Here is a 135230-nt window from a genome sequence, read left to right on the forward strand (position 1 = left end):
TGATCGCCCCTAACTGGCCCCATTGCCAGCCTGATTACCCCTATCTGCTCTGCCTGCCAATATGATGGCCCTTAACTGCGCCCCCCCCCCCCCGGCAGCCTGGTCATTCCTCACTGGCCCCCTGCCAGCCTAGTCACCCCCAACTGCCCCCGTTCTGGCCTGGGCTCTCCAACTGCCTCCCCCCACTGGCATGGTCACCCCCAATTCCCCCCTTGTCAGCCTGGTCTGCCACTCAATGCCCCCACTGCCAGCCTGATCACCCCCCAACTGCTCCCCCTCTGCCAGCCTGCTTGCCCCTCACTGGCCCCTTGTGGCCTAGTCGCCCCCAACTGCCCCCCCCCCCACCGACCTGGTCACCCCTCACTGCCCCCCTTGCTGGCCTGATCGCCCCACACAGTCTGCTGTTCGGTCATTTGGTCACCCACCCCTAACTGCCCACCCTGCCGGCATGGTCACCTCACGCAGCCTGCTGTTCAGCCATTTGGTCATCTCTCACTAACCCCCCTGCCGACCTGATCGCCCCAGGCAGCCTGTTCAGTCATCTGTTCAGTTGTTTCGGATCTGACGGCCCCTGGCTCGTTAGATATATAGATATTTTCTGTAACTTACACTTACTTTCTGTAACTTACACATAGCCTTTCATTTTATCTACTTCACATTCTTTTTCCTTTATCTTTATGCCTTTTATTACACAAAAATTATAAATTCCTTCTAATTAGTTATGATTAAAGGTTAGTTCTACACAGGTTCCTCTATTACTAGCTTCAGAGCAGTTGGAGTGGTGAGAAGTATGTCTCAGAGTCTATCTCTTCTCTAATTAGCCTATCATCCTTGCTCCGGTCATGTCTATCTAACTGCCTGCTATATCCCCAAGGATCTTGGCTCTGAATTCTTTTAGGGAAAGGGGAAGCCGGATTTCTTCTGTAATTACTTCCTTCTGAGGCGGGTTGAAGGTCTTTCTCAGAGCCAAGAGATCCTTGCTCTCTGTCAGAGGGATGATGAGGCCTGAATACAGAAGGAGGTGGCAATGGTGCCTAGAGGTGGTATTCCTTAGGTCAGTGGTCAGCAAACTCATTAGTCAACAGAGCGGCAAACCGTGGCTCGTGAGCCACAGTTTGCTGACCACTGCCCTAGGTGTAAGTAGGGCTTGTAATCTGGTAAAGACACACTGTGTTATAAAATTTAGGATTATTGGGGAAAAATTAGAACAGTTTCTAATAATTTCCTGTTGAAATAATTTTTCTCCCTAAAGTTACTCTCATTTTTATTAAAGACTCATTTCTTTACTGTATTAAGTCTCATTATAATTTGGCCTGATTGTTTGCTTGAACACAATTAACAGTTGATTACATGGACCATTAAAAAATACCTTTTGCTGAAATTTCATGAGAAAGTTTACTCCTAGGGCCAAGAAGCCAAGCTACACAGTTGCCATCAGGCTTCGCCAGCAATACCTACAGAATTGGGGTGCATTCCTCAAGTTGAGGTCCCTACAGGTGTTTTGAGGTTTCTTTCATGACATCTCTCAGGAAAGCAACCTTCGTTCCTTACCTGGAAAGACTGCCATGAATTATGTGACCAAGCAAGGTACCAGAATACTTATCCAAGGGGCTTATTGGCTTCCAAGGCACTTTTCATTCCATAGAGCTTTCTGGTGACATCCAGAGTCCTGGCATGTCTCTCTTTCAGACATGATATTTCCGTAAAGTTTTGGCTAATGAAACTTCAATTGGAAACTGACCTATGTCCTGTTATTAAGAAATTCAATTCTTATGGAATCATGCAAACAAACACATTGCTAGGAGAACAATACTTATTAAAACTATAATTATTTTTAATTCATTTAGTCCTTTAATTCAATTATTTTTTTCCTGATTTTTCTTGCCAGCATTTCTATAAATCTAGATATTTTATAGAGTAATATAAATGATATGGAATCCTGTCGTGTTTGTAAAACACAATATTCCACAATATTATAACTTATAACAATTAGTTATAAATGAAAGTATATTAGAATCTTAATATGCATATATAAATAGAATATAATTATTATTTCCTTATTTGACATAACTTCCCATATACCCTAAATACAAAAGTTTCCTTTATAGAGAGAAAGCAATTCTTAAAATTCAAACCCTGGGAAGGTAGTCAAATACATTATACACTCTGTGGCCAGATTATTATGACCACCTGACGTTTGTAGGCAAATTAGCCGTACACTGCATCGTATGGGATATGGAAGCCGAAGGCCTGTTCGAACACCTTTGCTGTCTGCAGTTAGCAAGATAAAATGTCTCCAATTCGCACAGTAACACAAGGATTGGACAGTCGAGCATTGGAAAACAGTCATGTGGTCCGATGTGGGCTGTCTGGGCATTGATTTGGCTGCTGACTGCCGTCCATGTGCAGTGACACTGTGTGTTTACATTTGTAGGGAAGCAGGGCAGCCCATTCCTGCCACCAGCCACACCTTCTAGGCTAAGAAAGGCCCATTGATTTCCGTGTTTCTCCTCCCCTCCGGAATAAAAACCTCTTGGGGATGAATGATATCAGGGATGACCCCAACACAGGCTCGGTGTCACTGTCACAGACATTCCCAGTCATTACAGGCCCTTCCTCAGCCACAGTGCCCTGTTCCACCCACTGCCACTCCTCACCTGTCACCCCCTGAGGACCAGCTTATGTTATCCTATCTAAAATGTGAGCAGATCTCAAATGTCCCCCTGTCAATAGCTCCCTTGCCCTACCTTTCTTCCTCTAAAAACATTACATTTGAAAAATATATATTTGATTGATTTCAGAGAGGGAAATAGAGATAGAAGCATCAATGATGATAGAGAATCATTGATTGGCTGCCTTCTGCATGTTCCAAACGGTGGATTGAAACCTCCCCCAGCCCTTTCCCCTGTCCCTCCCCCGGCCAGCGGCTCTGAGGGAAGGAGGAGGGGAGGGAATGGGGAACTGCAGTGTGGCAGGGCACCCGGGGCAGTGTCAGTGTCTGCCTTATGTTCCTTCCCTGCCCGGCCCAGCGACAGTCACCTTCTCTCCTCACCCCACCAGGGCCTTTGGGCCCCGACTGGTCTGGCCGTGATCAGCTCTGATCACCCATTAGACCTAGGGACCCCACGTGTGCATGTATTTTCATGCACCAGGCCTCTAGTTTAGACAATAAAGGAAATAAAATTTATCCAGATTGAATAGAAAGTAGTAAAACTACCTTCACTTGCTATCACTTATCTTGTATACAGAAAACTCTAAGGAGCCCACTGAAAATAGCTATTAGAACTGATGATTTAGTACAGCAAATTGGTATGATACAAGATCAGTATATAAAAATAAACTGTGTTTCTATACACTGCAATGAACAATCTGATAACAAAATTAATAAAAGAAATCTATTTGTAACTGAATCAAATGGAACAAATGGGAATAAATTTAATAAAAGTAGAAAATAATTACTTTGGAAAGTGCCAAACATTATTAAAACTTTAATAAAGATCCACAATTATGAAATAACAAATGTGGATGAGAATGTAGAGATAACAGAATCCTAGTGCACTGTTGGTGGGAATGTAAATTGGTGAAGCCACTATGAAAAAAACTGTGGATGTTATCGCTAAAAATAAAAAAATGGAGATACCATATGATTCAACAATTCCACTTCTGTGTATTTATTTGACAAAAAAAAAAAAAATAAGAAAACCGTATCTTGAAAATAAATATGCACCCCTGTGGGAAACCGTGAGAGGCAATCAGGTAAACAATCCAGTAACCTTGTTTTCCCCGCTTTGCTGGGGCCTTTGCTTCACATATTTAGGTTTGATACTAAGCAGGCTTGAAGAGGAAGTAGCACTGTGGTAGGGTCAAGAGTGCAATAGGTTCTCAATAACAGGAACAAGGATAGGGAAATTGGCGGAGTGAGAAGTTTAAAGTGTACTTGGGATTCTGCTAAGGCGGAAAAAACATGCTGCCCGGGCAATGACCTTTATGCTTGCACAAGCTGTTTCTGCTTATAAAAAGGGCTGAGAAAATAAACTCGGGGCTGCAGTCTTGAACTGTCGGTCCTCCCGGTAACTACTGTGTCTGTGTTCTTTAATCCTCACCCCCCTTTTCAGGTACCATTCAACTGCAGTGCCGGCAGGCTCCGGCACACCCCCATTTTCACTGCAGGATTATTTACAATCACTAAGATATGGAAACAACCTACAGTGCACAGAGGGATGAGTAAATAAAGATGTGGCAGCACCCTCCCCGTTCTGGGTACATGTCTCTGCCTTTCACTCCCTCCTGTTCTTCCCCCACACGCAAGCATCTCCTAAATTCTAAGGTTCCCATGAGACTTGCAACCAGGGAGCCATGGGCAGCGGCTGGTCATCCAAGGCTAACCCCCTGATCCTGTGCCAAGGGCCCCTTTCCTCTGGCTTTCCAGTGAGCCAATGCAGCCCTGCCCAGGCTCTCTCCTGCTGCTTCTTCTACCCTACTCCCTTCCTTGTTTCACTGTCCTCAGCTTTAATTAATTTGCTCTCAAAATCATCTAGACCCTGCTGCATACATTGCTTTGACCATTTTTGTTATGCCGGTCATGGGAGGCCCCCTTAATGTAGAAGTGACCCGACTGGCTTGTAGCATGGTAAAGCCCTGAATGCCACCTCCAGGGCTATACCTGGGATAAATCCAGAGCTGAGCCAGGTCAGGGAGGCAGTTCTAGAAAATTGGGCAGCAATAGATTATTTGCCATTGCAGCATAACCATGGTTATGAGGGCTTTAAAGGAATGTTTCTGACAATTCTCAGTTGATAGAAAACACATCCAAAATCCTGAATTTGGTGCATTCCATCCCTTGTAACTGCTTTCCAGCAGAAGCAGATGTAGTCCAGCAGGAGAGACTTTTCTTCTAAAAGTAACCTCATAGATATGCAATGATAGAAATAGCAGTGGGGAAATGTTACGGGCAAGAATAGAATATAGGGGACTAGAGGCCCGGTGCACAAAATTTGTGCAGGGGTAGTGTGTCGCTCAGCCCAGCCTGCACCCTCTCCAATCTGGGACATCCCTCTCACAATCCAGGACTGCTAGCTCCCAACTGCTGGCCTGCCTGCCTGCCTGATTGCTCCTAACCACTCTGCCTGCCAGCCTGATCACCCCCTAACCACACTCCCCTGACAGCCTGATTGATGCCTAACTGCTCCCCTGCCAGCCCGATTGCCCCTAACTGCCCTCCTCTGCAGGCCTGGTTGCCCCGAACTGCCTTCCCATGCTGGCCCAGTGACTCCTAACTGCTCTGCCTGCCGACCTGGTCGACCCTAACTGCCCTCTCCTACTGGCCCGGTCTCCCCTAACTGCCCTCCCCTGCATGCCTTATCACCCCCAACTGCCCTCCCCTGCATGCCTGGTCTTCCCCAACTGCCCTCCCCTGCAGGGCTGGTCACCCCTTGTGGGAGACCGTGAGAGGCAATCAGGTAAACAATCCAGTAACCTTGTTTTCCCCGCTTTGCTGGGGCCCTTTGCTTCACATATTTAGGTTTGATACTAAGTAGGCTTGAAGAGGAAGTAGCACTGTGGTAGGGACAAGAGTTGCAATATGTTTCCAATAACAGGAACAAGAGTTGCAATATGTTCTCAATAACAGGAACAAGGATAGGGAGATTGGCGGGGAGAGAAGTTTAAAGTGTACTTAGGATCCTGTTGAGGCGGAAAAAACATCCTGCCCGGGCAATGACCTTTATGCTTGCACAAGCTGTTTTTGCCTATAAAAAGGGCTGAGAAAATAAACTCGGGGCTGCAGTCTTGAACTGTCTGCCCTCCCGGTAACTACTGTGTCTGTGTTCTTTAATCCTCACCCCCCTCTTCAGGTACCGTTCAACTGCAGTGCCTGCAGGCTCCGGCAACCCCTAACTGTCCTGCCCTGCTAGCCTGGTCGCCCCTAACTTCCCTCCCCTGCTGGCCTGATTGCCCACAACTGCCCTCCCCTGCTGGGCCTCTTGTGGTGGCCATCTTGTGTCCACATGGTGGCGGCCATCTTTGACTATATGGTGGCAGCCATATTACCTCTTTATTATATAGGATATTCATACAAGAAATGGAATATTGTCTATACTGTCAATCAATCATTCATATTAATTGTAGAACTGCTACTGTCCCCAATTTACAACAGCAACTTAACAAACTAACTTGCATGACTTTCAATTAAGGCTAATTTGCAAGACCCCCCCTGCACTTGCCAGCTGTAAGCCCAGCTTCTGGTTGAGAAGCCCTCCCCCTATGTAAGCACACTGACCACCAGGGAGCAGCTCCTGCATTGAGCGTCTGCCCCCTGGTGGTCAGTGCGCATCATAGCGACCAGTCATTCTGGTCATTCTGCCTTCACAGTTGTTTAGCCTTTTATTATATAGATATATGTAATATATACAACTTAACTGAGGTACTTTTTGGAAACGTGTCCAGTACAGCATAGTAAATATTTCGGTACTTAGATAACAACTGGTTGTTGGAAAGAAATACATCTAATTGAAAAGAAAATGCCACACATCCATCATTACACAGAACTATGCCATGACCACAATGAATCAACACAAAAGCAAAGGCATTCATGTCTGCACATGTGATCAAGGAGTATAGGTTTAAAAGGAATAAAAATAAAGAATTTTCCTTTTCGCACTATTATTCATGCTTCGTACAATTTTGGTTTATCATTTTTTCTGCCTTCTAAAGAAAAATGATTTTCATTATGCAAGATAGAATTAAGTTCATTTCCTCCCAGAATTCAATGCAGAAAATGTATTGCTTCTTTTTTTTTTAATATATTTTTATTGATTTTTTATAGAGAGGAAGTGAGAGGGATAGAGAGTTAGAAACATTGATCAGCTGCCTCCTGCACACCCCCTACTGGGAATATGCCCGCAACCAAGGTACATGCCCTTGACCGGAATCGAACCTGGGACCTTTCAGTCCATAGGCCAACACTCTATCCACTGAGCCAAACCGGTTTTGGCATGTATTGCTTCTTCAAATAGAAATCAAAAAGTGTTTAACAAGGCAAAATATAACAAGAAATCCTTTTAAGACTGCTCGTAACTGTTACATCCTCAGGAAGTTAACAAAACACCATAACATGTCTTAGCATAGGAGTGGTTGGGAAACAGTCAATATTTCATTAGAAATTACAGAAGCACTGCCCTAGATGGTTTGTCTCAGTGGACAGAGCTTAAGCCTGCGAACTGAAGGATCCAAAGTTGATTCCGGTCAAGGGCACATGCCTGGGTTCCAGGCTTAATCCCCAGCATGGGGCTTTCAGGAGACAACTCATGAATGATTCTCATCATTGATATTTCTCTCTCTCTCTCTCCCCCCCTCTCCCTTGCTCTCTGAAATCAATAAACATTTCTAAAATTAGAAGCCTTTATTAGAAAAAGTACACATAATTTTAATCACATACAAGCAAAGATACATGAAAACATTGAGAGATTAGGCTGAGCTCTGAGTGACAGCATACATCCAGAGTCTGCCTGAAATGAGGAAAGTGCCGATTCTCACATGGAAGGCCTGGCTCAGAGCTCTCACTGCAGTGAGTAGTAGAAGAGCAAACTGTCACGTGGCTCCTTGGCACTGCACCATTGTAGCTGTCACAGTGGGATCTGAATCACAGTCAGTAGTAGAACCAACAAGACAAGATGATTACTAGCCAAATTGGAACTCATGCAAATGCAATCTAGAGACAGTGTGTACCTTTCAGAAAACAGCCCCAACCATGACAGTATGTTTGTTGCCTGGTGGACACCTTTGGGCTTGCAGGAAAAGCCAACCTATGCTAGGTCATTACTGTTGAATTTTGAACATCTGTAAAGGTTACACCTGACATCAAGGGAAGTGAAGCAGTCACTGGCGGTATTGAAGATATTCTTGGCTGGCAGGGCAAAGATTGAGAAAACAAACTCAAAGCCAATGTACACAAAAGCTCTATGCTTCTGGCCATATCCTTTATACAAGTGGATTCAAAACCAATCTAATCCTATTTCACGTCTACATTCAAGTTTCATGGAAGTGAGGCCTTGGTGATTTCTAACACGGAATCATAAAGGCACCAGATTGCGCAAAATGTAGTTCACAATATTCCTCATGTTGGTGTAACAAAGTCAGGCAGGGCCATCTCTGACTCTAGATCTTATTGTCCAATCACAAGTATTCTCCTCTTAATGCAAACTTCATAGTCCAAACCCAGCCAAAAGCAATGACAACAAGCAAAGGATGTAGATGAAAATAACTCACATTGGACTCTACAGTGCACTTTTTGTACTTACAAATAGAGGGCAAGTATTTATTGACTAAAATAATACTGAACGTCACCTGCAATTGAAATACTACAAAAACATTTATTGACAAGAAAAATGGAGTAAACCTCTTCTGGTCAATGAAAAGGTACTTTTCTGTTAAGGTAGAATCTATATAATAAAAGCCTAAGCGACCCTTACGGCAGAATGACTGGTCACTATGATGCACACTGACCACCAGGGGGCAGATGCTCAATGCAGGAACTGCCCCCTGGTGGTCACTGCACTCCCACAGGGGGAGCGCTGCTCAGCCAGAAGCTGGGCTCATGGCTGGTGAGTGCAGCAGCAGTGGCGGGAGCCTCTCCTGCCTCCACAGCAGCACTGAGGAGCAGTGAGCAGGCAGGCAGTAAGGAGCGAGGGGTCCCAGACTGCGAGAGGGCACAGGCCAGGTTGAGGGACCCCCCTCCAGTGCACGAATTTCGTGCACCTGGCCTCTAGAATGTAATATTCATTCAATGTTTGCCATGGGAGGCCCATAGGACAAAATGAACAAATACCAAAGTAACATTTTTCTTTTCTTATTTTTTTATTGATGTTTTAGAGAATGGAAGAGAAAAGGAAAGACAGAGAGAAACATTGATTTAAAAGAAACACAGATTGGTTACCTCCTGCATGAGCCCAAACCTTGGCCTGGATGGGAAGAGCCTGCAACCATGGTACATGCCCTTGACTAGAATAAAATCCAGAACCCTTTGGGTCTGCAGGCCAATGCTCTAATCATTGAGCAAAACTGGCTAGGGCTGTCTTATATCTTTTTAAAATATATATATATATATTATTTATTATATATATATATTATTGATTTTTTTACAGAGAGAATGGGAGAGGGATAGAGAGTTAGAAACATCGATGAGAGAGAAACATCAATCAGCTGCCTCCTGCACCCCCTCTCTTGGATTGGATGTGTTGGCAACCAAGGTACATGCCCTTGACTGGAATTGAACCTGGGACCCTTCAGTCAGCAAGCTGACACTCTATCCACTGAGCCAAACAGGTTAGGGTTGTTTTATATCTTCTAAATATATTTTTGTAGATTTCAAATAGGTAGGGAGAGGGAGAGAGGCATAGAAACATCAATGATAAAAGAGAATCATTGATCAGCTGCCTCCTGGGAATCCACCCCCAAACAGGACATATGCCCTCAAGAGAAATAGAACTGTGGCCTCCTGGTATGTAGGTTTGAAGAGTTGTAAAATCATAAAAGCCAGCATTTCAGTAAGGGCCTGAGGTCAGTTGAAGACAAGGTCAGTTGAAGACAATTAGAACAAGTCAGCCAAGAATGTTGAAATAGAAACCAGATAGCCATCTGTGACGGGCGGGGGGGGGGGGGGGGGGGGGGGGGGGGGGAGGACCGATACCAAGAGCTTGTGCATAGCTAAAGAAAAATGTTTGTATGTCAACAGACTTAATTGTCTTAACTGTTCCAGGAAGCAGAAAACCGCTGTGGAAAGTTACCGGGTTGTAAAATGGAAAGACCCTGCCCCCTAAAGTGTATTTAACCTGTGCTCAAACCCTGCTTCGGGGCCCACAACCTCTGCTCTGTGTTCAAAGTATGTTGTGGGACCGGGCATGCCTGTACCAATAAACCCTTTGCTTTTTGCATGAGAACGTCTCTTGATGCTTTGTGAGTGCGGCCAGCGTTCCGGGCGTTACAGGTTGACACTCAACCACAAAGCCACACCGACTGAGCTATACATGCCAACTGTTTAAAAGCAGTGCCTGGAACTTGGAAAGAACAAATTACATGATAGCTATTACTACCTCAAGTGAGGATCATTTCCTTCATCTATAATATGGTAGAGAAACTAGATACAATCCTATATAATGAAAGCCTAATATGCTAACTGTCCCACCGTTCATTTGACCAGTTGCTATGATGTGAACTGATCACCAAGGGGCAAACTCTCCAACCGGTATTTTAGCTTGCTGCTGGGGTCCAGGTGACTGGGACTGGACAAGAGGGGCTGGACACACCCTGGAGCCCTCCTGGCATCACTTCCAGGCCCAAATTGTGCACTGGTGGGGTCCCTCAGCCTGGCCTGTGCCCTCTCCCAATCTAGGACCCTTCAGGTATGTCAGAGCCAGTTTTGCCCAATTCCCACAGGACAGGCCAAGGGACCCCACCAGTGCACGAAGCCATGCACGGGTTTCTAGTGGCTCTATAATAAAACACAGAAACCTGATTATTTTACCTGTGACATCATTTTCCAAAAAATAATTATTACCACATTGAAAAAATTTTCTGGACCAAGAGAGGTAAAGATTCTATTTCTTTGTCTCCTCCCCTGCCAGGAAGAAGCCATTTGTCTTTTACCTCTCTACCAATGCTCGCAAATTTTTCAAATGGTATCCAAGATTTTGGTTTCTAACACTAGAATAGTTTTTTATTTACATATTTTTATTGATTTCGGAGAGCAAGGGAGAGATAGAAACATCAATGATTAGAGAATCATTGATGGGCTGCATCCTGCAATGCCCACTAATGAGGATTATGCCTGCAACCCAGGCATGTGCCCTTGTCTAGAATGAACTTGGGACACTTCATTCCCCAAGCAGATGCTCTATCCACCTCGCCAAATCAGCTAGGGCTTAGTATGTCTTTTTATTACAGGAATTTCTCAGCTCAGAACCTAGGAGGGTAGAGGGACAATTGTATTTCTTTATATAATATACTGTAGAGGAGTAAGGTTGAAAAAGCAAACTAGCCCTGACCGGTTTGCCTCAGTGGATAGAGTGTCAGTCTGCGGACTGAGGGGTCCCAGGTTCGATTCTGGTCAAGGGCATGTACCTTGGTTTCGGGCACATCCCCAATAGGGGGTGTGCAGGAGGCAGCTGATCGATGCTTCTCTCTCATTGATGTTTCTAACTCTCTATCACACTCCCTTCCTCTCTGTAAAAAAAAAAAAAATAAAAAAAATCAATAAAAAATAAATAAATAAAATATGTATTTTTTAAAAAGTATTTAAAGAAAAAGCAAACTAAATTTGGTAAATGTGAATTTGGAGCCATTATAAATACTGTCTCATGACCAGGGCTTTCTTAAACTTGTATAGCCTCATAAAACAAAAAATTATAGCATTATTATTATTATTATTATTATTATTATTATATACCTGACTCTAAGAGTTTGGGATTGTATGGGAGGAACAAATTTCCCATATGCCATTCTAAGCTGGTCTAAGAATTAAATTGACATTAAACATATATGTTGCAGGCAATGGGAATAGCAACAGATGTCTGACCAGTAGGGTCAGACCAAACCTGGGTTCAGCAACCTCAGTACTTGAGTTCTGGCTAGGAAAGAATTAGGGGCCAAGACCCCAAACTGTAAGAGAACATTTATTTGGTAAGTTACAGAAATAGAAGTAATTCCTAGAACAGATGGGCTGAGGAAACTAATTATAGAGGTAAAGGAAGGTCCCTTGGAGCTGGGGAGTGAGGAAGCTAATGATAACATGCCTGTGGGGGCGAGGGAGGGTGAAGGAAAAGGGATGAGGGTGCTCTCAGGCTTTCTCAGACCTAAGGGTTTTATGGCAGATATTTTAGGGGAGGTCCCAGGGGAAGAGCTCAATAGAATACTCTGCAGTTTCCCAGGTGTGTCCTTTCAGGGTTGAGGTCGCCACTGATTGATTGGCAGGCACCAGGGCAAGGGCTCATTATTCAATGCAGCTGGTCCTGAGGCTGATTTTATTGCTTACCTGGGCCTGGAGCTGAAATAATACTGAGGAATAGAGGTTGTCTACAGGGAGGAAAGGTCAGGGGGCCTTCTCTGTGGATATGCCAGGTGAGGAAGTCACCCTGGGGGAAGGGTCCCACCCCACAACTGATTGTTCCTTGCTAGGCACCTGGGGCTTTTCCACCCTGGTGACCTTCTGTACCGCCCTTCATCCTTGGTCCGCTTATGGCTGTCTAACTGCCTAACATGGGTTATCAAGAAACAAAAACTTTTTAATTAGCATTTTTTATATGCAGGAATTTTAGAAAGATTTGAAACTCAACTGGTGGTCAGAAAAGTGAGACTTCTATGCCATCTGGAGGTGAGGAAAGGCTAGGGGTTTGGATCTTCTGGTGTTGTGGGAGACAATTCACTGGAAGGTGAGAGGAAGAAATGTTTGGTAAGCAAAGGTGGTCCACTTAATAGGTAAGTCTCTTAGGTGTAAAGGGTATCTCTGATAATAGTTCTCTTCCAGGTACAAAGGTCCCTTTTCTAATGTACATTTCCTTTATAATTGCTGATTATCTCACAAATGGGGAATGTTATATTTCTTGGGGGTGGGGAGGACAATGAGGAAAGAGCTAAGGGCTTTTCATGAGTCTATTGGGTTTTGATTGCTCTCAACTCAAAATAAGCCACATCCAAAATGGTGAAAGGAGGTTTTAGGGGTAAAGTAGGTAGATTTAGGAAATTTTAAAAAATGAAGGGGTCCATGGGAAAGCACAGGGCTGCAAAGAGTATACAGTCACCGAATAAGGGAGCTGCCAGAAGGTACACATTCCATAGAATAAGGGAGCCCAGAGCTGCAGAAGGTCTACATTTATAAAATAAAGGGAAGGGAGCCCCTCCTTCAGAGAGGGAAGAGGAAAGCCCAAAGGGAATAGGAAGACAATAAGGGAGAAGAGGAGGAGAACCTCAGGTACCTCAACTGTGGTTCGAGCTCTGGAGTTGCTATAGTGACAACTCAGAGAGGATAGTGACCACAAGGAACAAAAAACTACAGCCTTTATAAACCATAGAAAAAAGGGACATAGTGGGATTCTCGCCCCCTCCCCACATAGGAGTCTGTGCTTGTTTCTCAATAAATTTCCATCCTTTACTATACCACCTTTTGTCCATGGTTTCCTTCTTCAACTCCACCTGGACAAGGACCCGGGAATCATCTTGCCCAGAAGACGACCAAGCTTTCCAGTCCAATTTTCACGTTTCAATGGCATATTTTGAGGTGGCATGTTCTCAACCCTTCAGGATGTAAAATAAATTCTCCCAGGTTACATGGAGAGGTGACCAAGGCTGCATTGTAATTTGGGTGTGGTCCATCCCTCTGTCCCAAGCCTGTGCCCTTTCCATAGCTGTACGAGGGTGAATGGAAAGTCAGTGGGATTCATGTATGGTGGTGCCCAGTGGGTGGAAGTAGATGGGCTTGATGATAAAAGCATGAGAATGAGCCCTAACTGGTTTTGCTCAGTGGATAGAGTGTCAGCCTGCAGATTGAAAGGTCCCAGTTTTGATTCCAGTCAAGGGCATGTACCTTGGTTGCGGACACATCCCCAGTAGGAAGTGTGCAAGAGGCAGCTGATCAATGATTCTCTCTCACTGATGTTTCTAACTCTTTATCCCTCTCCCTTCCTCTCTGTAAAAAAATCAATTATATACATATATATATATATATATATATATATATATATATATATATATATATATACATATATATATATATATATATATATAAATTTTTTTTTAAAGCATGAGAATGAAAGATTGGGGTTGGGAGAGAGAAATCTGCGTTTGACTGGAACCACTTAAAATAAACTCAGGGATTGAAGGAAGGAATATTTTCTCACACATAGAAACTAATGATTTCAGGTAATGACTGTTCTGACCAAGAAAGCTGCTTAGATGGCATCGTTTTCTTTGAGCTTCCAAATCTGGAGGAGCAGTTGTCCAACTGAGCTGTGACTGGCTGCAAGTTGGGGGAAGGGCTTCTCTTGCACCTGGAATTAAAAGGTCAGGAGACTTGCAGGACTCATAGGCCACCATCTAAGTGAGGACTGAGATTTCCGGGGCATCCACTTCTCACTGCAGAGCCCAGCATCCTGAAGAAACCCACCTCATTCAGTCCTTCATTCAGGGCCCACTGGCAGTTGAAGCAGCTCTGGCAGGACTCCCAGCAGAAATCAACTATCCCATCTGTCTGGATGACCTGAGAGAGCCTGTCACCATTGTAAGTGGACACATCTGTCACTCCTGCATCCAGCAGTCCTAGGTTGGTCTGCAGGACAGGTTCCCTTGCCCTGTGTGCCGTCATCCATGCGAAGAGATGCATGTGAGGAGCAACACCCAGCAGGAAGGACGGTTGATATCACCAAGCTCCTCCAGATCCCCAGGGGCAAGAAGAGCCAGGAAGAGAGGTGCTTGTGGGACAAGCACAGGTACTGAACTTCTTCTGTGAGGAGGACATACAGCTGTAGTGTCCACTCTGCACTCAGCCCCCTGACCATCAGGTGAGGCCCATGCAGGAAGCTGCCTCTCATCATAGGCAAAGGCTCAGCAGTTACATTGAGCCCCAAAAGAAGCAGGTGGCAGATGTTCAGAAATTAATAAGTATTCAAAGCAAAAAAACTCTTAGAACTGAGAGAGAAGGTGGAAAACCTAAGGCTGGAGTTACTCTCTGAATTTGAGCACCTGAGGCAGTTTTTAGAACATGATCAAGAAGCAGATCTTTCAAGATTAGCTGAAGATAAGGCTATTGAAAAGAAACTCAGCAATAATATAACTGCATTTTCAAAGTACAATTCCACATCCAAAGACCTACTAAGTAAGATAGTAGAGTGCACTCCGCTGACGGAAGTGGAAAGGAGGTTTATTTATCTTCCACAACTTCCATTTCATGCTCCTTCTCCTCTATCCTGAATGAGCTTTCTGGAATGCCCCACAAATACACTCTTATTTCCTTTTAGAATCCAACTCATCTTTCAAGATCCCAGCCAAACAAAACTTGTTCTCTGTAAAAGTTGTCCAGACAAGTCTTCTCCTTCTACTTGAAAACTCCTATGAAACATACTACCCTTAGTATTTAGTTGCAATATTTCCTATGCTGCCTTGTCTTATTTTGCATGACTACATTGAAGGGGTTGGGCCTACAATACAGTGTCTTCTGTCTCCCATCTGATGTTCAATAAATACATGTCTACATTAAATACACTTTCCAATGGATCTGACAGGAAATATAATAAATCCATACAAGTATCACCCCATCATTTTCTAATTCACATCTGCAAGTGAAAGGGGAAGGGAAGATGCCTCCCGAAGACAAATCATTTCATTTCCTACCTGTAGAACATATCTCTTGTTTTTGCCCACACCATATCTTTTCTCTCTTCTTTTGTGATAATGACTCTATTTTCGTTGGGGACCCACCATCTACCTCTGCATTAAGTCTCAATGGGAACATCTTTCAATACTCTTCCCCCTCCTCTGGCCTAGGGGTGGTCATGGGACTAAAGAGATCTGGGCAATTCAACTCTGTGGGCAGTAGAGCCAAGGGAGACCCTGGTTAACATGGATCCATTCCAGGGCAGACCCTGACAGGACTTGAGCTGCCCTTGTGGGTCCTTTCAGAGGCCTGTGTTCATCTGCCCCATTTCAGAGAAATGCCTGCCTTCCTTAAGTTAGACAGAGTTGGTTTCACTGCTTGCAAACAATAAACCTTAACTAAAAATCCTTCACCTTTTTGAAGTCATTGACGTGTCTGAGCCTATGGCATGGCAAATCATTTTTAGCTTTTTACTGAATGGTAGAATTCATATCCATAAGATACCAAAGCAGGCAATTTGCTCAGATTGAGAGTGATTTAGCTGTGTAATTGTTGCTACAGATCCTAGAACTTTGTGGTAGCTTAGCATCAACCAAGGTTTTAAGAAAAAATAATAATAAAAAAGAACTTACTACATGCATTTTTGTATGTCTCAATTTACTTATTCATTTTATTTCCATACATTGTCAGTTCATGAATCTCACCCTTAAAAATTTAGAAACATTCAAATTGTCTTTAAAGTTTATTTCATTCTCTCAGAGACATTTTCTATTTATCTTCCATGACTAAAAATCTATTTTTATTGATTTCAGAGATGAAGTGAGATGGAGAGATAGAAACATCAATGATGAGAATTATTGATCTGCTGCCTCCTGCACACCCCCAACCCAGGCATGTGCTCTAGACCAGAATTAAACCTAGTACCCTTCTGTCCCCAGGCCAATGCTCTCTCTATCCACTGAGCCAAACCAGCCAGGGCCACATTATCTTTCAATATGAGTCTCAAATCTACTTCCAAGTAAAAATGGAGGAATTTTTAGTCTTATTAGGAATTGTTTGGTCATTATTTACTCAAGATTAATTTAACAATGGTAAATTTTTAAAAAAATATTTTTTATTGACTTCAAAGAGGGAGAGAGAAACATCAGTGATGAGGGAGAATCATTAATTGGCTGCCTTCTGCACATCCACTACTGGGAGGTGGGGGTGGGGAGAATCGAGCCTGCAACCCAGGCATGTGCCCTTGGCTGGAATCGAACCTGGGATGCTTTCGTCCGCAGGCCAACGCTCTATGCACTGAGCAAAAATGGCTAGGGATCCATGATAACTATTTACTATCTAAGCTCTTGTAGGGCTGGAACTGTGTTTCATGTCCTGCCTGATGGACCTCATTCAGTGATAAGATCACAGTAATATTTCTATTAATTTATTAATCCAAATTAGTGCTTTAATGTCTCTCAACTTTGCATTTTTCATGGTCACTCATTTTATTTTGTGCCAGCAGGGTAACTCAGTTAAATCTAGGCACAAATATGTTTCCCCTAAAATGTTGTAATATACTTAGGAAAAGATTTTTTGCAATTATGCTACCACTCTGTACACTGTAAAATAGGGCACTGTACTCAAGTAATCTGCTTTGGACCCATCTAAGAAAGGAGACTCAAAAATCCTTTCATTCCTACCAGGCACGCCTAAATTCAAAACATCCCATTGTTTTTCTCCAAAGCTGGTTTCCTGGTGATGATAGCCACAGGTCTGCCCGTGGGACATTGGTGGCTGGCCTGCCTATTGTAGCCGCTCCGGTCTCACAGCCCTTCAGAGCCAAGGCAGGAGACCCGAAAGAAGGGGAGATTCACCCCATGTGCCCAGGCAGGATAGAGAGGAACCCTGCAGCCAGGACGGAGCCAGGACTGAGAGGCCAGGAGCATGTCAGGTGAAACGCTCAGTTCCTGGAGCAGATGTGCACTGCACATGGGTTGGGTACCTCCCTGGGCCCGGGAATCCCAGCAGCCACCACCCAGCAGCCCACCCCACTGACACCTGGGAAAATAAGGCAGAAGCTGGCTGGATGGGGACCCCACCCCACCCTGGTGCCTCCTCCTACAACCCCAGGCCCCAGGCCGGCTCCTCTCATGAAGATTATTTCTATCATGTCTTCTTTTATGTCTTCCAAGATGTGTGATACAAACTGAAGGTTTCCCACATTGCTTACATCATAAGGTTTTTCCCCAGTATGCGTTCTTCCATGCTTTCTAAGAGACTTGGGAAAACTGAAAGCTTTACCACAATCCTTACATTCATAGAGTTTTTCCCCACTGTGTGTACTTAAATGTCTGGGTGTGTGCAGGAGGCGAACAATTGATGTGTTTCTGTTCACATCAACATTGCTCTTTGTCTAATTTCCACTCTCTCAAACAAAAAAATATCCTCAGGTGAGGATAAAAAGAGACAAAGAATTAAGATTCTTTTTCTACAATCTTTATATGATAGGGCTTATTTTCAGTGTGAGTTCTTTCATTCATTATGATTTCTCTGCACTAAGAGTATTTTTGTGAAATTGAAGGGAACTGGAATGAATAAAGTTTTCTCCACATGGCTTACATTCATAGGGTTTTTCCTTATTATGAGTTCTTTCATGACATCGGAGGGAAGTTGAATAAGAGAAAGCTTTACCACAATGGTTACATTCATAGGGTTTTTCCCCAGTATGCATTCTTTCATGATTTCTAAGGAAAGAGGGATAAAGGAATGTTTTACCACATTCATTGCATTCATGAGGCTTCTTTCCATAATGAGTTTTTTCATGTTCTCTAAGACATTTGGTAGAAAAGAAAGCTTTCTCACATTCCTTACATTCATAGATTTTCTCCCCAGTGTGCATTCTTTCATGATTTCGAAGAGAAGCAGAATACCTGAAAGTTTTCCTACATTGCTTACATTCATAGGGTTTCTCCCCAGTATGCATTTTTTCATGATTTCTAAGAGATGTGGAAAAACTAAAATGCTTACCACATTGCTGACATACATAGGGCTTTTTCCCAGTGTGTATTCTTTCATGACTTCGACAGGACTTTGGATACCTGAAGGCTTTTCCACATTGCTTACATTGATACGGTTTTTCCCCAGTATGAGTTCTTTCATGATCTCGGAGGGAATCTGGATAAGAGAAACCTTTAGCACAATGCTCACATTCATAGGGTTTTACCCCAGTATGAATTCTTGCATGACGTTGGAGGTCACCTAGATCAAAGAAAGTTTTGCCACAATGCTCACATTTATAGGGTTTTCCCCCAGTATGAATTCTTTCATGACGTCGGAGGGAAGATCGAATATTGAAATCTTTACCACATTGATTACATTTATAGGGTTTTGTCCCAATATGGGCTCTTCCATGTTTTCTCAGGGCATAGTGATGATGGAATGTTTTACCACATTCCTTACATTCATGAATCTTCTTTCCATCATGTCTTCTTTTATGTCTAGCAAGAGAGCTGGGAGAACTGAAGGCTTTCCCACATTGATTACATTCATAGGGTTTTTCCCCAGTATGAGTTCTTTTATGATATTGGAGGGAAGTTGAATAAGAAAAAACTTTACCACAAAGCTTACATTCAAAGGGCTTTTCCCCAGTATGAGTTCTTTCATGAATTCTAAGGAAAGAGGGATAAGAAAATGTTTTACCACATTCCTTACATTCATGAGGCTTCTTTCTGTCATGACTTCTTTTATGTGTTTCAAGAGAGCTGAGCCAACTGAAAACTTTCCCACATTCCTTATATTCATAAGGTTTCTCACCAGGATGTGTTCTTTCATGATTTCTTAGACAAGTGGAACTGAAAGCTTTACCAGATTTCTTACATTGATAGGGCTTTTCTCCATTGTATGTTCTTTCATTTTCTTGAGAGTACTTGGGAGAATGGAAAGCTTTGCCACATTGTTTACTTTGATATGGATTCTCTCCACTATGAGTGTTTTTATGAAGTTTAAAGTAAATGAGACGACTAAAGGCTTTCCCACATTGCTTAGACTCAGATGGTTTCCCAACAATATGCATCCTTTCATGATTTCTAAGGGAAGCTGAATAGTGGAAAGCTTTCCCACTGGGGCTGCCTGCATGTCTTTGAATATGTTGGTGATGCTTGAAAGCTTTCTCAGGTTCCTTACATTTATAAGGGTTTTCTTCATATTCCTGACACAGGTATAGGTTGGGTCCAATGTGAGAGCTCAGGTGGTTATTCAAGGATAAATAACCCATGAAGATTTGCCTACACAACCTAGATTTATGTTGTTTTATTTCAGTAGGAGTTTCCTTCTTTTCATTATAATTTGGAATCTGGCTGAAGTTTTCTCTGCATTGACTACCATCCTTCCTTGTATAGAGTCTCTCTACCATATGACTGCTGTAAAAATAAGAAGCATATTATTAATACTGTTAATGATTTAATATTTATTAATAGCATGATAATGACATTTTTAGTTTTCAAAGAAAGTCCCAGGTTTCTGTACATTTTGATTTTTGAAAGTGGATTTCCTAAAATTTCTGAAAAAGGCTGAATCACAGATATTATGAAAACACTTATATTCATTAATGGTACTTCTGTATATTGTTTCCAAGTGTCCTTATTTTTTGTACACTAAATATTAGGTCATAGTTCAGAAGAAAACATTTTGATGAGATTATTCTAAGAGTCCATAAATTTAAAACTAGGCTGATACAATTGTATTACCTGTTTTTAAGAATGTTTTGTGGCTCAGTGGTTCAGCATGGACCCACCCTTCAGGGAGTTGCCAGTTCAATGCCCCAAAAGAAACCATGGCCAGACTGCAGACTTTTTAATCCCAGTACAGGGCATGCAGGAGGTAGCCAATTGATGTTTATATTTCTCCCTCTCACCTCCATATATGAAAATCAATAAAACATATTTTCACACCATCGGCATGGCTCAGTGGTTGAGTGCTGACCTCTGAACCAGGAGGTCACAGTTTGATTCTCAGGGAACATGCCCAAGTTCTGGGCTTGATTCTGAGTGTGGGACATGTAGGAGGCAGCTGTCAATAATCCCCTCTCATCATTGATGTTCGTCTCTCTTTCTCCTTCTCCCTACCTCTCTGAAATAAATTTTCAAAATTAAATATATAAATAAATAAAAGAAATATATAAAAACATATTCAAAAAAACACAAAGGTGCTCTTAATGCTTTCTCATGTCAATGCGACTTACCTAAGACTCATCCCATGATTTTCATACTGATCTTCACTGTCATGGCCTTCACATTTTTCTTCTAAAATACATGCTAGAAAAATAATTATAAATTATTAAATAATATTAAAAATGGTTAGGTTTTAGGTACACAATGATCTGTGATCATTCCTAATTTAATTTCCAATGTATACCCTTTCTATATTTCAGTTCTTGAAACAGCAAGAACTAGTTTTCTATTTGACTAAGTAACAAGTTGTTGCAGGCCACAGTTACTATGTGGTGGACCATCAATCTATGGACTTGGAGGTCACAGGTCAATTCCCAGTAGGCCTGGTTTGTAGGCTAGATCCCCGGTGTGAGGTGCACAGGAGGTAGCCAATCATGAGTCTCTCTCATCATTGATTTTTTCTCTTGTTCTCTCCCTCTCCTTCCTCTCTAAAATCAATAAAAATATATTAACAAAGATAATTTGATATAACTACCTACTGATGCCAGGTTCCAGAAGGTTTCCAGCATCACATCTGCATAGAGTTTCTTCTGGGTGGGATCCAGGAAAGCCCACTCCTCCATGGTGAACTCCACATTAACATCCTCAAAGGCCACTGAGTCCTAAAACATCCCACATATGCATATAGGAGAATGGGTGAGACAGACAGCACTGGAGATCTATACATAACTCATAAGAAGTTCACATTGGCCCTAAAGTGTTTCGCTCAATAGATAGAGTGTCGGCCTGCAGAGTGAAGGGTCCCAGGTTTGATTCCCGTCAAGGGCATGTACCTTGGTTGTGGACACATCCCCAGTAGGGAGTGTGCAGGAGGCAGGTGATTGATGTTTCTCTCTCATCAGTGTTTCCCTCTCTCCCTCCCTTCCTCTCTGTAAAAAATCAATAAAATATATTTTTTTAAAAAGATGTTCACATAGGACATGTGGTCCCCAATATTCACTCTATGACTTGATTGTAAGACTATGTGTTCCTCATGAACACATGGAATTTATTGATACGATTATATTGTAATCACTTCAAGTCTTCATTGCTTTCTAATGTCAGGGTAAAGAGCACCTTGAATAACTTCTACATTAATAAATTAAAATACTTCTATTTTAAGTCCATCAATTCCTTGTGAGAAGACTCATCTCCATTATAACCACCATTTGATGCAGCAGTCCATGAAGCATACTGTCATGTCTGCATAAAGTTTTAATGACTATTGTAGGGAACACCTGAGCCAAGGGTCGTCAGCTGAGTCAGCAAAGCCATATCCTGTAGACATACCTTGCCAAAGGCAGGGATGTCCTCAGTCCTGACCTTTAGCTCAGGCGCCAGGGGGTGGGTGTAATTATCTAAGTTCAGCCAGGTGCCAGGTGGGGATGCAATTATCAGGGTCCAGTCAGGCCTGATGATTACGGGAAGCCACAAGAATGAAGAATTGCCCCTTGATCTTTTACAATGACTCCACATAATTTCCTTTGTCTTAAATTGTAGTAAAACATTCTGGTATCCTGCTGTGTATAATAAACGCACTGCACTAGCTCTGGGTCACTGTCTCTCCATCCAAGAACAGTGTCCCACCTGTCCCAGTTCTCCCTACTGTCTCTGTGTGTGTCTCTTTCTTTTTCACAACAACCAGTAGCCCCTACTCAGGACTCATCCACTCTCTAGCTGTGCTGGTTGTGGCCAAGAGAGAACACTCATAATTATAAAGACAATAAGGGCCTGGTAGCTTTCTCTTCTATTCTCATCACCAAACAGGAGAGGCCAGGCAGTGTGTGGAAATTCAACTTTGAAAAGAATGTACTTGGCCATATTGTCAGATTATTGAATGTACTTGGCCAGATTCTTAGAAGTAGTCATATACACCTGAATGAATGAAAATATTCTTGTGGAGGAGTATGAATGATCATTTGTTTTTATAATATTTGTTAGTAACTCAGTTTGACCTTCTTTTGCCTCTCTCATTTCATAGAGATAGGACATCGGAGTTAGATCTCAGGCATGAGCCAGACAGGACAACTTAGCTCTCTATAAAAGTCCTCTACTCATGAGCCTGAGGGTTATTTCATACTGATTTTTAGGACACATAGACAAGTATATTGAAATCGTAAGATCACATTCAAAAGAAGTCTTTCCGGTGGAATTGTAACACTGTAACTGGGGCGTGAACCTTTAGGAACAATTTAAGACTTGGCATGTACAAGGGCCTGTATTGAAATCTGCAATATTTTCATGTTGAAGTGGCACATGATTCCAATATACATAAGGGGTGTTAGGGGTACTGAAAATATCAGGCAGAAAACTGTAAAATGTGTCTAAACACTATGTTCTACACCTGAAACTAATACAAAATAAAATTAAAAGAAAACTGTAATTGTAATGTAAACTATGAACAGCAGCATATACGGTGTTTATGAAGAGGAAAAATTGAAATCATTAAAATCTCCATACTACGCAAAGCAATCTATAGATTCAATGCAATTCCTATCAAGATACCAATGGTGTATTTCACATAACTAGAACAAATATTCAATAATTTTATATGGAACCACAAAACACCCTGAATAGCAACAGCAATCTTAAGGAAGAACAAATGTGAATGAATCAGACTACCTAATATCTAACTGTACTACAGGCCATAGTAATCAAAACAGCATGGTCCAGGCATAAAAACAGCATAGAAATCACTGGAACGAAACAGAGAGCCCAGAAATAAACCCTGCCTTTATGGTTACGGAATACTTGACAAAGGAGGCAAAAATACATAATAAAGTAAAGATGAGAAGGCTAAAAGTCTAATTCCAATGTAACCATGATATTTGGGGTCGGGGGGAAGGGGCGCTAGCAATCTGAATCCATGCCAGCCAGCCCAGTGTACATTCTTGATAACCTATAATTAAGTCACTATCTCTTTCCCAGAAACTTATCTTGCAGAACCTGTTACAGAGGCCATAAAACTGTGAACAGTGCACTGCCCCAGAGGGAGGGTTATTAACACTGGCACCAGGCCAGACAATAAGATATGGCTTGGAGACCAGCCTGCGAAAAGGACCGGAAGCATAATCCATACATGTGGGACAAAGACCCCAGGAAGATATAAAAGAGAAGCCCCCTGCATGTTACTTTATTCAGATTTGGAAAGTTATTCCCTAAGTCCGCTGGTGTAAATACACAGTATCACTTCTTTTCTCTAAGGTGACTCTGGTTTTTCTCTGGTCTTCTGAAACAATGATAGTATATTCAATAAATGACCCTGGGAAAATACAAAAAAAGAAGAAGAAACTAAAACAGCATCTTACACCATACACAAGAAAAAAAGACTTAAAGGTTAAATTCAAAACAATAAAAAGCCTAGTTGAAAAAACTGGCAATAAAATTGTGCACATTTCACCTGGCAATACTTCTACTGATATGTCTCCCTCAGAAAGAGAAAAAAAAAAGAAAAAAGAAACAAATGGTACTGCATCAAACTAAAAGGAAACCATCAACAAAATAAAAAGGCAAACAACCAAATGGGAGAACATATTCACCAATGAAACCTCTGGTAAGGGGTTATTACCCAAAATTTAAAAAGAATTTACACGAGGAGAAAACAAGATGGCGGCATAGCTAAACACCTGAACTTGCTGCCTCGCACAACCACTTCAAAACTACAACTAAAAACCAAAACAGCCGAAACCGGTTTGGCTCAGTGGATAGAGCGTCAGCCTGGGGACTGAAAGGTCCCAGGTTTGATTCCGGACAAGGGCATGTACCTTGGTTGCGGGCACATCCTCAGTAGAAGGTGTGCAGGAGGCAGCTGATCGATGTTTCTCTCTCATCGTTTTTTCTATCTCTCTATCTCTCTCCCTTCCTCTCTGTAAAAAATCAATAAAATGTAAGAAAACAAAAAACAAAGACAAAACGGACATCATCCAGAACCACAGGAAGGCTGGCTGAGTGGAAATTCTACAACTAGAAGGAAAGAGAAAAGCACACTGAGACTCAGAAGACGTGCGGAAGTAAAGTGCAGAGGTACCGAGGCATGCATGGGGGGAAAGGGCTGGCAACTGAGTATGCGATTGTCTTTTTCAATCGGGAGGGAGACAAAAGCTCCCAACTGCTCTGAACTCCACTTCCAGGTGAGACTCTGGAGACCCAGACTCATGCGGGGAGAAAGTGGACTCTCTGGCATAGAGCGGGACTTGAGGGTGGCTTTCTTTCAGAGGTGCTTGCAGCAGTTAAAGCAGGACACTGAGACCCGGGCCTCTTAGGGCAGGGCTGAGGATCAGCCATAGCTGTTTGCTCCGCCCTGAGTCTCCGCCCCATCCAAGCTGAGCGCAGAGGCCTTTGCATATGAATGGCCTGGCCCTTTGCATTCTAAAATTACCTAACAAACTGCAACTGAGTCAGAGAGACCCAGAACATCCAAAGGAAGGCCCAAGGCCCCACAGCAGCTTGCATTGCTTCACAGCTGGGCCTCATGTGGGCACCTCCAAACCCCAAACAAAGAAGAGGAATCTGCAGATCTCTCCGTAGCTCCTGCTGGGTGGCCTCAGGCAGAGGCTAAATTAGCACCTCCTTGGAGATCCAACAGCCAGTGTACCCAGGGGTCAGAGTGGGACCATCAAGATTACAACTCCTCATATCCATAAGGGACACACTCAGGGGGCAGACTCAGTGAGCACCAAAGCCGCACTGAACCAAGTTTTACCCTATAGGGTGTCTCAAACACAGAAGTGCTCCCATCATAGACACAGCTGATACTCACAGCCAATTGGCCTGGAGGTCAATTCCTCCCAATGATACCAACAACAATCAAGGCTTAACTATAACAAGACTGTGCACACAGCCCACAAAAGTGGGTGCACCAAGAGTGTTCACCTCAGGTAACTGGGGAGGCTGAGCCACTGGGCCCTATAGGACACATAGCACACAAAGCCACTCTATGAATACAGGGAAGCAGCCAAAATGTGAAGACAAAGAAACAGGTCACAAATGATAGAAATGGAGGAAAGCAAGGACTGGATATAGAGTTCAAAACCACAGTTATAAGGTTTTTCCAGAATTTTCTAGAAAAGGCCAAAAAAGTTAGTGAGACCCTCAAGGATATGAAAAAGGACCAACTAAAATTAAGCATATACTGACTGAAATAAATAATAATATACAGAGATCCAACAGCAGTCTAGAGCAGTGATGGGCAACCTTTTGAGCTTGGTGTGTCAAACTTCGCCAAAAAACTGAGCATAACTCGGGTAGTGTGTCACTTTGAGAAAAAAAACTAACTCCAAGACTCAAGTTGCAAATGTTTCATCCTCAGGAGGAACAAATGTTTCATCCTCGGCATGCGGCCGCCTCAGTGGCCGCGTGTCATCAGAAATGGCTACGCGTGTCAGTAGGTTCGCCATCATTGGTCAAGAGGATCACAAGAATCAACTCAAAGATTTGAAATACGAAGAAGCAAAAAAACAGCCAACCGGAAAAGAAAAAAGAATCCAAAAATAGAAGCCTACCAATATCCGAATTATGGGGGTGCCAGAAGAAGAGAGAGGGCAAGATATTGAAAACCTATTTGAAGAAATAATGACTGAAAACTTCCCCTACCTGGTGAAAGAAATAGACTTACAAGTCCAGGAAGCACAGAGACCCCCAAACAAAAGGAATCCAAAGAGGACCACACCAAGACACATTATAATAAAATGCCAAGAGCAAAAGACAGAGAGAATATTAAAAGCAGCAACAGAAAAACAGTTAGTTACCTACAAGGGAGCACCCATATGACTGTCAGCTGATTTCTCAACAGAAACTATGCAGGCCAGAAGGGAGTGGCAAGAAATATTCAAAGTGATGAATAGCAAGAGCCTACAACCAAGATGACTCTACCCAGCAAAGCTATCATTGAAGCACCTGGGCCAGGGAGGAGCCCACAGCTGAGGTATGTGCTGCTGACCGGAATCAGTCCACAAGCCAATGCTCCATCCATTAAGCCAAACTGGCTAAAGGCTACATAATGTTATAATAGTTGTCACAACAATTATAATAAAAATTCAATCATGTTACCATTTTTAATGTCCATGTTCTCTAAAGACATGCCACCCCAAAAAATGATCTAAAAATAAAAAAATGTGACTGGTAGGTGTGGCTCAGTGGTTGAGTGTTGACCCATGAACCAGGTCCTGGTTACCAAGAGATCATGGTTAGATTCCCAGTCAGGACACAACTGAGTTTTGGGTTTGATTCCCAGTAAGAGACATGCAGGAGGAAGCCAATCAATGATTCTTTCTCATCATTGATGTCTCTATCTCTCTCTCCCTCTCCCTTCCTCTCTGAAATCAATAAAAATATATTTAAAAGAATAAAAATGTGCCTGACCCAGTGGGTTTGGATCAGTGGATAGAGCTTCTGCCTGGGAAACAAAGGGTTCTGGGATGGATTCAGTCAAGGGCATGTACCTTGGTTGAAGGATCCTCACCGGCCGGGGACTTGGTCAGCGGTCCTGAAGGAGGCAACCAATTGAAGTGTTTTTCTCTGTCTTCCCCTCTATCTCCCACTCTCTCTAAAAATCAATGGAAAAATAACCTTGGATGAAGATTTTTTTTAAAAAGTGCCTGAAGTCCTAAGTATATTCATTTTACATCTAGAGGTTTTCTTGCCAAAAAGGATAAAAAAAACATACAAACTATTTGCTTTCACAAATTTCCTTGCTTTTTTCATCTTGTATCTTTATCTCTTGTTGTTTTCCTACCTTGTATTTTCAAACAACTGACATTTTCATTCTCAAGGAAACTAGAATGAAAGGGTTTCCCTAATCAGTGGATAAAGGGTCTGAAGGAAAGAAACACATACATTGGATTCAGCTCAGATGAGCAGCCAGCTTCCCACAGGACAGAACGAAAGCCACGTTCAGAAGGTTCCACATCCTAGACTCTCCTGGCTGAGACAGAACCCCTGGAGTGTCACAGTCCCTAAGGGAGCAGAGGAGGGACACCTGAGCAGCCACCCCAGGAATGAAATCTGGGACCTCCCATACTCTCCCCTCCCTGGGGAATAATGGAAATGTGCTGGGCAGTTAGACAGACATGAGCAGAGCAAGGAGAATGGGCCAGGGGCAGAAGGTCATGCCTAGCAGCAGACAACTGTAGGCTGGGACCTCATCCCCAGGGTGACCTTTCATCCCGTAGCATATTGCTGGCCATGCAGTTTAGACCCCAGACCTTTCCCCCTAGAAATAACCTCTAGGCCACACTTCTATTTTAGCTGCAGGCCCAGAAAAGCAGCAAAACCAGAAAAGCAATGCCAGGGCTGACCTCAGGACCAGCTGCATTGAATGATGACCTGGGCCCTGGCCTCAACCAATCAATCGGTGCAGACCCAGACTTGAAGGGGCACATCTGGAAAGCTGCTGAATATTCTGAGATTTCCCCCGGGACCTCCCTTAAAATCTCCACCCTTAAAACCTTTAGGACAGAGAACCCATCTTGCTCTCCTTCCTGGGAGCATGTCCCAACCTCTCTTCACTCACCCATCCCCAGGCCTGTAACAGCTACCTTTCTCACATCTAAGAGCCAGGGGCCCTTCCATTACCTCTATAACTTGTTTCCTAAGCCCATGCCTTCTAAGAATTTCTTCTTCTACCTCTGTGATTTCCCAAATAAATGTTCTCTTATAGTTTGAGTCTTGGCTCTGAATTCATTCCCAGCCAGAATTCAAGCCCCTCTGCTGCTGAACCCAGATCCGGTCCAACCTCTTGGGTCTAACACGAGGTGCTGCTCCCACCATGCCACCGCCAACAGACGTGCTTCCTCTCAGGCTTCAGCTCACAACGAGGGGGGTGCTCAGCTGGATTCAGTGTAAGGTTCTGACCCAAATGAACTCCCAATATCACCATCCCTAACCCAGGTCACACCCTCCTGACTTTCCCAGATTTTCTCAATGTGCACCCACACCCTGGATGTAAAACTTCAACCGATGCCTAGGAACAGGCCCAGGGAGACCTCAACTAAAACCTCAGAAGGGGCATCACCCCCTCCCGCAGGTGCACTAGTTCCCCAGCTCTCCAGGGCTGTAGCCTCTCTCACTGTAAAGGCTACAGCCCTACCTGCTCACAACCACCTTCCATGGTGGTTGTGAGCAGGTAGGACACCTGCAGGGGGAGGCTCCCCAGGAAGGTCAGTGGGCCTTCAGGTACTTCCCTTGGCAGGTTCAAGGGCGTGGGGGGCTTCCTTAGCTTAAAGCACCTGGCCTCAGGCCTATGCTCCCCCCTGACATGGCTCTGGGCCACCACTGATGTTTCAAGCGACACAAAGCCAGTGTTGGAACAATCAGCAAACTGGCTTAAACCCAGTGTTCATGTGTAAAGAAGGTATTAAAATGGTAAGGCACTTTGCTAGCTCAACAAGAAAATCCACAAGTATCAATTATTGCATTTCAAAATAAAGATGCTAATTTATTATTGTTCCCATGGCAAGAATTTCTTTTAAAAACTATTAATTATACTTCAACACCTCCAGTCTAAGCTCTAAAAATCCATTTGACTCAGTCAAAATAATGGAACTTGTAATATTCCTACCCACTGGGAAGAAACCAGCCAAACAATAATTTAATACATGCAATGTAACAATAAAATATGTTATTTCTCTGAGAGGCACTTGTGTTGAGAATACTTGAAAATATTTTATACTTTGTTTTAAGTTGCAAAGATTGCATACATTTTTATTAATTGAAAACCTGAGACTAAAATAAAGTGAATAAATATTTAAAGATAACAAAACTTGGGGAAAAGCAGGGCTGATGTACAACATCCAGAAAGATACCCAAGAGCAACCACCCAAAGGACTTCTCATAGGATTTCTGTTTCTCTCTCTCTCTCTCTCTCTCTCTCTCTCTCTCTCTCTCTCTCTCACACACACACACACACACACACACACACACACACACAAAACACTTTTTAAAAACAGCCATTCATTGACTCAGGGAAAATAATAATTAAAATTTTGCATCTGTTCTATTGAAAAAGGGGACAACAGGCGTACAATGAATCATCGAAAGCAAAATTAATGTAGTCATGAGCCACATAATAACATATGGTCAACAACAGACCCCATTTAGGATAGTAGACCCATAAGATTAAAATGGATTTGCAATAACAAATAAAATCCTCAGGAATAAATTTAACCAAGGAGGTAAAAGACCTGTACTGAGAAAATTATAATACACTGAAGAAACATACTGGAGAAGATACAAATAAATGGAAGGAAATATTATACTCATGGATAAGAAGAATTAACATCATTAAAATGTCCATACTACCCAAGGGGATCTATAGATTCAGTGCAATTCCTATCAAAACACCAATGACGTTTTTCACAGGACTAGAACAAATAATTCAAAATGTTGCCCTAGCTGGTTTGGCTCAGTGGATAGAGGGTCAGCCTATGGACTGAAGGGTCCTGAGTTGGATTCCGGTTAGGGGGCACATGCCTGGGTTGCAGGCTTGATCCCCAGTGCGTGGCATGCAGGAGGCAGCCGATTGATGATTATCTCTTATCATTGATCTTTCTGTCTCTCTCTCCTTCTCCCTTCCTGAGAGCAATAAAAATATATTTTTAAAATTAGTATTAATTCAAAATTTTATATGAAACCACAAAAGACCCCAAATAGCTATAGCTATATGACGAAGAAGAACAAAGTCAGAGATAACTGGTATCAAACTGTACTACAAAGCTATCATAATCAAACCAGCATGGTATCAGCATAAAAACAGACATATGGACCAATGAGAGAGAACAGAAAGCCCACAAATAAATCCACACTTATACGGTAAATTAATATATGACAAAGAAGACAAGTACACACAATGGAGTAAAGACAGCCTATTCAATAAATGCTGTTGAGAAAATTGGAAAATACATGCAAAAAAAAAAATGAATCCTAGACGAGGTTCTTACACCACATACACAAGAATGACCTCAAATGGATTAATGACCTAAATGTAAAACTTCTACAGTAAAATCTCTTAATATTTCTCTTAACAATAGTTTTCTGACATGTCTCTTTGAGAAAGGCAAATAAACAAATAAGACCATCTCAAACTAAAAAGATGTTGCAGGGCAAAGGAAACCATCAACAGAATGAAAAGACATCTGACAGAATGGGAAAACATATTCGGCAATGACCTATCTATAATAATAAAAGCCTAAGCAACCATCGCAACTGAACGGATGACCAAGCAGGCTGTGTGGGGCGAATAGGACGGCAGGGGGGTTAGTGAGGGGTGACCAAACGACTGAACAAGCAGGCTGCATGGGACAACCAGGCCAGCAAGGGCATTAGTGAGGAGCGACCAAATGACTGAGAAGCAGGCTGTGTGGGGCAACCAGGCCCGCAGGAGGGGCAGTTGGGGGCACCCAGTGGCAGGGGCGGGGCAGTGAGGGGTGAGCAGGCCAGCAGAGGGGGGCAGTGAGGGGTGACCAGGTTGGCGGGGGGTGGGGGCAGTTGGAGGTAAACAGGCTGACAGAGGGGACAGTAAGGGGCAACCAGGCTGGCGGGGGGCAGTTAGAGGATACCAGGTCGGCAGGGGGAGGGTAGTTGTGGGTGACCAGATCGGCAGGGGGGCGGTTGGGGGTGACCAGGCCAGCAGGGGGGGGGGCAGTTAGAGGCGATGAGACAGGCTGGCAGGTGAGCAGTTAGGAACCAGTGGTCCCAGATTGTGAGAGGGATGTCCGACTGCCGGTTTAGGCCTGATGCCCAGGATCTGGCCTAAACCAGCAGTCAGACATCACCCAAGGGGTCCTGGATTGGAGAGGGTGAAGGCTGGGCTGAGGGACACCTCCCCTCCAGTGCACAAATTTCGTGCACTGGGCCTCTAGTATACTAATCAAAGAGGAATATGTAAATTGTCTAGGACGCCGTCACAGTAACAACCAAAGAGCAGGCTGTGTGGGGCAAACAGGCCCGCAGGGGGGCAGTTGGGGGAAACCAGGCTGACGAAGGTGGGGCAGTTGGGGGCGACCAGGTCTGCTCAGGGGGCAGCTGGGGGTGACTTGGCCCGTGGATGGGGTTAGTTGGGGGCAACCAGGCCGACCGGGGGGGGGGGGGAGTGAGGGGGCGATGAAGCCAGCAAGGGGGGGGGCAGTTGTGGGTGATCAAGCTGGCAGGGGGGGAGCAGTTAGGGGCAAACAGGCCAGCAGAAGGGGACAGTTAGGGGCAACATGGCTAGCAGGAGGGTGCAATAAGGAGCGACCAGGTCAGTAGGGGCATGGGGGGACAGTTGGGAGAAACCAGGCCGGCAGATGGGGGCAGTTGGGGGCAACCAGGCTGACAGTGGGCCAGTTGGGGGTGACTAGGTTGGCACGGGGGGCAGTTAGGGACAACCAGGCTTGCAGGCAGAGGCAGTTAGGGGTGATGGGGCTGGCAAGGGGGCAGTTAGGGGTGATCAGGAAGGCAGGCAGGTGAGCAGTTAGGAGCCAGCAGTCCCAGATTGTGAGAGGGTGCCAGCAGTCTGACATCCCCCAAGGGGTCCCAGATTGGAGAGGGTGCGGGTGGGGCTGAGGGGACCCAGCCCTGCCGTGCAAGAATTTCATGCACTGGGCCTGTAGTACATCTGATAAGGGGTTAATATCCAAAAGTTATAAAGAATTCATATAAGTCAACACCAACAACACAAACAATCCAATTAAAAACATGGACAGAGGACCTGAATCTCCAAAGAGGACGTACATTACAGATGGCCAACAGACATATGAAAAGATGTTCGGTATCACTGTTCATCAGAAAAATACAAATTAAAACTACAACTGTTTCCATTGGTTGGAGCATCATTCCTAAAAGGGTGCAGGTTCAATTATAGTCAGGGCACATACCCTGGTTGTGGGTTGGATTCCCAGTTGATGGTACAGGAAGCAATTGATTTCTTTCTTTCTCTCTTTTTCTCTCTCTCTCATCAATAAACAAATTCTCAGTTGAGGATTACAAGGAAAAAAACACAATGAGCCATCAACTCACAACTGCCAGAATGGCTATCATCATAAATCAACAAACAACAAGTGCTGGTGAGGATGTGGAGAAAAGGGAATCTTTATGCTGGTGAGAATGAAGATTGCTGTAACTATAAAACCGGCACTCAAACATCCCCCAAGGGGGTCCATGATTAGAAAGGGTTCAGGCCAGGCTGAAGACCACCCCCACCCCATGCACAAATTTCACGCACCAGGCCTCTGGTGTATATATATATATATATATATATATATATATATATATATATATATATATATGAAATCATTATGAGGTACACCTTAAATTAAAATAATGTTGTATATCAATTGTATCTTAATGAAAAATGAAATGCCTGCCCTAGATGGTTTGGCACAAGGGATATAGCATCAGCGTGTGGAATGATGGGTCCCACCTTCAATTCTGGCCAAGAGCACATCCCTGGGTGGTGGACTCGATCCCCAGTAGGGGGCATGCAGAAGGCAGCCAATCAATGATTCTCTCTCATCATTGATCTTTCTATCGCTCTCTCCCTCTCCCTTCCTTTCTAAAATCAATAAACTATATTTTTAAAAAACAAATAAATAAAAAATAAAATCCCTTCTATAAAAATAGATTACAGTGAATTTGAAAAACTGCAATCACCTAGTGACGTCATACCCATCACAATGTCATCGGGAAATGCATTGCTCAGATGCTTATGATGATGCTGGTGTAAACAAGCTTCCTGTGCGGCCAGTCCTGTGAAAGTCCAGCACATACAGTTACGGTCACTACATAGAAACCTGATGATGAGAAACTGGTTCCTGTATTTGCTATACTATCCTCTTTATCTTTGTGAGCTTTCTACTTAGTGACAGAAAACTTTGCTGTGAAGCAGTATGCTGTTTGATGCGGGCAGCAGCCTCAGAGGTCTTGTGCTGACTGTGCCTTTTGATTGCATCACTGCCTCCTGGGCTTGATTGAATCTGTGTTTTGTACATTTCCTGGCCTAAGTGTACAGTGTGATAAAGTCTACAGTCGTGCACAGTAACGTCCTAGGCCTTCATATTCACTCACCAATCACTGACTCCTGCAGAGCAGCCTCCAGTCCTGTAGCCCATTCAGGGTCAGTGCCCACACGGATGTACCATTTTCTACCTTGCACACCGCATTTTTACTGCACCTTTTCATAAATGCTTACTACCACTGCATTACAACTGCCTACAGTATTCAGTACAGCAGCATGTTGTACAGGTTTGCTGCCTAGGACCCACAGGCTACACCATATGGCCTAGGTGTGTAGTAGGAAACACCATGCAGGTGTGTGTAAGAGAACTGAAAACAACAAAACTGCCTCAAGATGGACTCCCCAGGTTCAGGGGTGCATGACTGTATGTAACTGCAGTTTCACCTCTCCCAGGAGTAAAATTTTAACCCAGTCACTCTGCAACTTGCTGTTCAACACTAATCTGTCTAAAAGCCTCCTGCTGTTCCTTCCCCTAAGGAAGGTGACCCTGTCTGAAGCAATCCCCTCTTTTCTTTTACTAATAAACTGTCAAAGCCACTTCTTTCTGCCTATTGTAAACGCCTTCCATTTTGAACAGCTCCTCTGCGATTCTCTTTACTAGATGGGATGCGGCCTGATTCGTGAATGCGGAATTAAGCCACTTAAATCTTCTAACTTACTCAGCTGAATTTTGTTTTTAACCGTTTGAAAAGCACCACAAAACAAACAGCTGATAAAGATGCTGTGACTCAGAGAAGGAAAGTTGGGGTTTAGTGTTGGGGGGGGAGAGACTGGAAATGCAGAGCTAGGCCTGGGGGACAGAGGGTGGACTTGAGAGCCTGCTCCACAAACATCAAAACTCAGGAGAAAACGGGATCCTTCTGGGGAGAAAGGAGGGACAGGGACCCACAGACCACAGCTCCTCCCAGGCACGAACCGCGGAGACCGAGTCCCCACTGACCCTCCCCGTGGTCACCGCACCAACTGCGGAGCCGCGGGATGTGGGTGCAGAGCTGCCCAGACTCGCTCCGCAGCCGAAGGCCCTGCCGCGGGGACAAACCGGACCCCGGGTCCCGGCTGGGCCCACACTGCGAGCCCGAGGGGCCTGCGGTTTCAGCGGAGCCCCCGGGCGCCTGGGGTCCGCAGGCCCCGGACCTGACCGAGGAGAGACGGTCCCGCCCCGGCGGCTCCACCCGCCCCTCCTCCCCGTCTCCGCGCCCGGCCGCACACTCACCATTTCCGGTTTCCTGGGCCCCCTGAGTCCCGCCTGCGGCTCCCACCACCTCACAGACCGCAGCTCCACAGATGAGGACAGAACAAGGGAGATGTGATCCCAGTGCAGCTGAAGCAAAGGGAACAGCTGGGTTGTGGCAGAGCTTAGCCCTAAGCGCCCGCCTCCACCGCTACTAAGAGAACGCACACTTCGCAGACATCGCCCTCTGGCGACTGAGGTGCGCAGGCCTGAGCCCAAAGCAGTCACAACTCCTGTCCAGGGACGTTTGCACTGAGAGGCATCGCTGAGAGTCCCCCAGGAAACAGTGTTCCTTCCTTGCAAACACACACACTGAAAAGGCACCTAATGAATCTGGCTCCATTTCGATCTTTCTTGACAACTGGAGTCTGCCGTGTGCATTTGCCAAAAAGGTGCACAGGCTCAGGGACCAGGGATGCCTTAGGGTGGTGTCCTTCCAGAACTATAGCCAGATTCCCAGAAAGAACATTGAGACCAGAAACAAGCCATCGTGTCCAGCGCTAAAAGTGACTTCTGTGTATTTAGAATGGTTACCTTCAGAAAATGTTTTTCACATGAAAAAATGTGTTCCCGCTGGTGATTCAGTCACGGTCCTCTGAGGTCATGAGCCACCCCTTACTTGTGGTTATCTTGTGGGCAGTTCCACAGACCCACGCAGAGCAAGGAGATGGGCCAGGCACAGAGGTCACCAGGGTGGAGAGCCCAGGTGTCCAGCAATGGGCAGTCAATTGTAAGGTGGGACCTTGTCCCCAGGGTGACTTTTCCTCCTCTAGCTCCAGGCCCAGATAAGCAACAAAATGCCAGAGCTGACATCAGGACCAGCTGCATTGAATAACGACCCCTGCCCTGGTGCCAGCCAATCCATCAGTGGAGGCCACATCCCTGAATGGACACACCTGGAAAGCTACAGAATATTCCATTCAGCTCTTCCCCTGGGACCTCCCCTGAAATCTCCACCCTAAAACCTTTAGGAAGAGGACCCAGTGCTCTCTCCCTCCCTGGAGCACACTGTACCTTTCCCTTCCCTTCCATCTCCTCCTCCCCCAGGCAGGTTACCATTAGTGATACCGAATTTTTGGACTGGAACTGGATTCTTTGTCCGCCAGAATCGAAGAATGAATCCACGGACAGAAAGGGGTATAGTAAAAGTGGAGATTTATTGAAAAAACTAGAGGCCCAGTGCACGAAATTTGTGCACGGAGGGGGGTTGTCCCTCAGCCCAGCCTGTACCCTCTCCAATATGGGACCCCTCAAGGGATGTCGGACATCCCTCTCACAATCCAGGACTGCTGGCTCCCAACTGCTTGCCTGCCTGCCTTCCTGATTGCCCCTAACCGCTTCTGTCTGCCAGCCTGATCACCCCCTAACCACTCTGCTGCCAGCCTGTTTGCCCCCAACTTCCCTCCTCTGCCAGCCTGGTCACCCCTAACTGCCCTCTCCTGCAGGGTTGATCACCTCCAACTGCCCTCCCTTGCAGGCCTGGTCCTTCTCAACTGCCCTCCCTTGCAGGCCAGGTGCCTCCCAACTGCCCTCTCCTGCTGGCCATCTTGTGTCCACATGGGGGCAGGATCTTTGACCACATGGGGGCAGCTATATTGTGTGTTGCAGTGATGATCAATCTGCATAGTACTCTTTTATTAGATAGGATAGAGGCCTGGTACAGGGGTGGGGGCCAGCTGGTTTGCCCTGAAGGGTGTCCCAGATCAGGTGGGGGTTCCCTTGGGGCATGGGGCGGCCTGGGCGAGGGGCCTGTGGTGGTTTGCAGGCCGGCCACGCCCCCTGGCAACCCAAGCGGAGGCCCTGGTATCTGGAATTTATTTTCCTTCTACAATTGAAACTTTGTAGCCTGGAGCAGAGCCAAGCCTGGGGCTCCCTCCGAGGCAGGCAGCCATTTGTGTTGGGGTTATAATTGAAACTTTGTTGCCTTAAGGGGGTGGGCCTGGCCAGGGTGTGCGGAAAGCTTTGCTTCCCCTGTTGCCGCCGGCCACCCTGGCCTGCTCTCTCAAGCTCCATTCTGCCGCCATTTGTTTGAATTTGTTTACCTTCTATAATTGAAACTTTGTAGTTTGAGTGGAGGCTTAGGCCTGGCAAGGGCAGGCAGAAAGCTTGGCTTCCTCTGTTACCTAGGAAACCTTGCTCTCTGTGGCTTTAGCCATCTTGGTTTGGGTTAATTTGCATGCTCACTCTGATTGGATGGTGGGTGTGGCTTGTGGGCGTGGTTTGTGGGTATGTCGGAGGTATGGTCAATTTGCATATTTGACTATTATTAGGTAGGATAAGTACAGACTCCCACGTGGGGAAAGGGAAAGAGTCCCACAGAATCGACTCCCAAGTAGGGAGGTGGAAAGGGTCCCACTTTGTTCCTTTCCCTATGGCTTATAAAGGCTGCAGATCCTGGTGTCTTGATATTACAATCAAAAGAGAAGATGCAAGTGGGTTACATGAAATCCACTGGTGATAGATTAGGGAGCTGGGAGAAAGCAAAGCAGGGAAACCCCTGAGATAGGATGAAAAGCAAAAATATATATATATATTACATAGCTGGGTACAGGGTAGTTAATAGTTAATGGTTAACGTGATAACAATAACAATGAGAGGAGTTATGGTCTCAGTCCTGCTGCATTGGTTGTGCACTGAGGGGTCTGAAATGGGGGAGTTACCCCGACATTGCCAAGGTATACTATCTTCTATGCAAAAGAAAGTGGACAGTGTAGGAAAGGGAAACATTGAGTTTTGTCAAGGGAGATCCTAGCCTGGGACATGACTATCTGCCATAAACTGCTTCTAGTTAAAATAATTTAATTTCAGACTACCGGGGTTCTTGTCCCAGCTTTACAAAGGGTTCAGCAATCTGGAGAAAGGAGCTGCATGTAGATTCAATAAGGAGTCCATAGAGGAAAGATAGTTTTGAAACACATTGGGGGTCAGATGAGCTTCAGCTAAAGGAGCTAAAGACTACCTCTTGACTCAGGATCCCATGCTTTTTATTAGCACAATTTGTCCTAAGGCAAGATGGAGATGATACACTTTAAAGGGTAGGGTTTCAAAGGGTAGGGTTTACAGAAGCATTGTCAGATTGGGGAATAGCCTACAGCTGTTCAGGTGTTTGGCCAACAGGAGGCAATAACATGCAGATTAAAATGCTGTCTGGCAGTTAACAATATATACAAATCTTTAGGTTTGGGGAAATGTCCTGAAACCATTTTCCAACAGGCCATAACATATGTGACTCAGCCCTTGTTGAGTCCCCAAGTCTTATCAACCTTTTGATAAAACTCTTGCAATTATGACATGCTGAAATTGGCTCCCGGCATCAGACCATCCTTTGTGGTTATTCTAGCTCTCTGAATTTTCTTTTTTTTATATATATATTTTATTGATTTTTCACAGAGAGGAAGGGAGAGGGATAGAGAGCTAGAAACATCGATGAGAGAGAGACATCGACCAGCTGCCTCCTGCACACCCCCCACCGGGGGACGTGCCCGCAACCAATGTACATGCCCTTTGACCGGAATCGAACCCGGGACCTTCCAGTCCGCAGACCGATGCTCTGTCCACTGAGCCAAACCGGTCTCGGCCTAGCTCTCTGAATTTTCAAGGCCATCACACACAGGCCTTCCCTGAACTTGTCAGGTTAGCAGATGCCTCTTTTCATCCCCACATCTAAATAATAATCCCCCTGATTGGTGAGACTGTGATGCTAGCATAACATTCATTCTAACTGAAAAGAAAAATGGGGTGGGGGGTCCTTGCAACCTAGTTCAGTATCTGGTTAAAATTTTAGTCTTAGTTCCCCACTCTGACTGACTTGGGCAGAGCTGGGGAGCCTTTAGGGGCCACCACAGGAAGAGATATATTTGTCAGAGCCTCCCCATGAGTTCATTTCAGGCGGTGGATCTGGAATTCCCCTGGACTAGCAGATCTGCGGAATAAAGGTTAAACTTTCCCCCCTCAGAGTGCTGCCTGATCATTCTCCCATGCATTCTGCCACAATTAATTCACTTATTTTTAAATTATATATATATATATATATTATTTATATATTTATATATATATATATTTTAATTCACAGAGAAAGGGAGACAGAGATACATCAATGATAAGAATCATTTGCTGGCTGCCTCCTGCACGCCGCACACTGGGAATAAAGCCCACAACTTGGACATTTGTCCCACCTGGTAGTCGAACCATGACCAACCACTGACCACGCTGCCTGGGTCACTGTTATTTTTAACAAAATTTTAGTAAATAGGCCAAATGTTGGAAAAAACACTAAGCAATTTTACCAACATAAATAAATATTACACATCTACAATGATAGTCTTCATATTTAAATCTAAGAATCACTGCTGGTCAACAGTGTTCAGCAAATGATTAGCACATGATCACATTGCATCATGCAAGGTAATTGGTTCTGTTGTCCTATGGGGTGACTTTCTGCAGCAGTTTTAATGGGTGAAGGCCAATGTTCCAACTTACGCTAAGCCAGCCCCAGCCCTATGAATTTGTTGCTGTAGGTGGCACTGATTTACCAAATCCATTCAGTATATATTTAAAACTGCTATTATACATATAGAAAAGAGTTCTGTGAAATTAAACATTTATATATATATATATATATATATATATATATATATATATATATACATACACACTAGAGGCCCAATGCACAAAATTCATGCATGGGAGTGGGGGGCGGTCCCTCAGACCAGCCTGCACCCACTCCAATCCTGGATCCCTCACAATCTGGAACCACTGGATCCTAACTGCTCACCTGTCTGCCTGTCTGATGCCCCTAACTGCTCCCCTGCCAGCCTGATGGTGCTAACTGCTCTCCCCTGCTGGCCTGATCCCCCTAACTGCCTATCTGCTCCCCCCTGCTAGCCTGATCCCCCTAACTGCCTATCTGCTCTCCCTTCCTCTCCACAAGCAGATGTGCTAAGACCCCCGGCACAGGTGTGCTGAGAGCTCTCTGCCGTGGCCCCGCCCCTGGCTTGATTGGTCATTATGTGACAGCGTCCTGGACAATATGCATATTCCTCTACTATTAGTATAGATTTAATTTAAATGACACAAATGTGTCTACATAAGAAAATACAGGTAGGCTAATTTGTCAAATTTTCTTTCTTTAAAAAAATATGTTTTTGTTGAATTCAGAGAGAGGGAGAGAGAGATAAAAACACGAATGATGAGAGAATCATTGATCAGCTGCCTCCTGCATGCCTCCTAGGGGGGGATCCCTAAGCCCACAACCCGGGCCTGTGCCCTGAGTGGGATTTGAACTGTGACCTCCTGGTTCATGGGTCAATGCTCAACCACTGAGCTTTTGTCAAATTTTTAACATACACATTCCGAAAGCCTACCTTATTATATAATAGATTTTCAGCTTTAACAGACACCCCCACATTTCCCAAATTAATCTGTTATATGGAGGTTTTACTATAACTCAGAAATACCATATTTTCATCACAGTTTCCTTTTCTGCACAGACCTCCACTGTAAACAACCTGCCTAACTGTCCTTCTCTCCTCCCACTTTTCCCTCTTAATCTCTGCCCTTTTATCTGATTTAACACAATCTATGCTTCTTAGAAGTCAGTCCTGCTCTCACATTTGTTCTACATCCACACCTTTTCTGGGCCATTCATTTCTCTGGCTACAAAAACCATTAATGAACTAGATATGCCCATGGAATCAGTGTAATCTTCCTTCAACCCTGAGGCTCAGATTGCCATCTGCCCACTCATCCCATCATTGCTAGTATTGCTGACTAAACTCACAGAGACCAGGTGTCATGCCCAACCAACCAGTTCCCTAAATATTTCACCACTAACTCAGGGTCCCCTAGAGTCACTTGTTGGTGCTAATATCCTGTGTAAGCCAGTGCCTTTCTGGACACCCTGACTCCCCACTAGACTAATGCATGTCTGACATGGTGTTAGGTATAAGTAAGTGATGTGAGAAACAGTCAGGCAAGGACAGAGACCGTGAGAAGGAGAGGAGGGATGGAGGATGAGAGGTTAAGAGGGATAAAGAAAAGAACTACAATTCTTGATGCCAAAGAGATTAAGGAAAAACTAACTGGTGACATGCTATCTGATTACAGAACTGGTTTTATTTATTTTTTTAATCCTCTCCTGGGGATATTTTTTCCATTGATTTTTAGAGAGAGTGGGAAAGACGGAGAAAAATATCAATGTGAGAGAAACACATCAGTGATTGCCTCCTGCATGCACCCCGACCAGGGTCCAGGCCAGGTAGGAGCTGCAACCAAGGTACATGCCCTGGACTGGAATTGAACTATAGGGGCCTTCGGTCAGCAGGCCAATGCTCTATCCCTTTGGTCAAATCAGTGTGGGCCTAAATTTTGGTTTAAATGACCATGCACACTGTATGCAAACATTTTCCAGAGAAGGGCACAATTTAAACAGTGCAGGGTCAAAAATTATTTCCAATTTATAGTGAGACTAGAGGCCCAGTGCATGAAATTCATGCACGGGGGCTGTGTGTCCCTCAGCCCAGCCTGAACCCTCTCCAATCTGGGACCCCTTGAGGGATGTTCAACTGCCTGGTGGGATCGGGCCTAAACAGTAGGTCGGACATCCCTCTCACAATCCAGGACTGCTGGCTCCCAACCGTTTGCCTGCCTCTGCCTGATTGCCCCTAACCACTTCTGCCTGCCAGCCTGATCACCCCCTAACCACCACTGCCAGCCTGATCGATGCCTAACTGCTCCCTGGCTGGCCTGATCACCCCTAACTGCCCTCCCCTGCTGGCCTGGTCAACCCTAACAGCCCTCCCTGACAATCTGGTCACCCCTAACTGTCCTCCCCTGCAGGCCTGCCCCCCCCCTGCCCTCCCCTGCAGGCCTGGCCCCCCAACTGCCCTCCCCTGCTGGCCTGATTGCCCACAACTACCCTCCCCTGCAGGCCATCTTGTGGTGGCCATCTTTGACCACATGGGGGCAGCCATCTTGTGAGAGGGTGTGAAGGTCAATTTGCATATTACCTCTTTATTATATAGGATAACCTATACACCATGACCAAGTGAGATTTAACCCAGGAAAAAAGGGTTGGTTTTGCATCTGAAAATGAATTAATGTAATATACCGTTACTTGGATAAATCTAAAAAACTACAGGATTATCTCAATCGATACTGTAAGGAGCCGCTACAGAGTCAAGCCTCAGACTGACCTGTGGCAAGGCGACAAACAAGTCCCAGCTTGGAGGGCAGAGCCCTTCTTGCATAATTAAGCTTATAGTCCTCCCTTGTTCCTAGGTAGCTAATGGGCTGTGGGAGGTGCAGGAAGTTCAGCTAAAATGAGGTGAAACTCGCAAGAACATTGTAAACATGTTGACCACTCCCTTTATTTTGCTTTGCGTGCTCTGACTATAAAAATAAAGCTTCTGATTACAGGCTGTGTCATTGTGTCCTCATCCAGGCACAAGTGTACCTACCTAGCCCCAACTGTATTCTCTTTGTCTGTCTTCTTTAATATTTCACCACCTCTCCTCAGGTTCACCCCTGGCTGTGCTGGACGTGGTTCAGATACAAAGCACGGGCCCTTCCTCACTTTGCTTCCCCAATGGAAACTCAGGGACGATAACAATGGGTCACTTGTCCTCACTCAGCTGCCAAGTCATCAGTTGCAGGTTCATGGGCAAGGTGTCCCCCACCTCCCTTAGGTCTCCCCTGTGCACAGGCCTCCCTGGGTCAACCCCCCCGAGCCTGTCCTCACCCAGCCTTTCATCTCTGCCCCTCACTCAATGTGCCATGATGGGGATGGGTTGTAGTCTGGGGACCTTGAACCATAGACAGGAGACCTTGGGGACCCAGGAAGACAATGGAAGCTGTTGCAAGACCATGGGAGGAGTTTGGGCTCATTTTACACTCTTTCTGCAAGAACAGGGGCATGGCTCCAGCAAGGGGAACAGGAGCCACCTCCTGTGACTGCTCACTTCAGGGAAGGCAAAATACTTGGAATTCTCAGCCCCCTTATTAGGTGTGGTGCTGCACTGCATTCTGGGAGCCAAGTGAGGGATCCTACAGGGATCCTGAGTTCCTGGCTGGGATGTTATTTCCCACAGCCCCTAGGGCTGACCTTCTGCAGGGGGAGTCCTGTTCCGGAAGAGTAGGCACCAGACTTGGTGGGTGGGCTCCACTCACTCTGGAGTCAGCTCTGAGGAGAGGGGGCCGGGTGTGGTCAGCCTCTTCGCTTCTGAAACCACCGGGTGGGATGGCCCCCAGGACTCAGGGAGGGCGCTTTAGGGACAGCCGGCTCCTGAGGGACTCCTAGAGCTAGGACAGGCAGGGCTTCTCCTTTTAACATTGTAGGTGGGTTTGAAACTCCTGTGAAACGTGCCTCTTGGTACAGGAGTGATAGTCACACAACAGTGGGGATCACTGTGTCTGAGGGACCTGCTCCTCATGACATGGGCTCTAGTTCTATCACTGTTTCACCACAGTCACCTTGGTTGCAATAGAAAATTTCTAGACTTGGACCGATATTGCCTTTAAACATGTTTCCCAGAGAGCAGGCAGAGTCGGCTTGAGATGGGAAACTTAAGAGCTGGAAATCAGCAAGACCTGCTGATGCCCAAGGATTAGGTTAGGACATTCCCAGGCTGACCTCACTTGTGCAGACCAGTTAGATTCCCCATTTCAGATCATAGCATTTCCTGAATAGGACTCCAGAACCCTGGCCTCATCTCAAAGGTGGGGGCCAGGAGCCCTATCCCTGTCTCAGCAGGTGTGTGAATGAGGGCAGAGGTTGCCTGAAAGGGTGTTTCCTGAAATTCAATCCTGTTGTGTCCTCCCCCAGACCTCTCAGTTCTTTATAAGATCCCCAAGGTGGGGGAAGGAAGTGTTGCACATGTAGTGCTCCAAGATCAGGACAGTTCAGCATTCTCCCAGCAGGAGGAAACACTTTTATCATTTTATTTATTTGTTTGATTGTTTATTTATTTATTTATAGATATATTTTTATTGATTTGAGATGATGGGAGAGGGGGAGATAGAAACATCCACGATGAGAGAGAATCATTGATCAACTGCTTCCTGCATGGCGCCTACTGGGGATTGAGCCCACAGTTCGGGCGTTTGCCCTTGACCAGAATCGAACCCGGGACCCCTCAGTCACAGGATGATGTTCTAGCCACTGAGCTAAGCCAGCTACGACCACTGTTGTTATTTTGTATTGTTTTAAATATTTGCACACATTGTTTCTAGAGTAGTTATGAGTTCTCTCGAATGCAGTTATACCACCAAGAAGACTGAAAACACTCCATCAACCCAAAGAAACACAGTCGTGGTGGCTGTTTATACTGGATTTGTTAGAGGTTCTTCTAAACCTTTACCTTTTCTCTTTTCTCATTTAAATATATATATTTTATTGATTTCAGAGAGGAAAGGAAAGGCAGAAATAAAAACATCCATGATGAGAGAGAATCATTGTTTGGCTGCCTCCTGCACACCTCCTACTGGGGATCAAATCTGGAGGCCAGGCATGTGTCCTGACTGGTAGCTTGGCTGGATAGAGCATCATCCCAACGTGCCAAGGTAGCAGGTTAAATCCCAGGTCACACACAAAAATCAACCAATGAATGTAGAAATAAGTAGTACAACAGATTGTTTCTCTGTCTTTCTCTCTCTCTCTCAAATCAATTATATTTTTTTAAAAAGTAGTAAAAGAAAGCTCTAACTGGTTTGGCTCCATGGATAGAGCAATGGCTTGCAGATTTAAGGGTCCCAGGTTCAAATCTGGTTAAGGACACATGCCTGAGTTGCAGGATTGATACCCAGTAGGGGGTGTGCAGGAGGCAGCCGATCAGTGATTCTCTCTCAACATTTATGTTTCTATCTCTCACCCTCTCCCTTCCTCTCTGAAATCAATAGAAATATATTTAAAAATAAAAAGTAAAAGAAAGTCATACTCTATCACTAAGAACAGCTTCTTTAGAAGAGAGACACTGACTTTGTTTTCTTGCTTGGTTTGTATTCTTTGACAATATTCCTAAATTAATGAACTTCAGTTGATTCATAGAGGAGATAACTTTTCAAGGAGTAAATGATTAGAAACCAGATAGATAGATAGATAGATAGATAGATAGATAGATAGATAGATAGATCACTTTTTGGAAATGCATCCAATACCCTCTAGGAAATATTTCAGTATTTAGATAACAAGAAAGGCAAAAGCTGTTCCAAACACTTGATTAAAGGACTTGCACTCCCTGCCAGCCCTAGACATACGTGGTTGAAAAGAAAAGGTCACACATGTCCATCATCACACAGAGCTATTCCATGACCACAATGAATCCAGACAAAAGCAGAGGCATTCATGTCTGTATAACGGATGAAAGAGAATAGGTTTCCAAAGAATAAAAATAACAAAAACTCCTCTTTCTCCCCAATATGATTTCTATTTCCTACAATTTAGGGTTAGCATGACTTTTTTTTTTTTTCCTTCTAAATAAAAATTAGTATCACCACCGAGTGTAGAATTAAGTTCATTTCCTCACAGAATCCAATGCAGAAAAATGTCTGGCTTCCCTGAATGGGAAGTAAGTGACCTATCACCAGGCAAAATGCAACAAGAAACCCTTCTCAGTGTGCTGTTACTGTCACACTCACAGCCATTTAGGGTTTGTGGTCATTGTTATTATTCAAATTCATTCCATTCCATGTCTCTTTTACCACAGATGTGATTTTGCTGGTATTTGGCTGGAAGGGACTAACAAAAACATGATTGAAGTTTTTAGGATTTTGAATGAATAAGAAAGTGGCCTGTGTGAAATAAATATAAAAAATAAAATTTCCATGAGAAAACATGTCTGAGTTTATACACATATGATAATTGTGACTCAGATTGAATGATTAAGTGGAAAAGATTACAAGTTGATCTGAAAATACATAATTACAATGGGATATGTAAATATATCCTCAGGAAAAATAAAACACAATAGCTATTAGCATAAGGGTGCTTGGCAAACACCTCATATTTCTTTAAAAAGTATAGTACATTGATAACAGGGGGGAAATGCACATAATCACATACAAACAAAGATAACTGAAAACATTGAGAGATTAGACTCAGCTCTCAGTGACAGCACACATCAGAGTCTGCCTGAAATTGAAGCATAGTAGCCTCCATCTTGGGTAAAAACTGCTGTTTAAAATTTAACCCTGCTATTCTGGCTTCTGTAAATGTTTGCTTGCTTAAATAATAGGGAAAGATAAGACTACTCCCCATTCCAGAGAGGCCATAAACTATGCCCCAGACAGAGTTGTCAGTGCTGGTGCCAGGCCAGGCCTTGAAATATGGTCTCACAGCCTGTCCCAGCACACAGGACTTTTTCTCAGAAGGTCCAGAAGTCTCATTCCAAATTTGGGAGACAACGAGCTGAAAAACGTATAAATAAGGCAGACTTCCACCATATTGGGCCCCAGAATTTGAGAAGCAAGATTTTCCTCTGGGCCCGCTAGTGCTAGCAAAATGAACAGGACTCCAAATAAATTTGGCTTATTGATTAAGGCGTCTTCTGATTTACAATTTAACAAAATGAGGAAAGTGCCGATTCTCACATGGAAGGACTGGCTCAGAGCCCTCACTGCAGCGGGTTGCACAAGAACAAACTGTCACGGGGCTCCTTGGCACTGCACCATTGCAGCTGGCACAGTGGGATCTGAATCACAGTCAGTCAGTAGTAGTATCAACAGGACAAGATGATTACCAGTCAAATTAGACCTCATGCAAATGCAATCTAGAGAAAAGAGCGTACCGTTCAGAAAACAGCCTCAACCATGACAGTCTACGTTTGTTGCCTGGTGGACACCTATGGGCTTGCAGGAAAAGCCACCCTATGTGGGTCTTTAATGTTGAATTCTGAACATCTGTAAAGCTTCCACCCGACATCAAGGGAAATGAAGCAGTCACTGGTGGTTTTGAGGATAGTCTTGGCTGGCAGAGCAAAGATTGAGAAAAACACAAAACCAATGTACACAAAAGCTCTATGCTTCTGGCCATCTCCTTTATACAAGTGGATTCAAAACCAATCCAATCCTATTTCACGTCTGCATTCAAGTTTCATGGAAGTGCGGCCTTGGCAATTTCTAACACGGAACCATAAAGGCACCAGATTGTGCAAAATGTAGTTCATAACATTCCTCATGTTGACCTAACAGAGTCAGAAAGGGTCATCTCTGACTCTAGATCTTACTGTCCAATCACAGGTATTCTCTTCTTAATGCAAACTTCATAGTCCAAACCCAGCCAAAAGCAATGACAAAAAGCAAAGGATGTAGATGAAAATAACTCACATGGGACTCTACAGTGCACTTTGCATACTTACAAATATATGGCAAATATTTATTGACTAAAAGAATACTGAATGTTGCCCTAACCGGTTTGGCTCAGTGGATAAAGCATTGGCCTGTGGACTGAAAGGTCCCAGGTTAGATTCCGATCAAGGGCATGTACCTTGGTTTCGGGCACATCCCCAGTAGGAGGTGTGCGGGAGGCAGCTGATTGATGTTTCTCTCTCATCAGTGTTTCTAACTCTCTTTCCTTCTCCCTTCCTCTCTGTAAAAAATCAATAAAATATGTATTTAAAAAAAAGAATTCTGAATGTTAACTGCAATTGAAATATTACAAAAACATTTATTGACAAGAAAATGGAGTAAGCCTCTTCTGGTCAATGAAAAGGCACTTTTCTGTTAAGGTAGAATATAGATTTGAAGGAGGCATATTCATTCAATGTTTGCCATGGAAGGCCCATAGGAAAAAATGAACAAATATCAAAGAAACATTTTTCTTTTCTTATTATTCCATTGACTTTTTCAAGAATGGAAGAGAAAGGGAAAGACAGAGAGAAACACTTATGAAAGAGAAACACATCTATTGGTTGCCTATCGCATGAGTCCCAGCCAGGAAAGCGCCTGCAACCAAGGTACCTGCCCTTGACTAGAATAAAATCAGAACCCTTTGGTCTGCAGGCTGACACTCCAATCATTGAGCCAAATGGATTAGGGCTGTCTTATACCTTTTAAATATATTTTTGTCGATTTCAAATAGAAAGGGAGAGGGAGAGGGACACAGAAACATCAATAAGAGAGAATCATTGATCAGCTGCCTCCTGGAGATTGAGCCCCCAAACAGGGCATATGCCCTGAGGAGAAATAGAACCATGGCCTCCTAGTATATAGGTCGAAACTCAACCACTAAGCCACACTGACAGCTATACATGCCAACTTTAGTGCCTGTAAGTTAGAAAGAACAAATTACATGGTAGCTATTAACACCTCAAGTGAGGATCATTTCCTTCATCTATAATATGGTAGAGAACCTAGATACAATTCTATATAATAAAAGCCTAATATGCTAAGTGTCCCACCGTTCTTCGACTATGATGCGCATTGATCACCAAGGGGCAAATTCTCCAACCGGTATTTTAGCTTGCTGCTGGGGCCCGGCCTATTGGGACTAGGCCAGAGGGCTAGACACACCGTGGAGCCCTCCCTGACCCCAGGTGTGCACAGGTGGGGTCCCTAGGCCTGGCCTGAGCCCTCTCACAATCTAGGAACCCTCAGGTATGTTGGAGAGCCAGTTTTGCCCGATTCCTGCAGGACAGGCCCAGGGACCCCACTGGTGAACGAATCCAGGCACCGGCCCTCTAGTGAATCTATAATAAAACACTGAAAACTGATTATTATCCCTGTGATGTAATTTTCCAAAAAACAATTATTACCACATTAAAAAATATGTTTGTGCCAAGAGAAGTAAGGAATCTATTTCTTTGTTTCTTCCCGTCAAGAAGCCATTTGTCTTTTACCTCTCTACCAATGCTCTCAAATAATTTTCAAATGCTATCCAAGATTTTGGTTTCTAACCCTGGAATAGTTTTTTATTTACATGTTTTTATTGATTTCAGAGAGGAAGGGAGAGATAGAAACATCATGATGAATCATGATCGGCTGCCTCCTGCAATGACCCCTAATGGGGATCATCCACGTAACCCGGGCATGTGCCCTTGACCTGAATCAAATCTGGGACCCTTCAGTCCCCAGGATGACCACCTAGCCACTCAGCAAAACTGGCTAGGGCTTAGTATGTCTTTTTATTACAGGAATTTCTCAGCTCAGAACCTAGGAGGATAGAGGGACAATTGTATTTCCTTATACAATATACTGTAGAGGAGTAAGGTTGAAAAAGCAAACTAAATTTGGCAAATGTGAATTTGGAGCCATTATAAATTCTGTTTCAAGACCAGTGTTTTCTTAAACTTCTATATCCTCATAAAACAAAAAATTATAGTGATATTCTTCTTCTTATATACCTGACTCTTAAGAGGTTGGGATTGTATGGGAGGAACAAATTTCCCATATGCCATTCTAGGCTGGTCTTGTTGTATTGCATATTAGTGAGCTTGACAAGACACCTTAATCAGCCAGTTAGTTAGGAGTCATCTTTATTGCATACAGGTTCAAAGCAGATTACCTCTGTCAAATTCTGAACATCCAAAGGAGGAAGCATTCCCTTTTTATATCTTTTTTAGGTCCTTGTGTAAGTTATTTTTACAATTTGTAACCTTGAGAACATATCATATCTAACAAACACCTGTAACCTTGAGTATATATCATATTTATACAGACACCTGTAACCTTGAGTATCATATCTATACAGGCACCTGGCATCCATATCAGCATATCAGTTAGATGGCTAGCTTGCAAGGTCAGACAATTAAGTTTATCTTTTCTATTGAAGCAAAAAACAGTTATTTTACAGTCCAAAAATAACAGAGTTGACCTACAGAATAAGAGACTAAGAATAATAGAGTTGTTCAAACAGCAGTTTTCCAAGGGAGGGATTACTATGCTTCAGTTTAAGAATTAAATTGACATTAAACACATTTGTTGCAGGCGATCGGAACAGCAACAGATGCCTGACCATTAGGGTCAGCCAAACCTGGGTTCAGCAACCTTGGTACTTGGGTTCTGGCTGGGAAAGAATTAGGAGCCAACACCCCAAACTGTCAGAGAACATTTCTTTGGTAAATCACAGAGATAGAAGAAGTAATTCCTAGAACAAATGGGCTGAGGAAACAAATTATAGAGGTAAAGGAAGGTCCCTTGGAGCTGGGGAGTGAGGAAGCTAATGGTAACATGCCTGTGGGGGCGAGGGAGGGTGAAGGAAAAGGGATGAGGGTGCTCTCAGGAGCTTTCTCAGACCTAAGGGTTTTATGGCAGAGATTTCAGGGGAGGGACCAGGGGAAGAGCTCAATAGAATATTCTGCAGTTTCCCAGGTGTGTCCTTTCAGGGTTGAGGTCGCCACTGATTGATTGGCAGGCACCAGGGCAAGGGCTCATTATTCAATGCAGCTGGTCATGAGGTTGATTTTATTGCTTACCTGGGCCTGGAGCTGAAATAATACTGAGGAATAGAGGTTGTCTACAGGGAGGAAAGGTCAGGGGGCCTACTCTGTGGATATGCCGGGTGAGGAAAAGTCACCCTGTCCTAGACTCTGGATTCCAATAATTACAGGCTGTTGTTGTTTCTTGTGCTTAAGCCCCCATCCAGAGGCTTAATGAGTTTGCTGACCACTGCCCTGGGGGAAGGGTCCCACCCCACAATTGATTGTTCCTTGCTAGGCACCTGGGGCTTTTCCACCCTGGTGACCTTCTGTACTAGCCCTTCTTCCTTGCTTTGCTCATGCCTGTCTAACTGCCTAACACGGATTAACAAGGAAAAAAAAAAAAAACACTATTTTTTTTAAAAATATGTTTTTATTGATTTCAGAAAGAAAGGGAGAGGGAGAGAGATAGAAACATCAATGATGAGAGAGAATCATTGAGTGGCTGCCTCCTGCATACCCATACTGGGAATCGGGCCCACGCAGAAGGTCTACATTTACAAAATAAAGGGAAGGGAGCCCCTCCTTCAGAGAGGGAAGAGGAAAGCCCAAAGGGAATAGGAAAGAAGAGGAGAACCTCAGGTACCTCAGCTGTGGTTTGAGCTCTGAGGTTGCTATAGTGACCAATCCCAGAATAGTGACCAATCAGAGGGGATATCAAGGCACAAAGAACTACAGCCATTATGAACCATAGAAAAAAGGACTTAGTGGAATTCTCTCCCCCTCCCCATATGGGAGTCTGTGCTTATTTCTCAATAAATTTCCATCCTTTACTATACCACATTTTGTCCATGGTTCCCTTCTTTTTTAAAAAAATATATTTTATTTATTTTTTTACATAGAGGATGGTGGAGGGATAGAGTTAGAAACATCAATGAGAGAGAAACATCGATCAGCTGCCTCCAGCACGCCCCCCACTGGAGTTGTGCCCTCAACCAAGGTACATGCCCTTGACCGGAATCTAACCTGGGATCCTTCAATCCGAAGGCCACCACTCTATCCACCGAGCCAAACCAGTCAGGGCGGTTTTATTCTTCTGTTTTATTACATAAACTAAAGTATTACAAATAGTAGTATGTATGTCTCATTTCATAGTTTCATTCTTCAACTCCACCTGGGCTAGGACCCAGGAATCATCCTGCCCAGAATACCATGCTTTCCAGTCCAATTTTCGCATTTCAATGGCATATTTTGAGGGGGCATGTTCTGAACCCCTTCAGGATGTAAAATAAATTCTCCCAGGTTACATGGAGAGGTGACCAAGGCTGCATTGTAATTTGGGTGTGGTCCATCCCTCTGTCCCAGAGCCTGTGCCCTTTCCATAGCCCCATGTGGGTGAGTGGAAAGTAGATGGGATTCATGGATGGTGGTGACCAGTGGGTGGAAGTAGATGGGCTTGATGATAAAAGCATGAGAATGAAAGATTGGGGTTAGGAAAGAGAAATCTGTGTTTGACTGGAATATGGTAGTGGATAGGACGACTTGAAATAAACTCAGGGATTGAAGGAAGAAATATTTTCCCACACACAACAACTAATGATTTCAGGCGACAACTGTTCTTCTGACCAAGAAAGCTAGTTAGATGGCTTCATTTTCTTTGAGCTTCCAAATCTGGAGGTGCAGTTGTCCAGCTGAGCTGTGACTAGCTGCAGGTTGGGGGAAGGGCCTCTCTTGGCAGCTGGAATTGAAAGGCCATGGGACTCGCAGGACTCATAGGCCACCATCTAAGTGAGGACTGAGATTTCCGGGGCATCCACTTCTCACTGCAGAGCCCAGCTTCCCGAAGAAACCCACCTCAGTCCAGTCCTTCATTCAGAGCCCACTGGCGGTTGAAGCAGCTCTTGCAGGACTCCCAGCAGAAATCAACTATCCCATCTGTCTGGATGACCTGAGAGGCCCTGTCACCATCGAAGGTGGGCACAACATCTGTCACTCCTGCATCCAGCAATCCTGGGCTGATCTACAGGACAGGTTCCCTTGCCCTGTGTGCTGTCACCCATGCGAAGAGAGGCATGTGAGGAGCAACAACCAGCAGGAAGGATGGTTGACATCACCGAGCTCCTCCAGACCACCAGGGGCAAGAAGAGGCAGGAAGAGGGGTGCTTGTGGGACAAGCACAACAAGGTCCTGACTATCTTCTGAGAGAAGGACCTACAGCTATTCTGTCCACTGTACACTCAGGCCCCTGACCACTAGGGCCACCAGGTGAGGGCCCTGGAGGAGGCTGCCTCTCATAATAGGCAAAGGCTCAGCAGTTACATTGAGCCCCTGAAGAAGCAAGTGGCTGATGTTCAAAAATTAATAAGTATTCAAAGCAAAAATAAAAACAAAATTTCTTAGAACTGAGAGAGAAGGTGGAAAACAAAAAGCTGGCATTACTCTCTGAATTTGAGCACCTGAGGCAGTTTTTAGAACATGATCAAGAAGCACATCTTTTGAGATTAGCCGATAAAAGGCTATTGAACAGAAACTCTGTGCTAATATAATTACATTTTCCAAGAACAATTCCACATCCAAAGACCTACTAAGTAAGGTAGTAGAGTGCACTGCGCTGATGGAAGTGGAATGGGTCTTTATTTATCTTCCACGACTCCCCATTTCATGCTCCTTTTCTAGCCTGAATGAGATTACCGGAGTGCCCCACAAATAGACTCCGAATGAAACATACTACTCTTTAATATTTAGTTGTAATTTTTCTCATGCTGCTTTGTCTTATTTTGCATGACTACATTGAAGGGGTTGGGCCTACAATACAGTGTCTTTTCTCTGTCTCCTATTTGATGTTCAAAAAATACATAATGTCTATATCAAAGACACTGTCCAATGGATCGCACAGGAAATATAAGTCCATACAAATAGCACCCATCGTTCTCTAATTCACATCTGCAAGTGAAAGGGGAAGGGAAGAGGTCTCCCGAAGACAAATCATTTCATTTCCTACCTGTAGAACATATCTCTTGTTTTTGCCCACACCATATCTCTTCTCTCTTCTTTTGTGACAAAAACTCTATTTTCGTTGGGGACCCACCATCTATCTCTGCATTAAGTCTCAATGGGGACATCTTTCAATACTCTTCCCCCTCCCCTGGCCTAGGGGTGGTCATGGGACTAAAGAGATCTGGGCAATTCAACTCTGTGGGCAGTAGAGCCAAGGGAGACCCTGGTTAACAGGGATCCATTCCAGGGCAGACCCTGACAGGACTTGAGCTGCCCTTGTTGGGTCCTTTCAGAGGCCTGTGTTCATCTGCCCCATTTCAGAGAAATGCCTGCCTTCCTTCAGTTAGACAGAGTTGGTTTCACTGCTTGCAAACAATGAACTTCAACTAAAAAGCCTTCACCTTTTTGAAGTCATTGAAGTATCTGGGCCCATGGCATGTCATAATTTTTAGCTTTTTACTGAATGGTAGGATTCATATCCATAAAATACCAAAGCAGGCAACTTGCTCAGATTGACAGTGATTTAGCTGTGTAATTGTTGCTACAGATCCTAGAACTTTGTGGTAGCTTAGCATCAACCAAGAAGCTTTTAAGAAAAAAAATAATTAAAAAGAGATTTACTGCATGCGTTTTTCTAAATCTCTCAATTTACTTATTCATTTAATTTCCATACAGTGTCAGTTCATGAATCCCACCCTTAAAAATTTATAGAAACAATCAAATTGTCTTTAAAAACTTAATTCATTCTCTCAGAGACATACTTTAAAAAAATATATATTTTTATTGATTTCAGAGATGAAGTGAGAGGGAGATAGAAACATCAATGATGAGAATTATTGATCTGCCGCCTCCGGCATGCCCCCAACTGTAGCCCCCAACCCAGGCATGTGCCCTAGACCAGAATTAAACCTGGTACCCTTCTGTTCCCAGACCAAACCGAGCCAAACCGGCCTGGGCCACATTGTCTTTAAATGTGAGTCTCAAATATACTTCCAGGTAAAAAAGGAGGAATTTTTAGTCTTATTAGGAATTGTTTGGTCACTATTTATTCAAGATTAATAAAACAATGGTAATTTTTTAATTTTTTTTTTCATTGATTTCAGAGGAAGGGAGATAGAAACATCAGTGATGAGAGACAATCATTGACTCGATGCCTCCTGGACATCCACTACTGGGGGGGATTGAGCCCGCAACCCAGGCATGTGCCCTTGGCTGGAATCGAACCTGGGATCCTTTAGTCCTCAGGCAACGCTCTATCCACTGAGCCAAACTGGCTAGGGCTCCATGGTAACTATTTACAATCTTATAAGGTTGGAACTGTGTCTCAGGAGCCTCATCCTATCTAATAAAAGAGCAATATGCAAATTGACTGTCACTCCAATACACAAGATGGCCAGCAGGGGAGGAACCAGGCCTGCAAGGGAGGGCATTTGGGGGCAATCAGGCCTGCAGGAGAGGACAGTTGGGGGGGACCAGGTCTGTAGGGGGGGCCAGTTGGGGGTGACCAGGCCAGCAGGGGAAGAAAGTTAGGAGTGACCAGGCCTGCAGGGGAGGGCAGTTAGTGGCAATCGAGCCACCAAAGGAGGGCAGTTAGGGGCAATCAGGCTGGCAGGCGGGTGAGCAGTTGGGAGGCAGCAGTCCTCAATTGTGAGAGGGATATTAGACACCAGGATCAGGCCTAAACAGGCAGTCTGACATCCCTCGAGGGGTTCCAGATTGGAGAGGGTGCAGTCTGGGCTGAGGGACACCACAGCCCTGTGCACAAATTTCATGCACCGGGCCTCTAGTTCAGTGATAAGATCATAGTGATATTCCTATTAATTTGTTAATCCAAATTATTGCTTTAATGTCTCTCAACTTTGCATTTATCATGGTCACTCATTTTATTTTGTGCCAGCAGGGTAACTCAGTTAATTCTAGACATAAACAGGTTTCCCCTAAAAATGTTGTAATATACTTAAGATTTTTTGCAATTATGCTATCAATCTATACACTGTAAGACAGGGCACTGCATTCTAGTAATCTGCTTTGGATTCATCTAAGAAAGGAGACTCAAAAATCCTCTCATTCCTAACATGCCTGTCTAAATTCAAAACATCCCATGGTTTTTCTCCAAAGTCGGTTTCCTGGTGATGATAGCCACAGATCTGCCTGTGAGATGCTGGCGCCTGGCCTGCCTATTGCACCGTTCCAGGCACCACAGCCCTACAGAACCAAGGCAGGAGACTCGCAAGGAGGGGAGATTCGCCCCATGTGCCCCAGCAGGGTGCATACAGAGCCAGGACTGTGAGGCCAGGTGTACATCAGGTGATGCGCTCAATTCCCAGAGCACATGTGCACTGCACGTGAGCTGGGCACCTCCCTGGGTCCCGGCACCTCAGCAGCCACCACCCAGAATCCCATCCTGGAGGAAACCTGAAAAAATATGGCAGAAGTTGGCTGGATGGGACCCCACCCTGGTGCCTCCTCCTGCAACCACTCGCTCAAGGCCAGTCTTGCTCATGAGGCTTCTTTCCATCATATCTTCTTTTATGTCTTCCAAGATGGTAACACAACTGAAGGTTTCCCCACATTTCTGACATCATAAGGTTTTTCCACAGTATGTTTTCTTCCATGCTTTCGAAGAGCCTTGGATAAATAGAAAACTTTACCACATTCCTTCCATTCATAGAGCTTATCTCCACAGTGTGTGCTTTCATGTCTAGGACTGTGCAGGACAAAACCCATTGATGTATTTCTCTCACATCAATATTGCTCTGTCTTTTGCTCTAATTTCCACTCTCTCAAAGGAAAAATATCCTCAGGTGAGGATTAACCCTACCAGACTGCTATACCGATTTTTCGGTAATTTCTGAATCTGCCGCTATACCGCTGTACCTAATTTTCGGTACTTTGTGGTCTGGTAGGGTTAAAAAAAAAAAAAAAAAATAATTAGGATGGTCAAAGGCTTATCTATAATCTTTAGGCGATAGGGCTTATTTTCAGTGTGAGTTCTTTCATTCATTTTGATTTCTCTCCACTATTAAGTGTTTTTGTGAATTTGAAGGGGACTGAGATGAACAAAGGGTTTCCCCTATGGCTTACATTCAGAGGGTTTTTCCTTATTATGAATTCTTTCATGATATCGAAGGGAACGTGCATAAGACAAAGCTTTACCACATTCCTTACATTCATACGGTTTTTCCTTATTATGAGTTCTTTCATGATATCGGAGGTCACTTGGGTAAGAGAAAGTTTTACCACATTCCTTACATTCATGAGGCTTCTTTACGTCATGACTTCTTTTATGTTTCCCAAGAGAGCTGAGAGAAATGAAGGCTTTCCCACATTGCTTACATTCATAGGGTTTCTCCCCAGTATGCATCCTTTCATGATTTCTAAGAAAAGTGGAATGTCTGAAAGCTTTCCCACATTGCTTACATTCATAGGGCTTAGTATGAGTTGTTTCATGACTTTGGAGGGAAGCTGGATAAGAAAAAGCTTTACCACAATGGTTACATTTATAGGGTTTTTCCCCAGTATGCACTCTTTCATGAATTCTAAGGAAAGAGGGATAAAAGAAAGTTTTACCACATTCCTTACACTCATGAGGCTTCTTTCCGTCATGATTTCTTTTATGTGTTGCAAGAGAACTGGGAGAACTGAAAGCTTTCCCACATTGCTTACATTCATAGGGCTTCTCCCCAATATGCATTCTTTCATGATTTCGAAGAGACGCGGAATATCTGAAATCTTTCCCACACTGCTTACATTCATAAGGCTTCTCCCCAATGTGCATTCTTTCATGGTTTCGAAGAGAAATGGAATGTCTGAGAGCTTTCCCACATTGCTTACAGTCATAGGGTTTGTCCCCAGCATGCATTTTTTCATGATATCTAAGAGATGTGGAAAAACTAAAATACTTACCACAGTGCTGACATTCATAAGGTTTTTCACCAGTATGAATTCTTTTATGCTTTTGGAGGTAAGTTGAAGAAGAGAAAACTTTACCACAAAGCTTACAGTCATAGGGTTTTTCCCTGGTATGAGCTCTTTCATGAATTCTAAGGAAAGAGGGATAAGCAAATGTTTTACCACATTCCTTACATTCATGAGGCTTCTTTCTGTCATGACTTCCTTTATGATTTCCAAGAAAAAGAGAACTGAAGGCTTTGCCATATTGCTTACATTCATAAGGTTTCTTGCCGGTATGTGTTCTTTCACGATTTCTAAGTGAAGCGGAATTGAAAGCTTTACCAGATTTCTTATATTGATAGGGCTTTTCTTCAGTGTGTGTTCTCTCATTTTCTCCAGAGTACTTGGGAGAACTGAAAGCTTTTCCACATTGCTTACTTTGATACGGTTTCTCTCCACTATGAGTGTTTTTGTGAAGTTTAAAGTAACTAAGATGATTAAAGCTTTTCCCACATTGCTTACACTCATACAGTTTCCCAGCAATATGTGTTCTTTCATGATTTCTAAGGGAAGTTGAATAGTGGAAAGCTTTCCCATTGGGGCTGCCTTTATGTCTTCGAATATGTTGGTGAGGCTTGAAAGCTTCCTCAGGTTCCTTACATTTATAAGGGTTTTCCTCATATTCCTGAGACAGGTACAGGTTGGGTCCAATGTGAGAGCTCAGGTGGTTATTCAAGGATAAATAACCCATGAAGATTTGCCTACACAACGTTGATTTAGGTTGTTTTATTTCAGTAGGCATTTCCTTCTTTTCATTATGATTTGGGACCTGTCTGAAGTTTTCTCTGCATTGACTACCATCCTTCCTTGTACAGAGTCTCTCTACCATATGACTGCTGTAAAAATCAGAAGCATATTATTAATACTTTGTGAATGATTTAATATTTATTAATAGTATGACAATGACATTTTTACCATTTTCAAAGAATGGGTGGGGTTTCTGAAAGTGGATATCCTAAAACCTCTGAAATAGGCTGGATCATAGATACTATGAAAACACTTATATTCATTAATGGTATTTCTATATTTTGTTGCCAAGTGTAATTATTTTTTATACACTAAACATTAGGTCATATTTCAGAAAAAACATTGTAATGACATTATTCTAAGATTAATAAATTAAAACTGGGCTGATACAATTGGATTACCTGTATTTAAGATTGTTTTGTGGTTAAGTGGTTCAACATGGACCCACCCACCAGGGGGTTATGAATTCAATTTCCCAAAGAAACCACGGCTAGACTGCAGACTTATTAACTACAGTACAGGGCATGGAGGAGATAGCCAATTGATGTTTCTATCTCTCCCTTTCACCTCCATACATTAAAATCAATCCTATCTAATAAAAGAGTAATATGCAGATTGATCATCACTGCAACACACAATATAGCTGCCCCCATCTGGTCAAAGATCCTGCCTCCATGTGGACACAAGATGGCCACCACAAGATGGCCAGCAGGGGAGGGCAGTTGGGAGGCACCCGGCCTGCAAGGGAGGGCAGTTGGAGGGGGTGATCAGACTGGCAGGCAGAAGCGGTTAGGGGCAATCAGGAAGGCAGGCAGGCAAGCAGTTGGGAGCCAGCAGTCCTGGATTGTGAGAGGGATGTCCGACTGCCCATTTAGGCCCAATCCCGGTGATCGGGCCTAAACGGGCAGTCGGACATCCCTCAAGGGGTCCCATATTGGAGAGGGTACAGGCTGGGCTGAGGAATAACCCCCTCCGTGCACGAATTTCGTGCACCGGGCCTCTAGTAAAAACATAATTTTGCACGACTGGCATGGTTCAGAGGTTGAGCGTCAACTTCTGAACAAGGAGGTCATAGTTCGATTCCTAATCAGGGCACATGCCCAGGTTCTGGGCTTAATTCTGAGTGTGGGGTGCAGGAGGCAGTCATCAATAATTCTCCCTTATATATTATGTTTGTCTCTCTTTCTCCCTCCCTCTACCTCTCTGAAATAAAAACATATTAAATATATAAAAATATAAAAATGTATTAAAAAAAAAAAAAAAAAAGATGCTCTTGCCCTAACTGGTTTGGCTCATTGGATAGAACATCGGCCTGTGGACTGAAGGGTCCCAGGTTCGATTCCAGTCAAGGGCATGTACCTTGATTGTGGGAACATTCCCAGTGTGGGGTGTGCAGGAGGCAGCTGATCGATATTTCTCTCTCATTAATGTTTCTAACTCTCTATCCCTCTCCCTTCCTCTCTGTAAAAAAATCAATAAAATATATTTTAAAAAATAAAAAAAGATACTCTTAATGCTTTGGCATGTCAATGCAACTCACCTAAAATTCATCCCATAATTTTCATACTGATCTTCACTGTCATGGCCTTCACATTTTTCTTCTAAAATACATGCTAGAAAAAGCATTATAAAGTATTAAAGAATATAAAAAATGGTTAGGTTGTGGGTACACAATGAGCTGTGATCATTCCTACTTTAATTACAAATGTATTCCCTTCCCATATTTCAGTTCTTGAAACAGCCATTAATGAGCAAGCAACACTAGTTTTCTAGTTGACTACATAAGTAACAAGTTGTTGCATGCCAGAATTGCTCTGTGGTTGATGGTCAACCTATGAACTGGGAGGTCACAGGTCAATTCCCAGTAGGCCCGGTTTGCAGGCTAGATTTCCAGTGTAAGGTGCACAGGACGTGATCAATCATTATTTTCTCTCATCATTGATTTTTCCTCTCATTCTCTCCCTCTCCTTCATTTCTAAAATCAATAAAAATGTATTAAAAAAAAAAAAGAATTTGTGATACCTACCTACTGATGCCAGGTTCCAGAAGGTTTCCAGCATCACATCTGTGTAGAGTTTCTTCTGGTTCGGATCCAGGAAAGCCCACTCCTCCATGGTGAACTCCATATTAACATCCTTAAAGGCCACCGAGTCCTAAAACATCCCACATATGCATATAGGAGAATGGGTGAGACAGACAGCACTGAGGATCTATACATAATTTATAAGAAGTTCACATGGGAAATGTGGTCCCCAACATTCAGTCTATGACTTAATTTTAAGACTATTATTTAGTTGCCACACTCACTTCCTCATGAACACATGGAATTTATTGATAATTTATTGATAAGATTTTATTGTGATTACTTCAAGTCTTCATTCCTCTCTAATGTCAGGGTAAAGAGCACCTTGAACAACTTCTATTTAATAAATTAAAATTCTATTTTAAGCCCATCCATTCCTTGTGAAGACTCATTTCTATTATAACCACCATTTTGTACAGTAGTCCATGAAGCATACTGTCATATCTTCATAAAGCTCTAATGACTAATATAGGGAGCGCAGGAGCCGAGGGACATTGGCTGAGTCCAGCGGCATCAGCCAAGCCATGTCCTGGAGACATACCTTGCCAAAGGCAGGGATGTTGTTAGTCCTGACCTTTAGTTCAGGTGCCAGTGGGTGGGTGTGATTATCTAAGTTCACCCAGGTGTGGATGCAATTATCTGGGTCTAGTTAGTCTTGATGTTTACGAAACACCACAAGAATGAATATTGCAGCTATATCTTTAAGCATGATTTCACATAATTTCCTTTTGTCTTAAACTGTAGTAAAACTTTCTGGTATCATGCAGTATATAATAAACGTGCTGCACTAGCTCTGGGTCACTGTCTCTCCATCGGAGAACACTGTCCCATCTGGTCCCAGCTTTCCCCACTGTCCCTGTGTTGGTCTCTTTCTTTTTCTCAATCTTCAGTAGCCCCTACTCAGGACTCGTCCACTCTCTAGCCGTGCTGGTTGCGGCCAAGAGAGACCACTTATATCTGGTGCCCGAACAGGGACCTGAATACAGGGGAACTATTACAAGTCAGGCGAGGGGATGGCTACAAGGAGTGTGCACACAACAAACTCAAGAAGTAAGGTAATGAATTGAAGTAGCTGGGTGTAAAATATGGGAAATTCAGGGTCTCAGGAAAGAGATCTCCACCCTCAAATGCTTAGAACTATGATCAAAGCTTGAGGATGCTCTGTTAAGCATAGTCAAATTCGTGATTTCTTAAATTTTGTTAATGAAACTTGTCCTTGGTTTCCTGCACACCCCACACTCAGAATTGTAACACTGTAACCGGGTCCTGAACCTTGAGGAACAATTTAAAACTTGTCATGTCCAAGGGCCTTTATTGAAATCTGCAATCTTTTCATTCTTTTTTTAAAAATATATTTTTACTGATATTAGAGAGGAAGGGAAAGAAAGAGAGATACAGAAACATCAACAATGAGAGAGAATCATCCATGGGATGCCTCCTGCACGCCCCCCATCCGGGCATGTGCCCTTGGCCAGAAACAAACTCAGGTCGCCTCAGTCTGCAGGCTGATGCTCCACCCACTGAGCCAAATCAGCCAGAGCAAAAATCTGCAACATTTCCATGCTGAAGTGTCACATGATACCAATATACTGAAAATATCAGACGGAAAATTATAAAATTTGTCTAAACATTATATTCAACACTTGAGCTTAATACAAAATAAAATTATATATAAACTGTAATTGTAATGTAATCAATAAATGGAAGCATATATGGTGTTTATGGATAGAAAAATTAAAATCACTAAAATGTCCATACTACCCAAAGCAATCTATAGATTCAATGCAATTCCTATCAAGACACCAATGGTGTATTTCATATAACTAGAACAAATATTCAACAATTTCATATGGGACCACAAAACACCCTGAATAGCAACTGAAATCTTGACGAAAAACAAATGTGGATGAATCACACTACCTAATATCCAACTGTACTACAAGGCTATAGTAATCAAAACAGCATGGTCCTGGCATAAAAACAGCATATAAGTCAGTGGAATGGAACAGAGAGCCCAGAAATAAACCCATGCCTTTATGGTCAAGGAATACTTGACAAAGAGGCAAGAACACATAATAAAGTAAATATAGTATATTCAATAAAGGATGCTGGGAAAATGCAAAAAAAAAAAAAAAAGCTAAAGGAAAAAGGAAGAAACTGTAACAGCATCTTACACCATACACGAGAATAAACTAAAAATGCATAAAAGACTTAAATGTAAGACTCAAAACATAAAAATCTTAGCTGAAAAAACTGGCAATAAAATCGTGAACATTTCTCCTAGCAATACCTTTTCTGATATGTCTCCCCGGGAAAGAGAAACAAAAGAAAAAATAAACAAATGAGACTGCATCAAACTAAAAGGAAACCGTCAACAAAATAAAAAGGCAAACAACCCAGTGGGAGAACTTATTCACCAATGAAACCTGTGGTGAGGGGTTATTACCCAAAATATATAAAGAATTTATACAACCCAACACCAAAAAAATAATTTTTAAAAAGTGGTGGGTTCAGTTCCCGATCAGGGCACATGCCCCAGTTTAGTGTTTCATTCCCAATTGGGGTGTGAATGGGAGTCAAGCAATAGATGTTTTGCTCTACCTCTCTCCCTCCCTCCCCGCCCCCCCCCCCCCCCCCCCCCCCCCCCCCCCCCCCCCCAGTCATCTCTCCAAAATGAGTAAAAAACATACCCATCGGTGTGGATTTAAAAACATGACATAAAAAACAACAAAGAAAACAGCTAATTTAAAACAAAAATGGGCAAAGAACCTGGATAGATACTTCATCAAAGAGGACATACAGATAGCCAATACACATATGAAAAATGCAAATTAAAACCACACTGAAAAATCACCTCACACCGGTCAGAATGGCTATCATCAATACAGGCACAAATGACAAGTGTTAGTATGGAGTTTCCTCTAAACTTAAAAATACAGCTACCTACAGACCCAGCGATTTCACTTCTGGAATTATACCAAAGAAACTGCAAACACTAATGCAAAAGAAAATATGCACCACTGCGTTCATTGCAGCATCATTTGCAATAGCCCCGATTTTGAAAAAGCTCAAGTGCCCATGAGTAGGCGAGTGGATTTTTAAAAAAAGCCGTGGTCCAACTCAATTGAGTATTACTCAGCCATAAAAATGAAGGAAATATTACCCTCTGTGGACAGCACGGATGGACCTGGAGAGCATTATGCTAAGTGAAGTAAACCAGAAAGAAAAACATAAACATCACATGATTTCATTTACCTGTGGAATCTAAGGAAGAAAAAAAGCTAACGAAGTATAAAAAGACTCAGATATAGAGAACAGACTGACAGCTGTCAGAGGGAAGGGGGTTGGGAGACTGGATGAAAAAAAGGGGGAGGGATTAAGCAAAACAAACAAACTCTTAGACTCTGACAACACCATGGGAAATTACCAGAGGGAAAGGGGGGTGTGGGGAGGTAGAAGAGGGTAAAGGCAATCTATAGATTCCATGCAATCCCTATTAAAATACCAATGGCATATTTCATGGAGCTAGAACAAATACTCCAAAAATTTACATGGAATCAAAAAAGACCCTGAAGAGCTGCCACAATTTTGAGAAAGAAAAACAAAGTTGGAGAAATCACAACACAAGATTTCAAGTTATACTACAAAGCCGCCGAAACGAAAACAGCCTGGTACTGGCACAAGAACGGGCATATGGAGCAATGAAACAGAATAGAGAACCCAGAAATCGAACCAAGCCATTAAGCTCAATTAATATTTGACAAAGGAGGCAAGACCATACAATATAGTCAAGAGAGTCTCTTCAATAAATAGTGTTGGAAAAATTGGACAGACACATGGAAAACAATGAATCTAGACCACCAACTTACACCAAACACAAGAATAAACTCAAAATGGATATAAGACTTAAATGTAAGTCATAAAACCATAAAAATCCTAGTAGAAACCATAGGCTAGAAAATCTGAGACATCTCTTGTAGCAATATGTTTATAGACACATCTCCTAGGTCAAGGAAACTAAGGAGAAAATAAACAAATGGGACTACATCAAAATAAAAAGCTTCTGCACAGCAAAGAAATCATCAATAAAACGAAATGGGAGACCAATGTATGGGAGAACATATTTAGTAATGATACATCAGATAAAGGGCTAACCTTCTGCACTCGGATGTCGAGTGTGACTCGACACGGTAAGCATTAGAATAAAGGAATCGAGAAAAAAGCAAGCGAGTGCAAAGGGTTAATATCCAAAAACATATAAGAACTCATACAAATTAACAGAAGGAAGACAAACAATCCAAATAAAAAATGGGCAAAGGACCTAAATAGACACTTCTCCAAAGAGGTCATACAAATGACCAAGAGACATATGAGAATATGCTCAGTCATTAATCATCAAAAAAAATGCAAATCAACAGGACAATGAGATATCACCTCACAACTTGTCAGAATGGCTACCATCAACAAACCAACAAAAGACAAATGCTGGTGAGGATGTGGAGAAAAGGGAACCCTAGTACACTGCTGGTGGGAATGCAGACTGGTGCAACCATTATGGAAAACAGTATAGAGTTTCCTCAAAAAATTAAATATGGATCTGCCATTTGACCCAGTGATCCCACTTCATGGAATATATCCTAAGAAAACCTAAAACATCAATCAGAAACAATGTGTGAACCTCTATGTTCATAGCGGCACAATTTACAATAGCTAAAATCTTTTAACAGCCCAAGTGCCCATCAGTAGAGGAGTGGAATAGAAAGCTATGGTACATTTATAGCACAGAATACTATGCAGCAGTAAAAAAAAAAAAAAAAGAAGAATCTGCCGAGACCGGTTTGGCTCAGTGGATAGAGCGTCGGCCTGCGGACTCAGGGGTCCCGGGTTTGATTCCGGTCAAGGGCATGTACCTTGGTTGCGGGCACATCCCCAGTGGGGGGTGTGCAGGAGGCAGCTGATCGATGTTTCTCTCTCATCGATGTTTCTAGCTCTCTATCCCTCTCTCTTCCACTCTGTAAAAAATCAATAAAATATATTAAAAAAAAAAAAAAAAGAAGAATCTGTTACCCTTTGAGACAGCATTGAGGGACCTGGAGAGTATCATGCTAAGTGAAATAAGTCAGCCAGAGAAAGACAAGTATCAAATGATTTCACTGTTATGTGGAATGTAAGTAACAAAACATCTATCTTCTATATCTATAAAATCTATATCTATAAAAGGCTAATATGCTAAGTATTACCGTCCTGGTAATGACATCAAGTAGCAACGCCCAGCTTCCTCTCCCTAGCGACTAGCCTCCTTACAGTTTCTTCAGCACAGGAACACGACTTGCTTTATAGCAGGTGGAAACATTTACACTTTAACCAAATGTCTGTGAAGCGTTTTCACGTGCGTCATCTCATTTGATCCTCACAGAAGTCCGGGAGTAGGTACATAGGAGACTCGGTGGAATTCTATCTTCTTTTCATTAGCCGGAAGACAGCGATTTAGAAACCTTAGGAACTTGACCCGACTGAATAGAAGTAAGAAGTTGTGGACCTTGAAAATGACTTCAGGATTTCTCACTGCGCAGAATATAGTCAAACACTGCTGCATTTAAATATTTCACCCTTTGTCCTCCCTACATGATCTACAATAATAATCTGCTTCATGTTGATATTCATTGCTGTGTTGCTTGAAGTTGGGGTGCTTGACTGGGCTGGAAAAAGTTTAGCTACAGCAGAAAGCAGGTCTAATTAAGCAAGTTTATTCTATATAAAAGGCTACGTTTACTCGCGCCTACACGATACAGATAAAGGTCTCACTGGCGCCAATTGCACACGTGTGTTTCAATCTGTCATTGTCGATCATGAATTTGGTTGACACTTCTATTATAGAGAAAGGGAGAATAGCAATATTAAAATATTTCTTATAATTAATTTCCTTTCAATGTGCAATGAATTCGTACACTGGGCCACTAATAAACAGATCAAAGGAGTGGATCCAGAGACATGAAAGTATGGAAGAGAGTGCGGAATCTCAGAGGGAAGGCGGGAGAAGGTGGGTGGGTAGGATTTAATCAACTAAAGACTGTGAATGCATAACCCATGGACACAGACAATAGGGTGCTGAACAACTGGGAAGGGGAATGTGGGGTGGGGGGGCCGGGAGAGGGCTGGAGGGGGTCAATGGGGGAAAAAAGGTGATATATGTAATACTTTCAATAACAAATAATTATTTTTTTAAAAAGGAAGTACAAGTTGGTAGTTACAAAATAGTCAGGGGGATGTAAAGTACAGCATAGGAAATGTAGTCCATAATATTCTATTAACTATGTGTGGTATCTGATGGGTATTGGGCTTTGTAAGTTATGTACATGTCTAATCACTATGTTGACAACTGAAACTAATGTATTGTGTCAACTTATTGAAAAGAAAAATTTAAGTCCTAGCAAGTTTGGCTCAGTGAATAGAGCATTGACCTGTGGACTGAAGGGTCCCAGTCAAGGGCACGCACCTTGGAATCAAGTGCCCTTCACTGGCCTGAGCCCTGGTGGGGGCACGTGCAGGAGGCCACCAGTGGATGTGTTTTGCTAACATCTATATTTCTCTCTGTCTTTCCGTTTCTCTTTCACTCTCTCTGCGCCTTGAAATTGCCACTCTGTTGACTAATGAGTGTTTGCCAACCACTGGATAGGGGCTTAATCACAAGGAATAACAACAGCCTGTAATTATTGGAATCGAGAGTCTAGGTCAGTGGTCGGCAAACTCATTAGTCAGCAGAGCGGCAAACAGCAGCTCGAGAGCCACAGTTTGCCAACCACTGGGTTAGGGGGTGATCAGGCTGGCAGGCAGAAGCAGTTAGGGGCAATCAGGCAGGCAGGCGTACGGTTGGGAGCCAGCAGTTCCGAATTGTGAGGGGGATGTCCAAAGGAATCAGGCCTAAATTGTCAGTAGGACATTCCCCGAGGAGTCCCAGATTAGGGAGGGTGCAGGTTGGGCTGAGGGACAACCCCCCGCCCCCCACCCCCCCCCATGTACGAATTTCATGCACCAGGCCTCTGGTAAAACATATTTTAAAAAATAAATTCCCTTCTATAAAAAAATTACAGTGGATTTGAAAAACTGCAATCACCTAGTGACGTCATATCCATCACAGTGTCATACGGAAATGCATTGCTCAGATGTTTATGATGATGCAGGTGTAAACAAGCTTCCTGTGCGGCCAGTCCTATGAAAGTCCAGCACATACAGTTACGCTCACTACATAGAAACCTGATGACGATGAGCTGGTTCCTGTATTTGCTATACTATCCTCTTTATCTTTGTGAGCTTTCTACTTAGTGAAAGAAAACTTTGCTGTGAAGCAGTATGCTGTTTTACGCGGGCAGCAGCCTCAGAGGTCTTGTGCTGACTGTGCCTTTTGATTGCATCATTGCCTCCTGGGCTTGATTGAATCTGTGTTTTGTACATTTCCTGGCCTAAGTGTACAGTGTGATAAAGTCTACAGTCGTGCACAGTAACGTCCTAGGCCTTCATATTCACTCACCAATCACTGACTCCTGCAGAGCAGCCTCCAGTCCTGTAGCCCATTCAGGGTCAGTGCCCCACACGGATGTACCATTTTCTACCTTGCACACCACATTTTTACTGCACCTTCTCATAAATGCTTACTACCACTGCATTACAATTGCCTACACTATTCAGTACAGTAGCATGTTGTACAGGTTTGTTGCCTAGGACCCACATGTTACACCATATGGCCTAGGTGTGTAGTAGGAAACACCATGCAGGTGTGTGTAAGAGAACTGAAAACAACAAAACTGCCTCAAGATGGACTCCCCAGGTTCAGGGGTGCATGCCTGTATGTAACTGCAGTTTCACCTCTCCCAGGAGTAAAATTCTAACCCAGTCACTCTGCAACTTGCTGTTCAACACTAATCTGTCTAAAAGCCTCCTGCTGTTCCTTCCCCTAAGGAAGGTGACCCTGCCTGAAGCAATCTCCTCTTTTATTTGCTAATAACTCTCAAAGCCACTTCCTTTCTGCCTATTGTAAACACCTTCCACTTTGAACAGCTCCTGAGATTCTATTTGCCAGATGGGATGCCCCCGATTCATGAATGGGAATCAAGCCAGTTAACCTTCCACTTACTCAGCTGAATTTTGTTTTTAACCGTTTGAAAAGCACCACAAACAAATAGCTGATAAAGATGCTGTGACTCAGAAGGAGGGAACATGGTGGTTAGGATTTGGGGGAGAGACTGGAATTGCAGTATGTGTCTACCATTTTTCACTTTATCCAATCCCAGGGCTCTCCCTCCACCCTCCCCTCTTTGCTTTCTCCCACCTCTCTAATCAATCACCAATGGATTTCATGTAATCCATCTATGTCCCTTCCTTTGATTTCAATGTATAAAAATATATGAGAAACTGCCATTCTCTGGAGCATTATCCCAATCGGTTGAGATACTGCTCCCCTGATACTGTCAACAGTTTGGCTCAAATAAACTCACATAAACTCCTAACAGGTTTGAATGTTTTTTTCGTTAACATGTGAATGGGGAATCAAGTCACTTAGGCCTTCCAATTTACTGAGCTGAATTTTGTTTTTAACCGTTTGAAAAGCACCACAAAACAAACAGCTGATAAAGATGCTGTGACTCAGAGAAGGGAAGATGGCGTTCAGGATTCGGGGGAGAGACTGGAAATGCAGGCATTGGCTGCAGAGCATGGCCTTGGGGACAGAGGGGGGACTTGAGAGCCTGCTCCACAAACATCAAAACCCAGGAGAAAACGGGATCCTTCTGGGGAGAAAGGAGGGACAGGGGCCCCACAGACCACAGCTCCTCCCAGGCACGAACCGCGGAGACCGAGTCACCACTGTCCCCACTGACCCTCCCCGTGGTCACCGCACCAACTGCGGAGCCGCGGGATGTGGGTGCAGAGCTGCCCAGACTCGCTCCGCAGCCGAAGGCCCTGCCGCGGGGACAAACCGGACCCCGGGTCCCGGCTGGGCCCACACTGCGAGCCCGAGGGGCCTGCGGTTTCAGCGGAGCCCCCGGGCGCCTGGGGTCCGCAGGCCCCGGACCTGACCGAGGAGAGACGGTCCCGCCCCGGCGGCTCCACCCGCCCCTCCTCCCCGTCTCCGCGCCCGGCCGCACACTCACCATTTCTGGTTTCCTGGGCCCCCTGAGTCCCGCCTGCGGCTCCCACCACCTTACAGATCACAGCTCCACAGATGAGGACAGAACAAGGGAGATGCGATCCCAGTGCAGCTGAAGCAAAGGGAACAACAGGGTGGAAGCAGAGCTTAGCCCCACCCACCCGCTCCTACCCTCACCTCCACCCCCGCCCACACCGCTACTACTAGGACCACACTTCGCTGGACATCGCCCCCTAGCGCCCGAGGTGCACAGGCCTGAGCCCAAAGCAGCCACAACTCCTGTCCAGGGACATTTGCACTGAGAGGCAGGGCTGAGAGTCCCCAGGGAACAGTGGTCCTTCCTTGCAAACACACACACTGAAAAGGCACCTAATGAATCTGGCTCCATTTCGATCTTTCTTGACAACTGGAGTCTGACGTGTGCATTTGCCAAAAAGGTGCACAGGCTCAGGGACCAGGGATGCCTTAGGGTGGTGTCCTTCCAGAACTACAGCCAGATTCCCAAAAAGAGCATTAAAATCAGAAACAAGACATCATGTCCAGCGGGAAAAGTGACTTCTGTGTATTTAGAATGGTTAACTTCAGAAAATGTTTTTCACATGAAAAGATGTGTTCCCGCTGGTGATTCAGTCATGGTCCTCCGAGGTCATGAGCCACCCCTTACTTGTGGTTATCTTGTGGGCAGTTCCACTGACCCACGCAGAGCAAGGAGATGGGCCAGGTACAGAGGTCACCAGGGTGGAAGGCCCAGGTGTCCAGCAATGGGCAGTCAATTGTAGGGTGGGACCTTGTCCCCAGGGTGACTTTTCCTCCTCTAGCAGATCACTGGTCCTGGGGTTTGGACCCCCTGATCTTCCTTCCTAGAGATAACATCTATGCCTCATTGTATTTCAGCTTCAGACCTAGATAAGCAACAAATGCCAGGGCTGACATCAGGACCAGCTGCACTGAATAATGACCCCTGCACTTGTGCCAGCCAATCCATCAGTGGAGACCACATCCCTGAATGGACACACCTGGAAAGCTACAGAATATTCCATTCAGCTCTTGCCCTGGGACCTCCCCTGAAATCTCCACCCTAAAACCTTTAGGAAGGAGGACCCAGTGCACTCTCCCTCCCTGGAGCACACCTGTACCTTTCCCTTCCCTTCCATCTCCTCCCCCAGGCAGGTTACCATTAGGTTGCACTCCCAATCTCCAAGGGCCCTTCTGTTACCTCCTTAACTCCTTTCCTAAGCCCATTTCTTCTAAGAATTACTTCTCACACCTCTGTAATTTACCCAGTAAATGTTCTCTTACACTTTGGGTCTTGCTCTGATTTCTTTCCTAGCCAGAACCAAGTACCCAGGCTGCTGAACCCATGTTTGGTCTGAGCCCAGTCAGACACCTGGTGCCATTCCTGTTGCCTACCACAGTTACACTGTTTAATCCAGCAATAATGAGATTTATCAGAAAACTGGTTCCATCAATGTAAGAATCATTCAAACCTATAGAGAATTTTTTTTATTTTATTGATTTTTTACAGAGAGGAAGAGAGAGGGATAGAGAGTTAGAAACATCGATCAGCTGCCTCCTGCACACCCCCTACTGGCGATGTGCCTGCAACCAAGGTACATGCCCTTGACCGGAATCGAACCTGGGACCCTTGAGTCCGCAGGCCAACGCTCTATCCACTGAGCCAAACCGGTTTCGGCTATAGAGAATTTTTAAGTTCATGTCAGGAAGCAAAATGTCAATGAATCGAAGATAATGTCCCGAGTATGGCAGTTTGGTACCTTATTTTATACATTACAATAAAAAGAGAAGACCCAAGTGAGTAACATGAAATCCATTGGTGATAGATTAGGGAGCTGGGAGAAAGCAAAGCAGGGAAACCCCTTGGATAGGATGAAATTATATATATATATCTCCTATCTAATAAAAGAATAATATGCAAATTGACCATCACTCCAATACAAAAGATGGCTGCCCCCATGTGGACACAAGATGGCTGCCACCAGATGGCCAGCAGGGGAGGGCAGTTGGGAGGGACCAGGCCTGCAAGGGAGGGCAGTTGGGGGCAATCAATCCTGCAGGGAAGGGCAGTTGCGGGGGACCCAGGCCTGCAGGGGAGAAGTTGTGGGGGACCAGACCTATAGGGGAGGGCAGTTTGGGGAGACACAGGCCTGCAGGGGAAGGCAGTTGCGGGGGACCAGACCAGCAGGGGAAAGCAGTTAGGGTCGACCAGGCTGGCAGGGGAGGGCAGTTAGGGGTGACGGGGTCGGCAGGGGAGGGCAGTTGGGGGGGACCAGGCCTGCAGGGGAGGGCAGTTGTGGGGGGACCAGGCTGGCAGGGGAGGGCATTTAGGGGTGACCAGGCTGGCAGGGGAGGGCAGTTAGGGGTGACCGGGTTGGCAGGGGAGGGCAGTTAGGGGTGACGGGGTTGGCAGGGGAGGGCAGTTGGGGGGGACCCAGGCCTGCAGGGGAGGGCAGTTGTGGGGTGACCAGGCCGGGAGGGGAGGGCAGTTAGGGGTGACCAGGCCTGTAGGGGAGGGCAGTTAGGAGCAATCAGGCTGGCAGGGGAGCAGTTAGGCATCAATCAGGCTGGCAGAGGAGTGGTTAGGGGGTGATCAGGCTGGCAGGCAGAAGCGGTTAGGGGAAATCAGGAAGGCAGGCAGGCGAGCAGTTGGGATCCAGCAGTCCTGGATTGTGAGAGGATGTCCCAGATTGGAGAGGGTGCAGGCTGGGCTGAGGGACACCCGCCCGCCCCGTGCATGAATTTCATGCACCGGGCCTCTAGTGTATGTATGTGTGTATGTATGTGTGTGTGTGTGTGTGTGTGTGTGTGTATGTATGTATGTATGTGTGTGTATGTATATATATATATATATATATATATATATATATATATCCTACATAATAAAAGAGTAATATGTAAATTACCATCACTCCGCTATGCCCACGATTGGGCCAGCGGGAGGCGCAGGGGCCGGGACTCAGGGTGGCTGGGGTCGCCTATTGGGCCGGCGGCGGCGCGAGCTCAGTGTCTGTGCCATGGCTGTGCTGCAGCACAGAAGGGGCCTCTGGGGCAGTGAGCCCACGTCCTGCTGCGGACCATCAAAAGCGGGGAGCGAAAGCGGGGGAGCTGGCTGTTTGTCCGCTCCGGCACCAGCAGACAGACAGCCAGCTCTCCCACGATTGAAAGTGGGGAGCTGTGTGTCCGCTCTAGCACCAGCAGACCCCCTGCCATCAAAAGCGGGGAGCAGGCTGCTAGCAGTGTCCGCGGAGCATGCTAGGCTTTGCGGGGCAGTGGATATGGCCTGGATGGCAGGTTAGGCCTAGGGGACCCTACACGTGCATGATTTAATCATGCACTGGGCCTCTAGTGTGTGTGTGTGTATATATATATATATATATATATGATATTTTTTACATAGATGGTTGCAGGTCAGTTAATAGTTTGTTACAAAAGACCAGAGAAAAAACAAGAAACGCTTAGAGAAATGGAGTTATACTGCTTTATTTCGCCAGCGTTCTCAGTGGAGTCGCCTCAAAGAAAACCTGAGCAAAGCAATATGGTGGGAGCTTTCCTTTATATTCTATTGGTTTCTTTGTCCCCCAAATATGTTGTTTTTTTTCCAGACCTTACATTAGATGACTAGCCTACAAGGTCAGACAGCTAAGCTTATCTTTCTTATTCAAGTAAGCTAAAAAGCAAAGCTAATTTACAGAATAAGGGACCACCTAAATAGCAGAGAAATTCAAACAGCAGTTTTACAAAATAGAGGTTATTATACTTCAGGTTGACAACACAGTTTGGTTCTGCTTCTCTCAGAAGGCTCTAAATGTTGGGAAAGTTCAACTTAATGTGTTATAGGAAGAATTAGCCTTTACCCTTCTCAGTTAATGATTAACATGATAACAATAACAATGAGGGGAGTTATGGTCTCAGTCCTGCTGCATTGGTTGTGGACTGAGGGATCTGAAATAGGGGGAGTCACCCTGATGTTACAGAAAACTGGAGAAGAACCACACTTAGAGAGATGGAGTTATATTTTTTATTATTATTACACGCGGGCCCAGAGGAAAATGTCTCTCAAATTCTGGACCCCAACATGGAGGCACTTTCCCTATTTATATGTTTTTACCTTCTTTGTCTCCCAAATATGGGCTGTTTCCGGTCCCCTTTGCAAATTCTTAAAGAGCCCTATATGCTGGGGCTTTGAGACCTCAACCAAAGGCTTGGCCTTGTGCCAGTACTGATAACTTCATCCAGGGAAGGTTTAATGGCCTCTCTGAAGTGGGAATAGTCTTATTTTCCTTATTATTTAAGCAAGCAAGCATTTACAGAAGCCAAAATAGCAGGGTTAAAATTTCAAACAGCAGTTTTTATATAAGATGGATGCTTCACTAACATTGCCAATGTATGCTATCTTAGATGCAAAAGACAATGGACAGTGTAAGTAAGGGAAAGATTGCGTTTTGTCAGGGAGATCCTAGCCTGGGACATGGCTATCTGCCATAAACTGCTTCTAGTTAAAATGGTTTAATTTCAGACCTTCCTTTTTGGTTATTTTAGCTCTGAAGATTAGCTGATGAAGAAAAGGCTATTGAAAGACACTCAGCACTAATATAACCGCATTTTCAAAGTACAATTCCACATCCAAAGACCTACTAAGTAAGGTAGTAGAGTGCACTGTGCTGACGGAAGTGGAATGACTGTTTTGTTATATCCCACAACTTCCTTTCATGTTCCTTCTCCTCTAGCCTGAATGAGCTTTCTGGAATGCCCCACAAATACACTCTTATTCCCTTTTAGAATCCAACTCATCTTTCAAGATCCTAGCCAAACAAAACTTGTTCTCTGTAAATGTTGTCCAGACAAGTCTTTTCTACTTGAAAACTTGTATGAAACATACTACCCTTAATATTTAGTTGCAATATTTCTCATGCTGCTTTGTCTTATTTTGCATGACTACATTTGAAGGCATTGGGCCTACAATACAGTGTCTTTTCTCTGTCTCCTATTTGATGTTCAATAAATACATAATGCCTATATCAAAGACACTGTCCAATGGATCGCACAGGAAATATAATAAGTCCATAAAATAGCACCCATCGAGAGAGAACCCAAGATGGCATTGTAGGTAAACACCTAAATGGTGGCCGTGCACAACAATTTCAAAAACTACAGCTAAAAGCCAAAACCTCTATCACCCAGAGCCACAGGAGGGCTGGCTGAATGGAAGCCCCACAACTAGACAGAAAGAGAGAGGAGCATTCAGGACACAAACGCTGAAAAGCTGAGGTACCGGGGCGCACGCAATACGGGCTGGTGGTGGATCCCAGCTGGCAGTGGGCGTTGCTTTCTTCAACCTGAAGGGGAAACGTGCAGGACCCAAACTCCTATGGGGAGAAGCATCCTCGATGCTTCTCTGTCTCTGGACTGTTTGCCATCGGGTCAGAAAGTGAGGGTGGCTTGCTTGCAGAGCTGTGCAGAGGAATAATTGTTGGCTGCGCTGGGCACGAGACGCAAGGTCGCGCTCGGAGGCGCGGGAAGGCTGGCTCCCAGCCATTGCTGTTTGCCACACCTTAGCCTAGTGATGCCCTGAGACCCTGCCCCACACAACCTACAAACTCACCGAAGCTCCAAGCAGTGGCTTTTGCATATGAATGGATCGCCGCTTAACCTAGCAACCAGTTCAGACAGCTCCAAAATCTCCAAATCCCAAGCAGGGAGGAGAGGACTGGAATTCTCCTGTAGCTCCTGCAGAGTGGCCTCAGACAGTAGCTGACCTGCACTCCATTGGAGATCCAGAAGCCAGTGAACCTAGAGGTCAGTGTGAGACAGAGTTCAACTCCTCACATCCATAAGTGACACATTCAGGAGGCGGACTCAGAGAGTACCAAAGTCCCACTGAAACAAGTCCTGCACCAGAAGCGTGTCTCCAGCGCAGCAGTTATAAACACAGTGGGTCCCCACAGCCAATTGGCCTGGAGGACAATTCCTTTCAGTGTACCAACAGCAATCAAGGCTTAACTACACCAAGACTTTGCACTCAGCTCATAAAGGGGTGTACCAAGACCATCCACCTCAGGTGATTGGGGAGGCTGAGCTACTGGCCCTATAGGTCACCTACAACACAAAGCCGCTCCATCAACACAGGGAAAATGCGGAGGCACAGAAACATGTCACGAATGAAAGAAATGGAGGAAAGTAAACTATGGGATGATATAGAGTTCAAAACCACATTTATAAGGTTACTCAAGAATCTTCTAAAAACTGTGGAGAAACTTGATGAGGACTTCAAGGACCTCAATGAGAATGTCAAAAAAATGGAAAAGGACCAGTCAGAAATTAAACATACACTGTCTGAAATAAAGAATATACAGAAACTCAACTGTAGATCAACGTACCCCAAGAATCAAACCAAAGATCTGAAATATGAGGAAACAAAAAACACCCAACCAGAGAAAACAAAAAATATGAGGAAACAAAAAATATGAGGAAACAAAAAACACCCAACCAAAAATTTAAAAAGATCCAAAAATATGAAGATAATGTAAGGAGCCTCTGGGACAACTTTAAGAGTACCAACATTTCAATTTTTGAGGTGTCAGAAGAAGAGAGAGAGCAAAATATTGAAAACCTGTTAGAAGAAATAATGACAGAAAACTTTCCCCACCTGGTGAAAGAAATAGACTTACAGGTTCAGGAAGCACACAGAACCTCAAACAAGAGGAATCCAAAGAGGACCACACCAAGACACATCATAATCAAAATGCCAAGGGCAAAAGACAAAGAGAGAATCTTGAAAGCAGCAAGAGAAAAACAGTTAGTTACCTGCAAGGGAGTACCCATACAACTGTCAGCTGATTTCTCAACAGAAACTATGCAGGCCAGAAGGGAGTGGCAAGAAATATTCAAAGTGATGAACGGCAAGAACCTACAACCAAGATTACTCTACCCAGCAAAGCTATCATTCAGAATGGAAGGTCAGATAAAGAGCTTCACAGATAAGAAAAAGTTAAAGGAGTTCATCACCACCAAACCAGGATTACATGAAATGCTGAAGGGTATTCTTTAAGAGAGGAAGAAGAAGAAGAAAAGGTAAAGATAAAAATTATGAACAACAAAAAGACATCAAATACATACCAGCAACGAGTGAATCTAAAAAGCAAGTGAATAAAAAGTCTGAAGAACAGAATGGACTGGTGAATATAATGGAATCAGGGACATAGAAAGGGAGTGGACTGACAATTTTCAGGGAGAAGGGGTTCTGAAGGGTGTGAGAAGAGATTGGACAAAGGTCTTACACCTATGGATAAAGACAGTGGCGGGGGGTGAGGAATCAGGTGGAGGGCAAGTATGGGGGGGTGGGAAAGAGGAACATCTGTAATAATCTGAACAATAAAGATTTATTTTAAAAAATAGCACTCATCATTCTCTAATTCACATCTGCAAGTGAAAGGGGAAGGGAAGATGCCTCCCGAAGACAAATCATTTCATTTCCTACCTGTAGAACATATCTCTTGTTTTTGCCCACACCATATCACTTCTCTCTTCTTTTGTGACAAAAACTCTATTTTCGTTGGGGACCCACCATCTACCTCTGCATTAAGTCTCAATGGGAACATCTTTCAATACTCTTCCCTCTCCTCTGGCCTAGGGGTGGTCATGGGACTAAAGAGATCTGGGCAATTCAACTCTGTGGGCAGTAAAGCCAAGGGAGATCCTGGTTAACAGGGATCCATTCCAGGGCAGACCCTGACAGGACTTGAGCTGCCCTTGTTGGGTCCTTTCAGAGGCCTGTGTTCATCTGCCCCATTTCAGAGAAATGCCTGCCTTCCTTAAGTTAGACAGAGTTGGTTTCACTGCTTGCAAACAATTAACTTCAACTAAAAAGCCTTCACCTTTTTGAAGTCATTGAAGTATCTGGGCCCATGACATGGCAGGTCATTTTTAGCTTTTTACTGAATGGTAGGATTCATATCCACAAAATACCAAAGCAGGCAACTTGCTCAGATTGACAGTGATTCCGCTATGTAACTGTTGGTGAAACAGATTTCTAGGATTGTACTCATTGTAAAGCTAAAAGCTACAGATCCAAGAACTCTGTGGTAGCTTAGCATCAACCAAGAAGCATTTACTAAAAAAAAAGAACCATCTACTGCATGCATTTTTCTAAGTCTCTCAATTTACTTATTCATTTTATTTCCATACATTGTCAGTTTATGAATCCCACCCTTAAAATTTTAGAAACAGGCTGCGTGGGAGCCGCGGACAAGGACTGGGCGTCCACTGCCTGTGCTCCTTCCCACAGCCACCCAACACCTCCCAGGAGACTCAGAGAAATCTCTTGAAAGATGATTCAGATGAAGAAGAGGACTTTTTTCTAGTAGGGAAGGAGGACATACTGTTGCAATGTACTCTAAAGATTAATGTAGAGATAAGCTTGAGAGGAAGCATCAATCTCCCTCTTTGTTATAATGTTGTGAAGTTTTTTGTAGAGGTTTTCCCCCCAAAAAATAAAAACATTTTATAAAAAGTAAAAAACAAAATTAGAAACAATAAAATTGTCTTTAAAATGTATTTCATTCTCTCAGAGATAGACTTTTAAAAATATATATATTTTATTGATTTCAGAGAGGAAAGGAGAGAGAGATAGAAACATCAATGATGAGAATCATTGATCACTGCCTCCTGCACACCCCCAACTGGAGCCCTCAACCTAGGCATGTGACCTTGAAAGGAATTAAACCTGGTACCCTTCTGTCCCCAGGCCAATGCTCTATCCACTGAGCCAAACCAGCCAGGGCCACATTGTCTTTAAATATGAGTCTCAAATCTACTTCCAGGCAAAAAAGGAGTAATTTTTAGTCGTATTAGGAATTGTTTGGTCATTATTTACTCAAGATTAATTTAACGATGGTAACTATTTACTATCTAAGCTCTTGTAGGGCTGGAACTGTGTTTCGGGTCTTGCCTGATGGACCTCACTCAGGGGTAAGATCACAGTAATATTTCTATTAATTTATTAAGTGTTGTAATATACCTAAGAAAAGATTTTTTGCAATTATGCTAGCATACCATACACCAGTGATGGGCAACCTTTTGAGCTTGGTGTGTCAAACTTCGCCACAAAACTGAGCATAACTCAGGTAGTGTGTCACTTTGAGGAAAAAGCATTATTTCGCAAATGTTTCATCCTCGGCATGTGGCCACCTCAGCGGCCGCGTGTCATCAGAAATGGCTACGCGTGTCAGTGCTGACACGCGTGTCATAGGTTCGCCATCACTGCCGTACACTGTAAAACAGGGCACTGTATTCTAGTAATCTGCTTTGGATCCATCTAAGAAAAGAGGCTCAAAAATCCCTGCATTCCTGCCAAAACCGGTTTGGCTCAGTGGATAGAGTGTCGGCCTGCGGACTGAAGGGTCCCAGGTTCGATTCCAGTCAAGGGCACGTACCTTGGCTGCAGGCACATTCCCACTGGAGGATGTGTGGGAGGCAGCTGATGGATGTTTCTAACTCTCTATCCCTCTCCCTTCCTCTCTGTAAAAAAGTCGATAAAATATATATATATTTTAAAAATCCCTGCATTCCTATCATGAATGCCTAAATTCAAAACATCCCATTGTTTTCCTCCAAAGTCGGTTTCCTGGTGATGATAGCCACATGTCTGTCTGTGGGACGCTGGCGGCTGGCCTGCCTGTTGCAGCTGCTCCAAGTCCCACAGCCCTTCAGAGCCAAGGCAGGGGACCCGCAGGGAGGGGAGAATCACCCCACGTGCCCCAGCGGAATAGAGCAGAGCCCTGTAACTGGCGCCCAGATGCACATGGTGCCAGGACTGTGATGCCAGGCATATACATGTCAGGTGAAGTGCTCAGTTCCTGGAGCAGATGCACACCGCCTGGAACCCGCCCCCGTGCAGCCCCAGCCCAGCAGCCCTCTGGTAGGGACTGGGAAAAAAAGGCTATGCCCAGGACCCCACCCCACCCTGCTGCCTCCTCCCACCTCACCACCCCAGCTGCTTGGAATGAGCTTGGCTTCCCTGTGCAATCTCTGCCCAGCACATTTGGGGCCAGGGGACCCTGCTTTTGAGCATCACATCCTCCAGGCTGCCCCCCGCCCCATCCCCACAGTCGTTTCTGGAAGCTTAAGACCAAAGTCCCAGCCAGTGGCACCTCTCCACCTGTTTCCAGGCGCCTCATTCATCCCGTTGGATTTAGATACTAGAGACAGAGTGCACGAATTACGTGGACAAATATGTGCATGGCTAGAGTCCCTAGGTCTGCCTGGTGGTCAAGACCAGGGCCTTCCTTCATTCTGCACTGCCCCCTGGTGGTCACTGAGCATTATAGCAAGCGATAGAACTCCTGGTCTCCTGGTTGAACTCCCACAAGGACACTTTACATATTAGTCATATACATATATATATATATATATATATATATATATATACATACACACATACACACACACACACACACACACACACACACACACACACTAGAGGCCCGGTTGAACTCCCACAAGGACACTTTACAAATTAGTCTTTTATATATATATACTAGAGGCTCAGTGCATGAAATTCGTGCACGGGGGTGCGGGGGAGAGAGGTGTCCCTCAGCCCGGCCTGCAAAGACGCCAGCATCCCTCACTCCGGCCTCTAGCCAGAGGCTCCTCCTCTCCTTCCTCACAGCCTCTGGGAAGATGCTTGTCCTGGGGCCTCCTCAGGGCCCCGGCCCACGACACCCTGCAGCTCAGGTACTTGGGGGCTTGGGTTTTCAGGTCAGGCTTCCCCGCCCAGCATGGTGCACATCAGCTGCCATGGGAGCTGTGCCTCAGGAGTCACCCCCTTGGACCATACTACTTGCGAGTGTGGGGTGGGGGGCAGCCTTGGCGGCAGTGATTTGATATCTGTAGCGTGCCCATCGGACACCCCCCCACCACGGTGCCACGCTGGTTACATCTGGACTGCAGGCAGGGGGCTTCCAGTCTGCGGCTGGGGCTGCTGGGCTGCGACTGGGGGCTGCATGTGGAGGACCCCAGCACCCATAGGACTCCGTCAGCATCAGGAACTGGAAAGATCCATTTTTCTGGGTCCTTCCCTCCCTCCGCATGGCCAGGGCACGGACGCTGGGCTCGCGTCCCCACAGGCCCCTTCCCTCCCTCCACGAAGCCGTGGCGCAAATGCCCAGTCCTCTGGCCAGTGGCCCCACCCCTCCCTCCATGGCCAAGGAGCAGATGTTGGGCTCCTGTTGCTGGGGCGCTGCCGCCAGCATCTGCTATGGGCGCTGCCATTTTGTCACAGAGTGACGGTTAATTTACATATTACTCTTTTATTAGTAGGACACACACACACACACACACACACACACACACACACACACATATACATACATACACACACACTAGTGGCCCGATGCACAAAATTTGTGCAGGGGGGTTCCCTAAGCCCAGCCTGCACCCACTCCAATTGGACACTGGGATCACTGGCTTTTGCAATCTGAGACCACTGGCTCCTAACTGCTCACCTGCCTGCCTAGCTGATTGCCCCTAACCACTCTGCCTGCCTGCCTGATCGTGCATAACTGCCTCTCCCTGCCTGCCTGATCACCCCTGACTGCCCTCTCCTGCCAGCCTGATCTTGCCCCCAACTGCCCTCCCCTGTCAGCCTGATCTCCCCTGCAACTGCCCTCACCTGCAGGCCTGATCACCCCTAATTGCCTCTGCCTCGGCCTTCACCACCTTGGCTTATCTGGAAAGAAGTCAGATGTCTGGAAGAAGGCCGGTTGACCCAGTCTTATTAGCATATTACCCTTTCATTAATATAGATAGATAATATAGGATAGGATTGTTTAAATGGAAGGGGAAAGCCTTTTTCAGCAGGAGATGCTCTTGGCAGACAAAAATACATAAGCCCTATATCTGGACTGAGAGCCAGCCATATGTACTATACTGTCAAACCAGTCAATAAAAATTTGAACTGCTTACACCTTACACCAAGCAGCTTTTGCCCTTAAAATCCCTCCTCAGCCCATACCTTAGCTTCTGCCTCTCCAGTTCACCCAGATTAGGTTCTGATTGGTCTGTTTCTATGCCAGCCAGCATCAAAAGCTCCGCCTCCAAGGCAGCCATTGGCTCCTCACATTTCACCCAGATTTGGTTCTGATTGGTTCATTTCTATGCCAGTCAGCATAAAAAGCTCCAGCTCCTAGGCAGCAATTGGCTCCTCACAGTTGACCCAGATTTGGTTCTGATTGGTCAGTTACTATGCCAGTCAGCATCTAAAGCTCCGCCTCCTAGTCAGCGATTGGCTCCTTGCAGTTGACCCCAATTTGATTCTGATTTGTCGGTTTCTATGCCAGTCAGCATCTCCGGGCCTATCTCCAGGCCTGATCCACAGCCCCCTCGGCAGTCAGTGCTGGGTCACTGTGCCCGCATAGTGGCAGTCAGTGCTGGTTCAGCAGACTGACTTCCGGTGTTCGGTCGAGCCTTTGGTCACTGTGGATGTTACAGACCCTGGGTTTTTATATATTGTGACTATATAGAGGCCTGGTACACAAAATTCGTGCTTGTGGGGGATTCACCTCAGCCCAGCCTGCACCCTCTCCAATCCGGGACATCCCTCTCACAATCCTGGACCGCAGGCCCCTAATCACTCACCTGCCTGCCTGCCTGGTCACCCCTAACTGTCCCCCCTGCTGGTCTGATTGCCCCTCACTGCCTCTGCATGCCAGCCATGTCGCCCCCAACTGCCCCCCTTATGGGCCGGGTCACCAATTATTGCCCCCTCTGCCAGGCTAGTCACTCCCAAATGCCCCCCTCCGCCAGCCTGGTCGCCTATAACAGCCCCCACTGCTGGCCTGGGCACCCCCAATTGGTGTCCCCGCCACCTAGTTGCCCCTTACTGCCCCCCTTGCTGGACTAATCGCCCTCAACTGCCCCCTCTGCCAGCCTGTTTGCCCCCAAATACACCCCCCCAGGCAGCCTGGTCACCCCTAACTGCATCCCCAGCTGGCCTGGTCACCTCTTACTGCCACCCCTGCTGGACTGGTCACCCCCAGCTGCCCCCCTGCTGGCCTGGTAGCCCCTCACGGCCCCCGCACGGTCCTGGTTGCTCCACGCAGCCTGCTGTTCAGTCATTTGATCGTCCCTCACTAACACCCCTGCCAGCCTGGTCCTAGGCAGTCATCTTGTGAGGGCATGAGGGTTAATTTGCATATCACCTCCTTATTATATAGGAAGGACTAGAGGCCTGGTGCAAAAAACTCGTGCAGGGATCCCCTCAGCCTGGACTGCACACTCTCCATTCCGGGACCACTTGGGGGATGTCCAACTGCCTCTCACAATCCTAACCACTTGCCTGCCTGCTGGCCTGATCCCCACTAACTGCTCCTTTACTGACCTGATCACCCCTAAGTGCTCCCCTGCTGGCCTAATCCCCCTATCAGCCTCTGCCTCGCCCAGCATGTGGGACCCATCCACTGACTGGTTGCAAGCACTCAGGACCTGGACTTCCCTCCCTCTGACCAGCCACAGGCACTCAGGACCCAGGCTAGCCCCAGCCGAAGGAGACTGTGGGCGGCAGCTTTACTGCGGGGCAGGAAGTTTGCATGCCAGTCTGGCTGGACCCCATTCCTCTCTCACAAGCTTATTTGTGCCTGGCTGGTCCCCATTTCTCCCTTTCCAGTGTTGAATGTCTGAGCCGTTACAGCGTGACTGGATGAGGGTGTGATGAACATTTGCATTTTAGCTCTTTATTATATAGGACTAATAGTCTCGATGATTCGTATTCTAATGGATCACCAGAATGTCAAAATAATAGTTTTACATTTCTACCAAATACTGAATGTTTTAGGCTTATTTTACTTAACTGAAATATCTTCTTCATTGGGGGAAATTACCCAACAACAGGCTTACATGTACCAGTTAGTTACACTAATGGTAATTCCTTCCAGTGCAGTTTTCAAGCTACTCTGAAAGAATTTGTTAAAATTTGTAAGTTTCGGTAAACTTTCAAAATGTGCTCCCGGCCGGGCCGTTACCTGACCCACATGGTCCTCTGTCCTGAGCGCCCGGTGGAGTTGGAAGCAGCCTCGCATGCTGAGGGGCGGCCCGCGGTCCTGCGTGGGTGTAGTCGGGGCTGGTTCGCGTTTCTAAGTCCAGGCCAACGCCTGGAGCGCCTGGGCCAGGACCACCGCCTGTCCCGCCTTTCCCGATCACCCCATTGCCCTGCTGGGATGCTCAGGGTGCTGGGCCCTTTCCTTCAGGAGGGTCCATCTCCTCCGGACCTGCCTCTGCATCCGTGACCTTCCAGCCAGAACCTGAAGTGACTGCACACGCAGCAAAGCATGAAGCAGATTAAACGGAAGGGGATCCGGATTGTCCCAAGAGAGGAGGTGTGGAGCCGCATAGCCTTTCCCCGAGGCGGGCACGCTGTGGCAGCCACACGCCCACCCAATGGCGCCCAGAGCTGCTGCCATTCCTGGGGCATCATGAAGACCCTCCTGAGTGGGCCCCACCTCCGGTTCCCACATGAGGCATTTGGGCTGTGCCTCCTGCTATCAACAGAACCCGGGGCACGCCTGGCCCAGCGACTCTCCCCCCCGCCACCCCTGTCCCCCTCCCCATCTTCAACACAACTTGCTTCAGTCTGAAAGGCTCTGGCAAGGGCCCTTGGAGTGTTTTCCCTCAGTAGCTGGATGTGCCGAGCAATGTGGAACCACGTGCACTTGATCAGGTCACCGTTAAGGCTCCGAAGCAACGCTTACCACCAGAACTCCTTGGAAGTGTTTGCTTAGAACCAAATCTCCCCGTTTTGTTAAAATGAAACGAAACTTGGAATCAGTGCCTTGCATTTGACTCTGCAGTTGGCTCTGCATCAGACTAAATGAGAAATGGTTGTAAGTCGATAAGCAACGTGAATCATGGATTGAAGGGAGTCTGTATTTTACAATATTGCTGTTTAGTTTTAAAATAATACTTGGCCATTACTGCCTCCTAAATGGCATTTACATAAGTGAATTACTGCGACTATATGTCTCCAAAAAGTTGAACTCCCTTTAAATTTAACAATGAATTTCAAGCACGTGATTGTAGTGTTGTTGTTTGTGTGAAATGTAAACAGAATGAGCAGAAACTGCCAGTGGAAGGAGTCAATAAGACTTCACTGATGTTTCTCTCCACTTGCAGTGTTGACAGCAGGGCACTGGTGCGTCCGCTGGGACAGAGTCTCAGCATATCCCTCTGGCAGAGACACACTCGGCTCACGGTAGGGTAAGGCTGTCTTGCCGTTCCTGGGGATCCGGAATCACAGGTACAGAACAGGCCAGAGGGGCTTCCCTGTTCCTTCCTTCAGAAACTATACGTGGACTTGGGATGGCCCCCCGAGACCCTGACCTTCTCTCTTTCTCTTCTTCCTTGTGATGGCATGGTGGGTGTGGACGGAGAGACAAGGGGAGGCTGTCCCTGCATCTGTCCTAAGTCTTGGCAATGCTGGGCTCTTCCAGGTCTGTCCTTCATGCTTGTACCGCTGGGATGGTCGTGGACCCTGATGGAAATGGGGGTGGTCCCTGGGCTCAGAGCTGAGGGTAGTCAGACCTGCAGCAGGAAATCCAGTGCCCTCCAAGCATGCACTGGGGTCTGAGGCCCAACCCTATTCGAGCTAAAGAGGTGTTTTGATTCATTTTTCCTCTTCCAGACACAGTGTGTTAGAGACAGGGTCAGTGGCTGTCACCCACACGTTTCTTCCAGGGCAATTAGGGCCCCGGGGACAGCTCTTGGCTGTGGATCGGGACTTGTGTCTCCAGGCCTCCCTACCAATACCTCACAGAAGGAGGTTGAGAACTTACTGACCACCATGCAGAGGTTTGGGGTGAGGATGAGGGGAGCTCTGGGATCCCCATGATTCATCGGCAGGAGGGAGAGAGCAATGTGTCAGCCGAAACAGACGGTCTGGGATGGGGAAGCAAGAGAGGAAGGAGGGCCTAGGACAGTGGCTCTCAGCAGAAAGGCAGAGCCCAGCAGCCTTCCTCTGGCGAGGTCAGAGCTGCAGTGGCGTCCAAATGGGCAGATCCGAGTGCCCAGAGCAGGACCAGCACACTGCAGTGAGAGCATCACCCTGTGAGAGCACCATCCCATCACCCCTGTGAGAGCATCATCCCATCATCCCTGTCACAGCATCATCCCCTGATGCAGGAGCCCCAATAACCCAGGAACCCTGAGGATGCTCTAGCCAATCAGATGCTGTTCTTGACTCTGGCCCATCTCGACTGAATTACTGGAAACACCAGACTTCACAGACCGCAGGCTAGTCTGCTTTCCAAGCTTCAGCAAAGAATTTTATTTTTCCATGTATAAACTAACAGACTTAATAAAAATATAACAAAGCACATTCTCTTGATTCACTTGAGGGGTGAATTTGCCTTTCCCCAAACTGGAATTTAATGTGTAATTAATGCACTAGACTACAGGCCAAGTATTTCTCTTTACAATTAGGGGAGGTTTTGCTTACATCCCCTTTCTTAAGATGGGCATTCACTGTACTTTTACTTTTCATAGCAATTCAAGGAAAAATGTGGTAAAATATAAGCAAAGCAAAAAAGTAAGATGCTAAGTACAAACTACCATGGGAACAGACTCTGCTGACCTTCTCATCTCGCAAAGAAGACGTGGGTGAAAAATGGAATTAAGCTTGGGGGCGGGGGCTGGGGCTGGGGAGGTGGAGATTGAGCAAAAAAGAAAAAAGAGGGTGAACTTATGGACATGACAACAGTGTGGTGACTGTAGGGGTGGTGGGAGGTGAGGGGGTTGGAAAGGGGCATGGAGGGAATAAATGGTCATGGAAAAATAAAAATAAAATATAGAAAAAAATATTAATTTTTTTTTCAGTTGTCAAGTATACGGTGTACATTCTCGCATGGTATTATAGGGATATGAGGCAACATGAAGGTTTCTTACATTTTTACATTCATTACAACTCTCCACTTTGAGTTTCTTCATGACCATTACAAGGAAAAGGGACAGCTGAAGGCTTTCCCTCCTTCTCTATATGTATACACTATTTCTCCAGGTGCATTCTCACATGTCTAAGAAAGGCTCTCCCACATTCCATAAGTTCATACAGTTATTCTTGGGTGTGAGGCCCTTCGTGATTTTGTAAAAAACTAGACTGGCCAAAGGCTCTTCTACAATCTTTACATGACAGGGCTTCTCTTTGTTGTGGAGCAGATGCGAGTGAATGACCGCTGGAGCCCAGACCAAATGAAAATTTAGGGAGCCTTTATTAGCCAGGCGGCCGGTCGACCCGGCAACTGCTCTGCCATTCTCCACGCAGGGAGACCAGAGAGCAGCAGTGACCCTTTGTGTAGGACCGCTTTTAAGCACATTAACCACATCCGGTTTTTGCAGAACAAGTAACCCAAGACAAAACAGTTTTTCCCAAGCAACGTCAGGATCATGCCAATGACGACCATGTTATTCACAGGGTCATCCTGTTCTTCAGAGAGCTGACAGTGTTCTATGAAAGAAGGCCTACGTGCTGGGAAGGGGCCATGAGACCATATCTCAAGGCCTGGCCTGGTGTCAGCACTGACATCTCTATCTGGGGCATAGTCCACGGTCTCTCTGGAAGCATGCTCAAAAATTCCCACTCTCCAACACTCTTCAGTGAGTTCTTTCATCCTTTACAATAAAATGGAAGAAATGAATGCTTTCTAACCCTCTTACATTTCTAGGGTCCATCCCCAATATGGATAATCACACATGTGGCACAGCTGAGATAAATGAAGGCTGTTCCATATTCTTCACATTAACAGTGTTTATCAATACATTTTGTTTTCACATGTCTGTAAAAACTAGCTGGGAACCGGAAGGCTTTACCACATTCCTTATATTGCTATGGTTTCTCTCCACTATGAGAATTTCTGTGAATTTGAAAGGATCTGGGATGACTACAGGTTATCCCACATGGCTTGCATCCATTGGGTTTCTTTCCAATATACATTTCATGATATCTGAGAGAAAAGGCATGGCAAAGAGGTTTACTTCATTCCTTATCCACGAGGATTCTTTCTAAAATGACTTCCTTTGTCTTCCAAGATGTGTGACACAATGGAAGGTTTTCCCAGATTTCTTACATTTATAGGGTTTTTCCCCTAGTGTGTTCTTCCATGCTTTCTAAGAGACTTGAAGGAACTGAAAGTTTTACCACATTCCTTACATTCATAGAGCTTTTCTCCACTGTGTTTGTTTTCAAGTCTCGGTGTGTGCAGGAGGCAACCAACTGATGTGTTTCTCTCACATCAATATTGCTCTCTGTCTTTCTCTTTTATTTCTACTCTCTCAATGGAAAAACATAATCAAGTGAAGGTTTAAAAAAAAAAGAACTAGGATTCTCAAAGGCTTTTCTACAATCTTTACATGATAGGGCTTATTTATTTTCAGTGTGCATTCTTTCATTCATTATGCTTTCCTTCCACTATGAGTATTCAGGTGAATTTGAAGTGAACTGGGATGAATAAAGGCTCTCCCACATTGCTATCATTCATAGGGTTTTTCCTTACTATGAGATCTTTCATGATATCGCAGGGAACTTGGATGAAAGCTTTACCACAATGGTTACATTCATAAGGTTTTTCCCTAGTATGAATTCCTTCATGAACTCGAAGGTCAAATTGATCACAGAACGTTATAACACATTCCTTACATTTATGAGGCTACTTTCCATCATGACTTCTTTTATGTCTACTAAGAGCGCTGAGATAACTGAAGGCTTTCCCACATTGCTTACATTCATAGGGTTTTTCCCCAGTATGTGTTCTTCCATGCTTTCTAAGAAACAAGGAGGAACTGAAAGTTTTACCACATTCCTTACATTCATAAGGCTTCACCCCAGTATGAATACTTTCATGAAGTCGGAGGTAAGATTGATCACGGAAAGTTTTACCACATTCCTTACATTCATGAAGCTTTTTTTCGTGATGATTTCTTTTATGTCTTGCAGCAGAGCTAAGAAAACGGAAGGCTTTCCCACATTGCTTACATTCATAGGGTTTTTCCCCAGTATGAGTTACTTCATGACATCGGAGGTGACAGCGATCATGGAATGTTTTACCACATTCTTTACATTCATAAGGCTTCTTTCCATCATGACTTATTTTATGTTTTGCAAGAGAGCCTCGAGAACTGAAGGTTTTCCCACATTGCTTACATTCACGGGGTTTTTTCTTATTATGAGTTCTTTCATGACGTCGGAGGTAAGTTGGATGAGAGAAAGCTTTACCACAATGGTTACATTCATAAGGTTTTTCCCCACTATGAATACTCTCATGACATCGGAAGGAATATGGATCACAGAAAATTTTACCACATTCCTTACATTCATGACGCTTTTTTCCATCGTGACTTCTTTTATGTCTTCCAAGAGAGGTGAGACAACTGTAGGTTTTCCCACATTGCTTACATTCATAGGGCTTCTGCCCAGTGTGCATATTTTCATGATTTCTAAGAGATGTGCAAAAACTAAAATGCTTACCGCATTGCTGACATACATAGGGCTTTTTCCCAGTGTGTGTTCTTTCATGACGTTGACGGGACTTTGTATACCTGAAGGCTTTTCCACATTGCCTACATTCATACGGTTTTTCCCCAGTATGAGTTCTTTCATGACCTCGGAGGGAATGTGGATAAGAGAAACGTTTACCACAATGCTCACATTCATAGGGTTTTACCCCAGAATGAATTATTTCATGACGTCGGAGGGAAGATCGAATATTGAAATCTTTACCACATTGATTACATTTATAGCGTTTTGTCCCAATATGAGTTCTTTCATGTTTTCTGAGGGCATAGTGATGACGGAATGTTTTACCACATTCCTTACATTCATGAGGCTTCTTTCCATCATGCCTTCTATTATGTCTTGCAAGAGAGCTGAGAAAACGGAAGGCTTTCCCACATTGGTTACATTCATAGGGTTTTTCCCTAGTATGACTTCTGATATGATATTGGAGAGAATTTGAATAAGAAAAAACTTTACCACAAAGCTTACATTCATAGGGTTTTTCCCCAGTATGAGTTCTTTCATGAATTCTAAGTAAAGAGGGATAAGGAAATGTTTTACCACATTCCTTACATTCATGAGGCTTCTTTCCATCATGACTTCTTTTATGTGTTCCAAGAGAGCTGGAAGAAATTAAGGCTTCCCCACATTCCTTATATTCATGAGGTTTCTTGCCTGTATGTGTTCTTTCATGATTTCTTAGACAAGTGGAACTGAAAGCTTTACCAGATTTCTTACATTCATAGGACTTTTCTCTAGTGTGTATTCTTTCCTTTTCTCTAGAATACTTGGGAGAACTGAAAGCATTGCCACATTGCTTACTTTGATATGATTTCTCTCCAGTATGACTGTTTTTGTGAAGTTTAAAGTAAGTAAGACAACTAAAGCCTTTCCCACATCGCTTACACTCATATGGTTTCCCAGGAATATGTGTTCTTTCATGATTTCTAAGGGAAGCTGAATAGTGGAAAGCTTTCTCAATGGGGTTGCCTTCTTGTCTTTGAATATGTTCGTGATGCTTGAAAGCTTTCTCAGGTTCCTTACATTTATAAGGGCTTTCTTCATATTCCTGACACATGTGAGAGCTCAGGTGGTTATTCAAGGTTAAATAACCCATGAAGATTTGCCTACACAACCTGGATTTAGGTTGTTTTATTTCAGTAGGAGTTTCCTTCCTTTCATTATGATTTGGAATCTGACTGACGTTTTCTCTCCATTGACTATCATCCTTCCTTGTACAGAGACACTTTACCAAATGACTGCTGTAAAAATCAGAAGCATATTATTAATACTCTGTTAACTATTTAATATTTATTAATATTATGACAATGATATTTTTACTGTTTTTCAAAGAAATGCCAGGTTTCTATACATTCCAATTTTTGAAAGTGGATATCCTAAAACTTCTGAAATAGGGTGGATCATGGATATTATGAAAACACTTATATTCATTAATGGTACTTCTATATATTGTTTGCAGTTGTAATTATTTTTCACACACTAAACATTAGGTCATATTTCAGAAAAAAAGCATTTTGATAAGATTATTCTAAGACCCAATAAATTAAAAATTGGGCTGATACTATTGGATTATCTGTTTATAAGCTTGTTTTATGGCTCAGTGATTCAGCATGGACCCACCCGTCAGGGAGTTACCAGTTCAATTCCCCAAAAGAAACCATGGCCAGACTGGAGACTTATTAATCCCAGTACAGAGCATGCAGGAGGCAGCCAATAGATGTTTCTATCTCTCCCTCTAACCTCCACACACTAAAATCCACAAAAAACATATTTCTGCACCACCGGTGTGGTTCAGTGGTTGAGCGCCGACCTCTGAGCCAGGAGGCCACAGTTCGATTCCCAGTCAGGGCACATGCCCAGGTTCTGGGTTTCTTTCTGTGTGTAGGGTATGCAGGAGGCAGCCATCAATAATTCTCTCTCATCATTGATGTTTGTCTCTCTTTTTCCCTCTCCCTACTACTCTGAAATAAATACAAAAATTTAAATATATAAATACATAAAATAAATATATAAAAACATATTTAAAACAAACAAAGATGCTCTTAATTCTTTCTCATATCAATGCTGACTCACCTAACATTCATCCCATGATTTTCATACTGATATTCACTGTCATGGTCTTCACATTTTTCTTCTAAAATACATGCTAGAAAAGGCATTATGAACTATTAAATAATATTAAAAATGGTTAGGTTTAGGTACACAATGAGCTGTGATCATTCCTAATTTAATTACCAATGTATACCCTTTCCATATTTCAGTTGTTGAAACAGCATTGATGAGCAAGCAACACTAGTTTTCTAATTGACTAAATAAGTAACAAGTTGTTGCAGGACAGAGTTGTTCTGTGGTTGACGGTCCACCTATAAACTGGGAGGTCAATTGCCAGTAGGCCCGGTTTGCAGACTAGATCCCCAGTGTAAGACGAAAGGACGTGACCAATCATTATTCTCTCTCATCATTGATTTTTCCTCTCATTCTCTCCCTCTCCTTCCTCTATAAAATCAATAAATACATATTTAAAAAAAAAAAAAAAATAATTTGTGATACCTACCTACTGATGCCAGGTTCCAGAAGGTTTCCAGCATCACATCTGTGTAGAGTTTCTTCTGGGTCAGATCCAGGAAAGCCCACTCCTCCATGGTGAACTCCACATTAACATCCTCAAAGGCCACTGAGTCCTAAAACATCCCACATATGCATATAGGAGAATGGGTGAGACAGACAGCACTGGGGATCTATACATAATTCATAAGAAGTTCACATAGGATATGTGGGCCCAACATTCAATCTGTGACTTTTCTCTTCTATTATCATCATCAAACAGGAGAGGCCAGGCGGTATGTGGAAATTCAACTTGGAAAAAAATGTACTTGGCCATATTGTCCTGAAGTACTCCAGATTATTAGAAGTAGTTAGATATACCTGAATGAATGAAAATATTCTTGTGGAGGAGTATGAATGATCATTTGTTTTTATAATATTTGTTAGTAACTCAGTTTGACCTTCTTTTCTTTCTCTCATTTCATGGAGATAGGATGTTAGAGTTAGAGCTCAGGCATGAGCAAGACAGGACAACTTAGCCCTCTACAAAAGTCCTCTACTCATGAGCCTGAGGGTTACTTCATACTGATTTTTAGGACACATAGACACGTATATTGAAATCATAAGATCACACTCAATAGAAGTCCTTTCCGCAGAATTGTAACACTGTAACTGGGACCTGGACCTTGAGAAACAATTTTAGACTTGGCATGTCCAAGGGCCTTTATTGAAGTCTGCAATATTTTCATGTTGAAGTGGAACATTATTCCAAAATACATAAGGAGTCTTGGGGGTACTGAAAATATCAGGAAGAAAACAGTACAATTTGTCTAAACACTATATTCTATACCTGAAACTAATACAAAATTAAATGTAAACAGTAATTGTAATATAAACTATAAATTTTGGCATCTATGGTGTTTATGGAGAGGAAAAATAAAAATCATTAAGATGTCCATACTACCCAAAGCAATCTATAGATTCAATGCAATTCCTATCAAGATACCAATGGTGTATTTCACATAACTAGAACAAATATTCAACAATTTTATATGGGACCACAAAACAACCTGAATAACAACTGCAATCTTGACAAAAAACAAATGTGGATGAATCACACTACCTAATATCCAACTGTACTACAAGGCTATAGTAATCAAAACAGCATGGTCCTGACATAAAAACAGCATATAAATCAGTAGAATGGAACAGAGAGCCCAGAAGTAATCCCATGCCTTTATGGTCACAGAATACTTGACAAAGGAGGCAAGAACACATAATAAAGTAAATATAGTATATTCAATAAAGGATGCTGGGAAAATGCAAAAAAAAAAAAAAAAAACCCAAAAGCCTAGAACAGCATCTTACACCATGCACAAGAATAAACTAAAAAATGCATAACAGACTTAAATGTGAGACTCAAAACCATAAAATTCCTAGCCGAAAAAACTGGCAATAAAATTGTGGACATTTCTCCTAGCAATACTTTTTCTGATATGTATCCCCTGGGAAAGAGAAACAAAAGAAAAACAAATGGGACTGCATCAAACTAAAGTGAAACTGTCAACAACAAAAAAAGGCAAACAACCCAATGGGAGAACATAGTCACCAATGAAACCTCTGGTAAGGGGTTATTACCTAAAATTTATAAAGAATTTATACAACCCAACACCAAAAATATAATTTTAAAAAAGGTCATGGGTTCAGTTCCCGATCAGGGCACATGCCCCAGTTTTGTGTTTGATTCCCAAATGGGGTGTGAATGGAGTTAACCAATAGATGTTTTTCTCTACCTCCGTGCCCCCTCCCCTGCTATCTCTCCAAAATCAGTAAAGAACAAACCTACTGGTGAGGATTGAAAAACATGAAATAAAAAACAGCAAAGAAAACAGGTTATATAAAACAAAAATGAGCAAAGGACCTGAACAGATACTTCCCCAAAGAAGACATATAGATGGCCAATACACATATGAAAAATGCAAATTAAAACCATAGTAAAAAATCACCTCACTTCTGTCAGAATGGCTATCATCAATAAAGGCCCAAATTACAAATGTCAGTATGGAGTTCCCTCTAAACTTAAAAATACAAGTGACTCATGACCCAGTGATTTCATTTCTGGGATTATACCAAAGAAATTCAAAGCACTAATTAAAAAAAAATATGTACCCCTGCGTTCACTGTAGCATTATTTACAATAGCCCCGATTTGGAAGAAGCTAAAGTGCCCAACAGTAGGCGAGTGGATAAAAAAGCCGTGGTCCAACTCAATTGAATATTACTCAGCCATAAAAATGAAAGAAATCTTACCCTCTGTGACAGCACAGATGGACCTGGAGAGCATTATGCTAAGTGATTAAACCAGTAAGAAAAACACAAATATCACATGATTTCATTTACCTGTAGAATCTAAGGAAGAAAAGAAGTTAACAAAGTCTAAAAAGACTGAGAAACAGAGAACAGACTGACAGCTGTCAGAGGGGAAGGCCGATGGGAGACTGGATGAAAAAGGGGGAGGGATTAAGCAAAACAAACAAACTCTTAGACTCAGACAACACCATGGGGTACTAGACAGAAAGGAGGTGTGAGGAGGGAAAGGAGGGAAAAAGGGAGCATTAAATAGTGATGGAAGGAGACACATGATGTATTATACACTTGTACACTTCACTTGATCTTAGCCAAAAGGCCGAGAAGCGATTGTACACTTGAAACTTATATAATTTTCCTAGCCAATGTCATCCCAATTTGTTAAAAAAAAATTTTTTTAACTGAAAACATAAAACTTACAAAAGTGATTTTCTCCAAAAACTTGATGCTACTCTAGGGGCTCTTCTCCCAACTGGTCTCATTTCTGAGCTCTCCTGTGAGTCCCAGCAGCAGGACAGTCTATCCCAGGCATAGGACCTGCCCACAGCATAATTCCCCTAAATGCTGCTCCCAGAGAGACATCATACCCACTGATGTCTATGTGTAGGGAAGAAAGAAAAGGTTCCCACTCACCACTTGTGATGCCAGAAAACCCAATGATCTATTCAGTAGAGCAATGACCAAATAGGGAAACCTCTCTTGTCTTGGGTCCAGGGAGAGGAAGGAGTAAGACAAGCTCCCGGTGGAACCCTAATTATTTTTTCTACAGAGCAGGGGTTAGGAACCTTTTCTCTGCCAAGGGCCATCTGGACAGTTATAACATCATTCATGGGCCATACAATATCATCAACTTAAAAATTGGCCTGCTATCTTTGGTCACACACTTATTTAACTGGCAGAGCCAGATCAAATGATTCCAGAACCATTTAAAGAGGGCCCAATACCATACTCTGCCTGCCAACTGCCTAGAAATGTATGAAACTGCCCACTCTGGTACATAGAAGTGAGGACAACAGGCTCAGCAATGCCACATGGGGCAGCACAGCTCCCAGCACCATCCGCCCGGCTCCCAGCAGCCACAGGTGAGCAAGTCTGAGAAACAGAAGACAGACCCACATGGCTGGATGTTGGGATGTGCTGTTCCTGGCAGCAAGTTCAAGTGTTATGGTCACTGCAGAGGAGTGGATGAGAGTGATGCTGGTGTGTCACCCCTCACACCCACACCAAGAGAGCAGGAAAAGCCTTAGGACTCACATAGAGGTCTCAAAGGAGGGCCGGGCTGGCCTCTCCAGCAGCTGAGACCTGGCTTCAGAGCAGAAATGGAGCCTGGTGTGGTCATGTGGGGCTTCGAAGATGGGTCCTGGGCAAGAGTTCTGCACAGGCAGGGGTTCTGTGGTGTGAATCACCTGCTGCTCTATAGGAGACACCACCCAGGCTTTCTTATCAGCTTGTTCAAGTGGGAGGCAATAGGGACAAGAGCGGCTGAGGCTCAAGCTGTCAGCAGGCAACCATCAAAAAATGCATAGTCCAACTGCTTATTACAAGTAAGAAAAACCCTGTGGAGCTAGCGCACTGCTGAGGAGTCAGCTGCCTGGGCCTGAGTGTGGGCAGACTCTGCAGGGGTCCTTAAACTAAGGCCCGCAGGCCACATGCGGCCCGCCGAGGACATTTATCCGGCCCGCCGGGTGTTTTTGCCGCTGCTGCCTGTCCTGCTTAGCAGCAGACTTGTCCCGGGCCCACAGTGCGCATGTGTGGAATGTGTCCCGCACTCTCCAACTCCCCTCCTTCTCTCTGAGGGACAGTGAACTGGCCCCCTGTTTAAAAAGTTTGAGGACCCCTGGTCTAAGGTGTCAGTGATTGAATTGTGTGCCTCCGGGGAAGGGGTCATTCCCCAAAGTTTCCTGTGACCCTGACTGGTGCCTCCCCCTCAAGAGAGATGCCCTAGTCCCACCTCTGGACTCCCAGCAGCACGCCCCTCCTGGTGGCTCCACCATGCTGAGGTGAGGGCAGAATCCAGGACAGCCTGAGTTGGGTGCTCAAGGCTGAGTGCCACTCCACCCACCTTCCCCCAAGCCTGATGGGCACCTTCCCCTCAAGGGAGACCCCGAGCCCCGCCTGCCTCACACTTAGTGGGCCTGTCCTGCAGAGATCAGGTTCCTGGAGAATCTGGCACAGACTGAGCTGTGCGGCTCTAGATTTGGGGCCATTTTTCCTTCCCAGGCACCACCTGTACAGAGTCCTCCCTCACATGGAAAAATTTTGGTTTGTTGGCGCCTGATAAACTGCTGGCCTCATCCTGAGGACTTCCTGAGGCCCTGCCCCACCACAAAGGTGTGGAGCATCCAGGAGTAGTGGCCAGACTTGGTATATATTGGGACATTTGCTAAGAAATGATCAAACTGTATTTGGGGGCGATTGGAGGAACAAGTGCTGGATGTATCAGTATATGTGGGCCGTGAGTCTTAAGTTGGACCTTTCTATGTTACAGATTTATTGGAAATAAATGCAGAAATTTATATACTTTTTATATTTTGTACTTAACAAATCATTCTAGAATGTAATTCCTTTAAATAATAACAGTTTAGTTCCTAAAATGTATTGAATTTTCAGAAACTTACATGTTTTAAAAAAAATATGTTTGTATTGATTTCAGAGATGAATGGAGAGATACAGAAGCATTTATACTAATTAAAGGGTAATATGCTAATTAGAGCAGATGACTTCCAGATGTCCTTCTGGACAAAGCCGCAGCAGCTGCCTGAGGCTCAGGCAAGCTGCGGATGGCAGCTGCCACTGGGAGGGCCTGAGGCTTAGGCAGCCGAAGAGGCCGATAGTGGCAGCAGCAGAGGTGTGATGGGGGCGTCCACTTCCCCTGATCAGCTGGTTGCCTCCGGCAGAGGGAGGCCAGACTGCAGCTTGGGCTCGTTGCTGCGGGGAGTGGATCTAAGTAGTCAGTAGGACATCCCCTGAGGGTTCCCGGACTGTGAGAGGGGGCAGGCCAGGCAGAGGGACACCTCCCAGTGCACAAATTTTCATGCACTGGGACTCTAGTTCTATATAATAAAGAGCTAATATGCTAATTAGACCAAAAAGCAGAACGACAGTCCGGATAACCTTCCGGACAGAGTGGGCGCTGTGAGGGCCAGCCAAGGCAGCCGGGGCTGCAAAGGCCAAGGCACTTGCACAAATTTCATGCATCGGGCCTCTAGTCAATAAGAATCACTGATCAGTTGTCTCCTGCCTGATCACTGCTGGGGATCGAGCCCACAATGAGGCATGTGCCATTATCGGAATCGAACCTGGGACCCTTTAGTCCACAGGCCAATGTTCTATCCACTGAGCCAAAATGGCTAGGGTTACATAATGTGTGTGTGTGTGTGTGTGTGTGTTTTTAAATTTTTATTTATTTAATTTTTCTGTTAATCCTCACCTGAGGATATTTTTCATATTATTATTATTATTTTTAGAGAGATTGGAAGAAAGAGGGAAAGACAGAGAGAAACAAGAATGCAAGAGAAACATATTGCTTGGTTGCCTCCTGCAGGTGCTTCAACAAGGGCCCAGGCCAGGGAGGAGCCTGCAACCAAGGTACATACCCCTGACCGGAATCGAACCTGAGACCTTTCAGTCCACAGGCCAACGCTCTATCCATTGAGCCAAACCGGCTAGGGCTACATTATGTTTTAATAGTTGTGACAACAGTTAGAATACAAATTCAATCATGTTACCATTTTTAATGTCTATGTTCTCTACAGACATGCGACTCAAACAATGATCTAAAAATAAAAAATGTGCCTGGTAGGTGTGGCTCAGTGGTTGACCCATGAACTAGGAGATCGTGGTTAGATTCCCAGTCAGGACACAACTGAGTTTTGGGTTTGATTCCCAGTAAGAGACATGCAGGAGGAAGCCAATCAATGATTCTTTCTCATCATTGATGTCTCTATCTCTCTCTCCCTCTCCCTTCCTCTCTGAAATCAATAAGAATATATTTAAAAGAATAAAAATGATCCAAACCCCAGCCGGTTTGGATCAGTGGATAGAGCTTCTGCCTGGGAAACAAAGGGTCCTGGGTTGGATTCCGTCAAGGGCACATACCTTGGTTGCAGGATCCTGATCGGCCCGGATCTGGTCGGGGATCCTGCAGGAGGCAACCGATTGAAGTGTTTCTCTCGTCTTCCCCTCTCTCTTCCACTCTCTGTAAAAATCAATGGAAAAATATCCTGGAAGATTAAAAAAAAAAAAAAAAAGTGCCTGAAATCCTAAATATATTCATTTTACATCTAGAGTTTGTCTTGCCTAAAAGGGGAAAAAAACACAAACTATTTGCTTTCACAAATTTCCTTGCTTTTTCGATCTTGTATCTTTCACTCTCTCTTTTTTCCCCCATACCTTGTATTTTCAAACAACTGACATTTTCATTCACAAGGAAATTAGAGTGAAAGGACTTCCCTTGTCAGTGTATAAAGGATTTGAAAGAAAGAAACACATACATTGGATTCAGTTCAGATGAGCAGCCTGCTTCCCACAGGACAGAGGAAAGCCACGTTCAGAAGGTTCCACATTCTAGACTCTCCCAGCTGAGACAGAACCCCTGGAGTGTCACAGTCCCTAAGGGAGCAGAGGAGGGACACCTGAGCAGCCACCCCAGGAATGAAGTCTGGGAGCTCCAATTCCCTCCTCTCCCTGGGGAACAATGGAAATGTGCTGGGCAGTTAGACAGACATGAGCAGAGCAAGGAGAATGGGCCAGGGGCAGAAGGTCATGCCTAGCAGCAGACAACTGTAGGCTGGGACCTCATCCCCAGGGTGACCTTTCATCCCAGACCTTTTCCCCCTAGAAATAACCTCTAGGCCACACTTCTATTTTAGCTGCAGGCCCAGAAAAGCATCAAAACCAGAAAAGGGATGCGAAGGCTGACCTCAGGACCAACTGCATTGAATGAAGACCAGTGTCCTGACCACAACCAATCAATCGGTGCAGACCCAGACTTGAAGGGGCACATCTGGAAAGCTGCTGAATATTCTGAGATTTTCCCGGAACCTCCTTTAAAATCTCCACCCTTAAGGCCCTTAGGACAGAGAACCCAGCTTGTTCTCCTTCCTGGGAGCATGTCCCAACCTCTCCTCACCCACCCATCCCCCAGGCATGTAACAGCTACCTTTCTCACTTCTAAGAGCCAAGGGCCCTTCCATTGACCCTATAACTTGTTTGGTAAGCCCATGCCTTCTAAGAATTTCTTCTTCTACCTCTGTGATTTCCCAAATAAATGTTCTCTTATAGTTTGAGTCTTGGCTCTGAATTCATTCCCAGCCAGAATTCAAGCCCCTCTGCTGCTGAACCCAGATCCGGTCCAACCCCATGGGTCTAACACGAGGTGCTGCTCCCACCATGCCACCGCCAACAGACGTGCTTCCTCTCAGGCTTCAGCTCACAGTGACGGGTGCTCAGCTGGATTCAGTGTAAGGTTCTGACCCAAATGAACTCCCAATCTCACCATCCCTAACCCAGGACACACACTCCTGACTTTCCCAGATTTTCTCAATGTGCACCCACACCCTGGATGCAAAACTTCAACCGATGCCTAGAAACAGGCCCAGGGGGACCTCAACTAAAACCTCAGAAGGGGCATCACCCCCTCCGGCAGGTGCACTTCCTTCCCCAGCTCTCCAAGGCTGTAGCTTTGAACAATGGACCTTGAAAGGCCTGACTCCATCCTGTCCCTTGCCCTCCATCTGAACTATAGGCACTCCATCTTGTTCCTGTAACCTCCATTTTGTTAGAACTGCCATTTAAAATTTTCCACTAAACACTGATGGTCCTTTGTTCTGTTAATTCCAGGAAGTAACTAAACCAGATAGCCTCCCTGATAGAAATAACTCTGCTATTTCTAGTTTCTGTAAGCACGTTTGCTTGAATAATGGGAAAAATAAGACATCTGGGGGGAGAGAGAGGGCTAACAACCTGAATCTGTGCCAGTAACCTAATGTACATTCTTATCAACCTATAGTCTAGTCCAGTGATGGGCAACCTTTTGAGCTTGGTGTGTCAAACTTCGCCAAAAAACTGAGCATAACTCGGGTAGTGTGTCACTTTGAGGAAAAAACATTATTTCGCAAATGTTTCATCCTCAGGAGCAGCAAATGTTTCATCCTCAGCATGCGGCTGCCTCAGCGGCCTCGTGTCATCAGAAATGGCTATGCGTGTCAGTGCTGACACGTATGTCATAGGTTCGCCATCACTGGTCTAATTAATTATCTGGTCCTGCAAGACGCTCTGCTGGCATGGGGGTCTGGTCCGTCCTTGGTTCCTCCCATGCCAGGTGTCTTCTCATTATCTGAGTCATGCTGTGCTCAAGGCTACAAGCTTTCTGCGAGATATCTGCTAAGCACACTGCCTCCATTCCAGCACATGGGGCTCTTTTGCCTTTATAAGCTAACCCCTAAGTTCATTCGGGGCTGTGAGAATTTGAGAGACATAAGTTTTCCCGCGGCCACCGGCTGTTGAAATAAAGACTCCAAATTCGGCTCTTTGGCTACAGTGTCTTCTGTTTATCTCACTGAATTTCCAATATAACACTTGGAGGCCCCAGCGAGATTGTGCCTACCAGCCCATTTCATATGACACCTTGGGACAGGCAGATTTTAGCAAAAATAACTTTAAGATGCCAGTCAATGCTATGGAGAGCAGAATATGGTAAGATCTGTGAAAAACAGGCTGAGATATAGACTGCATTCTGGCTGGAAGTCCCAAGTAATATAAAAAAATATCTGAAAGATTCATGAAAAGAACCCTGATTTAACTCTTGTCTATATGTTGTGGGCACTTGTCTGTTGATTGTTGTTTTATCTGTTTGTTGTTTGGTTTAATTTGTTTATTGTTAGTCTTTTAAGCATGCCTTTAATTCAATTTAAAAAAAAACACACAGTAGACTGCCAGACCATTACTAAATGTCCCCATATTAAACAGAATGTGGGGTTGGGGAGAGAAAGAATGTGAGCGGTACACGTGGCCAATAACACAGGTTCTAAGAAAATTCCCTAGACAGAAGGAAGTAACTGAAAAGGGTCCCAGCCCATTGACTAGTCTTTTGGTGATCCTGTAAAATGGATGTGAACTCCCAGGAGTGTTATTAAAAGTCTCATTTTTGCCATGTTTTTATTTTCCAGTCCATAATTTGAAATTTAGATAGATGAGACATTTCTCACAATTTAGGAATATGTCTGGGATTTCTGTACTTGTGAAGAGATAAAGGCTAGATTAAGAGAAATAGCGCACCTCACCCAATTTGGGGTGGCTCTTGAACTGAGCCCCATATCTCTTCACAGATGCTATAGAATAAACCCAAGACAGTTTTTCTTTAAAGGATGGCAAAAATGACACAAGGAAAATATACAGGCTGGGCTTAGGCAACAAGATTAGTGTTTCCATAATAATGGGTAGTTCTTGAATAATAATGAACTGCATTCCAAGGTTGCCTCACAGGTCCCAGGGCACTCCTGTTTTTATAAAGGAAAATAAAATAAAATAAGAAAGCCACTGAAAGTCAGCAAGTTATACGCTGTTATAGAATTTGCCTTGGGTAATAATAATTGGCTTTAAAATCTCAAAGTTGTTAAGGCAAAATATACATAACTAAAATGAAAGTTATATGGTAAATCTTTTTCAGTGGTAATTATATATGACTAAACATAGTTTCCAAAGACCTAAATATCTAGGTATTTTAAATGACAAGGTACTGAAATGTCAGTCTGAATATGCCTCATGTGAAGAATCTAGAGAATAGAATTGAATCTATTAATTGAATGTGCCTTGTGTTTTGTTTGAAATATATCCTTAGAGATGTGGATATATTGCTAGTCTGAGAAATGCTAGGTGTTTGGCTTGCCAGCTAGAGTTTGAGGCTTCTGGGAGTTTAGAGTTCAGGTTAGGTTGGGAGGAATTGTATGGTTGTGATGGAATAGTGCATGGAGTGTGGAGGTTCATCTTTAAGAGGACTGGTTCTTGTGTTTTCTCTGGAGAGATTGGTGGTTCGGAGTGTATTGTGGTCCTTATGTGTATTGCATGTGGTGGAATTTCAACCTAGAATATAGTATTTTGTTGGCCTTATTAGAGGATAAGGACTAATTCTATGGTCTAAACCAAAACCAAATTTTTAATGCTAAAACCAGTTTGAATTTAATTGATGTCTTTTAAAAATAATTACAAAAAGTGTATAATATAATCTTTTGGTTATGCATATTTGATAGTCTTTCCAAGTTAAATTTCAAGACTTTAATCGAGAGATAACCTTGGGACATTTCAAGGGCCCTGGAATGATTCAAAGATTTATTCTCTCCTCTTAAAAGAAATATTTTTAAACTAAATTATGCTGATCTAATATACTTGAAATCATGTGGGAAGCTTTATCAAATAAAAATTAATAACTGTGTTCTATTTAAATACATGTAAGCAATTGGTTCTAACAAAGTCCACAGTAAAATTTGCAAAAAGAATACTGTTTAAAAGTAAATTTAAAAAGGAGAAATTTTCAAATCTCTTCAGCCACTATTTACAAAGTAAATTAAAAAGTTATTATTCGGGCATTAAATCTCACCATTAATGAGACACCATGAAGGAAAAGAAAGTTACTTTTACTTGAGATGTATGCATTGCAGTATTGGCCAGCATGTTTCTCTCCTACTAGTTTTTCTGAAAAGCAACCAAGTTGGTTGTTCTGTTTAAAAGAAAGTAAAAAATTTTAAAAGAAACTCCCTAAATGTGACTTAGAGCTTGCTCTAGGAAAAAATACAGTGGGAAATGCTCCTTAAATACCTAGGAACTCTACTTAAAAATCAATGTATTAGGCCTCAAAAGGTAGAAATATGAAAGGATTGCCTCAGGACCTTAAATGACTTTTAGAAGTTATTAGAGGACATTAATTAGTTATGACCTTATCTAAAAATCTCTATAGGAGAAATGACAAGTTTATTAAATATACTTAGTAACCCTAAGAAAGTTGTTATTAAGTGTATGCACAGACCCACACCAGTTTTTCTAATTTCATGGCTCCCATGTAACAGCAGTTTGTAACCATCTAAAAAATATAAATGCCAAGTGGTTTGGAGCCATCTAGTAAATCCTATCTTCCCTAAACCAAGGACACTTAAAAGTAAATAATTTGCATTTTGCCTCCTTAACCAAAGCTTAAGCCTATATACTCAAAAAGACTGATAGCAGAAATCCAGTGGGATTGGGCCTAAACGGGCAGTCAGACATCCCTCTCACAACCCAGGACTGCTGGCTCCCAACTGCTCACCTGCCTGCCTTCCTGATTGCCCCTAACCGCTTCTGCCTGCCAGGCTGATCACCCCCTTTACCTTCCCAAAGATAGTGAAGTCACAACCTATACCTCAGGCATTAACCATTTTTACAGATGGATCCAGTTCTGGAAAGGCTGGATACTAACCACTCCCCTGCCAGCCTGATTGATGCCTAACTGCTCCCCTGCCAGCCTGTTTGCCCCTAACTGCCCTCCCCTGCAGGCCTGGTCACCCCTAATGCCCTCCCTGCAGGCCTGGTCCCCCCCAACTGCTCTCCCCTGCAGGCCTGGGTCCCTCCCAACTTCCCTCCCCTGCTGGCCATCTTGTGGTGGCCATCTTGTGTCCACATGGGGGCAGCCATCTTGCTCCCATGCAGGCTTGGTCGCCCCCAACTTCCCTCCTCTGCCGGCTTGGTCACCCCTAACTGCCCTCCCCTGCAGGCTTGATTGCCCCCAACTGCCCTCCCTTGCAGGCCTGGTCCCTCCCAACTGCCCTCCCCTGCTGGCCATCTTGTGGTGGCCATCTTGTGTCCACATGGGGGCAGCCATCTTGTCCCCATGCAGGCTTGGTCGCCCCCAACTTCCCTCCTCTGCCGGCTTGGTCACCCCTAACTGCCCTCCCCTGCAGGCTTGATTGCCCCCAACTGCCCTCCCTTGCAGGCCTGGTCCCTCCCAACTGCCCTCCCCTGCTGGCCATCTTGTGGTGGCCATCTTGTGTCCACATGGGGGCAGCCATCTTGCTCCCATGCAGGCTTGGTCGCCCCCAACTTCCCTCCTCTGCCGGCTTGGTCACCCCTAACTGCCCTCCCCTGCAGGCTTGATTGCCCCCAACTGCCCTCCCTTGCAGGCCTGGTCCCTCCCAACTGCCCTCCCCTGCTGGCCATCTTGTGGTGGCCATCTTGTGTCCACATGGGGGCAGCCATCTTGTGTGTTGAAGTGATGGTCAATCTGCATATTACTCTTTTATTCTATAGGAATTGCAGGATTCCCTGCATTGTGCTGGATTATGCATAGCACCTGAAAAGGTTCAAAGGACATTTCCTTTTTTTATCTTGGCAGACACATACACCCACTGGGGTCATTTGGCAAGCTCCTAGAGTTGTTGAATGGCTATATTTGGCTCATTCTCCAACTATGGTATTAACTCCCTTCCATGATTGAGTTTTCCAGCTAATAGCTCGAACCTGTCTTCGATCAGGCCAGTTAGTGAGCTGAGACCCTGACCTTATTGTAGTGCCATTTACAGCTATACAGCAAGACTGGCTCTGGCATCGATCGACAAGTTGGCAAGTTGCACTTGCTAATTACTCCGGACAGGTTGGTAACCATTATCCAGCAAATAAGGTTTTACAATTTCTCTCAGTTACTACCTTTACCTTCCCAAAGATAGTGAAGTCACAACCTATACCTCAGGCATTAACCATTTTTACAGATGGATCCAGTTCTGGAAAGGCTGGGAACTACTGCAGCAGGGGAGCAAAGGTCCTTCAAATCCCCTATATTTCAGCACAACGGGTAGAAATACAAGCTCTTACTTATGCCTTGACAGATTTTGCTATGGAGCCCATCAACCTATATAGTGATAGTGCTTATGTGGTAAGTATGGCCAGTAAAATAGTTACTATAGGGCACACTAATTCGGAGGAACTCTTTCATTTATTTTTCAGCCTTCAAAAAGTCATTAGAGAACAACAATATCCCTGCTTTATAGGTCATATCCAATCTCATTCAGGTCTCCCTGGTCCATTAGCTATAGGAAATGAAGCTATTGATCGCCTCCTTGCTGTAATGCAAGAGGCTACCCCATTTTCTCTTGCCCAGTCCTCCCATGCTTTGCATCATCAAAATGCTGCTACCTTTCACAAACAGTTCCGTATTTCTCGGGAGCAAGCTCGTCAAATTGTTAAGCAGTGTCCTCAGTGTGTAATTCATTGCCCTATACAATCACTAGGGGTTAACCCTAGGGGTCTTAAACCTAATCAAATGTGGCAAATGGATGTCACCCATGTACCGGAATTTGGTAAGCATAGATGGGTACATATTAATATAGATACCTGCTCCCGCTTTATCTTTGCAACTCCCCAAGAGAGTGCCAAGCACGTAATTAATCATTTTTTAGCTGCCTTTGTGGTACTAGGACCTCCCTTAGAACTAAAAATAGACAATGGACCCACATACGCTATTTCTGCTTTTCAGCACTTTTATCAGCAATATCAAATTTGTCTTAAAACTGGTATCCCTTACAACCCTCAAGGTCAAGTAATAGGGGAAAGAGCCAATCCTACTCTTAAAAAGCAATTACAAAATAAAAAAAAAAGGGAGGGAGGGGAGAAGGATGTTATGTGTTAAATTCTTTGAATTACGATGCAGAGTTGTACAGCAGCCGAAAGGCATCGGACCTCCAGTGCAATAGCCTCTGCCGAGTTAGCTCAGTGGAAGGATGCACAAACCAGACAAGAGTTTTACCAGATTCAGTAATGATGTGGGGAAGAGGTTGTGTTTTGTATCTTTCCAGAAGGAGCAGCGCAGCCAATTTGGGTGCCAGAGCGTTACATGCATCACCACAATGGACCCAGAGAAGCTCCTTGCCCCTTTGTTCAAAAGACTGAGAGTTGCCCCAATGACTGCAAAGTGGAAGAAGAAAACAACTACGCAAGGGACCGAGGTGCCAATAAGGGATCAGCTGAAGAAGTTAACAACTGAGGCCCAGCAGATGGTAGAAAAGCAAGAAGTGGAAGCTACTCCCTCAACCATGTTTCTGGCCATGCTAGCATTGGTTAGCTGCCAGTCTTCTGCAAAGTCTTGCGCAGCCTGTGGACAGAAGGGTCCTGGGTTCGATCCCAGTAAGGGGTACATGCCCGGGTTGCAGGCTCAATCCACGGTGGGGGGCACGCAGGAGGTAGCCGACTGATGATTCTCTTTTATCATTGATGTTTCTGTCTCTCTCTCCCTCTCCTTTCCTTCCTGAGATTAATAAAAATATATTTTAAAAAATAATAATTCAAAATTTTATATGAAACCACAAAGACCCCAATAGCCATAGCTATATTGACGAAGAATAACAAAGTCAGAGATACCACATTAACTGAGACCAAACTATATTACAAAGCTATAGTAATCAAACCAGCATGGTACCAGCATAAAAACAGACATATAGACCAATGGAAGAGAACAGAGAGCTCACAAATAAGTCCACACTTATATGGTGAATTAATATATGACAAAGGAGACAAGTACACACAATGGAGTAAAGACAGTCTAGTCAATAAATACTGTTGGGAAAATTGGAAAACGCGTGCAAAAAAATGAAACCTAGACCACGTTCTTACACAATATATACAAGAAAATAAACAATCCAAATAAAAGATGGGCAGAGGACCTGGATCTCCAAAGAGGACGTACATTACAGATGGCCAACAGACACCTGAAAAGATGTTCGGTATCACTGTTCATCAGAAAAATACAAATTAAAACTACAACTGTTTCCATTGGTTGGAGCATCATTCCCAAAAGGGTGCAGGTTCAGTTCTGGTCAGGGCACACACCCTAGTTGTGGGGTGGATCCCCAGTTGATGTTGATGGTACAGGAGGCAACCAATTTCTCTCTCTCTCTCTCTCTCTCTCTCTCTCTCTCTCTCTTTCTCTCTCTCATCAACAAACAAATCTTCGGTTAAGGATTACAAGGAAAAAAACACAATGAGCTATCAACTCACTCCTGTCAGAATGGCTATCATCAACAAATCAACAAATGACAAGTGCTGGATAGGATGTGGACAAAAGGAACCCTCGTGCACTGCAGGTGGGAATGCAGACTGGTGCAGCCACTGTGGAAAACAGTATGAAGTTTCCTCAAAAAATTAAAAATGTAACTCCCATTTGACCCAGTAATCCCACTTCTAGGAATATATCCCAAGAAACTAGAAATGCCAATCAGAAAGGATATATGCACCCCTATGTTCATAGCAGCACAATTTATAATAACTAAGAGGCTAAAAGAGCCTAAGTGCCCATCAGCAGATGAGTGGATTAAAAACCCGTGGCATGCCCTGGCTGGTTTGGCTCAATGGATAGAGCGTCAGCCTTTGGACTGAACGGTCCCAGGTTCGATTCCGGCCAAGGGCACATGCCTGGGTTGCAGGCTCGATCCCCACTGTGGGGCATGCAGGAGGCAGCCAATCAATGATTCTCTCTCATCATTGATGTTTCTATCTCTCTCTCTCTCTCCTTTCCTCTTTAAAATCAATAAAATATATATTTTAAAAACAAACAAAAAAACCCGTGGCACATCTATATGATGGAATACTACGCTGCTTTAAAAAAGAATTCTTACCATTTGCAACAGTATAGATGGACCTGGAGAGCATTATTCTAAGTGAAATAAGCCAGTTGGAGAAAGATAAATATCACATGATCTCACTCATTTGTGGAATATAATGAAAAACATAAACTGATCAACAAAAATAGATCCATAGACATAGAAGCATCAAAAAGACCTGCAAACCTCAGAGGAAAGGGGGTGGGAGGCATAAAAGATCAACCAAAGGGCTTGAGGACTTGTATGCATGCACATAAGCATAAGTAATGGACACAAAAAGGAGAGGGTTGAGGGCATGTGCTGGGGGTGGGAATAGCTGGAAAGAGGTCAATGAGGGGAAAAGGAGATATATGTAATAGTTTAAAAAATAAAGAATTTAAATTTTTAAAAATTGCTAAAGGAACTCCTGTAAATGAGAAGAAGAAACAAAGAGAGAAACCTAGGCATACAGAATTAAAATGGCAATAAATAACTACCAGCAATAATAACCCTAAATATACATGGATTAAATGTTCCAATCAAAAGGCACAGGGTAGCTGAATGGATACAAAATCATGACCCAACTATATGCTGTCTACAAGAGACCCACCTCAGAACAAAAGACACATACAGGATGAGATGAAGGGATGGAATCAAGTTTTCCATGCAAATGGAAAAGAAAAAAAACCTGGAGTAGCAATACTTATATCTGACAAAATAGACTTTAAAATGAAGGCCATCACAAGAGACAACAAAGATCACTACACAATACTAAAGGGAGAGATCCAACAAGGGCATATAACCCTGCTAAACATATATGCACCCAATATAGGAGCACCTAAAATCATAGAAAAACGTCTAGAGGACTTTACAAAGATATTGACAACAATACAGTCATAGAACATGACTTCAACTGCCACAGACTTCATTGGATAGATCGTCCAGTCAAAAACTTAATAAGGAAACAGTAACTCTAAAGGACACACTGGATCAGATGGATTTAATTGACATTTATAGAACATTTGACCCCAAACCAGCAGAATATACATTCTTCTCAAGTGCACATGGATCATTCACAAAGATAGACCACATCAGGACACAAAACAAGTCTCTACAAGGTCAAGAAGATTGAAATCATATCAAGCATCTTCTCAGATTACAGTGGAATGAAATTAGAAATCAACTACAGGAGTAAGTGGGGGGGCAATGTGGGAATAACCACACATTTGTAATACCTCAATCAATAAAAATAAATTAATTAAAAAAAAGAAATCATCTATAGTAAAACACCCAAAAACATTCATACCCATAGAAGCTAAAAAGCATATTATTCAACAATGAATGAGTTACCAACAAGATCAAGAACAAAATGGAAACAAATGAAAATGAACACACAACACAAAATCTCTGGGACATAGCAAAAGCAGTCCTGAGAGGGAAGTTCATAGCACTACAGGCCTACCTCAAAAAACAAGAAAAATCTGCAATAAACTATTTAACCCTACAACTTAAAAAAATAGAAAGAGAACAACAAGAAAAGACCAGAGTAAGCAGAAGGAAGGAAATAAATATTAGAGCAGAAACAAATAACATAGAGACAAAAAAAAAAATCTAATGAATCCAAGAGCTGGTTCTTTGAAAGGATAAACAAAATTGATAAACTGTAAGCCAGACTTATCAAGAAACAAAGAGAGAGGACCAAAATAAATAAAACCAGAAACAAAAGTGGAGAAGTAACCACCGACACCACAGAAATACAAAGGATGGTAAGAAAGTACTATGAACCACTTTATGCCAACAAGCTGGACAATGTGGATGAAATGGACAAATTCCTAGAAAAATACAATCTCCTAAAACTAAACCAGGAGGAATCAGAAAACCTGAATAGCCAATAACAACTGATGAAATAGAAGCAGTAATCAAAAAACTCCCACCAAACAAAAGCCCAGGTCCGGACAGCTTCACTGGGGAGTTTTATCAAACATTCAAAGAAGAACTAACACCTTTACTCCTCAAACTATTTCACAAAATCCAAGAGGAAGGAACACTTCCAAACTCTTTTTATGAGGCCAGCATTATCCCAATTCCAAAACCAGATAAGGACACTACAAAGAAAGAGAATTACAGACCAATATCCCTGATGAACATAGATGCTAAAATCCTTCATAAAATATTAGCAAATCGCACCCAGAAATACCTTAAGGAAAGATCATACACCATGACCAAGTGGGATTTATTCCAGGTTGGTACAATATTCCTAAATCGATAAGTGTGATATATCACATAAACAGATTGAAAGACAAAAATCACATGATCGTATCAATAAATGCAGAAAAAGCATTTGACAAAAGCCAACAGCCATTTTTCATAAAAACTCCCAGCAAAGGGGAATAGAGAGAGCATATCTCAACATGATAAAGGCCATATATGACAAACTACAGCCAACATCATAAGCAATGGGCAAAAACTAAAAGCATTTCCCCTAACACCTGGAACAAGACAGGGATGTCCGCTTTCACCACACTTATTCAACATAGTACTGGAAGTCCTAGACACAGTGTTCAGACAAGAAGAAGAAATAAAAGGCATCCAAATTGGAAAGGGGGAAGTAAAGCTCTTATTAATCACAAATGACATGATATTGCACACAGAAAACCCTAAAGACTCAACAAAAACTATTAGATTTAATAAATGAATTTGGTAACAGGATACAAAATGAACACCCAAAAATCGATGGCTTGTTTATACACCAATAATGAATTCTCAGAATGAGAAACTAACCAAACAATCCCATTTAACATGGCAGAAAAAAATAAAAAAAGATACTTAGGAATAAACTTAACCAAGCAGGCAAAAGATCTGTACTCAGAAAATTATAGGACATTGAAAAAAGTGATAGAGGATGTAAACAACTGGAAGAATATACTGTGTCCATGGATTGGTAGAACCAACATCATTAAAATGTCCATATTTTCTAAGGCAATCTATAGATTCAATGCAATCCCTATTACAATACCAATGGCATATTTCACAGAGCTAGAATAAATACTCCAAAAACTTATATGGAATCAAAAAAGACCCTGAGTAGCTGCCACAATTTTGAGAAAGAAAAACAAAGTTGGAGAAATCACAACACAAGATTTCAAGTTATACTACAAAGCCAATGAAATGAAAACAGCCTGGTACTGGCACAAGAACAGGCATATGGATCAATGGAACAGATACTGAACCAATCCATTACTCTCAATTAATATTTGGCAAAGGAGGCAAGAGCATACAATGGAGTCAAGAGAGTCTCTTCAATAAATGGTATTGGAAAAATTGGACAGACACATAGAAAACAATGAAACTATACCACCAACTTACAGCAAACACAAGAATAAACTCAAAATGGATAAAAGACTTAAATGTAAGTCATAAAACCATAAATATCCTAGAAGAAACCATAGGCAGGAAAATCTGAGACATCTCTTATAGACACATCTCCTAGGTCAAGGAAACTAAGGAGAAAATAAACAAATGGGACTACATCAAAATAAAAGGCTTCTGCACAGCAAAGAAATCATCAATAAAACAAAATGGGAGACCAATGTATGGGAGAAAATATTTAGTAATGATACATCTGATAAAGGGTTAATATCCAAAAATATGTAAGAACTCATATAAATTAACAGAAGGAAGACAAACAATCCAAATAAAAAATGGGCAAAGGACCTAAATAGACACTTCTCCAAAGAGGTCATACAAATGACCAAGAGACATGAGAATATGCTCAAAGTCACTAATCATCCAAGAAATGCAAATCAACAGGACAATGAGGTATCACCTCACACCTTGTCAGAATGGCTGCCATCAACAAACCAACAAAAGACAAGTGTTGGCGAGGATGTGGAGAAAAGGGAACCCTAGTACACTGCTGGTGGGAATGCAGACTGGTGCGACCATTATGGAAAACAGTATGGAGTTTCCTCTAAAAATTAAATATGGACCTGCCATTTGACCCAGTGATCCCACTTCATGGAATATATCCTAAGAAAACCTGAAACACCAATCAGAAACAATGTGTGAACCCCTATGTTCATAGCAGCACAATTTACAATAGCAAAGATCTGGAAACAGTCCAAGTGTCCATGAGTAGAGGAGTGGAATAGAAAGCTGTGGTGCATTTATACCACAGAATACTATGCAACAGTAAAAACACAAAAGAAGAATCTATTACCCTTTGAGATAGCATGGAGGGATCTGGAGAGTATCATGCTAAGGGAAATAAGTCAGTCAGAGAAAGACAAGTATCACATGATTTTACTGTTATGTGGAATGTAAGTAACAGAACATCTATCTTCTATATCTATATATAAAGGCTAATATGCTAAGTATTACGGTCCTGGTAATGATGTCACATAGCAACACCCAGCTTCCTCTCCGTAGCGACTAGCCTCCTTGCAGTTTCTTCAGCACAGGAACACGACTTGCTTTATAGCAGGTGGAAACATTTACACTTTAACCAAATGTCTGTGAAGCGTTTTCAGGTGCCTCATCTCATTTGATCCTCACAGAAGTCCGGGAGTGGGTAGATAGGAGACTTGGTGGAATCCTATTTTCTTTTTATTAACCAGAAAATGGAGATTTAGAAACCTTAGGAACTTAACCCAACTGAAAAGAAGTAAGAAATGGTGGACCTTGAAAATGACATAAGGTATTCTCACTGCACAGAATATAGTCAAACACTGCTGCAGTTAAATATTTAACTCTTTGTCCTCCCTGCATGATCTACAATAATAATCTGCTTCGTGTTGATATTCACTGCTGTGTTGCTGACAATTACCTGAGAGAGCAGTTGGGGTGCTTCACTGGGCTGGAAAAAGTTTAGCTACATCAGAAAGCAGGTCTAATTAAGCAAGTTTATTCTATATAAAAGGCTAAGTTGACTCGTGCCTGCACGATACATATAAAGCTCTCGCTGGCGCCAATTGCACACGTGTGTTTCAATCTGTCTTTGTCGATCATGAATTTGGTTGACACTTCTATTATAGAGAAATGGAGAATAGCAATATTAAAATATTTCTTATAATTAATTTCCTTTCAATGTGCAACTAATTCATACACTGGGCCACTAATAAACAGATCAAAGGAGTGGATCCAGAGACATGAAAGTATGGAAGAGAGTGCAGAATCTCAGAGGGAAGGCGGGAGAAGGTGGGTGGGTAGGATTTAATCAACTAAAGACTGTGAATGCATAACCCATGGACACAGACAATAGGGTGCTGAACAACTGGGAAGGGGACTGTGGGGTGGGGGGGCCGGGAGAGGGCTGGAGGGGGTCAATGGGGGGAAAAAGGTGATATATGTAATACTTTCAATAACAAATAATTATTTTTTAAAAAAGGAAGTACAAATTGGTAGTTACAAAATAGTCAGGGGGATGTAAAGTACAGCATAGGAAATATAGTCCATAATATTCTATTAACTATGTGTGGTATCTGATGGGTATTGGGCTTTGTAAGTTATGTACATGTCTAATCACTATGTTGACAAATGAAACTATTGTGGCAACTTATTGAAAAAAAAAAAAATTAAGCCCTAAGCAAGTTTGGCTCAGTGAATAGAGCATCGGCCTGTGGTCTGAAGGGTCCTGGTCAAGGGCACGCACCTTGGATGGAAGTGCCCTTCACTGGCCTGAGCCCTGGTGAGGGTACGTGCAGGAGGCCACCAGTGGATGTGTTTTGCTAACATCTATATTTCTCTGTCTTTCCGTTTCTCTTCCACTCTCTCCAAAATTAATGGTAAAATATCCTCGGGTAAACATTTAAAAAAATTTTTTAAAGAAAATAGTGCCCACACACACAGAGGACTATTATTGTATTATTCAGCCATTAGAAAAAGAAATTCTGCTACTTGAAACAACACATTCATGGACTTTGAGGGCAGGATCCTTTGTGAAATAAGTCAGAAAAAGAGAAATGCCAGGTGTTCTAACTTATCTGTGAGATACAGAGCACAGACTGATGATTGCTAGAGGTTGCAGGAGTAGTGTATGGGGGTGCGGTGGGGGTCAAATGGATGAAGAGTGTCAAAAGGTACAAACTTCCAGTTATTAAATAAGTCATGGAAATGCAGCTTACAGCACAGAGACTGCAGTGAGTAATACCATATTTCAGATGTGAAAGTTCCTAAGAGTAAATCTTAAAAGTTCTCTTTACAAGAAAAAATATTCTGTAACAATGTATGATGACAGATGTTAACTAGACTTATTGTGTAAATATCAAATTATGATGTACACCTTAAACTAATATAACATTGTATGTCAATTGTAACTTAATGAAAAATAAAATCCCTGTCATAGCTGGTTTTGCTCAATGGATAGGACGTCAGCCTGCAGACTGAAAGGTCCCAGATTCGATTCCAGCCAAGGGCACATGCCTGGTTTGCGGGCTTGATCCCCAGCAGGGAGCATGCAGGAGGCAGCCAATCAATGATTCTCTCATCATTGATGTTTCTCTCTCTCTCTCTCTCTCTCTCTCTCTCTCTCACTCCCTCACCCTCTCCCTCTCCCTTCCTCTCTAAAATCAATAAGATATATTTTAAAAAATAAAATCCCTTCTATGAAAAAAAAAGATTACAGTGGATTTGAAAAACTGCAGTCACCTAGTGACGTCATACCCATCACAATGTCATCGGGAAATGCATTGCTCAGATGCTTATGATGATGCTGGTGTAAACAAGCTTCCTGTGTGGCCAGTCCTATGAAAGTCCAGCACATACAGTTACGCTCACTACATAGAAACCTGATGATGATGAGCTGGTTCATGTATTTGCTATACTATCCTCTTTATCTTTGTGTGCTTTCTACTTAGTGCATTGTTCTCAACCTTTCTAATGCCGCGACCCTTTAATACAGTTCCTCATGTTGTGGTGACCCCCCAACCATAAAATTATTTTCATTGCTACTTCATAACTGTAATTTTGCTACTGTTAGGAATAATAATGTAAATATCTGTGTTTTTGGATGGTCTTAGGCGACCCTGCTAGCGGTTCTCAACCTGTCTTAGTGAAAGAAAACTTTGCTGTGAAGCAGTATGCTGTTTGATGCAGGCAGCAGCCTCAGAGGTCTTGTGCTGACTGTGCCTTTTGATTGCATCATTGCCTCCTGGGCTTGATTGAACCTGTGTTTTGTACATTTCCTGGCCTAAGTGTACAGTGTGATAAAGTCTACAGTCGTGCACAGTATCGTCCTGGCCTTCATATTCACTCACCAATCACCGACTCCTGCAGAGCAGCCTCCAGTCCTGTAGCCCATTCAGGGCCAGTGCCCACACGGATGTACCATTTTCTACCTTGCACACCACATTTTTACTGCACCTTTTCATAAATGCTTACTACCACTGCATTACAATTGCCTACAGTATTCGTACAGTAGCATGTTGTACAGGTTTGCTGCCTAGGACCCACAGGCTACACCATATGGCCTAGGTGTGTAGTAGGAAACACCATGCAGGTGTGTGTAAGAGAACTGAAAACAACAAAACTGCCTCAAGATGGACTCCCCAGGTTCAGGGGTGCATGCCTGTATGTACCTGCAGTTTCACCTCTCCCAGGAGTAAAATTCTAACCCAGTCACTCTGCAACTTGCTGTTCAGCACTAATCTGTCTAAAAGCCTCCTGCTGTTCCTTCCCCTAAGGAAGGTGACCCTGCCTGTAGCAATCCCCTCTTTTCTTTTGCTAATAACCTCTCAAAGCCACTTCTTTCTGCCTATTGTAAACGCCTTCCATTTTGAACAGCTCCTCTGAGATTCTATTTACTAGATGGGATGCGGCCCCTTTCGTGAATGGGAATCAAGCCACTTAAATCTTCTAACTTACTCAGCTGAATTTTGTTTTTAACTGTTTGAAAAGCACCACAAAACAAACAGCTGATAAAGATGCTGTGACTCAGAGAAGGGAAGATGGGGTTTAGGATCCGGGGGAGAGACTGGAAATGCAGGCATTTGCTGCAGAGCAGGGCCTGGGGGACAGAGGGTGGACTTGAGAGCCTGCTCCACAAACATCAAAACCCAGGAGAAAACGGGATCCTTCTGGGGAGAAAGGAGGGACAGGGGCCCCACAGACCACAGCTCCTCCCAGGCACGAACCGCGGAGACCGGGTCACCACTGTCCCCACTGACCCTCCCCGTGGTCACCGCACCAACTGCGGAGCCGCGGGGATGTGGGTGCAGAGCTGCCCAGACTCGCTCCGCAGCCGAAGGCCCTGCCGCGGGGACAAACTGGACCCCGGGTCCCGGCTGGGCCCCACACTGCGAGCCCGAGGGGCCTGCGGTTTCAGCGGAGCCCCCGGGCGCCTGGGGTCCGCAGGCCCCGGACCTGACCGAGGAGAGACGGTCCCGCCCCGGCGGTTCCACCCGCCCCTCCTCCCCGTCTCCGCGCCCGGCCGCACACTCACCATTTCTGGTTTCCTGGGCCCCTGAGTCCCGCCTGCGGCTCCCACCACCTCACAGACCACAGCTCCACAGATGAGGACAGAACAAGGGAGATGGGGTCCCGGTGCAGCTGAAGCAAAGGGAACAGCCAGGGTGGAAGCAGAGCGTAGCCACACCCACCCGCTCCCACCGCTACTCAGATTACAGACACTTCGCAGACATCGCCCCCTAGCGCCTGAGGTGCACAGGCCTGAGCCCAAAGCAGATTCCTTTGAGAGGCAGGGCTGAGAGTCCCCAAGGAAACAGTGTTCCTTCCTTGCAAACACACACACTGAAAAGGCACCTAATGAATCTGGCTCCATTTTGATCTTTCTTGACAACTGGACTCTGATGTGTGCATTTGCCAAAAAGGTGCACAGGCTCAGGGACCAGGGATGCCTTAGGGTGGTGTCCTTCCAGAACTACAGCCAGATTCCCAGAAACAGCATTGAAACCAGAAACAAGACATCATGTCCTGCTCAAAAAGTGACTTCTGCGTATTTAGAATGGTTACCTTAAGAAAATGTTTTTCACGTGAAAAGATGTGTTCCCGCTGGTGATTCAGTCACCGTCCTCCAAGGTCGTGAGCCACTCCTTACTTGTGGTTATCTTGTGGGCAGTTCCACAGACCTACGTAAAGTAGGGAGATGGGCCAGGTACAGAGGTCAGGTACAGGGTGGAGGTCACCAGGGTTGAGAGTCCAGGTGTCCAGCAATGGGCAACCAATTGTAGGGTGGGACCTTGTCCCCAGGGTGACTTTTCCTCCTCTAGCAGATCACTGGTCCTGGGGTTTGGACCCCCTGATCTTCCTTCCTAGAGATAACATCTATGCCTCATTGTATTTCGGCTCCAGGCCCAGATAAGCAACAAAATGCCAGGGCTGACATCAGGACCAGCTGCATTGAATAATGACCCCTGCCCTAGTGCCGGCCAATCCATCAGTGGAGACCACATCCCTGAATGGACACACCTGGAAAGCTACAGAATATTCCATTCAGCTCTTCCCCTGGGACCTCCCCTGAAATCTCCACCCTTAAAACCTTTAGGAAGGAGGACCCAGTGCGCTCTCCCTCCCTGGAGCACACTGTACCTTTCCCTTCCCTTCCATCTCCTCCCCCAGGCAGGTTACCATTAGCTTGCACTCCAATCTCCAAGGGCCCTTCTGTTACCTCCTTAACTCTTTTCCTAAGCCCATTTCTTCTAAGACTTACTTCTCACACCTCTGTAACTTACCCAGTATATGTTCTCTTACCCTTTGGGTCTTGCCCTGTATTCTTACCCAGCCAGAACCAAGCACCAAGGTTGCTGAACCCAGGTTGGGTCTGACCCCACCTGTCAGACACAGGGTGCCATTCTTGCTGCCAGCACAGGGACACTGTTTAATCCAGCAATAATGAGATTTATCAGAAAATGGGGTTCCATCAATGTAAGAATCATTCAAACCTAATGAGAATCTTTATGATTTCATTGCCAGGAGGGAAAATCTCAGTGAGTTGAGATAATGTCCAGAGTAAGGCAGTTTGGTACCTTATTTTATACATTAAAATCAAAGGAGAAGGTCCAAGTGGGTTACATGAAATCCACTGGGGATACATTAGGGAGCTGGGAGGAAGCAAAGCAGGGAAACCCTAGGATAGGCTGAAACGTAAAATGATAGACATATAAATATATATTACATAGCTGGATACAGGACAGTTAATAGTTAATGATTAACATGATAACAATAACAATGAAAGGAGTTATAATCACAGCCCTGCTGCACTGAGGGGTCTTAAACTGGGGAGTCACCCTGACATGGCCAAGGAATGCTATCTTAGATGCAAAAGACAATGGACAGTGTAGGAAAGGGAAAGATTGAGTTTTGTCAGGGAGATCCTAGCCTAGGACATGATTATCTGCCATAAACTGCTTCTAGTTGAAATGGTTTAATTTCAGACCTTCCTTTATGGTTATTATAGTTCTCAAGATTAGCTGATGAAGAAAAGGCTACTGAAAAGAAACTCAGCACTAATATAACCGCATTTTCAAAGTACAATTCCACATCCAAAGACCTACTAAGTAAGGTAGTAGAGTGCACTGTGCTGACGGAAGTGGAATGGATATTTATCTCCCAGGACTTCCATTTCATGATCCTTCTCCTCTAGCCTGAATGAACTTTCTGGAATGCCCCATATATAGATTCTTTTTTCTTTTTAGAATCCAACTCATCTTTCAAGATCCCAGCCAAATAAAACTTATGTTCTCTATAAAACTTGTCCAGACACAAGTCTTTTCTTTCTACTTGAAAACTCCCATGAAACATACTACCCTTAATATTTAGTTGCAATAATTCTTACGCTGCCTTGTATTATTTTGCATGACTACATTGAAGGGGGTGGGCCTACAATAAGTGTCTTCTCTCTGCCTCTCATTTGATGTTCAATAAATACATAATGTCTATATCAAATACACTGTCCAATGGATCTGACAGGAAATATAGTAAATCCATACAAATAGCACCCATCATTCTCTAATTCACATCTGCAGGTGAAAGGGGAAGGGAAGATGCCTCCTGAATACAAATAATTTCTTCATTTTCACCATTAATAACTACATTCCTACCTGTTTTCCTCCAAAGTCGGTTTCCTAGAGATGAGAGCCACAGGTCTGTCTGTGGGACACTGGTGGCTGGCCTGCCTGTTGCAGCTGCTCCAAGTCCCACAGCCCTTCAGAGCCAAGGCAGGGGACCCGCAAAGAGGGGAGATTCGCCCCATGCACCCCAGTGGGATAGAGCAGAGCCCAGGACGCACAAGGAACCAGACGCACGTCAGGTGAAGTACTGAGTTCCAGAAGCAGATGCGCACTGCAGGTGAGCTGCCCACCCGCCTGGGACCCGGACCCGCACAGCCACTGCCCAGCAGCCCACCCTCGTGGGGACCCACATGGAAAATAAGCCTGAAGCTGACTGGTCGAGGACCCCACCCTACCCTGGTGCCTCCTCCGGCCTCCTGCCTGGGCAACTTGGAGTGAGAGTGGCTTCCCCACTCAGTCTCTGCCCAGTGCATTTGGGGCCAGCCTCACCCACCCCCCTCGCTTTTGAGCACTGAAATCCTCCAGCTAATCCCCACTCCCCCGCCACCATTTCCGGAGGCTTGAGACCAAAGCCCCAGCCAGCTGGACCTCTCCACCTCTCCCCAGGACCCTCTTTCATCTCATTGTATTTAGATACTAGAGGCCCAGTGCATGAATTCATGCAAAGGTAGGTTCCCTAGGCTTCACCTGACATACCTCTGGCTCAGTGTGTGTCCTGGGCTCTGCCATCCATCAGGGCCATCAGGGCCTTCCTTAATTGTGCACCGCCCCCTGGTGATCAGTGCACGTCACAGCGAGTGATAGAACTCCTGATCTCCAGGTTGACTTCTCATGGGGACACTTTGCATATTAGCCTTTTATATATACTAGTGGCCCAGTGCATGAAATTCACTGGGGGGGGGGGGGGCCTGTCCCTCAGCCCAGCCTGCACCCTCTCCAATCTGGGACCCCTCAGGGGATGTCCAACTACCAGTTTAGGCCCGATCAGACATCCCTCTTACAATCCAGGACTGCTGGCTCCCAACCACTCGCCTGCCTGCCTGCCTGATTGCCCCTAACCGCTTCTGTCTGCCAGCCTGATCACCCCCTAACCACTCCCCTGCTAGCCTGATCGATTCCTAACTGCTCCCCTGCCAGCCCGATCACCCCCAACTGCCTTCCTCTCCTGGCCTGGTTGCCCCCAACTGCCTTCCCCTGCCAGCCTGGTCACCCCCAACCTCCCTCCCCGGTCCAGTCACCCCTAACTGCCCTCCCCTGCAGGCCTGGTCCCCCCCAACTGCCCTCCCCTGATGGCCTGGTCACCCCTAACTGCCCTCCCCTGCTGGCCATCTTGTGGCTGTGGGCGCTGCCATCTTTGAGGGCGGGACAGTGAATTAGCATATTCTCTCCTTATTGCCTATGGGCGGCTTCATCGTTGCAATGGTGTGAAGGTCAATTAGCATATTCCCTCTTTATTAGATAGGATAGGTTAGTCTCAATGATTCCTTTTCTTTTTTTTTAATATATTTTATTGATTTTTCACAGAGAAGAAGAAAGAGGGACAGAGAGCTAGAAACATCGACGAGAGAGAAACATCGATCAGCTGCCTCCTGCACACACCCCACTGGGAATGTGCCCGCAACCAAGGCACATGCCCCCGACCGGAATCGAACCTGGGACCCTTCAGTCCGCAGGCCGATGCTCTAGTCACTGAGCCAAACTGGTTAGGGCTCAATGATTCCTTTTCTAATGGATCACCAGAATTTCAAAATAATAGTTTTACATTGCTACCAAATAACGAATGTTTTAGGCTTATTTTACTTAACTGAAATATCTTCTTTATTGGGGAAAATTACCCAACAACTGCTATAGGGTTAAGTCAAGGTATTATAAATGTCTATGTTAATCTATTTACAAGTTTTCATTCTAGCACTCATCTTTGATGTCTATTGCACTAATGTCTAATTGAATTCAGGAATTATGGCAAACAGTAGCTCTTCACCTCATAATACATGTATTCTTCCTCACCCCTTGCAGAGAAGTAGGGCCTTGCAATTACTTTTAGGAAATGGAATAAGAGAAAAGTGTGTGTCTCTTCCTGGTATTGGCCTTCAATGCTCAGGGTGGCCTTCAGTTTCTAGTTGTAGTGACCTTCTTTTTCTAGTTGTAGTGACCAGTGCACCTTCTTTTTCTAGTTGTAGTGACCAGTGCTGTGACAACACATGACTGAGGGAGTTAGATCCCTGGGTGGGTAATGGAGCAGAATGCTGCTGGCCTACATTACACTTTACAAGAGTAAGCAACTGAGATTGCCACCACATAGCATGGCTACTCTGATCAGTGCAGGGGTCCCTTGTACCTCAATGAAAGCTCTGCTGAGCATCTTCTCAAGATCTGGAGATAGACGAAGAGTTCAGAGATATACAAAGTAAAAGTTTATTTCCAAATATTGTAAACAATACACATACAGGCATACAAACAGAAGCATGTTCTCAAAGGTTGGAAATTTCACATAATGTCAAACACGAGTATGTGACGTTTTGAAGTCATACAGGGATTGGAAAAGGTAGGTTTACAGCCCTGGCTGGGTGGCTCAGTTTGTTGGAATGTGGTCTCCTACACCAAAAAACTAGTAGATTGGATTCCCTTTCAGGGCACATAGGTTTCAGGTTCGATCCGGTCAGGGCAAGTACAGGAAGCAACTGATTGGTGCTTCTCTCTCACATAGATGTTTCTCTTTCCCTCTCTCCCTTCCTCTCTATATCAATAAACATCATCAGGTGAGGATTTAAAACAAAAGTATGTTTACAGTGGTTAATAAGCAAAATTTTATTTATTACTGTATATATTTGTATCACTACTGTCAACCTGCTTTTGCTCTGGCCTGTACATGAACATTTTATAAAACATGAAACAAAAACAAGATAATTAGAATTCCCCCCCAAAAAATATATAGAAAATAATAAAAAACTAAATATGCGTTTCTTTTTAAAAATATATAAATTTTATTTATTTCAGAAAGGAAGGGAGAGATAGAAACATCAATGATGAGAGAGAATGATCCATTGGCTGCATCCTGCATGCCACCTGCTGGGAATTGAGCCAGCAACCAGGGCATGTGCCCTGACCAGGAATCAAACCTTGACTCCTGGTTCATAGGTCAAGGCTCAACCACTGAGCATCACTGGCTGGCCTAGAATGTGTTTCTTACCGAAACTCCTGACTTAGGTCAGTGAAATCTACAACATAGCCTCTACAGAACTCAGCAAATGCAGAACCAAGCTGCAAGGGGACACCCTGGCCTAGGGAACCAGGGTGTTTTACCACACAGAGCCAGAGGAGGAAGCCCTGGTCGGGGTGCATCATATCTGGAAAGTCCTGCTCACAATGCCAGTGGTGGTGACCAGCTTGCATAGCCAGGCTGGAAGCCATCCAAAATTGGTTTCAAATATTCACACTGATGATAACTCACCACATACCAGAAGAGTATGAAAAAGTTTATAACTCACATGATGAGTTTTGGGGGGAGAGTAGGGTGGATATTAGAGTAAGTCCCAAAATGACTGAGAGCACAGGGGAAAGGGACTAGCTTATGGCGTTCCTGGCGGTTACTGGGTGCTGTTGGTGGAAGCTTGCTTGATTGGAATGTTCCCCCTGCACCTAAGGATGGAGCACATGGACTTTCCCATCAGCTTTCCCAGGTGTAAGGTCAGGGAGGAGAGAAGGGTGCATCCTAAAGGCTTTCAACCTTCAAACATCAAAATTGAAATCAGTATCTTTATTATAAGTATTCCCTTCAATAACAAGGGAAGAAACTAAGCACATACAAAATTGCTTCCAAATTTTTCATCACTAGACTCTGATGATACTGATTGCAAGAGGTTCTGAAGAAGATGCACTGGAGAAGTGAGGCTTAAGTTTCGCTGTAAATCTATCAGTGATTCTATACAAGTATGACCAGTTATTCAAATTATAAAATGAAACCGCTCCCAACTCATAGTCCAGAAAAACGCCAATCTTTCGCTCTCCTATAGGGGAAGGGCCAAAAGTATGAGTCCAGCATCCGTTGCTTGGGGATGGTGATATGAGAGTATTTCTAGGGAAAGATTCTTTACATACACCTAAGTAATATTCACCTATGCCTCCTATGTTTACCACCCAAAAATGCCTGCCAGAGCCAATCAGATCAGTGATTCTCTCTCATCATTGATGTTTCTATCTCTCTCTCCCTCTACCTTCCTCTCAGAAATAAATAAAAATATATTTTTAAATGCCTGCCAGCATCTAATCCCTCAGCACTCAGGGCAGCTGAGTAAGAAGTCAGTGCTGGGGATTAGGAAGACCACCTGGTGTCCTAGAGGCCACAGTTTTGCTATCTCTTGAGATAATGAAACATGGGTGGGCAGTTTCAGGATAGTGTCAAATCTACCAGAAACGTGCAGAACATTTTATGCAGGCCCAAATAGTTTGGGGTGAGAAAGCAACTCTCCTACTTTAATTTATATGAAAAGACAGCTGGGGTCTCTAGTTTTTTATACGTGTTGTGGATACTTTCAATACTTGTGAGTAAATTCTCGTCTGTTTGCAAACACTTCTCTGCTATTTCAGTTAACAGATTGCATAGTCTGAACATATGGTATGAAATTTGCCTTCCATTTTCAATTACTTTTTCTTCAACATCATTCTCTTCTATAAGTAGATCGTTATCAATGTCATCTTGCTCTACCTCCAAGGAACATTTAAGTTCTTTACATTCATAGTCCAATTCCTCCCTCCATTTTTCCATCTTTCTCTTCACTTCCCAAGTATTTGCAACTTGGTTTTCATATACCATTTCAGCATTTTCAAGATGATTAGAGAGGGCCCCAATGTACCTTGTGAGCATCCTCTCCTGTGACTAGCTGCAGCTTCCTCAGTGGGTAGCAGGGGCTGATCCTGATGGTCAGATGAGACCTTGCACTGGGAACACAACAGCTCCAGGTCCTTCTCACAGAACAGGCTCGGAATTTAATGGTGCTTCTTACACAGGTGTATTTCTTCCTGCAATTTCTTCTTGGTCTCTTAAGTGGGGATCTCTTGAACAATCTGTCATGTGACATAATTGGGTGTTCTTCAACTTCCTGTCAGGGCAGTGTTGGTGGCAGTCAGGACAGGGAAAGATGCCCTTTCTGTAGGCCTACTCAGTAATGGTGGATGCAGGAGTGACAGACGTTGTGCCCATACTCAATTGTCACTGGGTCTCTCAGGTGATTCAGGCAGATAGGGCAGCATCTGACCAGCAGATTCTGAGAGACAGATGAAGGGATTACTCCAGCATGTTTGCTGTGAAAGAGAGGGCTATGGGACTGCCTGGCTAAAGGAACCAGAGAGCCTCAGTTGCCTGCCTTCTTAGGCTTTTATTGTAGCAGCAGTTTGAGATAAAGTTTATCTTTCAGATACAATCAGTAAGATAAGTAATATTGGGAGGACACATGTGTCTGTAGTGTTTTTTAAGCAAGGACACCCAAAGATTAAGTATAAGGATTCCAGTAGACACCCGGGGGTCTGCACCTGCACAGACTTGTTTGGAAAGGTCAAGGATTAATTAGGGGCCGAAACTGGTTTGGCTCAGTGGATAGAGCGTCGGCCTGCGGACTGAAAGGTCCCAGGTTCGATTCTGGTCAAGGGCATGTACCTTGGTTGCGGGCACATCCCCAGTAGGGGTTGTGCAAGAGGCAGCTGATCAATGATTCTCTATCATCGATGTTTCTAACTCTCTATCCCTCTCTCTTCCTCTCTGTAAAAAATCAATAAAATATATTTTTTTTAAAAAAGGATTAATTAGGGGCACCGCCTTCGGCACTCCCCTAAATTGGAATTCCCATAAACAGGGTAGGCAGCCTTCCACACATTTCCCTTTTTTCGAAATGTCCTCCTTACTACCTTTCTAACCAATTCTCAGACTTTCCCACATCTCCCCCTTTTTTTGTTTTGCTGGGTATTGAAGACAGAGGGCTGCAGTGAACTTGTTGCCTGCGAATGTTGGATTCTACGAAGCTTGTTCATTGCTAAAATTTCTATTCTACAGACTATAAGGAAAAGAAAAGGAATTACTATGATGGCAATGGTTAGTCTGATTAGGTGCCAATTGATTTCAGGAAACCAGGCGGTGGGGACTATCTAGTTTAAATGCTCTTTTACTGCATTCCAAGCAGTGGTTTGCTGTTTGTGCTCATTAATAGCAAGTAGAGAGTCCTTTAGAACCAATTCTGTTGGAGTAAGTTCAATTCTGCACTCCCAATGGTAGCTGCTCGGAGGGAGTAGACAGTGGATTTCCTATCTATCCTAGGAAGGTAATCCATTCCCCAGTTTGTTGCGGGGCCTGAGACTGGCCCCACAGGGCGTTCCCCTGCAGTGGTGGTAAAGAAGTGCCATGTTTGTCAAATTTTGATTTGCATTGGTTGGCCCAAAGACAACCCTTATGGCAATGGGGATGAGTAGATGGGGGCTGAGAATTCTCAGAACAGGAGGTTGCTATTTTAGCTTGGCAATCCTTTTTAAAATGTCCCACTTTTCCACATTGATAGCGTTTGGAATCTGTTTTGCCCTTATTCCCTGACTGGAGAGCCATGGCCAACATTTGAGTCTGGTGGGTTTTCACTCCTACTAGCTGACAAGCCCTGATAAATTCCCCCACCATGGTGGCCTCTCCCATGAGGGGCTGCATAGCCTTTTCTTTTCTTTTTTAATATATTACTTTATTGATTTAAGAGAGGAAGGGAGAGGAGGAAGAGATAGAAACATCAATGATGAGAATCATTGATTGGCTGCCTTCTGCATGGCCCGAAACCCAGGCATGTGCCCTTGGCTGGAATCGAATCCAGGACCTTTCAGTCAGCAGGCCGACGCTCTATCCACCGAGCCAAACCAGCTAGGGCTGCATAGCCTTTTCATAATCAACTTTGGTGTTCTCATATGCCAGTTATAACAAGAGAATATCTACAGCCTGACTATGACTGATCTGCCAGCGAATGGATTGGGTAAGATGATCTACAAAGTCAACATAAGATTCCTGGGTCCCCTGCATCGGCTCCCAGGCCCATTGTGCACAAAGAGAGGCTTGGGTAAACACTTGAGGGTGCAGATTCAATTGCTATTGTACATTAATATATGGTCCCTGCCCTTGCAGCATTGGAACTGTAATGTGACCAGCACCTGTTGTATTGTTTTGGTTAGCCTACTGTTCAAAAGATCTCATCATATTCTGCTCTCCATAATAAATATTGACTGGTGTCTAAAGTCATTTTAGCCAAAATCTGCACGTCCCAAGGCATCCTATGGTAATTTTCAGACAAGTCATTAAGGAGTCCTTTTGTAAATGGACTGTTAGCCCCATTTTCTCTAATACTTTTCCTTATTTCTTTAAAGGTATTAAAGGGGAGTGGCTCATGAATCCTATTACCTTGCTGATCTTGTATAACTGGGCAAGTCAAAAAGCTCTCCTTCTAACACGATCCCATAACTGAGGATCTAGTGCATGAGTCGGACACACGATCCCTTAACTGAGGATCTAGTTGATGAGCCTTCCCACACCTGAGGCAGAGGACCAGGAAAGGGTTCCTCTGAAGGCAGGGCCCTAGGTATTACAGGCTCTACAGGCTCTACTACTTCAGGTGGAGGAGGGGGATGGTAAATCCTCCTGGCCTTCTGTAGGCTTTTGATCTTCAATATGAAGTGGGCAAAGTGCAGCTCGAACAAGAGCCCACATAGGTAATAATGACAAGGGAACTCATTTTCCTTGGGCCTGATTTTTCTTTAAATTTCTACCTATTGCCCTAGCTAATTTGGCTCAGTAGATAGAGCATCAGCCTGTGAACTGAAGGGCCCCAGGTTCGATTTCGGTCAAGGGCACATGCCAGGTTGTGGGCTCAATCCCCAGTAGGGGGCGTGCAGGAGGCAGCCAATCAATGATTCCCTCATTAATGTTTCTATCTCTCCCTCTCCGTTCCTCTCTGAAATCAATAAAAATATTAAAACAAACAAACAAACAAATAAATAAATAAATAAATAAATAAATAAATAAATAAATTTATACTTATTTGTTCCCATAGATTAAGGTCTAGTGTGCCAGCATCAGGAAACCAAGGATTATAAATTATAACAATCTGCAACAGGCCCTTTAATTGTTCTGTAACCGATGCACCATTTGCTTTTAATAACTGCTTAAGTAACAAAGAAATCTGTCTGTTACGTGGTTGACAGCTGCTGTCCTATTGTGAAACCTTAGCTGAAAAGCATACCCTTGAACTTGGAAATCCCAGGCTCCAATGACTTTCTGCACAGTAACTCTTCATTTTGTCACTCTTTATTTCCTAGGTTTCCACTGCATCTTGTTGCATTCCTTGGACCTCACTCGGGACACCACTTAGCAGGGGCTGGCCAGCAGACCCTGAGTGATGGATGAATGATTACTCTGACATAGGATTGCTGTGAAAGAGAGGGATAAGGGACTGCCTGGCTAAAGGAACCAACCAATCACCTGCCTCTGTAGGCTTTTTTTGTAACAGTGGTATGAGAAAGTTTATCTTGTAGATGCAATAGTAGGGTAAGTAATCTTCGGAAGACAAGTATGTCTGCAGTGTCCTTTAAGCAAGGACACATACAGATTAAGCATAAAGATTCCAGTAATACAGCCAGGGGCTCAGACTTGTTTGGAGAAGTCAATGCAGCAAAGTCCCCCTAGAGGACCCTGGCCTTTTGAAGATTCCTCCTTACATCCTTTCCAACTAAGTCCCATCCTTCCCCACAGGAATCTACAACAGGTGAGGGAGGGGATGTGTAAGGGGGTGAAGGTTGGTGGTCTGCTGGGTCAAAAATAGATTCAGAATCAGAAGTGTTAGGGGTATGATGTTTTGTGTGAAGGAGAAGAATCTGATGGGTAGAGCAGGACTGACAGAGAGAGGGTGAAGACTGGTGAAAAGGCCTGGATGTAGGGAAGCTCTAACCATTTTCCATTGCTGTGATAGCAATTATCTAAATTGTGTAATGTGTTGCCCTAACCGGTTTGGCTCAGTGGATAGAGCATCGGCCTACGGACTGAAGGGTCCCAGGTTCAATTCTGGTCAAGGGCATGTACCTTGGTTGTGGGCACATCCCCAGTGGGGTGTGTGCAGGAGGCAGCTGATCAATGTTTCTCTCTCATCGATGTTTCTAACTCTCTATCCCTCTACCTTCCTCTCTGTAAAAATCAATAAAATATATTAAAAAATAAATAAATTGTGTAATGTGTTAAAATTACAAGTGCTATCTCACTGTTTTTATTTCCATTTCCTTGGTGACTAATGCTATCCTGCATTTTTTTCACATGCTCTTGACCATTTGCATATCTTCTTTGGCAAAATGTGTACACAGATACTTTACCATATTTAGATTGATTTATTTCATTTTTAAGAATTAGGTTGTGCACTAGCTGGTTTTGCTCAGTGGATAGTGTGTCGGCCTGCAAATTGAAGGGTCCCGGGTTTGATTCCAGAGAGGGAACATGTCCAGGTTGACAGCTCGATCCCCAGTACGGGGTGTGCAGAATGATTCTCTCTCATCATTGATGTTTCGCTCTCTCCCTCTCTTTTCCTCTCTGAAATCAATAAAAATATAAATAAATAAAATAAAAGCTCTTGAGCAAAATATGTTACTTAAAAAAAAAAGAATTAGGTTGTAAGAGATCTTTAGATATTTCAGATACAAGTTCTTTATCAGATATAGGATTTGCAAAATTTTCTTCCACTCTGTGGATTCTGTTTCCACTCTATTTCCCTAAAAATTTTACTTTAATTGTGGTAATATACACAGAGTAAAATGTACACTTTCACCATTTTAAGTGTGTAGTCAGGAGTGTAAAACGCATGGACATTGTGAAACTAATCTTCCGAACTGTTATCATCTTGCAAAATGAAACTCTTTACTTCTTAGATGACAATTCCTCTTTCTATCTTTACCCCAGACACTGGCAACAAGCATTCTACTTTTGGTCTCTGTGAATTTCACTACTCTAGGTACCTCATGCAAATGTAGAGTGTGATCTTTTGAGACAGGCTGAATTCACTTAGCACAATGTCCTCAAGGATCATCTGTGTTGCAGCATGTCAGATTTGCTTTCTTTTCAAGCTGAATAATACTCCTGATGTGTGTATCCATTTTTTAATGCATTCAACTGTTGATGAGAGGTTATTTACTTCTACCTTTTGGCTGTTGTGAATAATGCTAATATAAACATGAGTGAACATGTATGTTTCAGTCCCTGTTTTCTACTTCTCATCTGAGAAGTAGAACTGCTCATCAATTTGTAATTTTTAAGTAATTACTGTTGCTTTTCATAGGAGTAGCACACCGGGTTCCAAAGAGTGTTGATGGTGTCCTTCCAACCATAACTCATTAATTTGATTACCTGTTTCCCCCTCACTAAATGATCCTTGAAAAGGGGGCAGCCTACGGACCTTGAGCCACAGGCAGGTGACTGGAGACCCAAGAAAAGTGGAAGCTGTTGCAAGACCATGGGAGGAGGTATAGCTCATTTCTGACTCTTCAAGTACAAGGGGCGTGGCTCCAACAAGGGGACAGGGCACCACCTCCTGCACCTGTGCACTTTAGGGAAGGGGGAAATCACTAGCATTTTGAGCTCCTTAGTGAGGTGAGGTGCTGCACTGCATTCTGGGAGACAAGTGAGGTGAGACTGAACCCAGGGGTGCTGAGATGTTATTTGCCACAGGCCATGGAGGTGAAATTGTGGAGCGTTATTCCACAGCAGTAGGCACCAGCTTTGGAGGGTGGGCTGCACACTGTGGAGGCAGATCTGAGGTGAGGCCAGGTGTGGCAGCACATGCACTTCTGAACACAGGGGAGTGTGCACAGGACTCAGGGAAGGCTCTTTAGGGACCCGTAGGCTGCTGGGGGACTCCTAGAGGCTAGAAAAAGGCAGGGCATCCCCTTTGACATTGTTGGTGGATTGGAGACTGTTGTGAAATGTGCTTCCTGGCATTGGAGCGGGGGAGGGTCATGGGACAGTGGGGTTATGGTTTCAGGGGCGTGTTCTTCATGACATGGGCTCTGGGTTCTGTCCCTGCTTCACCTCAGTCATCTGAGGCTACATTTTGCCAACATTGGTTGTCTTCCCAATCACTTAGGAAGAAATATGAACATTAAACTAAAGGGACCACCTGTGTTCATTTTTACATTAGAGTTGGCTATTTCCACCTAACTGATCCCATAGCAGGAAACTGACAAAGTGGGACAGGTGTTGCATTTAAACATGTTTCCCAGAGAGCAGGCACAGATCTGGATTCAGATGGCAAATGTAAGGACTGGAAAAGGCCTCAAGACCTGCCCTGGGAAGACATGAGGCTGAAGCCCAAGGATTAGATTAGGTCTTTCCCAGGCTGACCTCCCTTGTGCAGACCAGTTAGATTCCCCATTTCAAATCATAGCATTTCCTGAACAGGACTGGAGAACCCTGGCGTCACCTCAAAGGTGGGGGCCAGGAGCCCTATCCCTGTCTCAGCAGTTGTGTGAATGAGGGCAGAGGTTGCCTGAAAGGGTGTTTCCTAAAGCCAAATTCAGTATCAAGAACATCCTGTTGTGACCTGTGTTCTTCTCCAGACCTCTCAGTTCTTTTTTTTTTTTTAATGAATCTTTATTGTTCAGATTACAATTGTTTCTCCTTTTTCCCCACATATCTCCCCACCACCCAGTTCCCACCCCTCCTCTTCCCTTACCTCCCCTCCCCCCGCTGTCCTTATCCATAGGTGTATTTTTGTCCAGTCTCTTCCCATACTCCCCACACAGACACCCCTTTCCCCCTGAGAATTATCAATCCACTCCCATTCTATGCCTGATTCTATTAAGTTCACCAGTTTATTCTGTTCCTCAGATTTTTAATTCACTTGACTTTTAGATTCACTTGTTGATAGATATGTATTTGTTGTTCATAATTTTTATCTTTCTTCTTCTTTTTCCTCTTTTTAAAGAATACCTTTCAGCATTTCATATAATGCTGGTTTGGTGGTGATGAACTCCTTTAGCTTTTTCTTATCTGTGAAGCTCTTTATCTGCCCTTCAATTCTGAATGATAACTTTGCTGGGTAGAGTAGTCTTGGTTGTAGGTTCCTGCTATTCATCACTTTGAATATTTCTTGCCACTCCCGTCTGGCCTGCATGGTTTCTGTTGAGAAATTAGCTGATAATCGTATGGGAGCTCCCTTGTAGGTGACTGTTTTTCTCTTGCTGCTTGTAAGATTCTCTCTTTGTCTTTTGCTCTTGGCATTTTAATTATGATGTGTCTTGGTGTGGTCCTCTTTGGATTCCTTTTGTTTGGGGTTCTGTGCGCTTCCTGAACTTGTAAGTCCATTTCTTTCATCAGGTGGGGGAAGTTTTCGTTCATTATTTCTTCAAATAGGTTTTCAGCATCTTGCTCTCTCTCTTCTTCTGGTACACCCATAATTCTGATGTTGGTTCGCTTGAAGTTGTCCCAGAGGCTTCTTACACTATCTTCAACTTTCTGAATTCTCTTCTCTTCATGCTTCTCTGGCAGAGTGTCCTTGGCCTCTTTGTATTCCAAATCTTTGAGTTGATTCTTGCAATCCTCTAGTCTGCTTTTGGGTCTCTGTATAATATTTTTTATCTCAGTCAGTGTATGTTTAATTTCTAGTTGGTCCTCATTGAATTTATCGGCCTTTTCCATGAAATTCTTGAAAAACCTTATAACCGTGGTTTTGAACTCTATGTCCAGTCGCTTGTTCTCCTCCATTTCTTTGGTTTGTGATCTGTTTCCTTGCCTTCTCATATTCTCTGCTTCCCTAAGTTGGTAGGGTAGTTTTGTGTACTAGGTGTCCTATTGGTTCAACGGGTCAGCCTCCCAGTTACTTGAGGTGGACACTCTTGGTGTACCCTTGTGTACTGTGTGTCCCCCAGCAGGAGCTACAGCAAGGGCTAGTTTTCTCCTCCTTTGCTTGGGCGGTTTTGGAGCAGTCTGACTGGAGCTGCAGTTAATTTGGTTGCGCTGCGCCAGAACAGGCCATTTATATGCAAAAGCCGCTGAGTGGAGCCTGGGCGGGTTTGTAGAATGTGCGGGGCGGGGTCTCAGGGCGTCACTAGGCTGGGGCGTGGCCAACGGCGATGGCTGCCGTCAGCTGTCTCTGCCTTTCCACGTTTCCAAGTCCCTGCGCCCCGCGCTCCAGCGCAGTAAACAATGATTGCTGGGCGCACCACTGCAAAAAAGTCACTCTCACTCTCCGACCCGATGGCCGAGAGTCCAGCTTCTCCCCGTAGGTGCCTGGGTCCCCCGAGTGTCCCCAGAAACTGGATTTCAGAGTGCTCGGGAGCTTGTCTCCCTGCGGGTTGAAGAAAAGCCGCGCACCCAGCCGCCCGCCGCCGGCCCGATTCGCGTGCCTCCGTACCTCAGCTTTTCAGCGATTGTGCTCCTTTCTCTTCTTAGTTGTAAATCTTCCACTCAGCCAGCTTTCCCGTGGTTCTGGGTGGTAGACGTTTTTGTCTTTTAGTTGTATTTTTGAAATTGTTGTGTGAGGCAGCAGATTAGTTGTTTAACTATGCCGCCATCTTGGTTCCTCCTCTCCAGACCTCTCAGTTCTTTACCAGAAGGACGCCAAGGTGGTGGAAGGAGGTGTTACACATGCAGAACAAGTTTACCACTTTTGTTGTTTCATATTGTTTTTAATATTTGCACATACTGTTTAAAGAGTAGTTATGAGTTTTCACAAATGCAGTTACACCACCATCAAGACGGAAAGCACTCCATCAACCCAAAGGAACACAGTCGTGGCTGTTTACACTGTATCAGCTTTTGAACACAGATTTGTTAGAGGTTCCTCCAACCCTGGAGCTTTTCCGGAATGTCATGCAGTGGATCACCATGTTGTCTTTTAAGTCCTGTTTAGAAACTTTGACACTGCATTTGCAAGGGTACAGAATTATACAAGTCTAGCAGCGTTCTTCTGAGTGAAAGTTTTTGATATTGGACAATACGGCACACATTAGGACTTCAAAATGGAGATTCTACTATTATGAGTTATATGGCAGAGTGAGATAGAAACATCAATGAGAATGAACATGCATCAGCTGCCTCCTGCACACACCCTACTGGGGATTGAGCACCCAACCTGGGCATGTGCCCTGACAATCAATCAAACCATGACCTGGCAACAACTTCATTTTTGAAGACAGCAAAACTTTTTTATTTAACCATTATCTCCTTTCCCACAAAAACATAAGCACCAGCAATGCAAGAATTTTTTTCTTTCATGCCTTTATATCATGACTTGGACAGGTGTGCTAAACTGGGCATGTTTTCCATGTAAACTGCCTGGCACGTGCAGGACGTTGACATTATGATCATGATCATACTTTCACCTTGGCCAGGCAACTCAGTTGATTAAAGTGTTGTCCCAATATGCCAAGCTTGAGGGTTCATTCACAGGCCACACAAGAATCAACCAATGATTGCATAAATAACTGGAACAACAGATTGATGTTTCTCTTTTTGTCTCTCAAATCAACTTTTTTTTAAAAAGGTGGGGGAAAGAGTGAAATTCTGTCAGCAAGAACAGCTTCTTGGAAGACAGTTCCTAACTTTGTTTTCTTGCTAGGTTTATGTTTTATGACAATATTCCTAAATTTATAAACCTCAGTTGACTCATAAAGGAGTTAACAAGTTACAGATCTTGTTAGAAAGTACTTGATTTTATAATATATATGTAATATATATACTTAACTGAGGTACTTTTTTGAAAGGTGCCCAATACAGCAAAGTAAATATTTCAGTATTTAGGTGACAAGAAAGGCAAACACTGTTTGACAACTGGTTGCTGGCCTTGTACTCCCTGTGGAAAAGAAAATGTCACACGTCCATCATCACACAGAGCTACTCCATGACCACAATGAATCAAGACAAAAGCAAAGGCATTCATGTCTGCACATGTGATCTAGGAGAACAGGTTTCAAAGGAATAAAAATAACGAATATTGCTTTCCTCACTAATATGATTTGTGCTTCTTACAATTTCGGTTTAGCATGATTTTTTCTGCCTTCTAAAGGAAAATGATTATCATTATGCAAGATAGAATGAAGTTCATTTCTTCCCAGAATTCAATGCAGAAAAATGTATTCCTTCCTTGAATGGAAAGCAAATTGTCTATCACAAGGCAAAATATAACAAGAAATCCTTTTAAGGCTGCTGTTACTGTTACATCCCAGGCACTTATGGTTTCTGATCATGCTTATTATTTCAATTCATTCCACCTCATTTCTCTTCTACTACAGATGTGAATGTGTTAATCTTTGGCTAAAGGGGACTAAAAAAAAAAACATGACTGAAGTTTTTAATACTTTGAACAAATAAGAAACTAGTCTGTGCCAAACGTTATAACGATAATAAAAAATATGTTTTCCCTCAGGAAACCATGTCTGAATTTGTACACTAATGATACTTGTGACTCAGAATGTATGATTAAATGGAAAAAAATGACAAATTGATCTAAAAATACATAATTACTATGGAATAATTAAATAAATACATACTAAGGAAATAACAAAACACCATAACATGTCTTAGCATAAGAGTGGTTGGGAAACAGTTAATATTTCATTAATAATTATATAAGCACTGCCCTAGACAGTTTGGCTCAGTGGATAGAGCATAAGTCTGCAAACTAAAGGATCCAGTTGATTCCAGTCAAGGGAACATGCCCAGTTCCATGCTCAATCCCCAGTAGAGGGCGTGCGGGAGGCAGCTGATGAATGATTCTCATCATTGATGTTTCTATCTCTCTCTCCCACTCCCTTGCTCTCTGAAAAAATTATTTTAAAAAATTAGATGCATTTATTAAGAAAAAAGCACATAATTTTAATCACATAAAACCCAAGATAACTGAAAACATTGAGAGATTAGGCTCAGCTCTGAGTGACAGCACACATCAGAGTCTGCCTGAAATGAGGAAAGTGGCGATTCTCACATGCCTCAGAGCCCTCACTGCAAGAACAAACTGCCACGGGGCTCCTTGGCACTGCACTATTACAGCTGCCCCAATGGGATCGGAATCACAGACAGTAGTAGTACCAACAGGACAAGATGATTACTAGTCAAATTAGACATCATGCAAATGTAATCTAGAGAACAGTGCGTACGCTTCAGAAAACACCCTCAATCATGACAGTCTACGTTTGTTGCCTGGTGGACACCTATGGGCTCGCAGGAAAAGCCAATCTATGCTGGATCTTTAATGCTGAATTGTGAACAACTGTAAAACTTACACTGGACATCAAGGGAAATAAAGCAGTTGCTGGCGGTTTTGAGGATATTCTTGACTGGCAGGGTAAAGATGAGAAAAACAGCTATAATGTGAACCTCATAGCAATTTAAAGGAACTAACAAAAAAAGAATGAGTACTGATAATGACCAAATATGTCAAAAGTTTATAGAACATTTTCTTTTTTCTTTTTTTTTAAAGAAGGGAGAGGGAGAGAGTGATAGAAACATCAATGATGAGAGGGAATCATCGATTAGCTGCCTCCTGCATATCCCCCACTGGGGATCGAGTCAGAAACCAAGGCCTGTGCCCTTGACCAGAATCAAACCTGGGACCCTTCAGTCCGCAGGCTGAGGCTCAATCCACTGAGCCAAACCAGCCAGGGCTAGAACTTCTTTAATGCTGTGAGTTTTGGGGAGTATATGACCTCATTTGCAGCAGGCTTACATGTACCAGTTAGTTACACTAATAGGATTTCCTTCCAGTGCAGTTTTCAAGCTACTCTGAAAGTATTTGTTAAAATTTTTTGGTTTTTTTTTTTTTTTAGTTGTCAATTATACAGTGTACATTCTCACATGGTATTATAGGGCTATGAGGCAACATGAAGGTTTTCCTACAGTTTTACATTCAATACATTTTTCCACTTTGAGTTTTTTTCATGACCTTTCCAAGGAAAAGGGACAGCTGAAGGTTTTCCCTCCTTCTCTGTATGTACACACTATTTCTCCAGGTGCATTCTTACATGTCCAAGAAAAGCTCTCCCACATTCCATATGTTCATACACTTATTCTTGGGTGTGAGTCCCTTCATGATTTTGTAAAGAA

The 135230-nt window shown here is 44.0% G+C and overlaps 3 protein-coding genes and 2 pseudogenes across 3 annotated transcripts; 1 reads left to right on the top strand and 4 right to left on the bottom strand.

Moving 5' to 3' along the window:
* Positions 1-13937: 13937 nt before the first annotated feature.
* On the bottom strand, positions 13938-34861 carry LOC103301151 (zinc finger protein 791-like). Its single transcript, XM_054718345.1, has 7 exons — positions 34749-34861; positions 21044-21170; positions 20580-20652; positions 18851-19758; positions 17984-18598; positions 17445-17677; positions 13938-14036 (listed from the first exon to the last, which is right to left on the bottom strand). The coding sequence occupies exons 1-7, from the start codon at positions 34749-34751 to the stop codon at positions 13938-13940; spliced, it is 2058 nt and encodes a 685-aa protein (XP_054574320.1). The 5' UTR covers positions 34752-34861.
* Positions 34862-48169: 13308 nt separating this feature from the next.
* LOC129149571 (tripartite motif-containing protein 75-like) lies at positions 48170-73733 on the top strand (annotated as a pseudogene).
* On the bottom strand, positions 55748-69181 carry LOC103301154 (zinc finger protein 791-like). Its single transcript, XM_054718019.1, has 5 exons — positions 69041-69181; positions 59838-59964; positions 59352-59424; positions 56716-57900; positions 55748-56649 (listed from the first exon to the last, which is right to left on the bottom strand). The coding sequence occupies exons 1-5, from the start codon at positions 69041-69043 to the stop codon at positions 56184-56186; spliced, it is 1854 nt and encodes a 617-aa protein (XP_054573994.1). The 5' UTR covers positions 69044-69181; the 3' UTR covers positions 55748-56183.
* A 14007-nt stretch (positions 73734-87740) lies between the features above and the next one.
* On the bottom strand, positions 87741-115646 carry LOC103301155 (zinc finger protein 14-like). Its single transcript, XM_054718347.1, has 6 exons — positions 115549-115646; positions 91161-91287; positions 90680-90752; positions 88778-89847; positions 88028-88693; positions 87741-87943 (listed from the first exon to the last, which is right to left on the bottom strand). The coding sequence occupies exons 1-6, from the start codon at positions 115549-115551 to the stop codon at positions 87741-87743; spliced, it is 2142 nt and encodes a 713-aa protein (XP_054574322.1). The 5' UTR covers positions 115552-115646.
* A 6320-nt stretch (positions 115647-121966) lies between these two features.
* Positions 121967-132016, bottom strand: LOC114228491 (tripartite motif-containing protein 60-like; annotated as a pseudogene).
* Positions 132017-135230: the final 3214 nt, after the last annotated feature.

This window comes from Eptesicus fuscus, chromosome 6 (genome assembly GCF_027574615.1).
Source record: "Eptesicus fuscus isolate TK198812 chromosome 6, DD_ASM_mEF_20220401, whole genome shotgun sequence".
Classification (NCBI taxonomy): Eukaryota; Metazoa; Chordata; class Mammalia; order Chiroptera; family Vespertilionidae; genus Eptesicus; species Eptesicus fuscus.

Bases quoted from the DNA above. Each gene is read 5' to 3' on its own strand.
- LOC103301151 (XM_054718345.1), bottom strand. The intron at 18,599-18,850 runs GCTCTCTTGCTA...TCTTTGATCTAG, and splicing joins GAAAGCCTTCAGTTCTCCCA to GTGACCTCCAACGTCATGCA. The intron at 17,678-17,983 runs ATAATAAGGAAA...ATTTAAGTACAC, and splicing joins CCGATGTCATGAAAGAACTC to ACAGTGGGGAAAAACTCTAT.
- LOC103301154 (XM_054718019.1), bottom strand. The intron at 59,425-59,837 runs GTAGGTATCACA...TGCTTTTTCTAG, and splicing joins CTGGAACCTGGCATCAGTAG to CATGTATTTTAGAAGAAAAA. The intron at 56,650-56,715 runs TGACGGAAAGAA...CTCTTTCCTTAG, and splicing joins GCAACACATAAAAGAAATCA to AATTCATGAAAGAGTGCATA.
- LOC103301155 (XM_054718347.1), bottom strand. The intron at 90,753-91,160 runs GTAGGTATCACA...TGCCTTTTCTAG, and splicing joins CTGGAACCTGGCATCAGTAG to CATGTATTTTAGAAGAAAAA. The intron at 89,848-90,679 runs GTGAGTCAGCAT...TGATTTTTACAG, and splicing joins AATCATGGGATGAATGTTAG to CAGTCATTTGGTAAAGTGTC.